The 144,179-nt window shown below is 27.0% G+C and overlaps 2 protein-coding genes across 2 annotated transcripts; one reads left to right on the plus strand and one right to left on the minus strand.

Annotated features, from left to right (window-relative positions):
• Positions 1–22,489: 22,489 nt before the first annotated feature.
• On the plus strand, positions 22,490–26,196 carry LOC134837663 (sodium channel protein Nach). Its single transcript, XM_063853047.1, has 10 exons — positions 22,490–22,650; positions 22,713–22,910; positions 23,019–23,303; positions 23,506–23,617; positions 24,578–24,702; positions 25,012–25,166; positions 25,238–25,303; positions 25,366–25,457; positions 25,510–25,615; positions 26,087–26,196. Exons 1-10 carry the CDS (start codon positions 22,490–22,492, stop codon positions 26,194–26,196), a joined length of 1,410 nt encoding a protein of 469 aa, XP_063709117.1.
• A 7,246-nt stretch (positions 26,197–33,442) lies between these two features.
• Positions 33,443–118,662, minus strand: LOC134838379 (neural cell adhesion molecule 2-like). The gene is made up of 11 exons (XM_063853896.1): positions 118,138–118,662; positions 91,589–92,398; positions 64,368–64,487; positions 59,998–60,204; positions 55,574–55,714; positions 54,632–54,763; positions 39,081–39,178; positions 38,429–38,845; positions 37,434–37,669; positions 36,794–36,852; positions 33,443–33,617 (listed from the first exon to the last, which is right to left on the minus strand). The coding sequence occupies exons 2-11, from the start codon at positions 91,710–91,712 to the stop codon at positions 33,445–33,447; spliced, it is 1,707 nt and encodes a 568-aa protein (XP_063709966.1). The 5' UTR covers positions 91,713–92,398; positions 118,138–118,662; the 3' UTR covers positions 33,443–33,444.
• Between the last annotated feature and the right edge of the window lie 25,517 nt (positions 118,663–144,179).

The following is a 144,179-nucleotide window of genomic DNA, read 5'->3' on the forward strand; positions in this document are numbered from 1 at the left end:
TTTTTTTGAGAAAAGTGACTTTTGCTTTAAAGTTGAGAAAAATTAAAAAAAAAGTTTTAATAAAAATTATTTTTTCTTTAAAAAATATAGCAAATATTTTTATTAAATTTCTTTTTAAAAATTTTAATAAAATATTTAAGTCATTTTTAATTAATTTTTTTTAATACAAATAAAAAAATGAAAAAAAGTAAAAAAAATAATTACTTATAAAAGCTTAATTTTGCACAAAATAGTAAAACTTCAAAAATTATCTTCAAACAAAAAAGATAAAAAATACTTTTTTTTAAATATAAAACAATATTACTCATTGAAAAAAAAATAAAGATAATTCAGAAAATTTTATTTTTTTTTATACCTAAATAAAAAAATTGATTAAAAAATATTTAAAAAAAAAACTTTTTAAAAATAATTTTTTTCTTTAATTTGAAATAAAACAATTTTTTTTTTATTAATAAAAACATTTTCATAAATTTACAGTGAAAATTAAAAAACTGAATGATTTTTAATTTTTTTTTTCAAAATAATATAAATTTTCCAACCATCCTTTTTTTCCATTTCTGTCACTTTCTGTCCATTTCCACAGACACACACTGACACTGATGGTAATGTAAAAGTTTTTTCTCGAAACATTTGTTGGACCGATGTTTACACGAATATTTTTCCTGTGTGTGCTCTTTCACGCATTGTTGTCCACTCATTGACATCATTTCATAATGTTGGAGTGTACACATTGTTACAATGGACCCGAACACAGCCAGAGAATTGAAAGATTTATGAGCTTTATTTGTGTCAGGCTCCATTCGCTCCGTTCATTTACGTGAGTGTTGGCATTTTTCGGGTGCAAAATATAATCGTTCGACAAACAAAACAGCAACAAAAAAAGATTATCTTTATAACCTTTTCAAGTGGTTGACAATAATATTTTGTGACCTTCGCTTTTTTTCTGCTGCTTGCTGCTGCTGCTGCTGGAAAATAAATTCCATTGTAAAATGTGTCGACATCCATAAGTTGCGACTGCTGCAATTTCGCTCATGTGTGTTGTGTTCATTCACATTGAATTAATTTCATTTTATGTGTTTTGTTGCTGAGATATAATAATGCAATAATAATAATGCAACAAACAAAAAAATAAATAAAAAATGAAAAAAAAAATATTTTTCGATAAAAGTGCATTTTTTTTTAATTTTTTGTAAAAATATTAAACTAAAGAAAAATTTAATTTATTTAAAAAAATTTTTTGAGGACAGACATGAACCTTTAAATCACAATCAAAAAACGCTCAACGCAATAAAATATTGCCATGGACCGACGACAACGACAAAACTAAGACTTTTATCAAGAAAATACAATTCTTATTATATTATTTTATTGTTTTGAACAAAACGGTCTCCCTTTCCACTGTAGCATCGTCCCAGCCTCTGCCATGAGCAGCCCAATGAATGTTATAATATCATAAGAAACAAATACGGCTTTTGTGTACTTATCTAGTCTAGCATGAAATTCATACAGAATTCATTTCATAAATCTTCAAGTTTTTTGGGTCATTGCGAATGTGTAAGTGTTCACAATGGATTTGAAAGCAATGCAACTGCAATCCGAAAACGAAGCAGAAAAAAAAAATCACAAGAAGAATGAGCGAGAGATAGTCTACGAAAAGATGGAAGAAGAGTGAAAATTAATTTTCTGTTTGTAATAAATTTCTTGTCTTTCCGAATTTTCTCTCTTCGTTTCGTTCCTTCCTAGAAAAAAAATAGATGAAATTGCACGAATCCAATTAATAACGTCTATTTCCATCAAAAATCTCATCACAAATTTGAGTGACAAAAAAATCTGTGTGACTAATAAACAAAAATATCCTCGAGTCACAAAAAAAACTTGTCCTGTGTACATGTCAATAACACACGTCAAAAAATATTTCCTGTGCAACGCGTATCAAATTACACACTCATTCGCTCGTTTTTTCGCATCCACGACACGACGGCAGGATCATGATACTTTCACTTTTAGTTTAGTTTATTTTTCTTCGGGGCCTTTGCATGCCAGATTTGAATTGTAACGGCGCACAGCACAGCGCACATGTGTGAAAACAAATATTTTGCTTGATACCTGCTCGTTCAAGTATCATCCAGCCAAGCTCATATATGTGACATTTTATTATATCCATCATCATCATCAACATCAGAATCAACACATAATCTGACGTACGTTGGCAATTTTACATGTACTTTGTTGATGGCAAGTCAGAAAAATCACGGGAAGAGTGTCAAAGGAGTTTTTTTCATTAAAGCGCATTTTTTTTTTGTACAAAAAAAATATTTAAAAATGAATAAAAATAATTTTTTTATACAGAATATTTTTTTTTTTAATAAAAAAATTTTTTAATATAAAATTATTTATTGCTTATTAATTGTTGCTCAAAAAATTTAAAAATTAGCCAAAAAAATAAATTAATTTTATCGTGGAAAAAAAAATTTTTTTTTTTTTTTTTCATTTTTTTAGTTTTTGTAAATATATTTTTAAAAATAACTTTTAAGTCAATTTTATTTTAAATGTTTTAATAAAAAAAAATATTTTATTAATAATTTCAAAAAATTTAATTTTTTAACAAATCATTTTTCGTAAAATAAAAAATAAAATTTTTTTAAATAAAAAAAAATTAATTTCGTCGTCAAATTTTTTTAATCTGAATTTTTATGAAAAAAAAAATTATTTAACAAATTTTTAAAAGAAAAATATTAAAAAAAATAATTAAATAATTAAAATGTCTTTAAAGTTATTTTAAGCCAACTTTCCTTGAAAAAAATTTCTTTAAAAATATTTTTTTCATCATAATTTTTTTCTCTCAAATACAAAAATCTCAATTTTTCGCGTGGAATGCGAAAAACTCAGTCAGTTGTGCAAAAAAACGTGTGTTGTACATCAGGGAAAGGAAATTTAATATAGAATCATATTTCGTGTCGGAATATAAAGTGGATCATTTGAATGTTTTTCACACACAAAAAAATCTCTGAATTAAATGAGAATTAGATTTGCTTCTCTACCTCTCGAATTTTCACACAGCCAGAAAAAAGAAAATAAAATGTTCGTGAACCAAGTTTCGTAATGACCCAGAAACATGTCAGTTACCCCGAAAAAAAAACTTATCTACTCAAAAATTTAACCGAGCAATTAATTATTATCCTCGCTTTCACACATAAAGTGCTTCGTTTCTCAAAGGAAACGCAGTTCAATGGAATGCCATGAAAATTCATTAAATATTCAAATGTTTGATATAAAAGGCAAATTACACTCTAACAAGTGTGTTTGTGCGAATGTGCTTTAAACGTTTATTTATCATTAAATGCACAGATTTTACTTTTCAATTAGCATATAAGAGTGCTACAGTGAGGGTATTTACTCACAAATTGCTCGCATTAACCAGTCATTAAACCTTTTGTTCGTGCTGTCTTGAGACGTTGTTGCGTCTTACTTTCTTTCACCTGCCCTCTTTTTATTTTTTTTATTTTATTTGCACAGATCATAAACGTAATAATCATTAAAAATAAAATGTTTTCTTCTTCTTTTTCTTCTTTCGTTTTGTTTTTCTTTGAATTCTTACCAGCAGAGAGTTTTCTTCAATCGTGCTACTTACGTGTTCCGCTTTTTTTATATTTTTTTCTCGTGTGTGAATGTAGAATAATCAAAGTAAACAAACAGGAGCAAACACCTTTAATTAAAACATTACACTTTCATTAATAATTATGATGATAATGAGAGAAAAAGAGAAATAATCTGGAAATTTTCCATTATTTTATGTTTTTATCATTTTATTATTATCTTTTATAACATATTAATATTTTTAAATCATTTAATTTTTATTTTATTTTAATTATTTAATTTTCAATTAAAAAATGTTGTTTTTTAAAAGAAATTCAGAAAATTTTAAATTTTTTTGATTTTATCTCTTTTTTTATTTCGGAAATTTGTTTTTTTTTTCAATTTTTGAAAAATACGAAAAAAATTTTTTTAAAAATTTTTATTAAATTAAAAAAAGAAATTATTTTAATATTTATTTCAAAAACTTTTAATTGAATTAAAAATAAAAAAAATTATTTTAATATTTTAAAATTTAAATTCAAAAATAAATTTAAAAAAAAATTGGAAAAAGGAAATAAAGGAAAATGTTTGAAAAAAATTAAAAATTATACAATCAGTAAAAAATTTAAATTTCATTAAAGTTATTCATACCTGATCAGTGTCAATATAGCAATTAAATGGTCATCCATTCATCAATTGACTATTAAATTTACACAAAACAATCTTAATCGTTCTAATCGCTCAAACATGGTCATTTGTGAGAAATTCCTGGAAATCCAAATCCTTCATTGGTTGCTTTGGTCAAGTACTTGGTTGCTTACATTTACCCCAAAATTTCACAGAATTCTAAAGTCTTTTGTTTGCTCCAACAAACAAAAAGCATCTGGTGTAAACAATTTTCCCACACATACGCATCCGAATAATGAATTTACATTGCACTAAATCAAATGCAAATTTACAGTTAGCCCGAGATAATTTTCTGCACTGGAATGGCATCGACTCTAAATTTGCGATCTAAACAGTCAATTACGGACAGCACATATTCTTCTCCGGTATAGCTGGCTAGGCTATTTATATCCCAATCATTATGCATTGAAGTGGATTACGGTCCGTATTTGGTGTGGTCCTTCTTTGGCACTAAATTCCGTTTAGTTTTAGAATTTTATTCAATTTATTATTATTAGGCACTACTCGATATTTGTTCAATATATTCGCTTGGATATGGGGGCGATCAAATGCATCTGTGTAAAATATTCAGATTATTAATGGACGATGTGTGAATTTAATTTTGACTGAAAACGAGAAAAGTGCATTAAACTTGCCTGAGTCATTTATTTTGCGAAATTGTGTCTCCCAGGGAGAGATGCTTCTACTCAAATAAACTTCAAGCAAAGTATTTTCGTTTCTTTGTCTTTTATTTTTGCACATTTTACTGAAGAAGAAAAGACACAAAAGGAGAAAAGATGTTGAAAAGTTATGAGAAATGCAAAATGTAGTTGATGTGGGAGATGCAAATGAAATAACAACACAAATGGAATGCGTTACTTTTCTGTTACAGCAAGTCTTGCAAAAAGACAGAAAATACAAAAAAAAGTTCTTGTATTACATTCTTCTGCTAGTTTATTGAAAAGTTTCTACCAACATATTTTTACTTATGTTTCATTTTTTTTCTTTGTGCTTTCTATTAAAGTTGTCTCAATTTTTTGTTCAAAAGTAATCAAATAAACGAAATTTTTATTCATTTTATTTATTTTTATTTGATACTTAATTTTATTTATTATTTTTATTTTATTTAAATAAAAAAATTGATTAAATAAATATTATAAAAAATATTGCATCTTATTTTATTTTTAATATTTTTTTATAATATTTTTCAATAATTTAAATAAAAAATTATTTAAAAAATTAAAAAAAAAATTATTTATTTATTTTATATTTTTTTTTTTTTTTTTATAAAAAAATCCTTAAATTTTTTTTAAAAACATTTTTAAATTTTAATTAATTTAATTAAATTTATTTTAATTTAATTTATTTCAATTAAATTTTAATTTTAATTTAATGAAAAGTTTAAAAATGATGAAAAAAAAATTAATACAAAAATTGTCTTAAATTCAAAACTTTAAAAAAAGTCCTCCTTAAAAGCATAATATACCTTCGCTAAATTCCGTTTTCAGTAAAAAAAAAACTTTTCCAACTACAACTGCAATATTCGTATAACAATCCGTTTTTTTCTCGACTTTTACTCCGCAACTGAAGAAAAAAGCGAACACAAGTCAAAGAAAGAACAGAAAAAGCAAAGTTACACATGTGAGAAGATACAGTAACTTTTGTATCTTTTTTGCAAATATAAATTTTCTTGTTACTATTTTACTCTGAATATTTTTTTCCTCTTCTTGCATAGTTTTTTTTTGTTGGAAAATTTATGAGCTTTAGTAAAATTTTTCATAACTATCTCTTTCTCCGTTTTTCTTGTGCAAATATCTCGAGCATTCAAGCGAGATAGGAAACGGCATATTTTAAACCTAATTTATGACAAAACTGCTTTGATTTTCGAATAAATTCAAATAACTTCGCGAACATTGGAAATTTGTACAATTTTTGAATTGCTTCAAATCCCGTCATTACTGAACACTTAGAGAAAAAAATCTCTTTTTTAATGCTTTTAAAGCCCTTTTAACACAAAAAAAAGTCCATTAAAACTCCCAGACATCGTTTATAAGCTGGACTAAGACACACTTATCTAATAATAATTGTGTTAAATGTAGCGTACGCTCTCATTACATTACATTTAATAAAAAGATACCGCACAATGCACTCGTTTTTGCAGCCGTAAATTATGACATTTTAAATGAAAAGGATGCACTTTACACAGAAATTCCGATCCACAAGGCCTTATCGTTAACGCAGAAAAATTTCCTTTCAATTTTCCGCATGATTTAAGACTTGAAACGATAAATTTTGCGCCATATACTTACATGCAAAGACAAAAAACAAATATTGTTTCCCAAAAAAACGAAACTTTTCAACAATAACAACTAAAACTGAATTTTGCTCTGTTTTGGCACATTTGCGGCGCGCACAACAACTTTTATTTATAATTACTGCAAATTTTAAGTTTTCCCACACGATACAAAGTACGAGACTCTATAACAAGTTTATTACGACGACAACACAACACCATAACGATAAACATTCGTCGTATTTATGTCTGAAGCAGTTTGAAGCAAGAAGGAGTAAAATCGGAAAAACAGGAAATTCGTACACACATCTCTCGTTTTCGTTGAATTTTTGTCGTATTTAGGCTTTTTCGTGTGTATGTGAGAGGAATATTTTAAATGTTTTTGCATAATTTTGTGTATTTGGAAGTGTTCGAGCGACAAGGTGTAGTGAAGAAGGATTCGAAACTATGCGAAACGAAGGTACCTCAAACGAAGCGAAGAGAAAAGGAGGCAAAACGTATTTTAATAATAAATATAAGTGGAAAAGTATTACCGTTTTGACAACACTTTGAGTGAATGTTGTTTTGTGAAAAATTGGAACAAAAAAATTATTATTTGTGGTTTTTTGTATTTTTTTTTTTAATAAAAATTAGAGAAATTTATTTAAAAAAAAATTTAATTACCTAGTTGCAAAAAAATTACAAAAATATTTTATTTAAATTTAAATTAAATATTTTTTAAAATTTAAATTAAAATTTAATTTAATTATTATTTTTTTAATATTTAATTTATTTTAAAAAATATTTTTTTTATTTAGAAAAAAAATTGAAAACAAATTATATTTTATTTTTTTAAACTCTGCTTTGATTTAAAAAAAATTAAAAATATGTATTTAAAAAATGATTTGAAAAATTAAATTAAATATAAATAAAATAAATTAATATTAAATTAATATTTTTTGTTGCAATTTTTAAACTTAATTTCAATTTAATAAAATTTAATATTTATTTTTTTTTAAATTAAATAATTTTAAATTAAAAAAAAAATAAATTTAATATTTATAAAAATATTAATAATTTTAATTTTAATAATTATTTATAATGTATTTAATAATTTTTAAAAATACCTATTAATTTAAAAAAAATTTTTAGAAAAAAAAAATAAAATTTCTTAAAAAAATTGTTTTAGTTTAAAAATTTCTAAATTTTGTTTAAAACGAAAAAAAATTCTTGTTTTCAAATGACTTTAGAAATTTATGTTGTCAGAAGCAAAAATCAAAATTAATTAATTTTTCACATATTTTACTTTCAGATTTGAAAATTGTTTGCTCATACATCACAAACTCACTGGAACAGAAAATAAAGACACAATTTGTAACACAAAGTAGATGAAAATCATCAAAATTTATGTAAATTCCGAAAGTCGTCTCACAAAATGATCGTAAATTCCTCTCTTATTGTACTTACAAACGGAATCAAGGATGAACAGAACCTAAAAATAGTTCCTTGAAAAGTTATATCCATCGAAATACTTTGTCTTTATTGTTATTTTAGGTCACAATTGTTTGCATCGGTCCCAATCTCTTTCTCATAACGGCTGCGAATTTGTTCGTAACAACAATTGGATTAAGCACAATATCATTTTTCGCTCAGAACTAGCTGCCGGAATGAACGAGGGATTATGTTTACGCACAAAAACACAAATGATATATCTTTAGTTAATACAGCAGACACCTGTGCTACGTTAATTCTTCCTCGTGTTTTTTGCATGTCTTTTGTACATAAATATTTATTTAAACACAACTTGAAAAGGTGTTCGAGCGTGTGTTTTGTTTGTTTTTCCCCCGGAAAAATTATTAAATTTTCAATGTGCTTTAGCAGGAGACGGAAGTGTTTGCGAGTATTTACATTAACTAATTATCTTGCTTGTAATAATAATCAAGATATGACGTCAACAACGTGAGATACGGAGGAAAAATTATTAAATTTGCGATAAGGCAGAGATTTGACACACTTTAACAAATAATAACAATGAAGAGTTTGCACACTTTTAACACAATTTTGATTCAATAAACAAAAAAAAATAAATTCAGAGAATTTTTATAAAAATTTTCATAAATGTTGTTTAAATATACATTCACCATAAATTTATTTTTATTTAGTTTTGTTGCTACTATGCTTGTTATTATTATGAGAAAAGAGAGAGAGAATTGCATTTTTAAATTCAATTTATTTATTTATGCACAAACACATTTTTTTTATTTTTCTTGCATAAATATATAAAAATTATCATTGTTGTTATTATTTTCTGCAATTTTTGTTATCATTACGCGTTTACGAGAAATTAAAAAAAAATAAATTTATTCGGAAAAAATTCATAAAAGCTGATTTTGATAATTTTCCTTGAAAATTTAATTACGTTAATTAAATTTAATAAATTCTAATTAAAATTAAATTAAAATTAAATTAAAATTAAATTAAAATTAAATTAAAATTAAATTAAAATTAAATTAAAATTAAATTAAAATTAAATTAAAATTAAATTAAAATTAAATTAAAATTAAATTAAAATTAAATTAAAATTAAATTAAAATTAAATTAAAATTAAATTAAAATTAAATTAAAATTAAATTAAAATTAAATTAAAATTAAATTAAAATTAAATTAAAAAAATATTAAATTAAAATTAAAAAAAATTAAATAATGTTTTATTAAATTAAAATTAAATTAAAATTAAATTAAAATTAAATTAAAATTTAAAATGAAATTAAAATTAAATTAAAATTAAATTAAAATTAAATTAAAATTAAATTAAAATTAAATTAAATTAAATTAAAATTAAATTAAATTAAATTAAAATTAAATTAAAATTAAATTAAAATTAAATTAAAATTAAATTAAAATTAAATTAAAATTAAATTAAAATTAAATTAAAATTAAATTAAAATTAAATTAAAATTAAATTAAAATTAAATTAAAATTAAATTAAAATTAAATTAAAATTAAATTAAAATTAAATTAAAATTAAATTAAAATTAAATTAAAATTAAATTAAAATTAAATTAAAATTAAATTAAAATTAAATTAAAATTAAATTAAAATTAAATTAAAATTAAATTAAAATTAAATTAAAATTAAATTAAAATTAAATTAAAATTAAATTAAAATTAAATTAAAATTAAATTAAAATTAAATTAAAATTAAATTAAAATTAAATTAAAATTAAATAAATTTAAGGAATAAAATTTTTTTGAACAGACAGACAGAATTTTTTTCAGAAAAAAAAAATACAGAGAATTTAATTTGTTCAAATAAAAATATCAACGAACCTAAAAATATAAACTATTCATGCCTCAATACCGCAATAAATATTCCAAATTGATTGTGACAAAAATGCAACAAAGCAATGCCAAAAAAAAATATAAAAAGTGAAAATAATTTGCTGGAAATATTTGGAACAATTTGCAAATAAAATTTGCGTGTGATTTCATTAAATTTTTATTGTCAAATTTTATCCACCTGTTGTGTTTTTCACGTCACTAAATATAATTGTCAAAGAAATTTTTTTCTCCATACGACACATTTTTACGTTATTTTCTTGCATTTATAGAGAAACTTTTTTAAAAACTATTTCCCTGATTTCATTATCTCTGTTGCAAGTGCTTCGAAGCATGTCGTACATGAATGGAACTAAAAAAAGAAGAATATTGTGTCAAATAAAATGCAAGTACCGATAATAATAACAAAAATATTCATTCGACGTGCCTTGTTGTTGTCATCCTCGACATGCTCAAAAACATCGAAAAAATTGTATTATTATTGCGTGCATGAACGAATGGATTGAAAATTGTTGATAACATGAAAAACAAAAAAAAAATAAATACAAGAAAAGTTTTGTCTGTACAGGGAGTTAATGACTGTAAAATCATAAATATGGTCTTAGACGACAAGGCGTCCTCGTGCAGTTTTTTATGCAAAAAAAAAACTAAAAAAAATAAAAACGAGAAGGATTTCGATTCAATTTTCCTTCCGATATTTCCTTGGGATTTGAAATATTTTTCTTAACAAATTTTTTCGTGTGTGTTAGTTCAAGAATTGAATGGAAATCGGATTTAAATCAATCCCATCTTTTGTCATTTTTGCAAAATTGTTTCGTAATTGAGTCGGCAAGATCCAATCTAAAATGTATATCCCTCCTCGTTTTCTCTTTGTTGCACGAATGCGAGGCTACGGATTCGAGAGACGGCAATAAAAACAACAAAAATATGCAGATTTCGCACATACCATACAAAGCCGTAAATGTGGCAGAAACGAATATATATCGGGAAAAAAGATAACATTTTATTTTCTGTTGAAATCTCCATAGACAAGCAAAAATAATGTATGGGAACTTTAAGCATATTTTTGTTGCAAAAAAAAATCGGTAAAATAGTTTAGTTTCCGTGCATTATTTTGCTCATGTCTCCGTTGTCGGTGAAACAATAACGCCACTTTTAATGGTCTCGCATACTTACAGGTTGCTTGGTATGGCTATGCGAACGAGAATTGATATTCAAATCCATGACAAGCCATAATAAAGTGGCGCATTCGTTGTGTGACATTTAAAATTCAAAAGAAAAACCTGATCAATAGTAAATAAATTTTAGATCCCGTTTGGGATTTGTCGTCGTTTCGATTTCCGTTTTTCTTTTACCGCATTTCGAAAAGAAAATGGGATGGAAAATTTTTAAAATGTAAACTGGGGCGAAAATTTTATATGTACTTTGGGTTAAATATGAACTGAACTAAAAAGTAGAATGTGTATTGGGACAAAAATTTAAGTAAATTTTTTATCAAATTTGTGAAGAAAAACAATGTAAATTGGCTTTAATTTTTTTCAAATGTGCATTGGGGCAAAAATTTGAAATGCGCTTTGGTACAAAATTAAAATGTAAACTGGGTTAAATATAGATTGTGCATTGGGACAAGAAATTTTGAACCAAATTTGTGAAGAAAATTAAAATGTGAATTGGGTTGAAATTTCAAAATGTGCATTGGGATCAAATTTGACAGTTTTCTTATTTTGAATTTTAGCTGAAAGTTCATTGTATTAAAAAGTAGAATGTGCATTGGGACTAAAGTAGTAACTTGAACTTTGACAAAATTCAAAATTTGAACTAGTTTGAAAATTTCGAATGTGCATTAGGATGTTAATGAATCTGTAGTATGTTAATTGTTAATGAAATCGTTTCTCTGAAAAAACTTTCTACATTTTTACCAAGTACTTATCAGCAAACCTTGTTCTACTTTTGAAAATTCTTTCATTCAATTTTTTAATTGACTTTTTTTCCTTCTTTTCGACATACGACAACCCTTTTTTCCCTTCAGACGTTCTTTATGGATACCAAAAAGACATTCGTCTCCCATAAATATTGGATGTCGTTGCATTGGTTTATTTTCAAAGCATTTCAAGCAAAAACGGAAACCTGCAATCGAACACCGAAAAATCACATAAAGGTCACTCAACTATAATTGAATTTTTATGACCTTTGTGCCGCTCTTGTTGCCTTGCTCCGATTTACGACAAGAACGAAACTACGTGACTCCTGATGTTCGATGCACGGTAAATGCATGACATTACAAATTGATAGGAAAAAAGGAGAGACGAAGACGGTAAATTTCTTGCTGGTTGGTACAGGAGTGACATGATGAAGAAAGTAGAGGAGACACATTAGATGCGAGATTTATCTGGAATTTATGTTACTCATGTGAGGTAAATTGTATTTTCATCGTAAATCATGTAGCATGGTTTTATGTTTAGTTTTATATATAATTTTTTTTTCTGTGTTTCGATCGAATGAAGAGAGAGAGAAGGATTGCGAGAAACGACAAGCTAAATTTTCAATTTGTCATTTGGATATGGGAAAATTGGTGCTTTGGAGCGATTGCAATTTAATAATGCGGCGGCCTTGACATGTTCAGCACTGAAATGAGATTCATTTAGTGGAAATGAAAATAATTTTTTATTGAGTTTTAATGCGGTTGGTGAGTGAAAAATTATGAAAATTTTCTTGAAATTATTTTTTTTATTTTAATTTAAAAAACATCTTAAAGAAGAAATTTTTAATTCAACAATTAGAAAAAAAATTTGTTTAATTTTTTTTTTCAAAATTTTAAATTCGAAAAAAATTACCAATTTTTGGTTATCTTTTTCAAGAAATTTTAATGAAAATTTTTCAGAGTAAAAAATCATATTTCGACATAAAATTTTCCTTCAAAAATAATTTTCAGGAAAATTATTGAATTTTTTTTTCAAAAAAAATTTTGACGGTTATTTTCATGAATTTTTTTTTCAATTTTAATTAAAATATTTTTAAATCAATTTTTAATACACAAATATCAATGTAAAAAACTCAAAACTACAATAATTTTTATTAACGATCGAAAAATTTTACATTTTGTATGAAAAAAAGTATTTCAAATTTTTTTATTTTTTTTTGCCCCCCCCCATTTTTATTTCAAAAATTTTGGACAAAACTATTGAGTTTTATTTGGAGCGGCCTTATTAAAACTCAAAATGAAAAAAAAAACAACTTATAATATTTCAAAATTTTATTACAAAAAATATTAGTTTTTGGCTTTTCAACCAAATTTTGGTAAAAATTTATTTTTTTTAATTTTAAATTTTTTTTGTATTTCAGCTTTTTTTCATTTGATTTGAAGGACTTCACTCAAGGACATTTTAAGGTCATTAATATTTTCAATCAACTTCGACTTAAAAGTTTTTGCAGCATCTTAAAGAAAAACCATAGTTTATGTTAAATCCCTTCTGTAGCGGATTAAAGAACTCTTTTAGTACTAAATATCATCATTTACTATCAACTTTTCTTGCAACTTTCTCATAAATTTCTTCCATACAACTTTCGAAACGAAAAACTTGTTCAAATTGCCTTTTCTCTGAGTACTTTTCGCCGTAAATAATCCCAAAGAAATCACAAAGTAAAGTGCTCTCATTCAAATTTCAAGAGATGCAAAAGAAAAAAGACGAAGGTAAGAAATATTTGAGCTTAATTCAGATCTATTACAAATAAATTGAGTTGCAAAATGTAGAATAAATTTAATGGTTTCCACTTGTAATATTTAAATAAACCCGAAAAATAAGCAAAAGTTTTCCTTCTTTCATACCTTTTTCCCATTCTATTTCAATTTAAATGATATTAATCAAGATGTTGTACGAAAGATGCAAACTTTTCGTCGTTGCCGGTAATGAACGACTTCAATGCTGCAACAGTGGTTGGTTGGTTTTGTCGAGCAAACTGCGCCATTAACAGTGCGAGCAAAAACGAAGGGAAAAGTGCAATAAAATTTTTCTTCTTCTTCTTAATGCGATGTAAAATGAGACGAGAAGCTATTTTGTGCAGGCGGCGCTCGTACGTTAACTTCCTCCTTGCGCTCCCGCTTTTCTTTCATGCATGCGTTCTACCACATTAGAGGCACAAATGGATAAGTTTATAAAAGGTGAACATTAGTCTGAATAAATTATGGCTCTCTTCTCTTTTGTACTTGTGTTAAGCACTTCTAAATGCCGAACGAAGTGAAAAAATTGCTAAAAGCTTGCAATTCATGAATAGAAATCCCCCTGATTCGAGTTTAATGCGCTTTCGACGATATATTAGATTAAAAAGCATGAAAAGTTGCCATGGCACGAGAGAAAATTAAATTAATTATCAAACATTTGGAAAGCCATTTATACAAAATCGGGAGATTAAATGATTGAATTCACTCGAAATTATTATTATTTTAGCGGACGGCTGCGATAAATGTTTTTGAACGCTTGATTTGCCAAAACAAATCTAGTTTAAAATATTATTGGCAGCCATTATTGGATGTCCATTAGCAGCTTTTGGGGACACGAAACTCGCAATTATTCACACACTCGTAAAACGGAGAAATTTTAATCGGCTCTAAAGACGAAACGGAGTGATAAAAAGTTGGCATTCGACCCCTTTTTGGCGTGTTTAATTTAAATCTACGTTAAAATAATGGGGTGCCCATTTAACAAATTGACCTTTTTTACTGTCTTTCTCTGTATTACGTACATAATCCCATATAACGAATAGGTTTGTGTTCCGGAAGTTTTTGCAAATATTAAAAATAGCCTATTATACAATTAGATTTTTCGTCCCAGTGCATATTTTAAATTCTTACAGTATTATACACTTAAAATTTGCCCTAGTTAGCATTTCAACATGATTGTCCCAATGCACATTTAAGGTTTTTCAACTGAAGCGCATTTAATAATTTGACCCAATGCACATTTTACAACTTTTGACTCTATTTTGACACAATCACCATTTTTGTCCCAAATAACATTTCAATATAATTGACCCAATGCACATTAAAAATTTTGACCCAATGCATAAATCAATATTTTTACCCAAAACACATTTAAAAATTTCGGCCCAGTTGACATTTTGAAATTTTTACCCCAATTCACATTAAATACTTTCGTCCCAATGCACATTTTTAGTTTCTAACCCTGTTCAAATCGTATAATTCTTTATAGAGCGACTATTTTTTCGCTTTATTTTTTCTTTGCTGGCTTTTAGCAATTTTGTTATATGGGATTTTGTACGTATTACGTAACATTGTTTGATGGTTGCCATTCGTTTCCGATGAATTTTCGGTGTACGTAATGATTAGAAATATTTTTCAACATCTGTTTTTAATTTGGATTCGATTTACTGCCATTCTATTCACAGAAAAAAGGCCAGAAGTTAATTGTTCGCCGCGTTTCACGACTTTTCTTTTTTAAATTGGAGGGTGTTTTAATTATTAACGCGGTCCAATTATTTAGCAGCGCCATTAATTTTAATGATAAACCTTTCAATCTTCGCTCAAGTTCAAACGAGAAAAAAATGCAATTTTATTATTTCCGTTCGTTTGAATAAATTTACGTTCAATAGGCAATCAAATATCAAATAAATTAACTTTCATTTTCTCTTTTATCCTCTTTTTCGGAATGGAACGAAAAAAAATAGACCTATTAAAAATAATCTCGAACAAAGTTAGATTCATGCAAAATTCACCGTCGTCAGTTTATTAATAATGCAAAATAGTGCCTTTATGTTTGTTTTAAAGAGCGCACTGCCAGCTTTTAACATGATGAAATTTTTAATTTACCCGTAGAAGATGAAAGTTGCGCGTAACATATGTAACGATGCACTGCCTCCTCTTTCGCTGCTCCTTCTTCTTTTTTCTTCTCTTCGTTCGTCGAAGGCACAACGACAATATTCCATCGAATTAATTGAAATTTAGATCACGTTCAAGTGATTGCCTTAATGAGCTTTTAATGTTGGGATAAATATACTTTTACTACTTTTTTTCATCACTTAGTGCCATGTCGTCTACGGGAAACTACATAGTAGAAAGGCATGCGGGGAGTACATCAGCAGAAGTTCGTGTAGAATAAAAACAATTTTTTTTTTTGTTTGAACTTGTTTTCTTTTCGGGCGTATGTCGACGAGAGTCGTGTCTGTTCGCAGTTATGGTTCAGTTAAGAGAGGCAAAGAAGAAAAAAAAAAGTATCATGTGTTGCCAGCACCTCACATCAACTAACCTTAATTTAGTAATGCCACTTTAAGCTGCTCTCTCGTTTTTGTGTTCTCTCGATAAACTATGGCGGGAGGTTCGTGTGCGAGGGAAATTTTGGGTTGAATGAAAAATTTTTAGAATAAAAAATCTAATTAATATTTAAAAAAAAAACAAATTAATTAATTAAAAAAATTAAATATTGTTAAAATAAATTAAAAAAATAAAAAGAATGAGAAATAATGATTTTTTAATGTTGATTAAAAACTCATAAATTTTTATAAAGTTTAAATTACATCTCTTTAAGCAAAACACATGCACGTTTATCTGGTGTCAAGAGGTTCTAGATCATACATTTGGTTAGAAGCTGTCATATTTATTCTGAACAAAAACGTTTGAATCCTGAGCCTCTTCTGCCCAGATTATCTTTATGAATTTAGCCCAAGTCCGCTAATCTCACACATTAACACTATGAATATAATGTCTAATACGACGCATTCATGAAATAAATAAATAAAATAAATAAATAAAATTAATTCATTAATAATTAAAAAATAAAAATTAATTTTTTTAAAAAATATATGATTATTAAAATTAATAAAAATATTATATTTTAATTTAAAGACTTTATCGTTAATTAATTTAATTTTATTAAAAAATTGATTTGAATTTTTGACTTTATAAAAATTATGAAAATTTTCTAATATTTAAAAATTCTTGAATTAAAATTATTCATTTTATTTATTCTTGAAATTATATTTTTTATAATTTTTTAAATTCAATTAAATTGTAAATAAACTTTAATTGAGAATTTATATAAAATTTATATTTTTATTTCGAAATTTTTCTCCAAAATAAAAACTAAAAATATCTTTTTTAAATAATTTTTAAAAATTATTAAGTTTTTTAAAAATATAATTTTTTATAGTAATATGAATTAAAAATTTAAATTTTAAATAATTTTTTTTTTGGTTGACATCCTTAGAAAAAAAATTTATAAATATTTAAAAATTATTCTTTTTTTTAAATCAATTTTTTTAAATTCTTACCTCTTCATTATCTTAAAAACGTTCCTAACCATCCTTTTCTTTGTCCTGATGTTATTATTTACACACTTGAGACTGTATTAGAACATCATCTTTCGCCATGATCTCCATGATTCCGACGACGACAACAACAAACTGAAACGTCGCCATTTCCATCCTACCTCAAAGTAAACTAAACAAAACTTTTCCTTTTTTATTCGTTCTCTCTTGAAAATGTTATTTTTATATCTTCTCTAGTCTTGAATCCGTTTGTTGGTGTTCGTTCATCCGGCTTGTCATAATATCATTGACGTGAGAATTGTTTAACGCACACAACACGAAAAAAGTTAAAAACAACCTGAACAAAATTTGCAATTTGTTTTCTCGAAAAGAATGGAAAAGTTTTGTGTATGTGCACAACAAACAATTTTAACAGAACTTGACAACAAAAAGAGGTCACTGTTGCCTACTTGTTAAAGATTTTGCAATTTTTACACTAAATATCCCGAAAATAACTACAAGCGAACGTAAAGAAAGTTTTTGCTGCATTTGCGAAACGAAAGAAAGACAAACAAGACGAAATTCGTGGAAGAAAGGAGCGGGAGACGGACCTTTGTTCGTTCGTCGTACGAGAAAACAAAGCGAAACATGTGTACAAAAAGTTGCTCCTTTACTTTTTCGGGAAACTTTTTTTTTCTTTTCTTTAAATACTTACTGCGACAAACTTTATAGACACGCGTTCGGCAGTTCTATTAAGCGATTTTTTGTTGCTTGGCGAACGAACTGGGTGAATAAATTAAACAACTCTGACAAAACAATATGTTGCTTATTCCCATTTATGCTTTGTGCTTTGACTCTGGAATCCAATAACGTGGCGCAATTACTTTGTTACATCGTTTTTTTTTTTAATTTTTTAAATAGACAAAGTTCATGAATGTTTTTCGTGTAAGCAGCTTGCAAGGTAATTTTGGGGTTTAAATGAATTTTAAAAGCATTTCTAATTGCCTCATTTGTGCCCTTCGTGTCGTTGCATGTACGATGAACTCGCTTCAGCACCTCCATCGCCATTGCTCGTAATATTTGTGTGTTTGTTGCACTTTCTAAATTAATTAACTTTTGTCTAAGTTGGTCTCTGCTCTGTACCTCGCCTGTTCGTTGTTTGTTTTCAGTAATAATAATTTGAATTTGTGAAATTTAAATTGAAATTTTGTGTGTGTGTGTGGGAGAGTGCAAAGAGGATTCTCGAGTGAATTTACGGCATAATCGTGTTGGTCTGGCGTGTGATGGTGAAAGAAGTCAATTGGAAGTTCATTTATTATGCTAATAAAGTAATGTTGGAATTTCAATTAGTTCAGTTGAATAGAAGTTAAAGACGAGATTATTTGCTCGAAATGGAAATTTTTGACTTGACTTGAACTTAAACGAATTTTCGTGTCAAAAACTCAAGCTTTTTAGTTTTTAACCGAAATTGAATATTTTCTTTTTTTTTTTTTTTGATATTTTGATGAAATTTTATTTTTATCACATTTTTATTTCATGAATTTTTTGTTGAATTAATTTTCTATTGAAGTAATAAAATTCAAAAAGTAAATTAAATTAAAATAATTAATTGAAAAATATAATAAATATGACCATTTAATTTTAATTAAATTAATAATAAACAAGTAAAAATAAAAATTTTTGAATTAAAATTTATTAAATAAATAAAATTAATTAATTTAATTTAATTAATTTAAATTAAATAAATAAAAATTAAAACTTCATTTAATATGCTTAAAATAAATGAAATTAATTATTAATTTTAAATAAAATTAAACTTTAAAAATTAATTAAAATTAATTTTTTTTTAAATTAAAATAAAATAAATTATTTTTTAAAGAAAAAATATGACAAAACTTTAAAGTAAAACAAAAAAAATACAAATTAAGTAAAATATCACTTTAATTTTTATAAAGTAATAAAAAATTTCAAATTGTCACAAAAATAATTTTATTTTTATTGCAACACTTAAAATTTCAGTCTCTCGAGTGGTTTTTTTTTTAAATGAAAAAACTTTTAATTTTTTTTTTAATAATTTTCATCAAGATAGAATTCTTTGACCAAAAATTTTGAAAAAAGAGCAGAAAACCTAAAAAAAAATTATTAAAATTTCAGGTTCCTGGCTTTTTGACACAAAATCTGACAACAAACAGACAAAAGTTGACCAGAAACCTCTTGACAACTGACAGACTTCCTCATTTCCTAAAGGATATTTAAAATATTTTACTTTCAACTCATTATTTCTTTCACAAAAACCAGACATCTTCTCCTCCACATTTTCATGTTTTCTCTCGCTTTTTCTTCTGCTTTTCCACTAAATTTATTTTTATTCCTTCCATTAAAGTGTTCGGACTTGTACTTAAAGCTTATTACATTTTTTTTTTTACATTTCATGCTTTTTCTCTTGTAACACAGCAGCTGCCTGTCACTCGAGCAGTAACGAAAAAAAAAACTTGTAAGTAAATTCCTTCAAATACAATCATAAAATAAATTTGAAATTTTTTAGCACTCAGTTATCCTGTCTCTTTATTTCTCTCTCACTTATTTTTTTTTTTTTTGGGCCAAATGGCTCGTCGTGTTCTACATTCCCTGACATTATTTCTTATTTTATTGCATGCCCATAAAAATTATAATGTTATAATCTTACGCATCTTGTAATGATGACGACGAAAAACGACGACGACGACGGATGCGAGACGATTCCTTTTTTTACGTTATTTAACGCAAGTCTTGTAAATATAAATAAATAAATTGAAAAAAAAACTTCTGGAACAAAATTTATGTCTTAAAATTTATGACATTTTTTTAGCATCTTCCGACACGACGAAAAAAATGTAATTTATCATCATCATCAACAGCAACGACGAAAATGGAGCGTCCCGTTAGAACAACAAGTATCAATAAATTGATTGAAAAGGGTCGTTTAATACTTTTTTTTGTGTCAAAATTAGAGAAAATTATTTTTTTTATTGTTGCGACAACTCAACATGACATAATAAAATAATCATTGATCATAATCTTCGTTTTGTCTTTGTTCGTGTTGAATAAAATTTGTAAATACAGAAACCTGTAATTAAATTATCTTTTTTTTTTGTTACACAAATTTCTTGACATTTCAAATTCAAAAAATAAATAATCAAAAAATGTCTATGGGCCTCAAGGCAGACAATTAAAAAGACAACACAAATAAATTAAATGAAAGGAAATTTGTTTGTTTTTTTCCGCGTTCGTTAGGATTGTCGCAATTAACACTCTAACTTTGGCAAAAATAATACACAGAAGCATCGACAATGGCCCACAGATAATATTTTGTGTTAAATAAATACTTCGAGGTACAAACGGGCGATAACACACACAAACACAACATTTTCTAGGTCATTCAAAATTTTCGGAAAATTTATTTGAATTTTAATTTGTTTCTCATTTACTTCGAACGTTCGTAGTAGAGTAGGTGAAATTTCCCTAAAAATTATTTTTTCTTCGTTTTTACTGTGAACAAATTTAACCCTGCCAAAATTTTTAACGAGTTTCACCAAAAGTTGAGGACGCATATTGGTTTTACTGCGCGAAATATAAGACAAAATTTTCAACCCTTTTCGTCGTACGAAAATTGTAGGCGAGAAATTTTTGTCACACAAACAATGTTAAAGATGAATATCGGGCCCCTGAAGTATCGTCATTTTCATCATGATTATGGGTCATTGTTAATATTATTATTACTTTATTCTTATCACAGGCAAATTATCAAAAAATATGCTAACAATGACTTCGTACCTAGTTACTTGCTGCCGTTGCTCGGTATGACGACGAACATATTTTGATTGTTTTATTGGAATTTATATTTTTTGTGTTGCTCATTTTGAGTTGTTTTCTCTCTCTTTCTCTCGTTTTTCCGTCGATTAGTTTGGAGGAATTTTCGGCAGTGTATGGCAGCGGTAAAAGTTAATAAAATGTAATGATTCGAATTAATGGCAGCGAAATGAATGTGATTGTTGAATGAATGAATATTGAATCAAATAAGGGGAAAATTTATTGCGATTATTTATTGCCTAGTTGAAGTAGTTAGTGAGCGCTTTTGATGTACCAGACGACTCCTTTTGATCATGAAAAGAAGGAAATTGAATGAAATTTATTAGAAAATGAGTGTTTTTTGATTGATTTTGTTGAAAAATAAGCTTTTTCTATGGATTTTTGTAAAAAGATGAAAAGAAAATCATAATTTTGTAAAAATCTTTACAAAAATGTTAAAGTAATTTAAAAAATTAAAAAAAAAATTCAAAAAACGTTTTTTTTCTAATTTTTCAAAATATTTTTTTTTTTGTATTTTTAGAGCCAAATTTTTAATTTTTACTAAACACTTTATGATTTTTAGCATACTTCTCTTTACGTCATATTTTTATTTGTTTACAGTAAAATTTTCTTTAAAAAATTATTAAAAATCATTTTTTAATTTTTTCAAATGGTTAAAAGGTAAAAAATAAATTTAAATTTATTTAAAACTTTTAAGTAAAAAAAAATATTTTTAGAACTTTTAATCGAATTAAAGTTTCAAAAGTTTTTAAATTTGTGATTTTTAATAACTTTTAAAGAAAATTCAAAATTTCACTGAAAAATAAAAAAAAATTTGACCCAAAGAAAAAACATGTTAAAAATCATAAAACATTTAGAAAAAATAAATTTGGTAAAAAATCAAAATTTGACTCTAAAAATACAAAAAAAAAAATTTTAAGTTTGAGTCATTTTAAGTCATTTAATTACATTTATTTAAGAATTTTTTATAATTTCTAACATAAAAGATTTAGGCTTTTTTATATATATTTTTTTTTTTTGAATTTTGTGAATCTTTTTATCAGTACTTGCTAAATATTTATAAAAATTATAAAAAAAGCCAAAAATGTTTGAAAAAAAAAGAATCAATGATTTTTCAAGCTCAATTACTTGTATTATCTATTTTTTAAAGCTTTTGTAATAATTGAAGTTTCTTTTGGAAATATTTTTGAAAAACATTTTTAGCTCTAATTTTTATAATCTTTGAATAATTTTAGGCATCTTTTAATAAAACGAATCTAATTTATTTTTTTTTATTTCCTCAAGGACCTTTAAAAAGCATAAAAAGTTCATGGGAAATTCATCATGCCTCCTTTGTTGTCCATGTTTGCAGTTACTTGTTCCAAAAATGTCAATAAATCACCAGATGCGGCGTTTCCCAGAATGATATCATCACTTTATTGTTGTGCCTTTGTCGCGATATCCCAAACGAGATAATTCCAAAACTGACTCGCTCACTATATAAAAGCGGCATGTCATTTTCAAATCCCGCAGAGTCTCGGTGTCGCTCAAAATGGCATCTCGTCTCGTTTCGCGGCAGCTCGATGAAAAGCAAGTGGCAAAACTGAAGCTGCGATGGAATCGGATGCATAAATTCATCGCCAACGTTTTCGATACCACATCCATTCACGGTCTCACGTATCTCACAAAAGGCGGCTCGCATGCAATTGAACGGTCTGTAAATTGACACGAAGCTTTCTTTGTTTGTCGGTTGAAAATTGCTTTTCTTTCAACAGATTTTTAATTGCTGTATTCATCGGCGTTGGCATCTACGGCGCAATTTCCATCTCCATGAACACCGTCGAGCGTTACAATGAGAATCCGACAGTCATCTCGATGGATCGCAACATGTTCTTCTGGAACACGAGTTTTCCCAGTTTGACGATTTGTCCGCACAAGAAACTCGACAACGTGAAGCTGGAGCACTACGTGCAGTGAGTATTTGATTTGTTTTGAAGATTTCTGTCCCGAATTCGATGAATAAACGAGTAATTGGACAAAATTTTCATTCACGCAAATATTTATTCATTTCTCGAACGCAGAAATAATCCATCAAAATTTTCGACGGATGAGCTGAAAGCAGAATTCAAGCGTTTCATCACGATTCTGTCGAATGCCACATACGAGAATTTGGAGGATATCCCGAAAAATAACACATTTGACATCGACAGTAACGATTGGCTGGATTTGCTGTATAATTTATCGGCGAAATTCAATCCGGAAATATCGAGTGGCACTTCGTCCAAGTTGTATATGGTCGATACAATAACCGAGCTGGGCTTTTGTCATTCCGTAAACACCAAAATTGCCGGATACAATTCGTATGCGTAAGCGTCTGATCAATTATTTTTATTAATATTTTCATTTCATTTCGCCGTTTTTTTTTCGCTCTCTGTGTCGTGATAACGATATTAATTATTATTCATTCCAATTTATATTCATGTTTTATTCATGACACACAATTTTTTTATTTCATCTCCTTCTTTGGCGCTCGCTCGTTTGCTGATGACTACAAATTGAGGCGAATAGATACCGAAAAAGTAACAGTTGGCACATACTGCCGTACAACAATACGGTCGTCGTTCATCCGCTAGATGGTGAAATTTATGCATTAATCATCAACTTTTCGTCCTCTTATGAGGTAAGTTTTCCATTTCTAAGCGAACTGCATACGCGACGATGACGATGATGATGATGATAGTAGTTGAATAGTTGGGTGTGAGAGTTCAAGGCACGATGCTAATAACGAAGTAACTTTATGTTTGTAAAGTAGTCTTCGATGTAAACGAGACACGTAACTGTTTTAGAACAAATTTTACAAGAAATCTTAGGATTAATCTAAAAGTTTTACAAGAAACGTACATTTTCTTACCTTTGGTACAAAAGTGTATCCTCGAGGTTCAATTCTGTTGAGAAATTTTTAGTTTACGAAAAAAAAAATATTTTTATATAAATTTAATTTTTTAAAATTTTATTAAGGTAATTAATTGTTTTTTATTTTTTTTAATTATAAAATTTAAATTTTAATTTTTAGGTAATTAATTGTTTAATTTTTTTTAATTTTAAAAATGAAAATTATTTTTTTTTTTATTAATTAATTTATTTTTTAATTATTTTTTTATTTTTTTTTAATTAAATTATTTTTATTTTATTCTAAAATAATTAATTTTAAAAGATAAAATAATTTAAACTAAATACTTAACTTAAGAAAAATTATTTTTGTTTGAAGTTTGAAATGAAAATTTTTTTTAAAAATTTAGATAATGGTAAAAAAAAATACCTAAATTATTTAAGAAAAATTACAAAATAATATTTTTTAATAATTTTTTTTTTATTTTATTTATATAATTCTTAAATGTTTATAAAAATATGATTTTTTATCATATGAAAATTTTATAAATTTTAATTTTAATTTGGGTAGTTTTTGTTTAAAAAAAATATATTTTTAAAAATTTAAATTTTATTTTGTACGATTTTTATTTTAATTTTAAAAAAATATATATATTCTTTAAGAAATTTATCCCTTTTTTATGTAAAATAATTAATTTTGAAATTTTAGTGAATTTATGGTACTTACATGATAATTTTTTGACATCCTCAGCTCTACTTTCACGGCGCGATGGAAGTACCGGACATTTCAAAGCAACGATACACCTTTTACGAATCGGATTATACAACCGTTGAACTCGTTGCACTGGAGATCATCACCAATGACGACGTAAAGGAGTGAGTCAATTCATTATACATGTAGATAGAAAAAGATTATTTACTTTTTTTAATTACCTCTTTTGCTGAGAAGCGAGCTACTGCACGTCATTGCCTATTATCTCTCCCTGATTACCATTTTTATTTCTCATTTCACTAAAAATTCTTTTTTTTTTCAACTTTCATTTGAGCGCATTTTTCTATGTTACTTCAACCAAGACTCCCGCTTCTGAGATTTTTTCCGTAAAATGCCCGTTAAAATAAATAAAAGAAACACAAATGATGATATTATTTTAATTACATTCATTCCCACATTTCCCACACCGCCAGCTTAAGAATCAGACAGCGTAAATGTCGTTTCATGAATGAGGCTGACGTTATGATCAGCAATCCGGTTTACAGTTTTAATCTCTGTCGCATGGAATGCAGAATGAAGATGGCAATGAAGTATTGTGGTTGCATCCCGCATTTTTATCGCAGAACAGGTAATGTCTATTTTCCTCTCCTTTTGCGCCTCTTAAACGAGAAAAATCATTTTAAATAAAATTCTTTGCAGATAGAAATGGTCGAACGTATCCCGTTTGTGGCTTTGAGGGACTCAATTGTATTTCTAGCATGAAACGTATGAGATTTTCTGATTTTTTTTTAATTACCTCGTTATCTCTCATTTTTCACGCATTTTAGAGGAAATTATTTCCCTGGACTCGAAAACAAAAAAGATTGACTGTCATTGTTACGCAAACTGCGATAATTCGCACTTTTTTGTTCAGGCTTATGTAAGTTTTCTAATGAATGTTATGCAATTTTTCACTTTTTTTTTGGATTTAGCGATCACGTGAATGGTTTTTGGGTGCAAACTTGCAATGGGGCATCAACGATTATCCAAAAATGCAGCTGAAACGAGAAATGATTTTCACTTTTTCGGATGTGCTTGGTAAAAAATTTCCTTAGAAAATAATTTACATTGTAAAATTTTCTAAAAAAATTTTTTTTTAATATTTTTTGTCTCAAAATACTTAAATTTAGAAAAAAATGTCACAATTAAGATTTTTTTTAATTTATCTTATTTATTTATTTTTTTTTTTTTTTGAAAATACCAAATAAAAAATTTGTTTGTACAATGAAATTATTTTAATTTTTAAAATTTTTATTTAATTATGTATTTTTAAAATTTTTATAAATTAAAAATTTTGAAAAGTTGAAAAATTCAACAATTTTATAAAATTTAATTATAGTTAAAAACAATTCTAAAATTTAATTCAGAAGATAAATTCGTTTAAATTTTTTTTTTTTCATTTTTTATCAAAATTACTTTTAAAAAATATTCAAAATTAAATTTTTAATGTAAAAATTACTTTATGAACTTACCTTATTTAATTTTATTTTATAAAAAACTTCTTTTTAGTGGGCATCGGCGGCTTAGCAGGCCTCTTCCTCGGTTTTAGCATCCTGAGTTTTGTGGAATTGGCATTTTTCTTCGTATGGCGCGTCATCAAAGAATTTTACTTATCATAAATGTACATTTTTGGTCCTTCTCAGAACTTCTCACAAATACACGGAATGAAAACAAAGGTTTTTTTTGTGTATGTTTGACTTATTATCCTTCGGCGAACACAACATTCGGATGTCCGTTTCCGTTTTTCACTTTTTTATCCGCTCTCAGAACGCATCCAATTAAAAGTGATAAATTTTGTCGTTCAATAAAAGGAAAGTTACTTCGTGTCAAGCGCCGCCAAAACAAAAGGACACTTTTTTTGTTGTTTCGCTCGTAACAAGAAGAGTAACGAGTGGCGACACAGGAACTCAGCATGACTGCTAGTTTTGCTTCTACCTGGGGAGTTTCGCAACATGAATGAACCCTTTTTGTGCCTTTTGTTTCGCTTTACGATGGAAACTATGCTCGTTGCTTCGGAAAAAAAACACAATTTGCTCATTTACACACTTTTTCACTTTGCACATTTATTTTCATTTTTACAGTTATGGCGTATTGAGCATCTCTAAGTAATTGTGTGCGATGACAATGGCAAAGGCAAGAAGGCACAAGCATCATCGTAAAAAGTGCTATACGGAGGAAATCACCCTTTACTACGACGCCCAATATCTCGAAAGAGTGAAATGTGTTCAATATTCAATATCGCCTCTTTTTTATTACAGCATCAAGAGGCACTTGTGTTTCGTTATTATTATTATTACATTGCTTTTTTGTACTTTGCCACTCGGCGTGTATGTGCTTTATTATTACGGATGCCGCTGTTTCGCCGCCCCCTTCACTACATTGTGCAGAAATGACTTTCGAGTACAAGTGCTTGAGAATTTAATAACTGAAGCAACGGGTTGCTTAACATTTATTTATTTAAAAAATGAAAAATAAGAAGCCTTCACTCAAGGACGAAACAAAAAAAAACTGTAAACATTCAGACACATTGAGATAAAGAGAGAAAGAGTCTTCGTTATCTGTTAACATTAATCTTCAAGTATTTTTGCACGTTCCAAAAGCAAAGAAAACGAAAAAATGGCAATCTAACACGTTTTCTGTTGTGCTGGTTGTTGATTCGAAAGACGAAAAAAAAGAAAATAGTAAATAAGAAACATATTTTTGAGCATTAAATCTTGAACAACTGACACGAATGTGTGTTCAATCAAAAGAGGAAGAGGAAAAAAAATATTCAGAAAAAATGTTTGATCAATTTGGGATCAAATTCGTGCCAATTTTATGGTTTTGAGATCTAATGACGATGAAAATTGAAAAAAAAATATTTAACATGTAAAAAATTTGAATTTTTGAAAAAATATTTCATTTAAAAATTAAAACAAATACTAAAAAAAATCAAATCTTAAAAAAAAAGTACCTTGAATTAGCAAAGCAAATTCGAATTGTAGTATATGTTTGTTACATAACCCGTTTGTGTACCGAGTCATTGTTTAGATAAAAAAATTTTTCATAGTTTTTGGAACTGTAAAAATCAATAGAAATTATTGCTCAATTTTTGCAATGCTTTCCGGACAAAAAGATGTTAGCATATTTTATCAAAAAAAACCGATATAAAATTTTTAAAAAAACAACTTTTGTTTTGGACTTTTTCTAAATTTTGCGTTTTCGATGTACAGGAGCAAAATGTTAAAAAAAATTTTAAAAAAAATTAAGTTCCTCTTATTAAACATACCGATTTTTCAAAATAATAGATCAATTCTCCGTTCAAAATGAAGAAACAACTTTTTGTTTTTTCTAAATTTTTTTCGATGTAATATTTAAAGATCTTTTTTTCAAAATTTATGAAATAAAAAAATTTTAAAATCATTCTCCGTTAAAAATTTAAAAATTAAAACTTCATAAAAAATAACTGTCAAAAAAATTTGAAAAAAAAATTCAGAAATGAAATTTTTAGCTAGATCACGGTTCTCCGAAAATTCAAAAAGTATGAAAAATTTTTCAAATTAAAATTTTGTGATTTTTTAAGTCAAAATTTTTCTGAAAATTAAGCTAGATCACGGTTCTTCTCAAAAAATTTTGATGAAAATATGAAAAAATTTTGCTATAAAATTTATCAAATTTAGGTTGAAATTAATTTTGGATGGTTCATAACGAAATTTAGCCTCATAACGCTTTTTAGAATTTATTCGAAAATGCGTTATGAAGGCATTTTATCACTTAAAAGGACTTTTTGGACGTTTTCTAAATTTTGCGTTTCCGATGTAGGTACAGGCGAAAAAAAAAAATTTAAATTTTTGATAAATTTTTTGAAAAAGTAATTAAACGCTTTTTCAATTATAAATAAAAATTTATGGTAAAATTTTTTATGAGGGCTCAAAAAAAAAAATTTTTTTTTGGAAAAATTTAAAAAAAAAATTAATTACTTAGAAAATTAGAACTAATTTTCAATTTTTCAAAAAATGCCTTTTGGAAAGTTTACTCTCGTTTAGCACCTTACCGCCTTTGATTCTGACAATTTTTCGACGTTTTCTCGATAGGGTATCACAAAATGGGCCTTTTTTATGCACCAAAAACAAAGTAGTATATGGAACATATACTACAATTAAAAAATATTTAAAAAAAAATATTAATTAATATTACAACTATTTACGTTTGGAACTGTAAAATTAAAATCAACAGAAATTCTTATTTTTTGCACTAAATAATAAAAATTAATAATTTATAACTTATTCAATACAAATAATTTTTTAAATTAAATATAAATAAAAAATTATGGTAAAATTTTTAAAAAATTAAAAATTCATATAAAAAATTAATTACTTAGAAAATTAGAACTAATTTTCAGCTTTTTCATTAAAAATATTTTTTTATAGAGGAAAAACTTTAAAATAAATTTATTTAATTAAATTATTAATTAAAGAATCTTTAGGGAATAAATTTTATTTTTATTTTTAATAAGAGATAACAAGTAAATGAAATAAAAACAGATAAAATATGATTTTTATTTTTTTTTTTATTCTAATTATTTTTTCATAAATATTTAAAAAAACACAGGTTAAAGTTTTAATCTTTTGCTTTTTAACTTTTCTCACAACTTTTTCATATAAATAAGTAATTTTTCGAAAAAAAATTTAATAAAAATGAAGTTTCTTACATTAAGTCTTCTTTATTTTAATCCAAATGCTTTTCAAAAGAAGCTTTTTAATTATTTTTCACCCTGCTGCAACAGATAGTTTTTCATTATATCTAGAAGCATTTACTCGAAAAAAATAATGCGCATTTTTTCCATCCTCCTGCTTAGACAAAAGGAGCATTCAATTGCTGTTAATTATCTCATCATGATTCATGATGGAAAAGAGCAATTAACTGTATATCTTTTCATGAAAAACTTGAGCATTCCACGGAATTGCCTCGAAGCTCTGCTACGAACAACGCACAAGTACGAAGGTAATTATTGTTAAATTAAATTAAGATTTATGTACGTCTGAGAAAAAACTTTTTTTTCGATGCCCGTCTCGAAAGTTAAACTCATCTCCCGTTTTTTAATTTATTTAATTTAATTTAATTTTCAAACAACAAGTATTTTTGAATCTTGCTAAAAGATTGTGCGTCGCGGTATTTTTAGAGACGAGCAAAACATGTGGGGGATCCCGTTGTCAAATATTTCCACGCAAATTTGATAAGTTTGAAAGTTATTAGAGAACAACAATGAAAAACACACGTGTGCCATGGCAGGAGTTTCTTTGATGATGGAACTCGTTTGCGATGATGATTAAATTTTGCCAGCAACAAAAACGACGCACGTACCGTGAAAGCAGCCAAAAAGGTGTTGTTGTATCATAAAGAGACGCGTGTGTGCACGTCACAAGGGAGCGGAGGCACAAACTGTCAGGCACGTCTCACGTGGTTTTTATCGCTTCATTTACCATACGCAACGCAAAATTTCGCATTTAATTCATATTTTTCACTCGTACGCCCCGAAATTTGCCTTTAAAAGCTGTCGAACGAAGACAATTTTTGCCCAAAGTGCCGCTGCAGATAAACATGCGATGACAAGCGGAACAGTGGCTTTTTGGTTGTCTATCGATCGATACATTTTCTAATTAAAATGCCACGCAATTCCCTTTTTCATGGGAAAGATGCATTCGCCATTTTTCCAATTAGACGCAAATTAAATATTAATGGAAATTAAAAAAGACTCGTTTAATTGTGTACTTTACGCTCATTATGACTTCTTATTTAATTATCTACCTTCATATTTAATTTTGTGCAGAAATGGCGAAGAAATTTCAAGAAATGCACATTTTCTCTCCGTTTTCCAGGCACTCGGGCAGACAGAGATAGTTGAAACAAAGGAGTAATAAACAGTTATGTTCTACCTCCGTAGTTCCATTATTATTATTATGAAAGTGCATAAATGAAAAATAAACTTTGCTCCATTGTTCAACGATGTTCATTGTGTTGTGTGTCGGATTCTGAGCTGAAGTTTATTCATGCCGAAGGAGAGATCGTGCAACAGGTGGATATTCATTCTAAAAATATATATTTTCCACAATATTCTGATATTTTATTTATTTTACATGAACGAAAGCTCCTTTTATTTTCAAAAAAAAAGAAAATTCTAAGGTAGTGAAGAAAAGTAAACAATTTAAAGCTGATTTTTTTATGAAAACATCTTAGCTGAAAATAAAAAAAAATGATTGTTGTTATTGTTGAACCTTCCAAGACTTTACAAGAAAATAAAAAAAAACAGAAGTTATTGTACTTCTCATAGAAGTATATATAAAAAGTGGGTAGAAAATTGTTTACGCTAAGTAGTAAACAAATATGAAAAAAAAAATATTATTTGCTTAGTTTGAGACATTTATTTACCTCTTTCTTCGAAAATCTTCTAAAACAGAAAATAAAACTCGATATTAACATTGATTTTTTTTTTGTAATTTTTATTAGCTATTCGTCTTCTTTTTTATAAGTTATTTTATTTTATTATTTTACAATACACTGTCTGAATATTTTAATTTATTTTTTTTATATGATCGATACAATCATTACAGCATTTTAAATTTTATTTTTTTTTTCGTTTTAAGTTATTTTAAAAAATAATAAATCTGTAAAAAATAATTAATGTTGTTTAAGACAATGTTATATATTTTTGTATTTTTTTTTATATAATTACATTTAATTTTATTTTTTTTATTAAATATATCTTTATATTATTTTTATATGTATTTATAATTATAATAATCTTATCTTCAAATATAAATTTTTATTTTTAATTAATTTATTATATTTCATTATTTTATGTATAATATACTATTAAATATATAATGTTATTAATTAACATTTTGCATCATAAAAATTTTTGTTTTTTTTTCAAAAATTAATAAATAATAGCAAAAATTAATAAGGTTGCTGTTAAAATATATAATAATAATTTTTTACGTATTCGCATTTTTTCACATTTTTGCAGCTATAATATGCTATGCTAAATATATTTGATTGCCAATTAATATTTACTTATAATATTATTCGCTCATCATAAATCAGTTCTCATTTTTTGCAAATAATTATCAAAATTAAACATAATTTATTCAAATAAGCTTTTTTTCTATTAATCTTCATTATTATTACACTAATTGCGTTCGACCCATTGTTCTTTTTTCTTGTAATTTACATTTTTTTAATATAATTTTTATTTTAATATTTAAATGTATGATGATTGTTTGAAATCTTTGAAAAAAAAATCATCATCATTTTTATTTTTTATCATTTAATATTTTTTTTTATAATTATATTTAAATATAATAAGCTTGTGAAGTTACTTTTTTGTGTGTTTTTTTATGTACGAGACTTGTACAAAAATTGTTTCAAGGATTTCTTATCATTTAATGCACTATTCTAACTATTTTAATCCCATAAAATACAAAAGAGAAATTTGTCTGTAAAAATCTTCTTAAAACAACATAAAATTGATTCTCTGAAATAATTCCAATATAATTGAAAGCTTCACAAATAATTTTCATGTGAAAATTTATTTGCTTTTGAATTTCAATCGCAACAGGTGTTTTTGAATTCTCGAAACATTCCCAAGAATAACCACAAAATTGTTTTCTTATAGTTTCTGTGCTATTGTTGGTTTCTTTGCTGCCTGTTTTAAACATAAATGAACAACTAAGAAAGTATCTTTTTTTCATGCATATTTCAAGTTAACAAACAATAATTTTCCTTAAAATTTTATCTTTTTACAGTATTTACACATCCAGGCTTGTGGTGATTTTTTTTGGTAAACGACAGTTTCTAACCTTTGGGCTTCGTTCCGTAGAAAAAATCCGCAAATTTCTTAATAAATAATAAAACACAAAAAATAAACGTAAGAAATTTTGATTAAAAAATATTATTCTAACTAAAAACATTTTTTTTCCCAAAAAAAATAAAGACTTTACCACGACGGGTTTTGCGGTCATTTAAACGAAAAAAAAAATTATTATTATAATTAATTGTTATTTCACAAAATACTCATTCTTTGTTCAGTAATAACGTTAACGAGACGTTTCAATTTTCTTTTTTTTCTATTTTCAGAGCATTTCCATGGAAAGTCAAGAGTGACTTGCCCCGTGGCGATACAATTTACTTTCCTTGGAACAACAACTTTAATTTCCTTTCCGTTATTTATTTACTTTTTATTATAAAATTGTTTTTTATTTATTTATTTAGCGAATTTTCTCGTCGGTCGGTGTTTTTCTCGAAAAAATAAAGTGAAAAAACGTAATAAATGGTTAGATTTCGTGCGCGTTAACTTTTCACCACTGCCATCACTTGTTTCCCATAATTGCGTGCGCGTCGTGTGTGTTGAAAGTGTGCTTTTTTTTACATATAAAAAGTTATTGTTACATACTACAAATGAGGTTTGTGTTTGTTTGATGTTGATTAATCGAATAAATTAGTTGTGTTTATTTTTTATTTATTATTATTTCTATGTATGTGTTTTGCTTAGCAGAGGCCCTTCTTCTTACGTAACACGAAATGTTTTAATGTAAAAGAATTTTTTTTCTATAGTGATGATGATAAAGATATCAAAAAGGTGTGTTTTCTCCATTTAATTTTTTTTTTATTTATTTTATGATCAAAGAGATTATTTTATTATTTTTTTAATGAGTTTTGATCGATTTTTCTTGCACTTTTCTTTTGTAATCTCAACATCTTTCAATATTTTTTTTTTCTTATAAACCTATGGAAACACAAAACTTACTTACGAATTCTAGATCTAGATATTTTTCTCATCTTTCTTATTTTTTTTCGACGTCTTCTTTCGATTTTCTTTCAGTTATTTTTTACACAATGATGCTGTCACTACTTCTAAATAATATCAAATTTATCAACGAGATTATGACAACAATGAAGTACTTCATGATTGTATTTGTGGCGCTGCTGTTGCTGCTGAAGATAATTGAATCAGATGATGAACTGCCGTAATGGGTGACACCTAAACCTAATATCTCCGTATCTGGAAAAGTGAAAAAAAAGAAGCGAAGAAGAAGAAGAAAAGAATATATTATTATAATGATAATCATAATAATGCCTTGTTGCTCAATATTTGACTCGTAGTGACGTTGCTGATAGCGATGAACGATATACAATAAAGTAAAAGGTGCAAAAAAGCGGAATTTTATGTCTTTCTTTAAGTATGCTGACACAAATTTATGTATTCAGTACGCTGAAACACACAGAAACTGAAAAAGTAGTCGTCTAAGGAACGACATACTAAAACGCATTTCGATACTTTAGACTTAACACTTTTTTTTATACATTTACGCCTTATTTCACAATTTCATACTCCTCATAGCCTGAAGAATTTTATCGAAAAAGTGAAAAAATTTCACAATTTCATACTCCTCATCGCTTAAAGATTTTTTCCAATAAAATCCAGAAATTTCACAATTTTTTACTCCTTAGCAACTGAAAACTTTTTCCAATGAAATGTACGAATTTCACAATTGTTTACTCCTCATTTCACAATACTCCTCATCGCTTGTAGACTTTTTCCATTGAAATGAACAAATTTTACAATTTTATACTCCTCATAGCCTGAAAAATTTTCCTAATGAGATGCAAAAATTTCACAACTCCTCATTGCTTAAAGACTTTTTTCAATAAAATTCAGAAATTTTACAATTTCGTACTCCTCATCGCCTGAAGACTTTTCCCAATGAAATGCTCAAATTTCACAATTTTGTACTCCTCATTGACTGAAGACTTTACCCAATGAAATTTACAAATTTCACAATTTCGTACTCCTCATCGCCTGAAGACTTTCTCAATGAAATTTACAAATTTCACAATTTCGTACTCCTCATCGCCTGTAAACCTTTTTCCCATTAAAATGCATTAATTTCACAATTTCATACTCCTCATTTTACATTTTACAGACGACAAGTCGAGTTTCTTACCGCATTTTTTCTTCGAAATGCGGTAAAAAGCGAAGAAAGGCATATAAAGACATTCACCGTAAAAATTGTTGACAATGTCGAGAATTTTCGGTATTTATTTGTGCACCAGATGAAAAATAAAATAATAATATATGGAGGTGAGTGTTCTTATCGTCTTTTTTTATATTTTTTTCATCGCCGTCGTCGTTGTCGTCGGTCGTGTTGTATGTCGGCGAAAAAACAATTTGAAAATGAAGACAGGGATTTATTCAAAAGAATAACTGTCGGCACAATAAATTTCCATTTGCTGCTTTAAAACGTGTGTGTGTGTGTGTCTTTATATGCAGTAACTTGTCTTTGGAGAGACATTCCAAGCAATTGTTTCGCATAAAGCACGTCTAGACTTACAGAAAGCCCCTTAATCGATAGGGATCATGTCACATTTTAATTGATTTTTCCGAGAAATGGAAGGAAATGTCTCAGGTTTAGTCAAAGTTCATCGTTTTTTTTTTATATGAAAAAAATCCGTGGAATTGTTTTGATTGGACACACGATTAATTTAAAGTTTTTCTTGAATTTTCTGGAAAAAAATCGATTGTTGCCCAAATAAATGACAATTGTTCCTCAGGAAATTCATTAAATTTGTCACAAACACGAAATTTTCAGCAGTAATTGAAAGCCTTTTGTGCTCAGTGTGTCATTAATGAAATAATTTCTATTGACAAGTTTGAAATTTTCGCAAACAGAGACAGGAGTATCTCTTCTTTAAATATTCACAAACATCCTCTTATCTGTCATTAAGTAATTGTTTGTGCTAACAAAGCATTTAAAATATTTCCTGAAGCGAAATTTGTGTCAAGGCAAAAACAAAAGATCGGTTCGCATGGCATCTCCTCTTTCTTCTGTTGTTGAACTCAGACTCAAAGTTAAATAAAGCTTTGATGTTGTTTGAAAGACAGAAACATTGAGTGACATTCTTCCTCGTGTATCGTTTGCTCCTTCTCTGTTTCTCTGAATGTCCCGTAAATGCAACTTGAAAATCAATTAAAATCAACAACAAAACAAATAACTTTTATGTCGAAAGTCAAAGAGCTTTTTATTATTTGTTCTTAATTTTGTGTTTCTGTGTGCCACAGTGACACCAATGATGCTTGAATAAGTAGTTGTTATGGTTTATGATTAAATAGTTTTTCAGGTTGATGCATGGAAAGGACACAAATTGTTTTTTGAAGGGTTTTTAAATGAGTTGGTAAATTAATTTTTACGTATTTTTGTAGAAATTCTCAATATTTTTATGCTCATTTTTTCACGTGGGAAGTATAAAATCATTAGAAATAATTAAAAACTTAATTAAAAGTTTTTATTATAATTTAGAATTTTTTAAAAATAAATATTTAATTATATTTTTAATTTTTAAAGATATAATTTAAATTTTAAAATTATATTTTTAATTGAAATTTAATTTTGTTGATTTAATTATTATTTTTTTTTTATTAAATTTAAAATTCAATTCAATTTTTTTCAATATTTTATTTATATTTATTTGAAAAATTTTAAGCCTTTTCTGTGAAAAAAAAAATTATTCAGGAAGTAAAATTTTAAAAATTTTTAATTCAAATTAAATTTTAATTATTCAATAAAATATTAATTAAAATTAAATAAATATTAAATTATTTTAAATAAAATTAAATTTTAATTGAATAAAAATTATTTAAATTTAATCTCAGTTTTTGTGCAAATTTCTTTTAATTTAATTGAGAAATTAAATACTTATAAGAAATTAAAAATTAAAAAAAAATAGAAAATAAATACTATGGTCACATTAAAACGAGTTTTTGAAAAGATTTTTTTTTAATTTTTTTGCAAAAGTTTTTTTCATTTTTAGTTCTTTAAATAGGTTTTTTTTTCTTCAATCACATAAACATCAACCATATTTTTTCATTCTTTGTTAAATTTTTTCTAAAAAAATATGTTCAAACTGTATCAAAAGTGCACTCAAAGCAAGTAGAAGAAAAAAAATCTCGACTTCCTCAAAAAAAACTCTACAAAAAAAAAGATAAATTTTGTGTTATTCGTAAATAAAGTTCATTCATAAATTCTCCTTTTTGCCAACACACAACTCTTCCCTTCAAGATACTTCATGATGTTTTTCAAAAGGCACACGTGCACGAACAAACAGATAAACTTTCTTCGTTTTCTTTATTTTTGGTTTGTGAGCATTTTTCGAGAAGCAAAATAAAAATAGACAACTTACCTGTGTGAGATGTTGAAAATACGAATCGTTCAGAGAAATCACTCCATCCATAACGATTTCTAAATAACAGGAAAGAATAAAATAAAAACGAAAATTATTGTACGTGCAAGACAGAAAAAAATAGACTTTTATAGTTATTTTTGTTGCTTTGGAGTTAGTTACACCGAGCGAGAGAGGAAAAGCAAGTCGTTTTGTTTGTCTAATAATAAAAAATGTACATAAAAAGACCATGTTAAGCACTTATTTTGCTTTACAAATAATAATACACGGTAATTTAATAACAATAATAAGAAAAGAGGCGAACATAAAACGAAGGAGAAAAGCCTGTAAAAATATTCGTTTTTATAAGGAACGAATTATGTTCTAGGCTTATGTCTCTTTTTTCGTCGTGCTCTGCCTTTTTCGGGTAATAATAATCCCATTCTAGCTTTGCCTATTTTCGTGCGACGACGTTCATGCCTTTTTGCGGTCATAAACTCCCGTGAATTGTATTTTAATGCAACAAACCGCAACTTTTATTTTTTTTCTCGTTGCTCCTTCTAAGAGCTAATAATTTTTTTTTGTTCCGTGCCTCGCTTATTTTTATTTTATTTTACGATTATTCGCTTTGATGTGCGAGAAACACGCGAAAAAAATTTACCTTGATTGAACTTTTGCCTCGTACTGTTGATCTGGCTCGAGTCCCCTAATAAAGTAGCTCATCCCCTGTGTATAATGATGTGAAAAAGGTATCGCTGGCAAGACGATGTCACGCCAATCTGTCCTTGACAATGAGCCGTATGTGTTGGAGCTGTAGCCCGAATATCCGCTGCTGCTGATTCCTCCCACAGAGCCATATGGATTGTTGTAGTCGTGCTTGTCATGAATATCTAATGCCTAATGGTGAGAAAAAGAAGAGACGTGAAAAAAAAAATCGGATGATGATAAAATTTAAGTACGGTTGGTTTTAAATTTGTTTTACATTCATCACAAAAGTCGTTCGTCGTACGAGAAAATTAATTTTTTTTGACTTTATCGCATTTTTGCTCATTTCATTTTTTTTAATTTCTAAAATTTTAAAAATGTTAAATTTTTATAAATTTCTCAAAAAAAAAAAAAATTAATTAAAAATTTTATTCAATGATAAAAAATTATTTTTTTTGGTATGTTTGTATCGAAAATGTTATTTAAAAAAATAAAATTAATTTTTTTTCTCATTTTTGTACTCCTCATTAACGAAATTTTCATTAAACGAAGGATTTATCAAATTTTTCTAAACTAATGTCGAATTTAAAATTATTTCAAATACTTACAGATAGAAAATTGTCGAAATTTTCAAAAAAAAAATTAAATAAAATAAAAATAATTGCACATTTTTGTACTCCTCATAACAAAAAATCTCATTATTAAAGGTTTGTTTATATTTTTTTCAAATTTATCTAAAATTTTTAATTATTTTTGAACATCATTTGAATATTTATTAAAAAATATTTTTAAATTGTTTAAAATTTCTTTTAAATTTAGCGAAATAACAAATTTTGCACTTTTTCGTACTCCTCAAGACATATTTTACTCGGATAGACATTCAAATCACCATATTGACTTTATTCTTTAAAAAAATTTTTAAAACGCATAAAAAACTCAAATAACACTTACATTAAAGTTGAATCCCGTCGATGATTGTTTGACACCCAAATAATTTGTCGCGCCGGTATTTTTGTCAAAGTAATGCGTATCGACGAGATGTTTGTTTGTCTCACCGCCGAGATCATCGACCATTTTGTAGAACAACCGATACTCCTCAATTGGCGCATACGAATCAACGGTCCACGAAATGTTGTATTTATCCTTCCATTGACTCAAGGGCGTCGATCGGAAAATTCCAGCACGTGGTTTTCCCGTAAGCGTGATCATTTTCCGTGTCTTGCCGAGCTGATTGTCCGCCACGCACGAATAATTTCCGAAATCCTGAGCATGCACACGTCGAATCAGCAACGTGTTACGAGCACCGCGACTCTCCAACGTATATCGCTCCGTCTGATCTATTTGCATAGTATCCTTGTACCAAGTGACCTGAACAAATAGCAAAAACGAAAGAAATTCATTGTTATTTCGCATACGATGAAAAAAAAAACGGAAATCAAGACGATAAAAAGATACAAATTAATTTCCTTTTATTTTGCTTTTATCCGTTTGTTCCTCCTTGATTTTTTTTTCTTTTTTGAATTGCTTACACAATCAGATCGCAAAGTAAACAAACAACCCGAAAAAGCAAAACAAAGGAAATTTATTACAAGCACAAACATACCTCGGGTTGTGATTCGCCGTGCACGATGCACACAAGAACCGCTTCTTGACCTTCGCCGGAGTAAACTACGGGACTCTCGACGTTGATTTCCGGCGGATCTGAAATTTAAATTGCAAATTAGTGAAATTAAGATTACGAGAAAAGATCAAAAGCCGAATGTTGACCGCAATTCGCAATTAAAACTCGAGGATTTTTTTTATCATTACTTGTCAAAATATAAACGGATGTTACCTACAGCTTCCAGCAATCTATCTTTGTGATATTATCTCATCATCATTTTCATCGTTAATGATAAAAAAGCAGACATTTTGTGGTATAATATAATGGGCGATGAAAAAAATTGTCAGTAATTAAAAACAGACGTAATTCAAGAAAAATTCATATTTTAAGAAAAAAATATTTCTGAGAGTTTTAAGCGCATTTTTCAGTTTTTTAATCCAAAATTTCTTGTTAGAATACTTGAATATTAATTAAAAATAAAAAAAATATTAAAAATTAATAAAAACTGAATTTAAACCTAAATTTAAAAATATATATGAATACCTAAGTAAAAAAAATTAAATTAATTTTCAAAGAAAAAAAATAATTAATTACTTTAAAAATTTTTTTAAATTATTTTAAAAATTGAAATTTTTTATTAATAAAAAATTAAAAAAATGTATTTTTCAAAAATTACAGAAACAATTATTAAATTAAAATTTTTATTATTAAATTATTTTCAAAAAATATTTAAAATTTTATTAAATTAATTTTTATTTCCTTAAAAATTAGTATTTGTCTTAATTTTTATCAAAATATTAAAAAAAAAATATTTAATTTTTTTTTATTGATTTTAAAATAAAAATTAACATAATTTATTAAAAAAAAATTTAAATAAATTTAATTACCTAATGTTTAATTTAATTTTAAAAAGTTTTTATTTATTTTTCTTGCAATTTTTATGAAATTTTTAAGGACATCTAAATTTTAAAAATAATTTTTTTAAATATTGGTCAAAAATATTAAAATCTCAAGACCTTCTAAAAACCCTTCAAACGTCAAAAACTTAATTTTTTTTAACGAAATGCCCTCTGAATGAAACAAGAAAGCGCATGTTTATGTAAAATAAATATTTTTTCATGTAATAGAACGAAAGCTAGTACATCCTTTCCTTTTCCATTTCTGTTCCTCCGTTTCCTCTGACATCACTCAGCAGCAGTAGCAACGTAATGTTCAACTCACGGAAATTCGCCTCCCCCTTCTTACAGCTAGCCATTTATTTCCATTTCTTTGTTTTAACATCATTTATCCAGCGAACGGTAGTCTTGCATGACCATCCCTATCTCTGTGCTTTCATCACGAGTTCTGGCGCGCACATTTTTCGAAAAACATTTACTTATTATTATCATTATTATTACGGGTGAGCAACGAAAAATTCATACACACGGCGGATAATGTAAAACAAACCACTTAACTTAAAAACCCACATTCTACCATCATTATCATCATCATCATCATTTCAATAGTTTTATTACGTTTTAAATTTTTTTTTACATTTTTTTTTTTATTTCGAATGTATTTGTGCTCGCGTGTCCTGTGCAGCAAAAAAAAAGGTTTTCATGTTTAATACCGTTTTTTAATTAAGAATGGAAAAAATATCGCGCGCATAAAAAATACCGAACAAAAAGTAAAGTTAACGCGATGCAAATGATTATTTTATTGTCAAGTGCCTTGCTTGCCAGAGAACTTTCTATGAGCTAATTAATTTTTTTTTTCTCTTTGAATTTTTTTTTCAAACGAACTCCACTTGTGCTCATCTTGTTTAACTTCCATTTAGCAAGGCAGCGAAAAAAAATAATAATTTCTTCATTTTGTGTGGCTTGGCGATGGTCAACAACCATCTCGAACAGACTCTCGACTTAATTTAACGAAAATATTTAAGTTGTCATGAGCAATTCTCTCTTGGCGTTCCGTTTATTTCAGCCACAAATGGTCTTGTTTGTATGAAAAACCGTAAAAAAAAGGAGGAAGCGGACAAACAAAAATAGTGATTTTTTGTTTATTTATGCGTTTTTGCGTTGAAATAAAAATATAAATCATATTAAAAGCTTAAACCAACTCATAACACTTGTCAGGAAATATTTTTACCTGAGCAAAAATGGGAAATTTTGCAGCATATTAAACGTAGACCTAACATTTTTCTGCGAAACGAAAGTTAGCGTAACGGAAAATTGGTTGAAATTGAGTGTATTCATGTAAATTTTTTGCATTTTCAATCTAAATAAGTAAGTTTTTTAACGTTTTTTGATTAAAATTACTCAAAAATAATTTTTTATTTATAGAGATGTATTTGATGTAAAACATCCTTTTTTATTTTAAATATTAATATATAAATATTATTTTAAATATTAAATTTTATTTTAATTAATTAAATAAATAATAAAAAATAAGGAAAAAGAATTATTTTTTTGCATAAAAAAATTACATTTTTTGATGAAAAATACCTTGATATTTTTTTTTAATAAATTTTAAAAAATTAAAAAAATATATAAAATACAAAAATTTTTATATTCGTCAAGTCAAAAAAAATAGCAAAAAAAGCGAACTAAAAAGGAATAAACAAGGGCCTTGTGGTAACAAAGTCGGAAAAATTGCCAAAATTAAAAATAAATATTTTTTGCTTTAATATTTATTTATTTAATTTCATTATTTTTTTTTTATTTTTTTTTTTTTTTTGAATTAATTAATTGCAAAATGCGTGCAAATTTTTAATGTTCTGTTAACTTAATATTGGAATTTCTGAAAAAAAAATTAATAATAAAATTCTTATTCTTCGTATTATTTTTAAAACTACTTTTAAACCCTTCTCGAATCCTTAAAAGCAAAATTTTAACATTAAAATCCGCTTTTCGTGCGAAAACGCTCAAATTTCAAAAACATTTGAATTTGAAACTTTTTCCGCAGCATCATAGATTGTTGTTCATCGCATAAATTTTGATTCTAAAAAGTTATTTTTGGTGGCTTATATGAAGCGTTTACCTTTCTATATTTCACCTGTTCACACAAAAAACTAGCAGTGAAGAGGAAATAAATAATTTAAAAAAATGAGTGGTAAACTGTTATTATGGACTTTTCATTCTCCACAATTTTTCACGCTTTTTTTTGCGTATTTTTTCTCACTTAAAAAAATATGTTCTATTGTTGTTTGTTTGTTATTATTTTGAGCGCACATTCTATGTTTTTGTTTGAGGGATTTTTATGATTTTAACAAAAAAAAAAGTTGAGCTTTGCAGTTTTTCAATCTGGTCTACGTTGATTTTTTTTTCAACTCAGCAAGAGGTCACAATTTGACTCTTTTTTAATGGCAATTCCAAAAAAGTTACATTCACAAGATTTTTTTCATTGTGACTCCTTTAATGTATTCCATCATTTGTTTTTTCCGTGCCTTTGTCTGCCGCTTTTTGCATTAACAATGAATTCACTCACATTATGTACGTTTAATAATAAAACATGCAAATCTCATGATTACTTGATGATAATAATACCACGGCGGCAGCAGCAAGCAACCATGAGAACAACGACGACGACGTCTGATAATGCGAAGTGCATTCATGATTAAAAACGACGACGTCGACAAGAAACAAGCCACACACACACACACGATAAATGGAGTAAGAATAGAAAAGCCTTTCTTCTCTTATCTTTTAAATATATTATTATTTGCGTTGTTCTTTGCGGTGCTGTAACGGTATATCTCGCACTTTAATCCTCCTCGGTGCTCGGTGCTGTGTTTCGCCTTTTTTATGTATTTGTGTTGCATGTTCAATTATTAATCACGCAATATTTTCATATTAAAGCGAAATAAAGAGAAAAACGGAGCGCGAAGGAAAAACCCCGTTACAGATATCTATGCAAATTTTTCCGTTCGTGGAAAACGGGAGATTTGCAAGTACTTATGGAGTGTTGTGACGGCGAAGTAGGAGGAAATTTATACAAATGCAAAGTATGTGAAGTGTAAATAAAGTCATGGAACGGAAATCCAATAAGGTGTATTTACAAAGTTCATTTTCTTGTTTCTTGTCGTCATATTTTTGCGTTTGTAACCTTCTGGTTTTAATCGTTTCCGTACGATTCGGAGAAGGATTGAAGAAAGTTGCAGAAGAAATTTATCTGGAAATTCGCGGAAAATTATTCGAATGATCAAAAAAGTTAATTGGAGTATTTAAAGAATTTTTAAAATTTTATTTTTTTATAATTTTTAAAAATTTAATTTTATTTTTTTTTAAGTTTTTTTTTTAAATTTCAAATCTTGAGACATAATTTTAATTAATAAAATATTTAAAAAATAATTTTAATTCAATTAATTTAATTAATTTTAATTATAAATACAACTTTTTAACAAAAAAAATAATAATAAAATAAAAAAAAAAATAAATTAAGAAAAAATAATTTTTGAAATTAGAAACAATTTTTTTTAATTAAAAAAAAATAATTAAATAATATGATATTTTAAGTTAAAAAAATATTTTTTTTAAATTAAATTTAAAAAAAATAAAAAATTTTTTCAATTTATTTATTTCTTCAATAAAAAATAAAAAATTTTAAAAAAAATTTTTTTAAATTAAAACTTATTTAAAATAAAAAAAAAAATTTTTAAAATTAAAAAAATAATAAAAATTTTTTTTCATTTAATTAAATAATTATTTTTTTAAATTAAACATATTTTTATTTAAATAATTTTTAATTTTTTTTTTTTATTTTATTATTCTTTTTGAAAAGTAGAAAATTAAAAATAAAATATTTCAACTCATTAAAGCTCACTAAATTTCTCTTCTCATTGTGTTCCTTTCCACACTTCCCTCATTATCGTTAAATTCCTCTATTTGCGACATAAAAGGTAACCATTATGATCGAAAGTCAGATAACGACGACGACAACAACAACAAACTGTGCGAGCGAAGGTTGTTTCCTCTGTACACAAACCCACACAACTTTTCGCCGAAGAACGTAACGAGAAACTCAGGAAAAATATCGTTGAAGGTAACAAAAACTCATCAACGCAAGTTACTCTTGATATGCAAAAAAGGAAAAAAAAACTAAAAGTAGTTACTCGCAAGTACATAAAAAAAATAATAATAAATATACAGAGTTAACGCGCCATATCCGGTTTTTTATTTGACGCGACACGCAAATCAACAGGCCTCGCGACTCTCCTAACTCGGCTTGCTAACACAAACACAAAAAGCCGCACGTTGCGTGTTTTCTGCATCGCAGAACGATGTCGAGGCAAAAAAAAATGAAAAAAAAAACAAACAACTCTTGTGAATTTTACATCAAATGCCATCCACAATTACATCAGAGTTCAACAATGTGAACTTTTTTCATTCGTTTCATTACTTTTCATTTCCACGATAAATGGACGTTGTGTTTTTTTTTATTTAAACTGCTATTTTATTATAGTTTTTTTTGTTTTGTTTTCGTGATATGTTGGTATGATTAAATTTTATTCCCTCGTTTTTTAATGTTTTTTTTTTGATTCGAATGACTTGATTACATTTCGGATTTATTTAAAAGAAATGGCAAAAAACGGAATTAATGACTTTAGATATGTAATTTACATAAGAGAGCACTTAAAATAAAAGTTAAGAGAGAGAGACTGAAAGACGGCAGTCAATTATTCTAATATGCATATCAAATATTTTAAATTGCTTTTTGTGTGTGTTCTTGTGGCGGCTTAATTTATGGTTGGAATAATTTCTGTTCTTGCTTTTTTTTGTACAAAGGAAAGGCGGCTCCATTTTTACGGTCATTTTGAGGAAATGTTAAGCCTCTTTTCGTAATTTATTTGATTTTTGTTTTTTCTGTTGTCATTTAAATTAATTTTATATCCAGCTAATTTTTATTGTTTTCTATTTTAATGAGAGAAAATTTGAATAAAATAATTAAAAAGAAAATATTTAAAATATATTTAAAAAAATCGAAAATATTAGAAAAATAAATTGTAAAAGAAATAATTACAATTAAAATTTTAAGATGCTCATGAAATTTTTCAAGTCAAGATCTAACAAACTTTTGATGGATTTCAAAGCTAAAATTGAATAAATATTCATTCTAAAGATGATTTCCATCAAAATCTCCTTGATTTTTGAAGAAATAAAAAAAAATTTTCGAATAAAAAAATAAAAACGGTCATGAAATTTTTCAAGAAGATCTAACAAACTTTTGATGAAATTTTTCAAGTCAAATTTAAACTTTTGATGGATTTCAAAGCTAAAATTAATAAATATTCATTCTAAAGATGATTTCCATCAAAATCTCCTTGATTTTTGAAGAAATAAAAAAAAAAAATTTCGGTCATGAAATTTTTCAAGTCAAGATCTAACAAACTTTTGATGGATTTCAAAGCTAAAATTGAATAAATATTCATTCTAAAGATTATTTCCATCAAAATCTCCTTGATTTTTGAAGAAATAAAAAAAAAATTGGGGCACAGCGTTACTGACACACACACACACACACAGAACAAGTCGAATTTAATACCGCATTTTTTCTTCGAAATGCGGTAAAAAAAATGAAAAAAAAATTATTTAAAAACCAACAATTTTAATTTTTCTTATCTTTTTGCATTTTTGCGCCATTTTTTAAGTAAATTTTAGTTAAAATTACTTTTTTATGTAATTTTATCAAGGAAAGCCAATTTTTGTTCAACGAAAAATTTTCTTTGTTAATACTTTAATAATTGACTCATAATCCTTGATGATTTTTTCAAATATACTTCCGACAAAAAAATCACTTTATACTCATTAAAATTCCGTAAACAGCCTTCCAAGTACTTGAAAGTTGGGTAAGTCCCTTCGCATACAATTTATAAATATTTTTTTGCAGTAAATTCCAAAACTTCCACAATATTATAAACTAGTTATCCATAACCACCGAATAAACTTCGCAAAGAGGAGCGCTTACGAGAGAGTTTGTTTGGCTCCAGCTTATGGCAACCCATATCCATTTTAATATTTTGTTGTTATATCATTTGATTCAAAAACTTTGTAAATTCCAAAAACAAACGTTGTTGTTTATGTGAACCATATCCTCTTCGTCGTCGTCTTCTGCACACACACACACACACGTCTCCTCCTTCTCGTCTCCTCTTCCTCAGCAATGATACTCCGCTCGCAGTGTAGCATCAACAAAGTATTATATTTACGTAATCTACCATAATCTTGTTTAGAAAACATTTTTCCCTGTGCTTTGTGTGCATATTTTGATTCAAAAACGCTTTCGAACACACACATCCACATGAAACTTCACGTCGCATCGCCGGAGAAAGAAAAACAACCAGAATTGATATTATTATTGCCTGCTTCTCCATTGCCGATGGTGCTGCGTTCTGGTCTGGAGGAGTGAGCACCATTGCAATCCAAACAACAAATATTTATGTAGTGAAGAGAAAAAACATTCGAGGAGAAACTAAAACCCTTTTTTTTGTTCATGTTGCTCCGAATGTGTAGCTCTATATTTTTAAATGCTGTCACTAAGCTCAAATTGTAAAACTTCTACCTGGAATCTGGTTTGTGACAACGAAACGAATGAGCAGAAAAAACTTATTGTATTTATTTTGTGTGTTTTGCTCCTGTTGGTGTGACATTTCCAACTAACACGTTTGTTATACTTTTTTTACACCTTTATCTCATCCTTGATTGCGTTTGTAAATATTCATGCAAAACCCATGATTCCTGCAAAAAAAGTAACTTTTCATATCGCAGAACAAAAAAAAAATGTAAAAGAGAGAGCGAATATAGAGAAAAGTTGTTACAATGTTCATTTTCTGCATTTTCAATGATTTTCTGAACTTTTCTGCATCATATTTGTTTGTGTGCGATTTTTTTGTTGTTGTTGTTCCCGTCGACGACGATGCCGCCAGCAGTATAGATGTGGTGACACGCCAGTAATTTTGTGTCACAGTTGGATTTTGACCAGATTTTATTTCTTTCTCGTTCTAGCTCTTTCTCTCTCGCATCGTCCTGAGGTTACATTTACTACAGCAACTACAAAATAAAAACTCGGGGTTGTAACGAATGAACGGAATAAGAATGTGACACTTTGGATTTAAAAAATGGAATAAAATTATCAAGGCATGAGCATTAATAATAATGATCACTACTGGCACTGTGTGTTGGAATGGAGAAAAAATATAGAAAAAGTAGGAGAGAAAACAGAAAAAGTCAATGAATAATGTAATGTTTGTGTGTTGCAATAGTGGTTTGTTAGGCAATTTCACAATTTTTTCTCGTATTTTCTGCTGAAAATCGATAAAAATTTAACGAAGTTCAAGAAAAGTTGCTCTCAAGTTATTGGAAATGGACATTAATAGACTTTGAAGGATATTTCAAAGATTTTTTTATGAAACTTATTCAAAAATTAATTTTCAGATTTTTTTTTTAGGAAATGTTTTTATGAAAATTTTAGGAAAAATTATTAATTTAATTATTTAATTATTAAATAACGTAAAAACTTATCATTTTGAGGTTAGAAAAAAAATCCAACCCTGATAATAAACATTAATTGGCAACCCTGATCTGATCAAAAATTCTTTCAGTGTTGCCAATAAATCACTTAAATTCCCCATTTTAACCAACAAAAAATCATTTTACTTACCAAAAATGTCTCCCAATCCAGTCTTTAAAAAAACGGATTAAAGTCCTTTTCAAAAAAAAATCTTTAATACGCATCATCTCGTCGTCCTAATGATCATCGATTCCATTGTCAGTGTGTCACACTAAATGCTCCCTTTCAATTTTTTTTGTCATAAAAAACTTTTTTCTTCCTCCGTTGCCATACCTTCGCTTGTTAAAAATTCCGATCAAGCATTAATTACATAAAAATTATTTGATGATTTTTGTAAAATTTATCTGAGTATGGTAGAGGGCGCTGCTGTAAATTGATCCCGCACGATGTTCCTCCGACATTTACCCTTTTTTTTGTGTGTGTGTTGCTGAAAGAAATCCCACATCCGCTCTATTTTATGTCATAATAATAAACAACTTTTTATATTTTACGACCATTACCACACCTAACATTCTTCCTTTCCTCTCGCTCTCGTTAGTTCTTCTCGCCAGTTATGGGCATTCATGTTTTTTCGACTACCTTTTTCCTCATGTATGAAGCGAAATTTCAACCCATACCTCGCTGTTTACCATATTTTTACTTTTCAACGGTGCTCGTGTGCACACAAAATGACGAGAGAAAATTTAAAATTACAAGAGATTATCATTGTGGTAAAATGTTATGAACCAAATAAATTGTTGTTTAAATTCCTCCGTGCGATGATATATTGCTATCAAATATTTCGCATACGTCGTACATTATTATCTAACAGCTAGCATATTTCGCTTGCGTCTACGGCTTTTCAAGAGCACATAAAGGGATGATAATGGGATTTTGATTATGTTTAAAGCACGGCAAAGTTGAGCTTTTGTCTCGTTCTTAGCATTCTTCTTCCCCTACCCAAACCCATTTTCAGGCAAGATGCTCTCTTTGTAGCTTCGAGTTATGCGAACAACAAGTCGAGGTAAAAAACAATCGATTTAATGTGTTTACTTCTCCCATGCTCTCTGAACATTTGCGCGTTGTGTGCATTTACATTTGCATTTATCGTAATAAGTCACGTCATCACCTCGATTACACAGGATAATAAGCCGCATGGGAGAGAAAAGAGTAAATGACGAAGAGGCAGAGGAGGACGACATACGAACGAGTGACTCCATTGTATTTAGCGAAACAATGTGTGCAAGGTGCGTTTATGGCGTCAGTTTATATGGGGGAAAAGTAATGTGATGATGTCAATGGCACAGTTTTATACAATATTCAAGTGGCAATTAAACATGTTGCCTTTTGTTCTTTTTAAAAAGAATTAGGTGTTTTAAATATGTTTAAAAACAATTTACAAATGAGGATTAAAGTCGAATTGGGAAGTTTTTGTGAAAAATCGCGGTCTAAAATCATTATCTTGAATTTTCTACTGTACAAATATTTTTCAGTTTTTTTTTACTTTTTTTCTTTAAAGAAATCTATTAAATCAGAAAATTCAATTTACAATTAAAAAAATTTATAATATTTTTTTTAATTATTTTATAAACTCTAATAACTTTTCATAATTTTAAAAAGAATTAGGTAATTTTTATTTTTTAAATAATTTTTTTTTTAAATATTTAAAAAAAAAATATTTACCTAATTTAAAATATTAAATTATTTTTAAAAGTCCCGCCAAAACTCAAACTAAAAATTTTGATTTTCTCAAAAAAAAATTCATATAAATTGTGATCCATGGAAACAACCATAATTCAAAGATCACCAAAGTAAAGTCACTTGGAAACTCCCACTGCGCCATTCAATTTGTTTGTTTTTTCTTTTCTTTTATTTACACATCACACAAATTTCCGTCTCAGCAAAAACAAATGAACTTACCTACCGTACATCATGCAAAACAAAAAAAAAGCAGAAAGATTAATGAGAAAATTAAACAAAATTATGTGTCACATTTTAGCCCATGGCTTAATAATATTCATAATAATAATCATCATCATTACACAAACGCGACACTGAGAAAAGACGTATAGAAAAAAATCATCATAATTCATGAAAACATGTCTAGACGCATTTTCGTGATAAATGATAGCGTTCCATTCTTGTGATATTTTATTCATTAATTGTATCAAGCTAAAGAAGTATCAATTTCCTTTGTTTTTTTCTCTCTTAGCTTGTTTGTCCTTTTAATTTACTCCTCTTTTATGTTCTTTTATTTTTTTTCTTGGCTCTTTGTTTGCTTCTCGGAAAATTTTAATAAATAAACAAAAGAACAACTCACATGTGGAAATATGAGAAAATATTGAGCAAGTCACCACTTGATAATAACGAAATAAAAGAGAAGAGCAGCACCCAAAAAATGTTCCGAATCATTGTGGAATTTAATGAGGAAGGTCACATTTTCCGAACAAACAACAGCAAAAAGTGGCGAGTCATGTAAAGAACGCATTGTACCGGAGTTTATGCGGACTTTTCACTCACAATCCAATAAATATCCGTGAAATTACTTTTTTGTAAGCGATAACGAACCGTTTTGAGCACTCTTTAAGACGCCTCTATAAAAGTCAAAGCTCCATCGAAATCGCTGTCAGTCCTGTTCGAGCTATCATCATGAAAGACGAGCAATTACTGCCGTTAGATCTTTCGTTGCGCAAAGAAAGACAAAACATTTCACCTGTAATTATCCGCAAGAAGTCACAAAAACAAAAGCCGATGTTATCCTGTGCCTTTTGTCCGAAATCCTTTGATCGTCCATCATTGTTGGTACGGCATACGCGAACTCATACCGGCGAACGACCTTTTTCGTGTCGCGTTTGTGCAAAAACTTTCAGCACATCGAGCTCGTTGAATACGCATCAGAGGATTCATAGCGGTGAGAAGCCTCACATTTGTCCCGTTTGCGCAAAAGCCTTCACAGCGAGCTCTAATTTGTATTATCATCGGATGACGCACATGAAAGTGAGCAAAAATTTTATTTGTTTTTTTTTTCCTGCGGATTGAAAAATGGATGAAAATAACCCCTTAAGAGACCTTTATTTTGAAAAAAAGGATTAATATGGTCTCTGAAGAGATTAAATAACCTCTTAAAGCGTTATTCTAATCCAGGGTTGCCAAAAATCACAAACATATCATTTTTTATTTGATTGATTTTTTTTATTGTTTTTGATGAAAAACGAAATTTTAAGGAAATAATCCTTATGAATTTCGTTTTACATCAAAATTATAATAAAAAAAAATGTAATTGAAAAAATTTTGAGATTTTTGGCAACCCTGGAATAGATCAATTTAACTTCCTTTGAAATTGATCATCTTCAGTCCAACCTTCAGGAAGTTAATTTAATCCATTGATAGGTTATTTTAATTCCTTTTAAGTGTTTTAAGACACAAAAGGGATTAAAGTAACCTCTCAAGATTTAATTAGCATCCTGAAGGAATTAATTTTTTCAATTGATCAATTTCAAAGTAAGTTAGATTGATCTCTTAAAGGATTAGATTAACAATGTTTTAAAAAAGGGATTAAAATAATTCCTTTAGCTTTAAAAAAAGGTTACTTTATCCCTTTTCAATCCGTTATATTCAATAAAATTGTATTTTTTTCATTTTTAGGAAAAGCCTCACAAGTGTCCTTCGTGCCAACGTAGCTTCGCAACACCGGGCGATCTTCGAGTACATTCTTTTGTTCACACCGGCAGGCATCCCTTCAAGTGTCATCACTGCGGAAAAGGATTTGCCAAACGGACCTCCTACATGACACACACAAAGGGACACCTGAGAACGAGGAGCAAACATAAGATGGACATGTTTACATAGGCTTCGCAACAATTACTGGTTCGCCACAACTTTCACTCGCACGAGCAATTGTTCAAATATATTTCTTCCCCACAGTCCACACACAGATTAGTGTCCTTCTTTGCATGTGGCTTAGCAATTTTGTATTTATTTAAAATAATTGTGAACAAATATTTTGTCAACATTTATGCACAAGCACACATGCAATCCGGCAACAACAACAACAACAAGCACGATGGAAAAAACCGAGTACAATTTTAAAATAAATTCATTTCTTGTCCTTTTTTCGTGCTCTCAGAGACGAGAAACAAACGTTTCTATGCCATTTATACGGTAGCTGAACCTTTTATTCATTGAAAAATTTTGTGCCTATCTGCTTGTTATTTGTTGAGGAGATACCACTTCCATTGGTTTACATTTCAGTTTTCACAAAAAGTACACAAAACGGCGTCTGTGCCTGTTGTCGTGTCTCTCGGATGTTTTTTTGCTCTGCAAGATAAACAACAAAAGTGTTCCGTACCTCTCTCTCGCTCTGCCTTCAGAGTGTCTAATAATAAGTGCATCGCTCTAAGCATATTAGATCCTCTTTGCTGCATGTTGTCTTCGTATGCATAAATTGGTTTTTGAGGACGATAAAATAGCATTTCTGTGTGTCGTCTTTTGTTTATGTTATATGCTAAAATTGCACTCGTTCCTCCTTTACAACGCACAAAAAGAGCAGATATCGCCACAGAAGCTAATATGCGAGAAAAAGAGAGAGAGAGTGAATGCACATTTTCCGAAGAAGCACAACAGAATCCACAAAAGCCACAATCAAATTATCTACTAACGTTTGTGTTCGTTAAAATAATACCGAGTTTCGAAATGTATCCTATACCTATATGACACAAAAACGAGTATCGGCAGAGAAAATGAATTTTTTGAACAGATATATTGGCTTCGAGTGATGCAAAAAACCAGAAAAACATTAAGTGGCATGACATTGGCTACGTCAAAGAGTAAAGTGTTCCGGGTTGGTCATATAAAAAAGTAAAATAATGAGACTTTGTTTGAAGAAAATGACCGGAATTGGAAGGAAAATTATTGAAAGTGGTCTTTTTGAAGTTTTATTCAATGGATACAAAGAGAACTAGCTAAAGAATAATGCTTTGGAAAAATGACCATTAATACTATACAATTGTCTTTTAGGCTTTTTGGATACTTTGAAGCATAAAATTTTGAAATTATATGCTTAAATTTCAAATATTCGATGTTTTTTTCTGCTTTTAAATTATTTTCATGAAACCATGAAACTAAAAGTTATCAAAATTTTGTTTTTATGATGACTTTATACTCGAGGCTAACATAGAAGTATTTAAAATGTATGTTATATATCCGAATATGCAATGAAAATGTAAAATTTTATACAAAATAAATTCGACATCGAGTTATGAAAATCAAAAATATGTCGAAAATGGCAATAACAAATACAAATTACCATTCAGCTTAATTCCTTCTACAGTCATAAGGTCTTTGTGGAAAAAATCCGTTACAAAAAATTTTCCCCAATAAGAGTTCGAAATAATTAACGGAAAATTCAATTTTAGAGTAATATTCTGAATTTATTGATTACAAATAATTAATGATTCTATGGAATCAATTAAATTCAAATTTTCAAAAATTTAAGGCATGAGCACAAAAAATCAAATAACGTAGTAATTTTTATTTTCTTTCTGGCAAATGAAAAAATCTAGTCTATGAAAAATAAATTTGGCACATAAAAAAATCATTTTTGGCAAATAAAAAATTTCATTTTGAAAAGTCAATTTTACCATTAAAATTACTTTTTGACGATTAAAAAATTACTTTTTAAACTTAAAAAATTTGTAAATCTTTAAAAATGTAAAAAAAATCGATTTTTAAACGTTATTAAACGAAGTTTCATGTACCTATTTTAATTTTTAATCTCAACTTTTATTAGATTTTGAATTATTTTTTTTTAGATCAATCCAATAAATATTTTTTGAGAACAAAAACTTGAATATAAAGGATTTATTTCAGAATAAAAATTAATTATTAAAAGAACATATTTATAATTATTTTTTCAAAAATTATATTGAGAACAAAAACTAAAAAATTGTGAAATTTTAAACTGTCAATTCAAAAAGTCTTACCGTTAAAATTATGAAACTAATTTTTTAAACAAAAATCGTTCATTAAAGGAAATTTCATACATTTTAGCCTTGAAAAATTGAACTAAAAAAACTTTAATTTTAAATCTATTCAAGTTTTGCTAATTCAAAATCTGACTTTTAACCCAAAAACACGAGACATGAGAACAATAAAAACTCATTTTGAAAGTCAAAACTTCCTTCTTATCCTGAAACGAAACTTTTCGAAAGTCACATCCCATGCGCCTTGTTTTGTGATTTATTTCGAAACACAGAACAAAACATGTTCTGATAAATTTTATTGCTCACTTGACCTTGAATTATTCCAACTTTGCCTCCGTTTGTCGTATACGAGCAGAGATAACAAGAAGCTTTTACTACAATTTTGCATTTTCTTCCTGCAGCAAGTCAAACATACAAAACGAAGGCGAAAAAGGTGCACAAGTTAAATTTCACATAAACTACAAATTAAACCATAAATGTTAAACTATAATAATAATAATATTATATTCTTGCCTCTTTGGTTTATTGTTGTTATTGCACTTGTACTTGGTCGCATTATCGTTCGTGCTCGTTGTATCTTGTCTCCTGCTGCGTTATACAGAACACCATGCGAATATTTATGCATGTTTTCTGCTAAGTAATTTAATATTCCAGCTTTAAATGAACTTGGAAAGTGCCGTCAGACAGACAGAAAATTTGTGTTGGAATTAAAATTCATGCAGATATGATCTGATTATGGATGAACTGAACAAGAAATTCCGCACTGGACACAAAATTTTAGAATAAACTCAATTTTGATAAGCTAAATTGGGTTTTTCTCTACCGCTGTACGTTCATAAAAGTGAGGTTTGTAGGTGAAGCGACCCTCGGGAATTGAAGAAACAAATTCTAAAAAGCAAATTGCTCGAATACGAAACGAACTAAAAGCAGTCGTTTCAATTACAGGAAATTTAAACATAAATTGCTGGTCGGTAACAAGCAAGTAATGATAATAATGTTTAATCCTCGGAGCGAAAACATACGTGAAAATATGTTCTATATACTTACATAAGACATGAAGATTAATTTGGCTGGAAGCTGTTTGTCCAACGCCATTGCTCGCTGTGCAAATGTAGATACCGCCCTTGTGACGATCCATATTTTCGATTGTGTAAACAGTGTTGACGTACTTTTCCTCACCTGAAAGAACAGATAAAATTTTGTTAGTTTCATGGCTCAATTGAGGCAACAACAAAAAAAGGTCTTCAAAAAAAAATTAACAGTAAATAATTTTTTTTTGCTCCGAAAGAGTGAGCTATAAATTTTTTTACGATTGTCATTAAAATATTTCCATGTTATTACCAGTCGGTTGTCCGTTTAGTGCGGCAACATTGTCAAGGGAAAACGAACATCTGGAGAAAACCACATGAAGGCAAATTGTTATTATTGTCGTTCTTATACTTTTTCCACGAAGACAGAGTAAAAGTATCTCTTTGTACAAAAAAAAAACAGTTAAAAGAATATAATTTTCTTCATCATTTTTATGCTCTTCTCAACATTTTTGTCCTTTTTACTGAGAAAAACAGTCCATTATTAAATTCATCCATTTCGAACCCTCGTAGGTTTTAGTTTACTTGGCAAATAAAAAAATTTCTGTCTTCGTTATCATTTCATTATTATTTTAATTTTGTACAAATTTTGATATTTCTCTCGAAATGTTTCAATTATGTGACGGAAGAAAAAGGAAAATATTTGTGTTATTTTAATAATAAAATACAGCATTATATCATGCAAACAGCATCCCGATGCTTTTAACGTAAGTAAGTGAGTGAAATGAAGAAAAAGAGATAAATTATGGGGCACATTAAGTGACAAAACAGGGAAAATTATCGTAAACGGTTGACACACAATATTTTTGATGTCTTTATTGTTATTGTTATGATTTCAAGAGATACGGTTCGTCGTGCAGAGTTCATGGCATGCAAGTAAGACTTTAATGCGTTTACTTACCGTTTGGCAGTAAATTATTTTTACGAGTCCATGTGATGTTGGGCATCGGGTTGCCTTTTGCCGAGCACTCGAGTCGCACGGGAGATCCTTTGCGTACTTGTAAATGACCGCCAGACGTAACGTGCTCGATTTTTGGAGGAACTGAAGAAGAAAAATTAAATAAATTAATAATAAATATTTTTTTGTGAAATTTTTGTGCTAAAATGCTCGTAAACTCTAAAATTTCAACCTTTTTTGTAAAAATAATTTTTGAAGTTCCTTGTCGGGGTTTAATATAAATTATAAAACCAAATTTTCGCTAAAAATATTTAAAGATATGGTATCGTCATAAAATTAAAATATTTTTTGGTTTATTATTTAATTTAAATGTTGTTAAAATTTAGAAATAAAAAATTTTTGAAGTATTTTTTCAAAAAAAAAAAATAAATTTTAAAAAATTTTAAATTTTATTTAATTTTTATTTTTATTTTAATATTTAAATTTATTTTTAATTTAGTTTTCAATTTATTTTAAATTTAATTTTATTTTAATTTTAATTTAAATTAATTTTTTTTTTTTTTATTTCATTTAATTTTAATTATTTTATTTTAATTTAACATTAATTTAATTTAATTTTTATTCATTTTAATCTTTATGTTTTATTTTTTTTTTTAATTTTTCGATTTTTCTGACTTTTTATTATATACCTACCTACGCGTTAAAAATATTGTTTTGATTTTTTTTTTTAATTTTTTTATCGTAAATTTTAGAAAATTGTTAATTTATTCATTTTAACTATCATTAAAATTCACTCAAATTATTTTCAATAAAAATCAATTTACAAAATGACTCCCTAATGTATTCAGAACTCCCTAAAAACGCATCAAAATAATCAAAATTAGTGCTTTTATCGACACAATCACCAATTTCCTGCCATAAATCATACACAAAATGCATCAAAAACACGCCACGCTAATTTTTACAATCTCTCCCAAAATAAAACGTATTCTAAGTAAATATTATTAATTGATGTCATAAACAACTCCCTTTTATGACGCATACAAAAAATTCTTATCATTCACGTAATTTTCGCTGCACGCACTTTAAACACATAAATTTCCCCTCAAAGACAAATTTAGCATAATTTCAGCTTCTACGTTTAATGGTCATCAGCATGCATGCCTTTTGTCCCGAAAACAAAACAAAAAAATAATAAAAACATTTTTATTTATCATTTATTCGTTTGCGTGTCATGCAACGATATGAGCAACGAGTAGTGGGCAGTCAACTGCAAGCACATTTTTAAATATGCCAAACGACATCACTCAGTCGCCCTCAGTTTTTTTTTTTAGTGAAAAACGAAAAATATTGCTCAACATAATGTTAATGGGACCGCAGAGACAAACTTTTTTTTTTGCCATTATTGTTTAACTGGATAAATGAAATTCGTCAGTGTCATGTCATGCCACGATGCATTTAACAATAAATTTCAAGGAATGTATGCAAGAAAGTCATAAAGTAAAAAATTCACGAATTTGTTGAAGGGAAATTATTCAAATTCGTAAGAAAAAGTGGTTAGTCATGGAATTTTTGAGCAATTTTTTAACAAAAAAAAATAAATAAGGGGAATAAAAGTTCATTGACTCACAAAAAAATGACCAAACGCAAATTTGTGCGATAAGACACGTGTTTACGCATGAAAACATTTAAATTTTTGTTAAATTTATCATCATTTCACTTCGTTTGCTGACACGCTGCTGAAAAACTGCATAAAAAACAATAAAAATTGAACAAAAATGTATGCAAGTTACTAATTACATTTTATTCAATTTTTATTATTTATTACTGCGCTGCATTTCCATGTCCAATTATACATGAATAAATCATTTAGCGACTCGTACTTTGCTACAAAATATTTTTAAAAAAAGGACGAACTCGTATATTTATTAATTTATTCTCCAAAAGAACCGGCAACAATTTTTAAATCACGTTTCGTGCGAGGGAATTTTTTTTTTGTGAACCTGACAATTTTTTAAAGCCAAACAAAAAAATATCTTCAGTTAATAAATTTGAATGCAGATTTTTTTTTGTTGTTGTTTATGAACGCAGGCACGAACGACAGCATCAGAGGCAAATATAATAAAAGTCCGGCGTGACAATAAATATGATAAACATGGAACGTATGTGAGAGATAACTGACAAAGTGAGGAGAAAAAGTGATGAGAATAGTGACAGTAAGTTTAAAATTTTTTTTTGAGAAAATTTTTTTTAGCTTAATATGAATCAAAATTAAGTTTTCATGAATTCTTAGTTATAAATTAAAAATTTTCGAATGCATATTTTTTTAATTTTTTTCCATTTCTCAATTTAAACTTAAATGACTCGATTTTAAAATTAAATTAATTTTTTTTTCAAAAAAAAAGAGTTTAAAAATTCGTTTTATTTCAATTGATTTTTTTTTTTCATTGTATTATAAGGAAAAATTCTATTGTTTTTTTTTCATTTAAAAAATTTAAATCAAAAGAAAAATAAATTGAATTAATAAATAAATTAATTAAAATTTTTAAAAAATTAAATAAAATATTCATATATTTGAAATAATTTAATAATTAAATAGTAATTATTAATAATAATTTATTTATTTTCTTAATTATTTAATTCATTATATCAATTAATTTTAAAAAAAAAATATTCAAATATTACCTTAAAATCTAACAATTTTTTAAAATTTACCTAAAATAATTTTTTAAAAGAATTATATTGAAATCGTCAAAAATTTGAGCATTTTCTTCTAATTTTTTATTTTTAAAAATTTTTAAAATATTTTTTGAGTGTTTAAATCTTCAAAGTATTTGTGTTTCTCTTAAAATTAGATTTTTTTTAAACGTTTGCTATTCAAAATAAAATAAAATTCAATTAAATAATTTTTAATATTTTTTTCCCTCTATTTTCAAAGCAACAAAACTCATCTCACAAAGCGCTCCAATTTCCGACAATTTTCCTCTCTACATGACTTTTATTTATTAGAAAAATGTTTTTCGCGCGAATAGAAATAAATTCTGTAACACACACACACAGAACATGACACGCACGCCAGTCTCACGTATTTGTCTAGAAAATTTCGCAAATATCACAATAATATTCATTGCACATACAAATTTTTAACAAGATTAACAACACAGCCACAAATGCATTCAAATTTCCGTGTCAACTCAGTAGAGCAGAGCATTCTCGTTTCATTTTCCCTCAGATGACTGTTGCAAATAACACAACGAAAAAAAAAATGTGCAACATGAGCATCTCGCAACAAACACATCAACTGTTCATAATAAAATTAAATATATATTTATATTTTGCGCTTCAAAAGCTTTTTTGTTCGCTCCTTCTCAGTCTGTCAGAGAGATAAAAGTTTCTTCCGTCTGGTCCAGGAGCGTGTGTTATGTCACCGCAGAGCGCTGTGTGTCATGTAATATATTGCCTGCAGTTCGTTATCAAGTGCTCGTGCTCGGAATGAATGACAAAACATGCTTTGCATGTATGCGCAATTTTCATTGTGTTCATGATTACTACATCTGTCATAAATAATAACAAGTTAAAAAGGGGTGCACTTGCAGTTCAATGACACTTTTTGACAATAATCTCTGAAAAATTCCGATGATCAGCCCTTTTTTAACTGCATTACGTTCTATTAGGGGAAGATGGGGCATTTTCTGAAAAAGCTTGTATAAAACACGTAGAAACTGGAAAAATCAAAAAAGGATTTATTTATGTAAAACTTCAATTTAACCTTAATTAAACACTTTTTTGGTCCATCAATTCACCAAAATGTATGAAAGTGCCCCATATTGATTTTGAATCAAAACTCTCCTAATTTTCTCAAAATTTGTCATATTTTGGTTTTTGACATTCATCCTGAACATGGAACATAGAAATAAAAAAAACATGTTCAAATGATGCCCCATGTTTGAAATTACCCCATCCTCCCCTATATGAATTTATTTTGCCGAAACTACCGAAAAACGCGTCGTCGTCGTCGTGCTGCGAAAACTAAACATATTACAAAATATTTTATTTTATTACACGACTCTATTCAAACAAACGTGACAATGATACTGCTTCTGGCTTAAAACACAAAGCACAAACACGTGAGTAGTGTCTGCATGATCTATTGTCGCACACACACAACTTTTATATTTATTTTATGATCAACTAACAGCCTCAATGTTGCGTAATATTTCGGGAGATACAAACACACGAGAGATGGAATATTCCACTTCACCGAAAACATATTCACGAGCACATTTAGCTCATGATTAAAATAATTCGTGCTGCAACGGACAAATATTAATCCACTCTTATGAATTTGATTGGAAATAAATTTGGGAAAACTACAAATTTTACGCGGCATAATTTCGTTCGACGCGTCATAATTATTAGATACTTACCCAAAATTTCCACGTGATGCGTTATCTCGCGAGGCTCGATTGTTGCCAACTGACAAATGTAGTCGCCTCCATCGGCGGGCGAGGCATTGTTAATTTGCAGCGTGTAGCGATTCGGTATCAGTCGAACTCGCGGATCTGGGGTTACCTTGACGTCGGATGCAGTTAAAATGGCAATTCCTCGTTTCCACGCACGAAGGAAGGTGCCGCCTGTAAAAAAAATTAAGAGAAAAAAAAATTAGTAAAAATTGAAAAATATTTGGCAGTAACGTCTAAAATAAAGTTGACTTCAATAAAAATTTATTTTATGATTCGATGTTTCTCGATGGAATTAAAATCAAATTTTAAGCATCAAACAAAGTTCATATGTGAATTTATGTATTTGCTCATGACAGGATTTGAAATGTAATTATTTATTTTCCATTTTTATTGAATTTAAATCAAAATTTGAATTGAAAAAGATTTTTTAGATTCACGTTTCAAAGAAAAAATTTAATTTTCTATAATTTTTTTTATGAAAATTCTTTTTTTTTATAAAATCAAAGTTTAATTTAAATTTTTATTCCTCAACGATGTAAAAAGGTAAAAAAAAATAAACCTTTTCATCTAATTTTACATCGCTAAGTCTTTTGAAGAGCATTTTTCATGCGCGAAACCATAAAAAAAGCCCACTATTGACATTTCCTTTAATGTTTTACATTTTTCAAGTCGTTTCAAAAACACAAACACTTTTGAAACCCATAAAAAACGTGTAACAGGATAACGATTCGCACAAGAAGACAAAACGCCACACAAACCACAAGTATCACTTTAGAAAATGTTGCCAAAGAGCCACTTCAGTTCCCTTTCCCTCTTCTGTGTTCGTGTCAAAAACGGCACAGTGGGCCAAAAAAATTTTTTTTTAAATTATTTTTTTTTAATTATTTCAAAGCCAAGCAGATAAATTTCCTCTAAAACGTTAAAATTATGATTTTTAAAGATTTTTATTTTAAAAAAATATTTTTGAAATTTTTCATGAACCAAAAAATCAATTTCGGCCCACTGTGCGTATTTTCTATTTACTTTTCCTGCCGTGTAAGACCACCATTTGATGGAAAAAACAGAAGAAACTGTGTTAACAATTTTTTTTCAAGTGTGCACTTTTTGAACGGAAAGAACCACACCAATGTAAACTAAGCCAAATATACAGAGAGGCAAAAAAAAATAAAATTTCTGGTCATTCTTTTGAGCTTTTGACGGTAGTTTGCTAAAAACACGAAGAAATGTGGGACGAGAAATTGTGACATATTGTTCAGGTACTTTATTGCTACTTATTCCCGTTCGCATGTGCTTCGACAAAACATTAACAACATTGAATTACTCTCGATTTTTCGGGACAGATGCTCGATCCATATCGAGTAAAAGCCGTTTTTTTAATGTTCACAAGTGGATATCATCATCAAAAAAAAAATACTTTTAAGCGTCGTAACATGCATTTAACTTGATGGCACTTCACTCATATTATGTGTCGTGTCGTTGCCACTGCTTCGAAACAAAAACGGCAAAGCAGTCAAGTATCCATGTCGCACAATTTCGCTCTTCAGCTTGCATGCTCGTTCTCCAGAGCATCAGCTATAACGTAAAATCCACTTATCATCGTTTACGCGTCTACATTTCTCGTTTTCCCACATATTCTACGCATCATCTGTTCAATATTCTCTCTCTCTTCCTGCAGCGGGAACACAACAAAAATTGTTCGCACTTATCGTTCTTTTTTTATTACAACCACTTCATTTTTTGATTTTTTTTCAGTTTTTTTTTACAATTTCACGGGAAATAGTCGACGCAGCGGAACATCATCGGATGTAAACATGTTCGAGTAGTTTTTTTTACAGGGAGTTTTATTGACGTAAACAAGTGATTGTCGTTGAGCTCATCAACATCACGTGTATATTGGCACAGCTGTCTCGGATGCTTTGTTTAATTAAAGAATTTGAAGTGCACGAGCAACAGGCTTAGTTCAACATTCTTTCTAGTCTACATTGTTGCTGAGTTCGCGTGGATTTCCTATGAAAACGTCCCTAATGAAAATGGAAAATATTGAATTTTTGCATAAAAAAGAAGGAGGAATGACAAACTTTTTTTTATTTAATGCGCACTAAAAAAATTGTTAAACAATTTTCAAATTTATTTTGACAGAATTTATTGTATTATTGCACATTATATGGCTTTAAAATTGTTTTATTTGACTGAATATTGATAAATTTGCATGAGCGCATTTTGATTTGTTTCTAAATTTTCAAACTCTCAACTTAAAATTCTCATTAAAAAAAATTGAAAAAGTTTAAAAAGTAGAAAATTAATTTTTTATGATTATAAATTTAAAAAAAATGGAAATGATAGTAAATTTGAAAACATAATTTTAATTAAAAATATTTTTTTTTTTAAACAATAATTTTAAATAAAAATTATAATATTTTAAATTAAAAAAAAAAATTTATTTAAAAAAATTTAAAATATAAAAAAAAAATAATTTATCAAATTATTTTAATTTTTAAACTTAATTATTTATTATAAAATTTTAACAATATTTAATTATTTTTATTTTTTTTTTCTAAATTTATAAATTCCAGTTTTTAAATTTATAAAAATATTTATTGAAAAAATCTCGGAAAATTATAAAAATTTCAAATTAAAGCAAGTGTTGATATTTTAGTTTCACATGTAAAAATAATTTTTAAAATGAAAAGAAAAGTTTCAAATTGAAATTGATTTTTTTTGAAAAATTAAAAAAAAAAATCTATTCGGATTCAACAGACAGACAATAAAAAATATTATACAATTTAAAAAAAAAATGCAAATAGAAAAAAAATCAAACTATAAATTTCACTCTAAATTCCACGATGGAGAAACTTTTTTAGCAGTAAAATTATATCACGACACGCCATGAAATGAAAATTAGTTTAAAATTTATTTTTTATTTCATTTTCTCTCCTCTTTTTATTCAAATTTCCATCGATCACTCATGGGTTTTATTACTGCGTTTTATTATTGCATTTCACAGAATTTTGCCTCGAACCATTCACTGCACTTTTGGCAGTTCGTTTCACTAATTGGATTCGGATTCCAAATAAATAATAAATGAAAAGTAAAACTGTTTGCGCGTCGCATTTTATTGACTGGATTTCATTGAATTTTTGTGAAAAAATAATAAAAAAAAAGTCGAATGTGTGGATAAACGCAGATAAAAATATTACAAAAGACGAGAAAAATATGAGATTTCTATTCTCTTGGAAAAAAAAAATTATTCACATGTAAATGAATGGAAACGAATGTGCCGAGAAATAGACGGAGGAGGGAATAACACGTGTCTTTTAACAATCATAATAGCTTCACAGACGATGAAATCGGAATCTTCGGAATAAAGAGGAATCACACTTTTGCACATTTTCCATTTTTTTCTATTTTTCATAGATGAGTTTTCTTCTTTTGCTCGCATCATTATAAATTGTCATTGTTTGTTTGTTATCAATTTGATGCAAGAATCTGAATGTTCAAGAATTATGTTCAGTTCGGTAGAAAATAGGATTTAACACTTGAATGTGTTGTTATGAGTTTTATTGTGTGAGAACTCTAAGAGGTTTTTGATCGAAAATTTCTTTCTTCTCGAAGGTTGAAAGTGATTGCGATGGAAATTCTTTCAAAAAGTTTCGGATTTATTATTTTTTCTACCAAAAATTTGATGAAAATTTCACTTTAGGCTTTCAATTTTTTTAAAATGTATTTTTTTCCCTTAAATCTCAACATTTTAATTTTTTATCAAAAAAATAATTGCAAGAAGGAACTTTTTTCTATTAATCAAATTAATTTTTTTCATGGTTAAATTTTAAAAAAATAATTTAATTAAATAAATTTTTAATTTAAAACATTAATTTAAACAAAATAAAATTAAATTTTTTTTTAATAAATTTAAATTTATTTATTTATTTAGGTATATAAAAATTTTAATTTTGAAATTTATGAAAATTTTTATTTATAAAAAAATTCTTACAAATCTTTGAAAATTTTATTTTTTTTTAATTTAAAAATCTATAATCTCAGTTTCAACCTGTCTTTTTTTGCTTTAAAAAATTTCTTTTCAACTCATTTTTTCTCCCATTTTATCTTGACATTTCAAGCTTTTTTTTTCCTCTCAACTCAATAAATAATTGCAATTTTCCTTCTTTTTCTCTATTTGTTCTCCTCTATTCAAATAAAAAGATAGAAAATTTCAGTCTCCGTTAGTTACAGACAACAAACAACAAATAAAACAGTCTCCTTCACTTGCACAAAAAAAGAAACGACGACAAAAAAAAATAAAGAGAGATCTAAACAAAATTTATGTGTTCACTCACCTGGCTGCGTTACCTCACACGGCAAGATAATTGTGTCTCCCACAGCAAATTTAAATGCTGCAGATTGCGATATAAATCTGGGCTCTTCTTTATGTTGCAACACTTGAGTCACTGCATGGCCTGTAAGGAAACGAAGAAAAAAAATTCTCATGAGAAAATAAATAAAGATCTACGGGACTCATTTCATTATGGAACTGTACAAACAACACAATGAAAGCTCGGTAAACACGACAAAGAGACAAAAATAAAATTAAATGTTAAATAATTAAATATGTTTACAAAAGACGAGGATTTCTTTTTTTTCGCAAGTACCGAGCGAGTTACAACAGAAACGACGCACGACGAGAAAAGGAAGATAAGAAAATTTATCATGATACTCATTTAAGTTTAAACAACAGCCCGGTAAGCTTACGTTCTGCGAAAATAAATTTCCATCATCTGTCTTTCGTTGCACTCTAAGCGCATGCTATGCACGGAAAAGGCACTTGAACGCTGATTTGCAACATTTTATCCGATTTTTTCTTGTTTATTCATTCAACAACTCCCTCCGTTTCAAGCCTTTCATCGCTACCGCTCGTACTTTCGACATTATTTTTGCTCATTTCCTGATGAAAATCTACGTACTTTTATTTTTTTTTTGCCGCATTTCAAATTTACTTCGGGAAAAAATCTAATTCTGTGTTCGTTTGTCCGTGTGTCGTTGGTTTTTGCCATTTTGCTAATTCAAATTTTTATTGAAGTATGAATGAACAAGTTGGCAAATTAATTAAAATTTTTCTAATTTCCTATTTTTAGAGCTTTTTTGGAAATTTTTAACGAATTTTTGTACAGAAAAATATCAATTTATATTTTTTAACGGTAAAATTTAAAAAAAATCGAATTAAAGCTGTCATATTTGACATTTAAAAATTTGACAGCTTTAATTCGAATTTTTTAAATTTTTCCGTTAAAAAATAAAAATTTATATTTTTCTGTACGAAAATTCGTTAAAAACTTCCAAAAAGCGCTAAAAATAGGAAATTAGAAAAATTTCAAAATCATTATTTATTTAGAGAATTCTTATAAGAAAAATGAAAATTCATTAAAAGTCAAAAAATAAAATATTTAAACGCGATTAAGCCATTCGTTATAATAACGAAAACTTTAAATTTTCATTTTCTTTTCATTTTTTAAACCAAAGCACATTGTTTTTTTTTTTACAGCTCGGCAAAAAAGTATCAAGTTAAGCAGCAAAGTCTCTGAATTAGCCGACGACGACAACCAACCGACGAAGATGAATGTGCCAGACCTAAATTTTCAGCGGCAATTTCTTATAGCAGCAACTCATCCTCATAAATTTTAAAATGCATATTAACACAACTTTTCCTCTTCTTTAACAACAAAATAAGAAACTCATTTAACTTAATAGTTTCTCTCTGCTACTTTTATGTTTGTGTGAAAATTCTTCTTTCCTGAAACAATGAATTTTTTTTTCTTGTGTATGCCGCTCCTTTTGTTCTCTAACTTTGCTCTATTTATTCTTTGGAGTAAAAAGTAGCATTAACAGCAACTTTTGGGTATAGCAGCGTGACATACATCATTCAAGAGATTATTCTTCGGAGGATGAGAATAAGGAAAAATAAACTTTTTTGTTGAATTTCGTTGACGAATGAGGCGTGCTTTATAAAAGGCAGCGTTTTGTGGTTCATTTTTAACGAAAGTAAAAAAAAAATTGAATTCCAGAAAATTGCTCGCGAAAAATAATCCGAAGCATTTCATTTGATTAAAAAGTAGGAAAAGTTTCTTTTTTTAAATATCGCGTCAGAGTTTAACCGCGTTAAATATGATAAAGTTTTTCTGTTTGCTTGCTTACCTTCGACTGTAACTTTTCATTCAGGCAGTAAGAAGAAGAGGAGCTGATGCGATAAATAAAAAAAAGTAGATCGAAAAAAGTAGAAGACGAAGAAAAGTGTTAGTTGGTGTGATGTTTGAAAAGCGTTTCTAAACTTTTTCCATTTCAATTTTTTTTTCTGTACTTTCAGTCAACTTTTTGAAGTGCTTCCTTTGTCTTTTAGTGCAAAATGACTCTAAAGCGATACACTTTACTATTTAATCAAAAGTTTTTCTTCAATTAACTCTTATTTACCTTCAATTTATGTTCAAAAAAAATTTCAAAAATTCAAAAAAAAAAAAAAATTTTTTTTGTTCATTCAATTTTTTCATGCAGAATTTCCTTTCTTTGTGTGATTTTCATATCACCCTCAAAAGTACCTCTTATCCTTAATTCACCGAAAAAAGGTAAAATTCCTTCATTAGTGCTCCCAAAAAAATGTATGTGAACCTTATTTAAACTGAAGAGACACTCAAAACCACAAAAAAAGGGTTTCTATTAATAGAATTACCTCGACAGCAAAATTAAATGGTTTCCTATTTCTTACTTTTTTTTGCTTCGTTTCCGGAAAAATGTGCAACTCACACCGAACGATGAATTTTTTCTCGTTCTCTCAATCTCCTTTAATTATCTCTTCCATTTATTAAATATCACCTCAATTAAAATGTCGTTACTCATCAATGCAGGAAAATTTTTATTTGCTCAGATCATGAAGCAAAAATTGAAAAGAAAAATATTGAAAGAGAGAAAATTTAATTAAATTTGCATTCAGACCGCAAATGCAGCAGGAAAAGGCATGAAGCTACCAATTATTACAATGAAATAAAAAAAAAATTTTTTTTTTCATATGAAAAAGGTAATCGGATAAATTAGTATGTAGTTATTATTTTTTTGTTGATTGATTAGGACTTATTAATTAAAGTCTTTTGAAATTAAATTTTTTTAAGCGAAATTATTTCCACGTGACAAATCAAAAAAAAAATCCAAAAATCCGCATAACAAAAATGACACGAGGATTTTTTTGTTTCTTTTAATTAAGACAAAAACGCAAAAAGGACAGAAATTATGCAAATTTGTCGCTTTCTTTATTTTTTCGTTACCTTTACTTACCGCTTGACTTTTTATCAAAAATGTCCCAAAATTGCCTTATTCACACCTCTTAAAAAACGGTTTCTTTGTGGTAATTCTCTCTCTTTTTTACCTTTTTTTTTCAAATATCATACCACTCATCAAAACACAAGAATTAAAAACGTTAATTTGCATTTTTTGTCCCCTCAAGAAAAAATATTTGATTTTACCAAGACAAAATTTTTGCGGATGTTTTAATTTCCCTCCGCATTAATTTGTGTCCTTCTTTTTCTCGTGCTCCGACAACGACGCATGGAACATTTAAAAAATAATAATAAATTAATGATGGTCGTAAAAAAATTGTAACTTGCTTTAATTAAAAAATGTCCATGAAATCAGGTAAATGAACGAGAAAAAAAAATGGCATGAAATGAATAAATAATGCAGGAAACCATAATTTTCACACAATTTAGTGTGTATGTCCGAAAAAAAAGGTTTTTATCCAGGAGAAATATTCAATTGGCCATATAATTCTATTACGAAATTTTTTTCGGTGAAAATTTGCATAAAATAAACGCAAAAATGTAATTATGGTAAACGGGAGATCTCGAGAAAATATTTAAAATTTTCAACGAGAAGTACTTGAGGAGGATTTTCGCAAAAAATCAAGGATTTAATACGATTTTGACAGGAAATGAGAGATTTGAAGGTCGTTTGTCAAGTGTTAGATGGGCGACAGACATTTAATGAAATTTAATATATTTCAAGGATTTTACGAAAACTCAGACAAAATTATTCTTAAAAATGTCTATGAAAAAAATTTTATGATTTTTGAGACAAAAAAAACACTTTGAGACTTTATTAAAGCCTTAAAACTGCGGACAAAATTATTTTTTTCTATATTATATGTATATTATATGCATATAATTTGTATATTATATGTATATAATTCGTATATTATTTGTATATTATATGCATATAATATGCATATAATTTGCATATAATTTATATATAAAAATTTTTATATACTAAATATCAAAAATTATACCATAAATCGATGAAAAAATAACTCAATATGAGTGTTTTTGTTTAATTTATATAAATTGAACTTCAATTTATGCTCAAATTTTTGAAATTTAGTATATAAAAATTTTATATATAAATTATATGCAAATTATATGCATATTATATGCATATAATATACAAATAATATACAAATTATATACGAATTATATGCATATAATATACAAATTATATACATATTATATACATATAATATACATATAATATAGAAAAAATTAATTGTGTCCGCCACATTAAAGCCTTATGAGAAAAAATTGATAAAAAAATCATAAATTTAAGATTACTTCTTGTGAAAAAATTTTGTAAAAATTTAATTATTTATATAAATTCCATTTATTTAATTTAAAATAAATTTAGTTTTTACCGCATTTCGAAAAAAATGCGGTATTAAACTCGACTTGTCGTGTGTGTGTGTTCCGGTGTCCCCCTAAAATTTTAACTGTTAATGAAATGAAATGAAAAGCGAAAGTTACTATTAGTTATTAGAGTATCCTAAGGGTCTTGGGCATAAAAAAATTAAATTGAAAAAAAAAATTCTTTGACATAGTTTTGTTTTGAAAACCAAATCAAGAGCAAAACTAAATCAAAAACTGTGTCAAAGCCCATTTTTGACAAATCTTGCTCCAAATGGATAAAAATGTGTCAGAAGGCTCTAATTTATCATTTTTAATCATTTTATAACTCAAAACTGCAAAAAAATTGAAACTGAAAAAAAAAATTTTTCTTTGACATAGTTTTGTTTTGAAAACCAAATCAAGAGCAAAACTAAATCAAAAACTGTGTCAAAAACTGTGTCAAAGCCATTTTTGTCAAATCTTGCTCCAAATGGATAAAAATGTGTCAGAGGGCTCTAATTTATCATTTTTAATCATTTTATAACTCAAAACTGCCAAAAAAATTGAAACTGAAAAAATTTTTTTCTTTGACATAGTTTTGTTTTGAAAACCAAATCAAGAGCAAAACTAAATCAAAAACTGTGTCAAAAACTGTGTCAAAGCCATTTTTGTCAAATCTTGCTCCAAATGGATAAAAATTTGTCAGAGGGCTCTAATTTATCATATTTGATCATTTTATAACTTAAAACTGAAAAAAAATTCCTTTTTATGATCTCAAAATTTCTTTTAAAAAATAATCTCAAATTTATGATTTTTTCTTCATAAAGTTTTAAAAAAATCTAAATTTGTTTTTTTTTTCTCAAAAATCATTTTTTTAACAATAAAAAAATTTTATTTGTCTTTCATAACAAGTCTCACTACCATAAAACACTCTCAAAAGACTTTTTTAATTATTACGAGAGACAGAAATAATTTCACAGTTCGTTAAACAAACACAACAAGGGATGCTTTAACTTTTATTTTCTTCTGCTAAAAAAATATTTTCCCTTTTTAACAACTTTTTCTTAATTTTTAACTAGATTTCTAGGTCAATTCGTTCATTTCTCGTGTTTCGTGTATCAGGATAATTTCCCCTGATAATAACTAAAAAGTTGTCCTTTTTATCTTCGTTGTTGTTTTTATTTCTTTTTATCGTCATTTCTTGTCGGTTACAAGGAACATTCCGCACATGAAGAGGCAAAACTATTTTCAATTAAACGCATTCCTGTGAATTTCACCGTTCTTCGCAAAAGAAAAAAAGTTAAATTGCAATACAGGGACGTCAAAGAAAAAGTAATAAAAAATAGAGGAACAAAAACTTAATTTTAATTTAAAAAACACCTGTTACCAATTAACTTTCTTCCATTTCTGCTCTCAACTCGACTCGACTTGCGTAAATCAATAAATTTTGCTCTTTTTTACTAAAAATACGCAAAAGAAAGTTTCCAATATGTTCAACTTCACCAAACCCATTTTCTTATCACGGTTACCCCTTTTCAGCAAATGATTTGTAAAATTGTTTTCTATTAATTTAATCCAATTTCGTTTCATTTCAAGTGTTTTCAATAAATTTCTTCTCTCACAATCGAGACAATAAATTAGCAGAAAGTTTTCCTTCGATGTCTTAATATCTCTTTGCAACTTAATGAACCACCTGACAGGAAAACTTGAGCAAACCAAACTTTTAATCGTTCAACTAAAATTGAAAATCCATCGTTCGCTTCGATTTATGCAGAAAATCAATTTTTGTAAAATAAAAACTTTCGTTATCGCACATTCAACAGGCCCATTTCTCTATTTTTTTCATTTACGTTCGTCATGATTTTCCCATAAAAAAAAATATAATAAATAAAAATGAATAAATTTCATCGATACACTGCACAAAATTTTCATTTGTTATTATTTTTTAATGTTAAAAAAATAACGAGATTGTATTTCATTTATCCAATTAAATTCATACGGTATCGCACTTTTTGCATTGTTGTTGTTGTTGCATTATGTGCAGTGTCTCGTTATTATATTTATTTTGCAGCAACACTGTGACGTTATAAATATGTTAAAAATAATGGCGTGAAAAAAACTGGTCTAATTGAATTAATTTAAAGTGCGCGATGAACGAGTGAGTGAACATCTAGTGATACAACACGTGTGTGGAAAATTGGATACTTGTGATTGTTGTTAAGTGTGTGGATCCTTAATTAGTATAATTTTGCTTGGTAGTTGAAGAGAAGAGTATTTGAGGTTAATTTTGTGTTCATTTTGAATTTTTTTAAAAGTAAATATTGTTAATAAATTTTTTATGTTGCCATTTTTTGAGAATTTATAAACTTTAAATCTGATTTAATAAATTTAATAATTTTTAGATCTTAGTTTGAGATTTTTTTAATTTTTTTTATAACTTTGGTGAGCATATTTTGCCCAAAAAATTAATTTTTCTGTTATTAATTTTAAATTTAATTAATTTTTTAATTATTCAATAATTTTTTTTATTAAATTTATTAATTATTTAATTAAATTTAAATTAAGTATTTTTATTAAATTTTTTTCATAAAATATTTTTTCAAAAATTTTAATTTAATTAAAATTATATGATGATATTTTTTTCGACCTAAAAATTTTATTTTAAATAATTTTTCTTTATAAAAAAAACAAATTAAAAATTTCTCAAAAAATTAAATACAAAATATTTTCTTAAAAAAATAATAAAATAAAATAAAATAAATTTTCGAAATTTTTTATCAAATTTATTTATATTTTTTTATTAAATTATTAATTTTTTAATAAAAAAAAAAAAATAATTCAAATTCCATTGAAAAATTAAACAAAAAGCTATTTTCTCAAAAAAAAATTAAATGAAATAAAATAAATTGTCGACCTTTACCATTTTTTTTAAATTTATTTTTTATAAATTCTCTCGAAAAACTTTTATTTGTTTTTTTTTTACTTCTGTTATTAAGTTTGATGTAAGTCTATCATTACTGAAATTTCCCAAAAATGGTTCGACAGCATCAAAAAATGCACCACAAACCATTTATTTTATCAATCAATAAAATAAATTACAAACATTTTCCAGCATCCGCACGTTGACTCGTTACGCTAATTAAGTGAAAAGCAATTTAATTCGAATTCAGTTTAATTTTCGCCAATATTTCATCGAACGTTTTGCCAAGCAACAAAATTCGCGCATCAACAATGGAAAATCACTTATTCGGTTATCCGATATTTATTTTATAGCGAATTTCAATACTAAACATCGCAATTGCTTTAAAATTTTATTTATATAAATAATTAATTACTTCTACAGCGCTTTCTTAATTGATTTTTCGCTCTTAATTTTCTCATCCTCGTCGCCGTGTGACGCACTTTATATTGCCATTTCGCATTTTCATCTTGATCTGATTTTCCTCGCAGTGGATATTGATTGGAGAATTTAGCACAGTTGCGGTGTCTGTCTTGTTGACTTCCTTTGCGTAAATTTCAGTGCAAGCAGCAATGCAAAAAATCACAAAAAACAACAAAATTTTCAGTTGCATGATGAGCTCTTGTCTCATTCGCGTCAAAAACAAAACTGAAAATCGATTGGAATTCACAAAGTTAATTAAAATTCATCAACGAGTCCATTCGGTTTGTGTGTAAGCGCGATAGAAATTTCGATTGATGAGTTAAATTGATTGCAATTTATTTGTGGCCAGTCAATAAATTAATCGAAATGTTGTTGACTCGTATCTCTTTGACGATAATTGTCAAGCAGAATTTAATAAAATTTACAAGTGAAAGAGAAATAAAGTCACAAAAACGCTAAATTCTATCAAAATTGCTCATACAAAGTTGTTTATGACAAGTTTTGTGCGTCATGACTTGAAAATACTTCACTTCACGACAAAAAAAAACAAATTAATTTAACATTTTATGTGTGCAGAAAAATATTTACATCGTTCTCTTTTGTTTTTCTGTCTGATAAAATATTCAACATTCGTTCATTAATTTGTCTGTTTTTGAGTCAAATCGTAATTTAAATTTTCTCCTTCAGGATTTTCAGCATAAATCACTTCATAATCGTTCAATTTTCAGCAAACGAACGACAAAAAAAAACGGCTTGATCCAATTTTTATCTGTACTTGACACTGGCAAACATGCGAAGTGAAAGAATAAGGAGAAAAAACTGCTTAGCACCAGGTGCAATCGTGCCTTATTTGTAACACGCACCAACTTAGACGTATGGCTTAGAATTTGTGCACGAAAAACAGAGGAAAAAAGCGACACACGATCCGGATGACAATTTATTATTTTGCAGTAAAACTCTTTATTTTTTATTTTTTTGCTTCTTCTTCGGTATTATTATTTCTAAATGACTTTATTTTTATTTTATATTTTTATGTGTTGCCTGCATTGGACAACGACGAGGCGAAAAAAAAAATATTTCCAATGAGAAAAGAGAGAGAAAAAAAAATTAGAGAATAGATGCCATGCCATGCCATCTGAAAATGATTTACGATTAAATTTAGTTTTTTTACGTGAAGTGTGAGGATTTTACGTTTTGCGATATGGAAAATTTAAAAAAAAATAATTTTAAATAAATTTAAATTAAATTTTAATAAATTATTTTTTTTTATAAATAAATTAAAATAATTTATTTAATTAATTATTTATTTAATAATTTATTAAATTATTATTTCTTTAATTAAAAATAATATTTAAATTTTTTAAAACCCTAAAGTTAAGCTTAAAATTCAAATTTTGCTTAAAAAAATATTAAAAAATTTTATAAAAATAAAAAAATTAGCAAATTTTTGTTAAAAAAATGATTCAAAAGTGATAAAAAAAAATATTTCATATAAATTTTTGAAAGCTATTGACAATTTTAGCTCGATAAATTTAATAAAAACCAATTTGTTCGAGAAATTTTCACTTTTCACAGTTTTTAATGCGAAATCCATCGAACAAACGTGCGTTATTAGCGTCACAGCACGTCGCCAGAACAAAACAAAGCAAAAAAAAAAGTACAAAAAAAGCAGAAACAAAAGTTAACTGACATATCGCTTTGATGATTTTTTTTATATTTAAAATAATTTGAAAAAGTTTGCTACTAAATACGATGAAATTCATCGTTAACGTCAAAATACCTTCCATTCTTCGCGTTTTCTTTTCATTCTTTGTAGCTAAATATGTTCGCGAAAACAAAAACAAAGTTTCGCGTTAAATAAACTTTTATTTTTCTGTGGAAACAAATATTTGAATAAAGCAGCAAAGCAACTAAAATCTGACGAGATGAGGCAAGAAAAATATTCATTAAAAAAGGAACGAATTTTTTGAATACTTTCATTAATGTATTTTTTGTGCTGCTTCTTCAAAAACAAAAAAAAACACGACGACCGAAAAAAACGAGAGAAACTAATTACTATACATATTTTTTTTTTTATTTTTGGGAAAGGAACGCAAAAAATTTCTTTGAAAAGATTCATTTGTGATGAAAATAAAAACAAAATATGTACTTGACCTGGTTTAATGTTTAATCTCGAGGAGTGTACGATAATAATGAGGTACTCATCCCTCACAAAAATAAAAAAAACACATTCACACTACGAAAGAAGAGCCAACAAAAAGTGTTCTAAGAGAAAACTTTTCATTCTGTTTTCTTTTCATTTTTACTTTTTTTTGTCTGCCTGCCGCAATGTGTGCGTTTGCCAAATATTCACTTGAATTTATGCATGGACACAGAAACCACTATAGTGTTGCTATTGGCGTTGCAACTGAGAAGCAGCAAACCAAATTGGGTTGTTTTTCAGTCTATACGTCATTCGCTGACGTGCGCTTGCTATTTTTCGCTTGAATTGGGTAATTACATTTTTTTCGTTTTTTTTTATTTTTTTTTTAAAGAAAAATTATTTTTAAAGAAATTAGATTTGAGTTCAATGAACTTCAAATTTTTATTGATTTTTCATCTATTTTTTCACTACTTTAGACATCAATTAGCCTGAACGTCGAATCGCCATGCATTTTGTTGTTCCATCTCGCAATCTCTGCAATACTTGACCCTCAGGACAGCTTTTTGGTGAATGTATGACCCTCTTATTATATTGTCCAGCAACCGTTAAACCGAACAAAATCGCAAAAATGAATAAAATTTGTAAGAGACGCATCTTGAATAAACGAAAGCTGATGACTTACTGAAATCTTGAATTCAATTAAAACGTAAGGAAGTCATAAAAGTAATAAATTTATATTAATTGCTTTCGTTTCTATGGAATTTTCTGGAATATTTTCGACGAAACAGTGCTGATGATGTCATTTAAGGTTTTTTTAAATTAACCTTGACGATGCAGTTGAACACATTTGGTTGATCCATCATGTACTCGTTGAGCTACTTGACCTTGTGGGCAATTCTTGCGGGCTCTGAATAAGACTCCATTCAGTCTTCGTTGCTCTTGAGGCAGTCCTTGAATTAAAGTTGCCAAAAATATGACAAAAATTACAAAAATGTGAAGAAAACGCATTTTTAAATTTTGTTTAAATGATGTTTCTTGAAGAATTGTTGGAATTAAACTGAATTTATCGAGAATTTATAAAGTCAACAAAGAAAGATGGTTGTTGAAGAAATTTATTTTTATAAAAAAGACAAATAATTGGTTGATTCAAATGCCAGTTAAAATAAATTGAGCAAATATAAATTTAATTGAAGATGTAAAAAATATTTATTTTATTAGAACAACATTTTTTAATTAATGAAAATATTTTTTTTTTTCAAAAAATTATTTAAAAATAATTTAATAAAAAAAATTAATATTTTTAAATTTATTTAAATATAATTTTTTATTTAATTTTAATTAAATTTTAATTAAAATTATTTAATTATTATTAGTTTTATTTTTATTTATTTTTTTTTTTTTTTTTTGCAAAAATCTATTAATTTTAAAACAAAATATCAAACAATTTTTTTTCAACTTCATTCAAAAATCGATTAATTGACTATCAAAAAATTCTACAAATGCGTCTTCTTTGTTTCGAAATAATCCAATAAATTTGTTCAATTTGTCGAAAATTCAGAGAAAAAAAAATTCATCATCATCATCAACAAAAAAAGAAGAAAAAAAATCAAATCATAAACTTTTCCCTCAAATTTTTCTTCGTTTTATTCAATTTAAAAACACAAAGTCGAAGGGAAAACATTTTTGTTTTGGAAAATTCCCCAAAGAAATGATTTTCATAAACATAAAAGCTGATGAAAAGTTTTGTTTTACGTTTTTTTCCCTCAACGTATGATGTCGATCAGTAGTAGACGAGGTAACTTATTTATGGCAAGCCACACAACAATCACATGCAATTTTTCATCGCACGTGAAATTGAAGTAGGTAATAAAATAACTCATTGCATTACCACAAAATCCGCAAAATAAATTGCTGTCATTCACGTTGATGAGGTGAGTCAAAATTTGGCAAATTTTAAGTGAATTTGTCCAAATTAAGTCATTTTTTTTTGCGAAAATTTAATTTTTACTTCTACAAAAAAAATATTGACAAGTCATCTAAAATTTTTTTTTATTTTTTTCAGGAACTTCGACACACTCATAAATCATTTTCATACAAACGACAATGATGATGATAAAAAAAGCGACCTGGAAAAAAATATCACTGCAGAACAATTGAATATATGAAGTGAGAAAAATCCGTTTACTGCCAATTTTTGACATCCCAAGTACCGTGCCAGCTTTCTCGTCGTATGTGTCAATAATAATAACAATAATAAGTTTATGTGTTCAGGTATTTTACGACTTTTCCCATTTTTTTTGTGTGTGTGTTTATCATCCCTCCTCCCGGAGAAAAGTATTTTATGATTATTATTTGCACGGAAGATACCTCGAAAAACCAAACCCGTAATAATAATGATATTTTGAATTGAATTTTGCTCTGTACATATTTACTTTTGTCATCATGCCAGTGCAATGCCACAATATTTATTTACAAATTTTAGTGAACAAACACGAACGAGAGTCAAGGTATATATGGAGTCTCTGATGATGACAACGATCATAGTGCAGTGACATTGCACCACAAAAAAAAATTATTAAACAACACAAAAAAGCTATAATATTGGTTTATATTTAGTTTCGGAAATTTTATTGCTGCGGTTTTAGTGTTGACAAATAGCAAGCGATCGCTAAAATGTACAAACAACAGGACAAAAAAAATTGAATTGGAAAATGTTTAAAATGCAACCAAGTGTAAAACTCAACAAAAATTATTGTACAAGCGGAATTTTTTGTCGCTCGTAGTTGTTTCTGTTGACCGAACTCGACGTGGTTTTTGATATAAAACAGAAATTTTATTGTCATGTGTCACCGGAAAATGCTCTCATATGTAATAATAATAATGTTTATGTTAGGAAATTGAGAACAAAAACAAATTCAAAACAATAAATTTGTTTTGTTTTTCACTTTTTTTTATTGTATTTTTCAGTAGTTTCGCCAAACAATTGGAGTCGATTGCCGATAGTGGTGTGATTTGTCAAAATTTATTTGGAGGGTGGTTGCAGTTATAAAGCAAATGATTTATTGAATCAACAGTGGAATGGTAGGTATGGCTTGCGGTCAATTAATGTTGTTTAGGATGAGTGTTTTTGTGTTTCATAGAGAACGAAATATGCAATTTTAGTTTTTTTGAATGAAAATTAAATTTTTTTTCAGGCAAAAAATAAAAAAAAATATTTTTTTTTATATTTTATTATTTTGAAGATAAAAAATTACTTTTAAATAATTTTAAAATAATTAAAATAATTTTTTTAATTTAATTTTTTTTTTTGAAATATGCAATTTCAGTTTTTTTTGAATGAAAATTAAAAATTTTTTCAGGCAAAAAATATTTTTTTTTCTATTTTATTATTTTGAAGATAAAAAATTACTTTTAAATAATTTTAAAGAGTTTTTAAAATAATAAAAATAAATTTTTTATTCAATTTATTTTTTTTAATTAATTTAATTACTTTTTTATTTATTTTTACATATTTATCTATTTATTTATTTATTTATTTTTTTTTATTTAATTTTTAAAAATTAATTAATTAATTGAATTAAAAATCGCTCTAAAAATTTCTTTCAACAAAAAATGAAAAAATAAATTTTCAAAATAATTTTTTTAATTTGAAGTATTTTTTTTAAATAATTAATCGAAAGTTAGTTTTCTGAACAAAAAAAAAATGAGTGAAAAATCCTCTTATCAAAAACTTTCTTTTTTTCAACTTCTGATCTGCTTTCATTTTTTATTAAATTTTTTCGGAAATATTATTCACAGAACAAAAATTTAATCATCGATTTTTGATTTATTTCACTCCCAAATGAAAAAAAAACTGAAAAATTGCAATAAAAAGTGCCATCACACTGTGTCATTGTATTTTTTTTTTTGTTACATTTTTTTACTATTTTTCTCATTTCACGATTACGATTGTTGCTGCAATTTTTTGTTTGTTTGCCTTTACTCAGAAGGACGAATCCGAGAACGAGGACAGTAGCTATGAATAATGCATTTCTGTGTGGATTTTTATTAAAAACGTGACATTAATGTTGATCATCCTGTCCTGGGATTCTCATAATATTTCACATGAACACTCATAACTTTCCAGCAGCAAGTAACTATGGAGACGAATTTTCGATAAAAATTGAAAAAATAATTGTTGAAATTTTTCCCGACAATTAAAACAACGCAAACCACAAACAACAATTGATATAATTTTAGAAACCACATTTCCATTACCCTAAAGTGTTGGTGAGACTGATGTTCGTCGTGCAATGAAATAAAAACCAAACCACATACAAGGTATCCATACATTTTTCATAAAAATCTTCTTTTCCCACCTTTTTTATCTGGGCCGCAACAGAAAGACAAAGAAAAAGATATTTTGCGACACATATTAACATTCATATCCAAATGGAAGCTCATTTTTATATAAATCTGAATTTATTTTTCTCATGTGAATCATCTGCTTCCTCGTTCCGTAAGTCATTTTTGCAGCAGTCGTCGTTGAACAGATACGAGAAAAAAAAATAAAAGAGGAATGAATACGTTTGACCGAAATAATGGAAAAACATATTTCTCTATATTTTTATGTTGTGTGAGAATATTTCTCGGTATCTTTCGCATCTCGGGTACCGAACCCGATGGTGTATGATGATGACTTATGAATGAAACAATGAAGCCATAAATATGTGGTTATTTCATTCTTCTTCCATGTGAGAAATGGCAAAAAAATTTCCATCATTTTTTGTCCCGTAGAATTATTTTGTAACTCCATCAGCAAAAATACACGAGCCATGCAGAGACAAATGTTGTAGAGGAAAATTATGACTTTTTTCTATTACTTGTCTTTGATCTTATCTCCGTTGCTTCGTTGCTCGTGTGTGTGTGTGTCTGTTTGTTTGGGGATTTGATTAATATTGTGGTTTATGGAGAAATTATTATGGAATTAATTTTCGGATTATTTTCTCCGTACAAATGAGGCAGAAGAGATGATAGAAAATATGGGTAAAATAGGAAAATGAGGCGAAGGTTAACCGATGATGTGTGACTTAATCAATCTATTGAATGGAAAAAGGAAGCCAATTTGATAGTTTTGTACATGTGCGTTGGCAAAACGACCTTCAGTTATGAATATTTAAGAGGATTGAAGACTTTTGGGACGATTTTGATTTGATTTTATGCCTTAAAGCGATGGAATGGAATTAATTTTCAATATATTTTTTATTCATATATTGGTAAATACTTGATGAATGTTATTTTTAGACTAATTAAAGCAAATATTTTAATATTTCAAAAATTTAGTAAAAATCATCAATTTCTGCCTAATTTAGAAAAATTTTAGTAATTTTAATAAAACTGAAAAAAAATTATTATAATTTATTTTTTTTAATTATTAAAATCCATTATTATTAATATTAATTAAATTACTAAATTTAAATTAATTATAATTATAAATTAATTTTCAATTAATTATTAACATTTGTAGTATTTGAAATTTTTAATTTTTTTTAAATAAAATTGAAAAATAAATGATTTAAAAAAAATTTTATTAAATAAAATTAAAATTAAATTTTTTTATAAAAATTAAATATAAATTTAATAAATTAATTTAATTTAATATAATAAAAAATATAAAATATAATTAATTTAATAAAAAATAAATTAAATAAAAAATATTTAATAAAAATTAAAAGATTTTAAATTATTAAAAAAAATCACTTTAACATTTGCAAAAAAATTTGAAAGGTTTTTTTTTAAATTTATTTTTTTATTCATCTTTTTCAAATAAATAAATCATTTTAATTAAATTTCTGAGAAATAATTAAATTTATGAATTTCATGTAATTTTGTTTATTGAAGATAATTTATTTAAATTTAAAAAAAATAAATATTAAACAGATTTTAATAAATTCACAAATTTTTTAAATATTTAATTAATGCTCAACTGCATTAATTAAAAAACAAATAAATTTTTACCTGAAAAATCCGAAATAAATTTCTTAAAATATGTTTTTTAAATAATTGTTTATTTCTGAATTTTCACAATAATTTCTCAAAAAATTTATTTCCCAAATTTGTTTCCCATTGGTCTAATTTTCATCATAATCCCGTTATGTCTGACCCAACATAATTCCTAATATGTATTATTGTTTATGTAACTCTCATTTCTTTTATTTATGAACTTGCTTCCCTCCTATCTCTTAAAAGGAAGAAAAGTTTTCTGACCAATTTTCTAACACTCTTCTGTTTGCGTTATAATAAGTAAATTTATCATGTTTGTTGTTATTTATTTCTATAAACTGTTAAAAAATGAGACCATAATCCAAACATTAAAACTAATAAATGTGGCCAATCAAGGGTCAACTAGAAGAATATTAAAAGCAAATTCTACTATTTATTGTCCCATTATTCTCAATAATGTATGGCGGAGACTCGAGAGAGGAACGAACGAACCAACTCGGAATTTATTGTCTTGTGTTATTGCAAAAGTTTTTTCTTGTTGTTGGTTTTCGGAGGAAGAGCTGGGTGTCGAAAGTCGATGGAAAAAACTTGAAACTTTTGGTCTCGAAAAAGGCCAAAGTAGTACATTAAACTCGGAAAAGTTCATCAATTGTCTCAAGTTGAGCGTTATTAGCATTTATCTCGTCCTTTAATAGCTTTTCTATCGAAAACGACACAATGCAAGATAAATAAAAGACTCTTACATAACATTTGCACATCCTTTGTGTCGTCGGCAAGGATCGGGTCGAGAACCTATTTATGTCGTTTCGTTATTACACATTACGGCAATTTGTATTGCGTCGCACATGGAGTGTGAATATATCCATCTACAGCTTTTTATTGCCCGAAGACGAGAAGACATTCATTCATATCTGCTTGCCATGCCCTGTTACAATGCATTCATTGACATCATCGTCGTGCATTCGTGTCGGTATATTAATATTATTATCCCTTTTCAAATGCAATGTTGGATAATAATAACGATTTCCATTATAATGTGCTTCAGAGAGAGAACCAGAGAAACGAGTAAATAAGATAATGTCATTTTCTATTGCAACCAATGTCATTCACATAATAGGCAATGAACTAGATATCACCTGCCATTGTATTGGATATGTAATTTTTTTTCAGCTCATCGGTCATGTGTTGTGTGTCTGAGTTGACGAGCCATTATAGCGAAGCAAAAATAAGCAATTTCGTTTTATTTCATAACAAAAACTTCAAAATGTCTATGACACATTGACGTGCTTCCATCATATAACAATAGATGATAATGGCAAAATAAACAAAACGCATGTACACAAAGTACCCAGACAGACAATGGGAATGTGTGAAATGTAATTAACCACGTCAGGTTTTGAGCTTTGAGTGAAACCACTTGACGGGATGATTGTTTTCAGGTGAATATGAGGTGAGAAGTTAAAGTTCAATTCTTGAGAATTTGTGTGAAAACGTGGTTTTAAAGAGTTATGAACGAATAAAATTAAATTAATTGAAGAAATACTGATAAAATTTACAAACATTAATTTTTTTTAAATTAATTTATTTTTTTTAATTATTTTTTTTATTAATTAATTTTTTTTAATTAATTTTAAATTAAATTTTAATTAAAATTAAATTAATTAAAATTTTAAAAAATTAAATTTTAATTTTAAAAAATTATTTTTTTTAATTATTAAAAATTATTTATTTTGTACCTCAAGGTTTTTTACTTATTTATTTTTTTTTCTTTTAAATTTTATATTTAATAAAAATATATTTAAAAATTATTCAAAAATTTATTATTTAATAAATCAATCAATTAATAAATTTAATATTATTTTTAATTTTATTGTGATATTTATTAAATTCATTTGATTTTTTTAATTAACTTTTTTTAATTTTTTTAAAGTTTAATTAATTATTGAAGTTAATTTAATTTATTATATTAATTAATAATTAATTATTTTATTATTTATTTTTTAATAATTTTTTTTTCAAATAATGAATTATTAAAATTAAATTAATTAATTAGAATTTATAAAAAAGCTTTTTGTTAAACAAAAATTAAAAATTAACGTTTTTTTATTATTAGACGCACTATTCTTGAGAAAAACCTTAAAAATAAATCAAATATATTTCAAATAATTTATTTTTCAGAAAAATTTGAAAACTTTACTGTTACTTGACAACATCTAATTATTTTAATTGACATTTTATCGAAACCAATCAATATGTCTAAAACTAAAATTCTCAGTAAATGTTACTAAATAATTTAAATTTTCGATAGAATTTAATCAGAAATAATTTTCAAATGTCAGACTGACATTCAATAAGTAATTATTTCAACTTTAAAATCATTTAAAGGAACGTTTTGGATAAATTTTCTTTAATTTTGAAGTTCAACAACTCAACAGCTTGAAGAAACACGTTAACAGTCTGAAAATGGAGACGCCTTGTGCTTTTGATGACTTTTTGTTTCTTTTTGTCGTAAAGTGTTAATAAAAAAAAGGAACAAAAAACATAAAAGATTGAACATCTGCTGAACTGAGAAGCCAGACATCATCAATCACGATATCACACGACTGTTACCTTTTTCATTACTTCTCGAAAAATCAATCAGAGCTAAGTACGCAAAGTAAAAGAGGGAGGAAGGAGCGAAAGATCAGTGAGCTATTATCTCTTTTATTTAAAATTAATATTGTTCTCATCCCTTTTTTCCTTTCTTTTGTCTTTTTCTTATTTATTTTTTTTTTCAACGCAAAGTTACTTCTCACTCCTTTCTCGTTAAGAGGAAAAAAAGGTGAACATCGATTTCTTTCCTTTTTCGCATACTTTCACGTCCTACGATATTCAAAGACCCTCAACTTATAGCAGATAAAAAAAAAGTTAACCTTCAAACTCACCAAGCACAAGATAAAACACGACCGATGCCAATTTCGTACAAGATCGATGAGCATGTGCTCAACAGTGGGAAGACTGGGTAACATTTAAAGTATTTTCAGCCACATTCTTCGTCAAGTCAAGTTCACTTCAAGTTTTTATCAAAATTGAATATTTAAACAAAACTTTCTCTTTGAACTATTTTTTCCTTTTTTTTTTTTTGAGGGGGGAGGCGAGGGGATACATTACGATGCCATTATCTTCTGTCTCAAACACGCAAATATCCAACATATTGTTATTAAAGCTTTTTTCTGACAATTTCTTGTAAATTTCCCAAGAAAAAAAAAGTAGATAAGAAAAAGAAGGACAAGATATGCTTAGTTTGGTTCAGTTTTCAATATCAACTTTTTTTTCTTTTCTTTTCTACCTAAATTTGTCCTATTTTTTCGCATGGACCGCATGATGTAACACACATGTGAAGCATATTTTTATGTCTCTCTCTTTTTTCTCTGACTTTTTCGCTCTTTTTTTTTGATAAATGTGTTCATTCCAGTGAACACGAGTGATTTATTTTTATACTTTTCAGACAAAAATCACTTAAAAACAATTTTTTCATGGGGAATTCTTGCGGAAATGCGAAGCATCAAGGCACAAAAAAAAAATCGTAGAGAGACTAAATAAATTGATATCTATATAAATGTACGAAAAAACAGGAGAAATGTACCAGAGAAGGGTAAAAAAAATAAAACAAAAAAAATATTTTCTGCAACGATGGAAGTCAAGGTTGAGGAAGCATTGTGTGTGTGTTGTGTCTCTGTCTCGCTGGGTAAATGTGGTTAAAAGTGAAAGTTAAGTATGGTTTTATGTTAAAGTAGTCATGTGGAACATTGAATAATGAAATTAAGCAGATTTTTTGAGGTATTTTTAGGATGGAGGAAACAGGTGAAAATAAGGTTAAATGACCAGATTTAAGAAGGTTTTGAATGAAAAAAGGATGATTTTGAACATTTTAATGCAAAAATATTTAATTTTTGACTGTAAATAATTTTTTTTAAATATAAAATAATATTTTAAAATAAAATATTTAAAAAAATAAATATTAAATAAATTATTTTTTTTTAAAGTTAGTTAATACATTTTTTTTCAATAAAAATAATAATTCAAAAAAAATTATTTATCAAATAATTTTTAAAAATAAATAAAATTAAAAATACCAAAAATTATTTTTTTATTGAAATAATTTAAATAAAATTATTCTTACTTAAATAAAATAAAAAATAAAATAAAAAAATAATACAAAAAAATATTTTTACCTTGAAAATCCGTTTAAATTAATTTTTGGTATAAAATAAATCATTTTTTGTTAATAATTTATTTTTTTAAATTTTTACGAAATTTTAATGAATATTTAGATATTTTTTTTTCTAAAGACTTTCAATCAAAAAATTTTTTTCCTTCATATTTATTTAATAAAGAAAACCTTTTTATTTTAAAATAAATGAGAAAAAATAAAACTTTAAACCATTTATGAATAAAGTTAAAGACTCAATTCATCACAAAACCAACTTTTCATCATAAAAACTTCACAAAACAGACAAAACCTTTCATAAACACAAGTCAACACGACGTCTTTTCATCGCACACAATGCCGTTTAATGACCAGCCAATTCTAAAGCCTCTTTCTCTAAACTTTAATTACTTATCTCAGATCGCATAATAAGTCATCTCTTTTAACCTCCGTTTTTAATTATTCATAATTAATCTAGTCTTCGTATCGTTTTTTACATTCGAAACAAAGACTTGACTCTTGATGCACTTCTGTTTCCTTTGAAAAGCATTAATTTCTACTTTTCTAAAGATAATTAATGTTTGATGATAAGAGAGCGAGAGGTGTTAATGACATGGCAACTCAATGTGTAACGTCAATGTGCTGCCTGCCAACTTTTGCGCTAAACTAACACCTTCCATGCGAAAAAAATTGTTATTAATGCAACTTTTTTGCGCGCAACTTATCAATGGACTTCAATGTTGTTTGTAAAAAAAACTCGACACACATAAAAAAAAATCTTTTTTTTTTTCAACTTTGAATAACTCAAACTTTTTGTGCGGCTTAGAGGAAAAAAAACAAGAGTTACAAGCTGCACGAAGAAAAAAAGGATGATAAAATAAATCATATAATAAAAGTTTTAATTAATCTAACTCTTTATGGTTGGAAAGTCCATCGACCGTAAAACAGGTTTTTTTTCTCTCGCAATATTTTTATATCGTTTTATGATCCATTTATTCATACACGTCTGCCTGCCTTTTCTCCCACTACGCGTTGTTGCCTGGATATTTTCGCTACTTCAGTTTTTTTTTCTTCTTTTATTAATCCAGCGCTTTGCGATCCTTGCATGAAAAGCGATGGCAAATGGCACGAATTTTATGGCATAATTTTTTATTATACGAAAGTTTTATGGGTGTTTTATGAATATCCAGCGTTAAAAAAATCAATTTATTAGTCCAATTGAAATTTTATATCAAATTAATTGTGCTTTGTGTCCCCCTTTGTCACCCATTTTCGTTGGAAATGTGATCGTCACTTGTTTTGCGAGAGAAAATTTTCGAAGAAATTATGTCATTGCCCCATATTTTCTCCTCATTTATTATTGATACAGAGTGTTCTGATTAAATTTTTAATGAAAATTTGATGAAGTATTGGTGAAAATTTGATAAAATTAGAAATTTACAATAATTTGTTAAGGAAAAATTTTCAAAAAATCTTAAATTGAAAAAAAAATTGGAATAATTTAATTTTTATTTTTTTTTATTTTTATAAATTAAAAAAATTAAATTTATTTTTTTTGTATCAAAAATTATTTTTTTTTTTAATTTAGGTATTTATTACACAAAAATAATCTTTATATTGAATTTCTTAATTTTTCACGAAGAAATTTTTTTTTTATTTTTTTTTACTACGTTTTTGAATATTTTTATTTTTTTGTAATTTCTCGTCTTGCACATGAAATACATACTTTTTTATTTGTTTATTCAATTTTTTTTATAATTTTTCATTAATTATATTTAATTTTATTTTTATTTTATTTATTAATTTTTTTTTTATTTTTTATTTTTTTAATTATTTTTATTTATTTATTTTATTATTTTGAACAGAAAATTCACAATTTTGACAAAAGATAGCAAAAATGACGTCAAAATAATATTTTCTACCACAACTTTATCTGATAGAGATGAAAAATGACACGAAAAGCGGATCACTCTGTAGGAAGGGATTTAAATCGGTCAGCAGAGGCAAAGAAAAATATGAACCGGATTGTGTCTAACTCAATATATTTGTGACAACAATGCCTTCTCTCCTTAATAATAATGCTTATCACACGTTTCCTGACAACGACGACGAGACACAAATATGATGAATTCGAATGTGATGTGCCAAGATGTGTCTTCTTCACCCACAAACCGAGAGACAGACAGAGCGAGAAACGAAAAATGGATTGAGGTAAGTTCTATATTATTCGATAATATTTGAAAATTTTCCCTGCACAGACACAAAAGATATTATTAGATTTATAGACATTTTATGTGAAACTAAATTTAAGATATGTGATCTGAATTGTTAACCGTATCACATGCAAAGGCACACAAAATACGAGACCAGATCACGTATTATCGTTTTATCATTTCTGCCACTTTGTGTCAAGTGAATCGATGCCGAGAGTTGAGACTGTGCCAAGTGTGCCGGTAATGAAGGCAATTAACAGTGAAAAGTGAGAATGGAGAACGAAGGTGTGAAATATTGTCGCTTTGCTGCCTCCAAAATAGACAAATTGCATGGCATTAGAGTGCTTATCCTTTCACAAAAACGAAAAAAAATGTCTATTGACAATCATCGATGACTGACTCAACGAGCCACATGGGAAAATGTGTGCGTGTTTTTGTCATCTGACCCACTTTTTTTCTGTTCAATCATTTTGCACCGATTTTTTTTTTTTGTCACACACTTCACATAATTTTTATAAACTGTGATGAAAATGTGAATTTTTTTTCGGTTCGTAAGCACTTTTAATAATTTTCGAGATTTTTTTTTTGTCGCAGAGATTTCATGTGTGCGCCTCCAGCTAAAGAAGACAAAGCCACAAAGCATAATAATTGCAGCAATATGTTCCATTCTCGGGTGTCTCCTTGAAAATCAGGAATCAATATTCTCCAATACGATAAAAAAAAGCGATGCGATACGATGAGAATATTTGCCATAACAATAAAAAACGATAAATGGGATATGGAGAAAGATGTTGCCACACAAACACAAGTGTTTTGCATGATTGAATTCGTGCGTAAAGTGTGCCAAAGATCCACGGTGCGTAACATCTCTTCTAATAATGAAACTGTAGAAACAATAACTTTTGCATTTTTATATGAAACGGAGCCAAATTTAAGATGTTTACGTTTTTATGGGTGCAAATACAGAAGAGGAGCAGGAGATTTTTTGTTGCGATGATGATGAGTACTTGGAAGAAAGTGCGTCATAAACATAAAAACAAAGGAGCTTTTATTTGAATGGATTTTTTTTCTCTTCTCGCTTTGTTTTACGGAAAATTGATCGAGCGACGATTATGAGGAAATTGTTCTGTGGAAGTGAATTTGAAATACGATTTTATGAACGATTTCATGTAAAATATTCTTGAAATGTTATTTTTCTCTATTTTTTTTTAAATTTTTGCTAGATAAAAAAAAATATTTAAGATTTAAGCTTAATTTTTTTTTATAAAATAATAATTATTTTATCTTTTAAGCCAAATATTACGAAAAAATATTTTAACTGAATTTTTTTTTTAAAATATTGAAAATTTAGTGTTTTATTATTTAAATTAAAAATTTAAAAAATTATCAGAAACTTTTGAAATTTAAAATTTTTTGTGTTTAAATTTTAATTCAGTCAAACATTTAAAAAAAATCTTAGATCAAATTTTAAAATTAAAAAAAAAAATATTTTAGAATTGTGAATTAAAATTAATTTTTATTTGATGAGTTTCTTTAAATTTTTTTTTTAATTAAAAGGTTAAAAAATTTCTTTTTTATTTAGTAACAATTTAAAATATTTTTATAAAATATTAATTTATTATTTAAATATTTTTATTTATTTATTTTTTTTTTTTTTTTTTTATTTTATTTTTATTTTTTTTTTTTTTTTTTTTTTTTTTTTGATAAAAAGAATTATTTTTTAATTTATTATTAAATTATTTAAAATTTTTTAATATCTTCACTTACAGGTTTCCTATATTTAAATGTTTATTTATTACAATCTGACGTCATTCAATTACACTCAAAACGAGAATCCAACCGGTTTTTGCAGTATTTCTCAGAAACGCCGGTACTTTACCCGAGAAATCCACTTGTCAATCAAAAACCACAACATAAACACGCCCATATTGACGAAGAATGAGAGCAAAATAAACATCTCACAAAATATTTGCTCCTCAGTATCGACCAAACCTTGAACCGACAAACATGAAATCAATAATTTCTCTCGTCATATTTGTCATTTGCATCTTTGTCCAACATCCTCGTGGCGTCCATTCACGCCCAAATCTGTGGTTATATCGCCAACAAAAACCCGATTCGTATGTGATTTATTTCCCCGACGACTTTGAAAGAATGAAAAATCAAGAAATTCAGAATTTTGGACAGAATAACAGAAACCAAGTTGCCTATTTGGAGCCAGAAAAGACAAATGAGATCGTTGTTGGTGACAGAACGAGTCTTACAGCACAAAATTTCTGTCCTCTGGGACAAGTTTACGCCTATGGAAAATGTAGAAAGTTACATAATCGAGCAAGAGCGAGAAATTATTGAAAAATTTAAACAAAAAAATTAAAATTTGAATTAAATGAGGTCATAAGAGCTCAAAATTTATTAAAATAACGTTAACTGATAAGATTTGAATGCAAAAAATAACATGACGTTGTTGGAATTTCATTATTATTGACTCGTCATAACTCAAATAAATTATAAATATTGCAATTTATGTAAATAACACAAGAAACTTGTAAATAAATAGTAAAATATGTGCTTTAGAGCAAATTAGCATACCACACGAAGAGCAATTAGTTGATGTATGTATATTCATTTGAGTTTTAATTGACTCTTCTAGTCTCGCAGAAACTTCGGAATGAGCAACTTTACGAGCGCAGCAGACGGAACTCGTAATCTAATTATTAAAACCGTAATCAACTCTCTCGCTTCCCGAAAATAATCGTAATTAAAGAGAGTTTTTGTTTGTATTTCTATCCGTTGAAAAATTTGCGCTGTTAATCAACTAACACGAACGAACGAGGAACGACAAAATTTGTAATCAAAACAAAACAAAAACAAAAAAGATCAACAAACGGTACTAACAAGTTCGAAGTTTTAACTCAGCTGTGTGTGTGAACACGCGAGAACGAGTCGAGAATGACGTACAAATCGATTGTCGACCGGTTCGACAAGAAATTAATCACTCAACATTGCAGTAACACGGGTCAGTTAGTTGTTCGTTGACTGTCGAGAAGTAAACAAAGGAAGTTTTCTGCTTTTTTAATGGGAATTCACGCAAAAGTCGAGAAAAAATGATTAAAAAAGTGACTTTTATGTGCACTTTTCTCGTGTTTATACAAGCCAAAGCACTTTCCATTAACGATGGCATCAACAAAAGTCATAAAATGGGAAGAACAAGTGACGTGCAGAGTACAATAAACAACAGAACAGCGTCACGGACGAATGTGATAAGAGATCAAAGACCAGTCAACGATAATATAGTCTTTCCATCAGATGACGGCGAAAATTTTACCCGTCTCACGATCTCAACAGAACGATCTACGACGGAAATTGGATCAACAACTGTCGATAATCGCTTTATTTTTGACACTCCTCAGCTTTGCAGGCCAGGCGAGATAAAAGACAACAGAGGAAGATGTCGTAAACCGATTTCCTCAAGATTCGGTGAATCTCAATCGAACTCTCGACCATTAACAGAGTCAACTATACAGCGAAGTTTCTCTAAAAGTAGGAATCGCCAATGGTGAACTTTCTTATGTACAATTTTTTTTTATTATTAGATTTAAGCAAATAAAACTTTCTTTTATACAAAATAAACTTGAATTCAAACAAAAAAAAAACTCAGACGTAGCAAAACAAACAGAAAATTGCAGAAAAACGTTGCCCAAATGATGTCGCCGCCACCCGGCAAACAACCAAAAATTCATATTTATGCAAATATTATGGAGTGTTTGGCATGACATAAAATAAACAGTCTAACAAATTACACACAAACACATTCGTTCCCGGTTCTGGTCTTTTATTCTTTCCGTTTGACGTTTTTTCTACTCTGCGTTGCTTTTTGTGAGGCGTTTTTTTTATGTTTGGCGCGCTTTATTGTTGCAGAATGGAAATTTTAAAGCTATACTCGAGAGGGAAATGACAAAAGAAGAAAAGCTGTGAAAAAAAAGATTTTTTTTTTGTGGAAGTAAGAGCACAATAGGACAAAAAAATGTGGCTTTGGATAAAAGAAAAAAAAAGTTCAAGGAACTCGAAAATTTTCACATGTTTTTAATGCATTGAAAAAGAATTCGATTTAAAAAAATTAATTTTTTTTTTTTTTTTGAAATATTATTTGAAAGCTTTTACTCACAAAAAAATTAAACTTTTTGAACAATCTTAAAGCTCATAAAATATTTAAAATAAAAATAAAATAATTTTTTTTATCAAAAATTACCATAAAAATTCTTCATTTGAATTAATAATAATAAATTAATAAAAAAATTAATAATTACCTATATTTTAATAAAACTATAATCATTTAATTTAAATTCATTTTTTTAATAATTAAAAAAATATTTTTAAATGCTTGTAAAAATTATTAAATTTATAATTTTTAATTAATTTAAACTTTTTATTTTTTCACAATATTTTAAAAAAGCATTTATTAATTTCCTAATGATAAAAATTATTTTGATTGAACTTTAAAAATTTATTTTTAATTTAAATAATTTTTTTTTAATTAAAAAATATTTTTTATCAAAATAAAATATTTTTAAATTTTTGAAAAAAAAAATTTAAATTTAATTTAGCAATCATATTAATATATTTTTTAATTAATTTTATTTTTTTATTCATTTTTATTTAATAATTTGAATTTTTTAACAATTTTAAATAATTTTCTCGGAATAGTTTACTAAAGCTTCTCTGTTAAGCTACTCGTCTAAAAAAATATTTTGCTATGTCAACTGTAACAATTGCCCAAACAGACAATCGGATCGCATTTCACGTAAAGCTGTTCCACTATTTTTCATCATTTACACTAAAAACTTTCGCAAAACGCACAATAAAAGAAATCCCCGTAACAATCATGTGTCTATTCACATGTCATCAACACTTTTACTAATAAAAACGTAAAAAAAGAGTTAAGTTGAAAGTACTTACCGAGACCAACATTGTTGCTCAGCAGAAATATCCAGGCGAACAAGTGTAGCGTCATCAACAGGTGCGACGTCGTCGACGACACAAGTCTCGTCATCATACTTGTTGTATTATTTAATATATTCATTTTATATTTTATACACCTTTTTTCACACTTTTCTCTCTTTTTTTCTCTATTTGCTTGAAACTATGCAATGCACATGAACACGCGCCTGCTTCGAGTAATCGTATTATGCAAATAGAATTATGTTAGAGATCCTTCCGAAAAAACTTGTTTCCTACCCGAACCGAGAGAGAGTGAGAGAGAAAAAAAAAAGGAATTTACGATAGTTGTACAGAATTTTATTTTTTCAACACTTTGTATTTAATTTCATTTATTTCGCCGGAAAAAAGAATATTTTTTCTCTCTATTTCGAATTGAATTTTTTTTTTATTAGAATTTAGTTCACTGACAATGTGCGACGGGCATCCTCAGGTTTATTATTATATTAAGCAAAAATAATAATTTTCCACGTTTCGTTTAATGGCGCACGATAAAAGTGTCTGTGTATGACCAAAAACAAGAATGAATGGACTCCAAATTATGGGTTTTCTGGTCCTTATTTCCGTCGGTTGATGGCTGCTGTTGTTATTTGCTATTGTGTAATATTTTGCGCAAAAATAGAGGAAAATGTTGTAAAATTTTATATCATTGTCATGTCGTCATTTATAATTAAAACTCGGAAAAAAAAGAGTACACCGATGTGGATGCGATTTTATGATGTTATTTCAGCTGTTGCACCTCGTAAAAGAGAAACCGGAAATTTGATATACCTGAAAATGGATGGGAAAAAAATGTAGTTACAGGGAAATTGTATTAAAATTTTGCGATTTTTTTTTTCGTATGACACGCGACAGAATTTTGTTATAAATTTATTATTTGATCGGGGATGGACAGTTATTTCGTGTTTAATGTGTGTTGTGTGCATGCAAGAGAAATTTTTTTGTCAATTAAATTTGATTAAATTTTTTATGAGACAAATTGATTTTTTTTTTTGTTTTAAATGACCGAGTGGGAAAAGTTGATGATTGGTTGTAACTGTTGTACTGAAAAATCAATTAAAAAATTTAAAGAAAAAAATTATTTGACTTCACACTTTTAATTTTTTTATCAAATTTCTCAATAATTCACCTAAAAAATATTTTTTATGTATTAAATATTTTAATTTTAGTTTGACATGAAATTTGAGACTTTAAATAATTTAAATTAATTTTTCGGATTTTTTTAAAAATTATTTCAAATAAAATTATCCTTTTCCATTCCATAGCTTAGATTTGGAAGACCAAAATTTAAAAAAAAATAATTAATATAAAAATTAATTATTTTAAAACAAAAAAAAATAGATCAAATTTTGGATATTGTAAAAACATCTTTAGTTTTTAATAATTTTAAATTTTATTTTTAATTTTTAAAATTTTTTTAATAATTTTAAATTTTTTTTTAATTAATAAATTTTAATTTTAAATTAATAAATGTAAGCAATTTTTTATTAATTTTAGAGATATCAAAAAGGTATGTCTTTTATTTTATAAACTCAAATATAATTTTTTTTACTATTTTTTGATCAAATTCCAAAAATTTTTTAATTTTTATTGTAAAATGTGCATTGGGCTAAAATATTTTTACAAATTTCACATTTTTGTACTCCTCAAAGAAATTTTACAGACAAAACGACATATAACTTTTAAATTTTTCCTCAAAATTGTATAAAACTTTGTACAAAATTTAACCAAAATCAAAATTGTTGCTGCTCATAATGACGCTCATTTCATAAAAGCAGACGTCGAACATTTAACGACCTTAATTAAAAATCACAACAACACTTTTCCTCACACAATATCTGACAAATGCACACATTTTGCTTCTGGCTGATAATTGATTGAGGCTTTTAACGTCTATCCATACCATACATCGCCCCAAACTCCATACATTGATTTGAATATCTTAATTAATTCAGCTTGGTCAACCCAAAGCCCTTATCACATATTTTGCTGCTCACACATCATACGTTTTTCTTGTCTCCCTTTCCCCAACGGATAAATTTGTTGTTGGCTGTGAAAATCACAAAAACCAAAATTCATTCACCATATTTTACAAGAAGAGTTAGATTCTCCATCCATTTGGTTCCTGTCAATTATATACCATTTTATGCCTTTTTCATCATCGTCATCGTCGTCGTCGTTCGTTGTCGTAAATGGCCCCAAATGATAAGAGACACAATATATTTAATGAAAAGCAGGACACACATAACATTCAAAACCACACAAAGAAAAGTTCTTGTATGTGATTTTACAAGGCCCCCTTTTTATCCTTGTTCGCAAAGTTTCTCTTTGGAAATCAGATAAACTGAACACACATTTAAAATGTTTTAATCCAACATTTGTTTATGTGCTTTAATGATTAAATCGTCATATAATTTGAGGGAATTTCGACCTAATTTTCACTTTTAATTCAGAATTTTCAAGAATATTGAATTTCAACCAATTTTCATCATTTTATATCTGATGCCGCCAACTTCACTCCCGATGTCAACAAAGTGTCGACTACACTGGATTACGTTCTTTAATGTGAAAAATGTCAAATAATAGAAAAAAAATGTGGAAAAAAATTGTAAAATAATTCTTCTTCTTTTTCTGCTTCGTTCGTCTGTGGCTTGTCGACGCTTTTTTTCTTTTTCTTTGTCGTCGTCTATCTTGTTGATCCTCTCGCACTGCCATTAATCTTGGATCTAAGATCCTTCAATTTAGAATAATGGTCGCTTTAATGTTTGCATAAAATTATCATAAAGCCCATTTCGGCTTAGCATAACGCTCGCTAGTTGTCGCGATGCCTTGCGACGTGAAAGGAGTTTTAAAGTGCGGGGAGTTTATGAAGGATTACGCTTAATTCAATATTTATTTTTTTTTCGTCGTTGTCGTCGTCTTTTCGCACGAGATCGAATGACACAGAAAAAATGAAAGAAAAACAAGGAAGAAAATTCAAACAAAACAATTGAGTTTTAAATACGGATGGCGCGCGGCACAAAAAGTCAAAGGAACACACACAAAAATTCGGAATAAATTTGAATAAATAATCCGAATGATGTCCTGTTCCTTTTCATTTTTGAATACCGACTACTATTTGTATATTCCTCAGATGCCAGTTTCTTTATTATTATTCCATTTTGATTGCTATTCACATTTTTCTGATGATAGCCTCCTCGGTCTTCTTCGCTTTATTTTATTATTAGGCATGAGTTTCGTATTCTAAATTTTTTTTCTTTTGTTTTACTTTTATATTATTTAATTCCTTTTTGTCTCACTCTACACACCCACAACATAACCACGAAGCTTGATGATGACGACGAGGACGAACAAAGAATGCAGATGAAGAGACGTTTGAAGTATTTTACTTTTTTTTTGCTGTTGAACAACGCATCATGAAGACATTATTAGAATAAGTTAGCATCATTTGCCGAGTGGAGTAATTTAAAATTTTGTGTGAGTCTTTTTTTCAATTTTATTTGTTTTTTAGTTTAAACGTTTGAAAGAGAAGCATAAATGGAGCACGTTCTGGATGTGAAGTGAAGACTTGATTGTTTGTGATACTTGATATCCTCGTGACTTGTGGGATGAAAAGTGAATTTTAATTATTTTTATGCTAAAATTTAAAAATTTTAATTTTAAAAATTTGAGAAAAAAAAATATTTCGAAAAAAAAAATTAACGGTCAAAATTTTGAATTGACAGATGCTCAAATTTCAATAAAAATAATAAAATTTTTAAATTTGTCGACACTTAAGTTTTTTGAATTTTCATTAATGAAATCTTTTAAAATGTCACAAACATTTAAGAAATTTATTTTTCACATAATTTCTTCAAAAATAATTTTTTAAATTTTATATTTTAGACATAAAATCTTGATTTGATCACTTTTTTGACATAAATTGGTCAAAATCTGCCCTTGTCCCAATTTAACGGTCATTATTTTCAAACTGACAGTTCACAAAATGTCTCATATAACCTATTTTGCACGTATTTTGCATTGATTTTCCTCGAAATAATTATCTCCCTTTCGTCTCTTGACCATCCTTCAACGTGTCAAGTGCGAGTATCCTTCAAAAAGTAAACATTTTGTCATCAACTGTCACCGAAATGATGACAAAATCGATACACAAAAAAATGATAGACACCGCACCAAATAAAATAAACACACGTTGAACGACCCGAAATTTCATTACTTATTTATTTTTTTGTTGTCTTTTATTTTATTTTCTTATCCCTCCTTGATCTAATCTAATCTAATGTCTTCTTATCGTCATCGCACATCAAGAGATCCTCTCATTGATTGTTTATTTTGTTGTGTTTTTTTTCAGTAATGTGTCAATATTAATAAAATGTCCAGTTTGTTTTGTGTGTGTTATTTGTGTTGACCTGTCATCAATCAAGTGCCCATGGGCTTCATTCACGAGACTCGAGTTTTTTTTTAATCAAATTAACGTCGCACACGCTTTTCCGCCCGAACAAAAAAGGACGAGCAAGATCAAGGTTGCAAAAACACTTTTTTTTTTGTTTTTCTCCTGAATGAGTTCGTTTATTTTCAATTAGCTGATGTGCGCGTCGTAATTGCCCGAGGTAGCATTTTAATTGCCAGAACGAGTGAAATTTCATACGTTATGCAAAAAAATAGGTGTCAGAATAATAATAATGAAAGTAATAAAAAATGCGAGCACCTGGAGTTAAAAAAAAAGAAGTGGCTGCTTACTGCAGAAAATCCACACAAAAAGTACTCATGAAAATTATTTTTTTCCGTTTTTTACTTTGTATGCACGTTTCGCGAGCCACGGACTGAAACTCATATATCATCATTTTTTCGCGCTTATTTTGTATAGATACAGATACGTACACTACACACGTACGATACTCTACGGATTGAAAAGGGGTTGATTTTTACCTTTTCTTCCTCTTTGGATTTATTTTTGTTTTTCACGCTCACTGTGACAGAATTAAGATCAAATTTGATTTTGTTACCTCTTTCCACAATTGTTTTTCGTTTTATTATTTAGAACTTTTATAAATTTAAATTGTATGTTTTTATTTTTTAATTTAATGATTCGCTTTATCTCTTGTTCTGTATAATTTTCACTTGAATTTTTAGCATGAAACGTAATCTTACACATTTTGTATATGTCTCTTCTCGCGTAAACATTTGGCAGACCAAGTTCATTAAAAATGAGGGACGTCGTCCATTTAACAGTGAACTCATTTTCACATAATATGACTGTGCGGGGTAGTTCGATATCATTTTCAAAGAAAACGTTGCTGATACTTATTTTTTCTATTGTTTCGTCGTCTTCTTTTAATTGTTTTTTAGATATGAACTTCACTATTTTTTCATGTTTATTTTTGTCCAAGATTTCATTTATACCGTTTCTTTTTACTGGTTCAACAACCATCCCTGCGGGTTTTTCAAAAATTGTTAAATCCTCGGTCATTTATAATTTTTAATTAAACTCTTTTCTAAAATGAGAATTCTAAATTTTCTCCTTAAGGTGTTAATATCACTCCTTTTCAATCCGTAAGCTAAAAAAATCGTAAGAATAGAACAGACCAAATTTTATCTTCTTTTTAACACGCCGTTACTCACATTTTTTTGTCTTCCTTTACCTTCGTTTCACAATTAAAATCTGAAAAAAATTCTTCAATTTACGAACAAGTTAAATTAAACAAAAAAATGCCTTTAAGGACATTAGCCTTATAGCAAAAAAGAAAAAAATAAAACAAAAAAAAACTTTCCGGAAATAAGTTGTAAAATGCGACGAATGTGAGTTATCTCTTCTTGTCTTATATGGCTTCACTTGTCTTGTCTTGCTGCTGATGATGATGATAAAAAATTGCGATTCTACGTTTGAGTTGAGACTTTGAGTAAATAATGTGAGACGGAAATATGTTACTCAAACTCGAGTTAAGTTCCTTCTTCATTCCTTGTTCGTTTGTATGATGTAATGAAATTTGGAGTTTGTGTGTCGAATGTAAATAACAAAAAAAAATACACAACTCATAGGAGGAAGAAGAAGAAAACGAACAAAAAAGCAATAAAGAATTTCCTCAAGTAAATTTCCATCCTCCCAGCGACGCAAGATTTGAGTGAATGTGAATTTTTTTTTCTCAGTAAATTCTCGGGAACGCAAAATACGCAAAAGAAGAGAATTGGAGCAGAACGTTGCCAAAGGAATACTTTTCTAGTTGTATTTTGCTCCACACAGACACAAATTGCAATTGAAAGATGATTTTTTTTTTCGGAACAAATTCCTTCGTTTCTCATCTTGTCTATCGTCGCACGACAAAATGATGAAGAAATCGTTATTTTCTCATCACATCTACGGCACTACGGTGCAAATAAACAGCCAATAACCCAAATTGTATCATTTATCATGACACTTTTCAACATTTTCTCATCAATACACAATTTGCCAATTTGGCAACAAGACGGAAATTAGTTGATATGCTGTGTGCTGCTGACTTTTTGTTTGCTCACTCTGTGGGTTTTCACTCAAAATATAAAATTCGCACAAACGTATAAGATAAGGAAGACGAGAAAAAAAAGTACGAAACATGACTGACTGAAAATTCATTTTGTTGCGGTGACAAATTGAAACTAATCGTTTTTTTCTGCTCTTTTGTCCCGTATTTGAAATTTATTTCAATTTCCAGTTCGGTTCTATTGTGTGATGATCCTTAACCAAAAAAAAAAAAGAAAATATAGAGAAAAAAAATTTGTACGGTAATTTACCGGCAAAGCACAAAAAACGACATATTTAACATGTTTTTCGAATTTTGCAGCAACAAAACAATTTTTTGTCGTCGTCATCGTCGTTTTCATTCAATTTCGATACAATTTCCTCCGCACGTTTTCAATATAATAAGCTCTGAAACTCGTTTTTTTTTTTTTTTTTTTTTTTTGGGAAAATATGTCTCTGAGCGCGATATGAACATTAAAGGACCAAATACAAAAGACGATAAAGTCCATGTTTACCATCAATTTACGCAGAAAAAAAAATAACATGCGACAGAAAACTCAATGTTCTCGGACGACATACACGACACATGTTTATTTGTGTGTCAAAGAGCCACTTCTATAACTCTCAAGGAAGAGCAGAAAAAAAACTTAAATTGAATTTCAACATTTTTAGAATCGGAAATTCAATTTTTGCTTGTCTGAAGAGTGTGTGTGTGGGAATGTTGAAAGTTGGTAATAGAGAGAGGCAACAAAATGTATGTATGACATGTGTTTGTTGCAGAATTTATAAGACAAACGCCTTCGTCGTCGTTTGTGTAGATAATGTTGTCAGAAGTGAAGGACAAAATAAAAATTGAGTAGAAAAAAATGCAACTAGAAGAGAAAAAGTGAAGGATAACGGTCAGTTTTAAAGAGTTTTCTGTCTTTAGTGAAAAGTTTTTTTTAAAGAAATTATGAAGATTTAGATCAGTTTTCAATTTGAAGATAATTTTTGATAAACTTTGTGCAAAATTCCAAATTTTTCTTACACATTTATATTTAAAAATTAATTTTTTTATCCAAATTTGTAAAAAAAAGTGAAAAAAAAATATTCAAATTTTCTGAAAAATATTTAATTCTCTTTAAAATATTTTTAAAAAAATTAATATTAATTTGTATTAAAATATTAATATTAAAAATATTTATTAATTTAAAATTTTTTATCCGTATTGAATGAATTTTTTAATCAAACTTCATTGACTAAAATTGACTAAATAAAAAGATTAATTAATTATAATTCTTTTGAAAATGTTTAAAAACTAACACTTTTTCGCTTTTTATACAAATTTTTAAAAAATCTGAAAATTATTATTATTTTTTTAATATTAAAAAAATATATATTTTTTTTTTAAATTCAAGAAAAAATATTGTAACCCGAATTTTTTATTCATAAAATTTTCAATTTTTATCAAATTTAATGATAAATTTAGATTTTCTGATAAAAAAAAATCTTTACGCAAATATTTCTAATTCAATAAATCATCTCCCAGACAATACAAAATTCAATCCGTTTCTTTCATCAATGACCATTTTTCTTAGTATAAAAGACCAAGAGATATAAAAATATCCTTTGAGCTCGTTATTTTTCGTTTGCATAACAGATTTCAAACAAATCAAAGCTCTTCACAAAAAGCTAAAAATATGCATCAAAGCCAATCATCAAACCTTCAAATCACATAAAAGACAAGAACAACAAAATAATCCCAAAAAATATTTATAAATCTCTCTTTCTCTCGTTCGAATCGTTTCAAAAATCTCTCAAATAAAGGCAGATGGCAATCGTTTACGCAAAGAAAAAAATGAAAAAAAAAACGAAACAGAGATACACTCTCAAAGTATTTACATTTGTTATTCAGGTAAATCCGGAAAAATCATTTTCCCATCATCAAATTATACATTTAGAGAGCAACTTTCTCTTTCATATGCTAATTTTTGTTGAATCTTTTTTATTTTGCTTTTCTTTTTTTCTCATCATGTACAAAAAATTTCCATGTGACGACGACAGACGGAATAAATTTCAGTGTTACATGCTCAGGTTGCGCTGCTGCCGCTGTGTTATTATTATTATTCTGAAAAAGTAATCGGTGAAAATATTGCCCTTGTGAACTCTTTCTCCCGTGTTTCGCTTGCTTATCGTTCGCTATGTGAAAGTCTCGAATGTGTGCTCAATTATTTTGAATGTAACGTAGGTAGAAATGCGTGGCTGCGAGATTTCACAATTAATAAACGGGAAAAAGTGTTCGTACCTAATAAAAAGACAATTTTAGCGTGAGATGTTCATGTTCACTGATGGATGGAAAATGAAGCTTATCGTCTCGTAATACGAGAATAAGCAAGATTTAAACATGCGAGAGAAAAAATGAAGATAAGAGACGGAACAATAATAATAATAAGCTTATGAGATTTTGCTCGGCAGACAACGCCAACGTCTTTTGTTCGACATTTTTTTTTGTATGTCGTCATTAAAGCACAGATGAGTCCATTTGTCGACGACTGCCTGAAGGCAAAATTATGAAATATAAACTTTTATTGGTGAAAAATGCAATAAAGTGAAGATGAAGAGCAAGAACGAGGGAGGAAAGGAGACAAAATGTGTCAATTTTACTCGTAAACTGATGCAGCATCATCAATATTTTATCAATCATTATTATTATATTTTTTTTAGAAAAACTTTTTCTTGGTAGAATGTTAACCTTCGAACCTGTTTTCATCGTATTTCGAAGAAAAAAATTAGACTTGGGTCTGTCTGATGGATGAATGTACTTAAAATTCCTAAAAAATAAACAAAAATTTTGAAAATATGCATAGGGGTGAAAATTTAAAATGTGGATTGGGGCGAAACTTAAAATTGTGCATTGGGTTGAATATTGAAAATGCAAATTTTAACATATTCAGCGGGTCAAAAATTTTCAATTTTAATGAAAGTCAAATGGAACGGATTTTAAAAATGTTAATTGGGCTAAAAATTCAAAAATGTGCACTGGGTCTAAATTTTTTTTTATCAAATTTTAATTAAATTTAATTAAAAATGTGAATTGGGCTGGAAATTAAAATAAAATTCATAGCGTGAAATTTCAAAATATACACTGGGTCAACCTTTAAAATTTGTATTGGGTTGTAATATAAAAATGTGTATTGGGTTGAAAATTTAATAAACATGAAATTTCATTGGGGCAAATTTCAAAATATGAAGCAATGCCAAAATTTGCATTAGGCCCAAAATTTAAATCAATAAATTTTCTTCGGGAAAAATTTCAAAAATTTGTACTGGGCAAAATAACGTAATTTTAAATTATAACACGAAAAAATATTTTCTCTGACAACAAATTTCTATATTCCTCTCTCTCCCAACATTATTTATTGCTCAATAACTTTTTCTCAACTAACTAGACAGCGAAAGTCATTTAACGTTCACCTTGACATGCTTTTGACAATCTTTTCGCAGCATAAAATAAATTTCGAGATAATTATCGTTCGTCGTCATTATCGCGCGATCGGAAAATTTTATGAAACTCAATCATCATTAAAATTCCTTTGAATATTTTAACGGGCACGATTGTCATCTTTCTTACTTTTACCCTCATTTTCCGCCTCCTCCATTCTATTTATCGTCTTTCAATCGAATTCATCCATAAAATTATTGAATGACCCAGCAAATTATCGCGCGCGAACTAAACGAGACAAACAAAAAATTTTTCCTTTTTTCCCCCTTGCCACTCAACTTTGTCGCACTAAATGACACACACACCGGAATGAATAAAAAATGAAAAATGTCTTTTTGCGACGCGCGCAAAGCAACAGAAAAGCAATTATTGTAAATTGGTAAAACGATATACTTTTTTATAATGACAAAAATATTTTTTTTTTGAACTGAAATGAGCAGAAAAACGAGGTGCACAGCAACAGCGTCTGTCTCCTCTTTATTATTATCATGTTACAACGAGCAAAAACACACAAAAAAGAAATTACATCAATCATTTTCTACTTTTTTGCTCTCTCGCGCGCGTCGTATATCGCACGCCAATCTCACGTATTATTTGTGAGGTACTCGAGTGTAGCAGAGATTTAGCATTTAACGAATGTAGTATACCTGTCTGCCCTGCAGAATGTCACGTGGCACAGCGCGTTGTCTGTATAAAAGCCTCATTAAAGTTATCAATCTCTTTAAGCCCTTTTTTAGTCACCCATTTATTTTTTGTCTGTTTTTTTCGCTGTGTTTATGTCGAGATTTGTTCGTGATAGCATCAACGGGGCGAAAGAAAAGAGGACAAAAACAGGCGAAAAAGGAACAAAAGAAAAACGACGTGTCAAACACTTGTTTTTTTTTCGTTGTATATCTTTTTTCGGTGGGTCCCCTTTTTAGCGCGAAGCACGGCTTTCTTTTGATTTATTTTGTGCTTTGATTAGAGGACGTTAATTGTGTCGTTGTGAGTGAAAGGGATTTAAAAAAAGGAAGTTGGTTAGTCAAAAAGCGGTCGATTAAAGGAAATGATTAAGAATTTAACGAGCGGCGAGACAAAAATTCTATAAAAAGTCAAAATTTTAAAGTCTTTTAACAGTAAAATATTTTTCAAAGAATTTTTCATGATTTTTCGAAATTTTAATAAAGTAAAAAAATAGAGAACTCCTCATTTCACATTTTCGAACTCCTCATTTCACATTTTCGAACTCCTCATTTCACATTTTCGAACTCCTCATTTCACATTTTCGAGCTCCTCATTTCACATTTTCGAACTCCTCATGACCCTTTCACAATTCCATACACCTCACAACCCAACGTCAAAAAAATAACAAATTTTAAACCACGTGACTTAGCCCAGGTTAAATTTCACATTATTATCCCAATGGGCATTCCAAATTTTTGTCCCAATGCACATTTTGAATCTTCTATCCTTTAAAATTATTTCAAATCAAGCGCATTATTTTTAAAATTTATCCCAGCTCACATTTTGGAAATTTTAACCACGTGACTTAACTAAAAATTTTAAATCAATTATTTATGATCATTTTTAAATTGCAAAAAATTCTTTTAAAACAAAAAAAATTAATTTAAAAAAAATATCGACAAATAAAATAATAAATCCTTAAATCATTAACAAAAACATGACTTTAATTACAAAAACACATTTTCTCTTTAAAACCCATGTTTACTTCATCAAAATCATCTTAACGCCCGTAATCCTCTCTTTCATAAATTCAATTCCGAAAGTGATTGACATCAATAATAAACTTTTAATTTTATTTTATCACAACCTCGCACAACAAAAAACACACACACACACATGCGAAGTTAATTTTCTATTCATGTGTCATGTCAGTCAGTAAGTCAGTCATCATAACATCAAAAAATCATATCTTAAAATCAATTTTTTCATACATGGCATTTCTCGTCATATTTTCTTTCAATTTACAATCTAAATAAACTCGGCAACTTCACTCCTTCTTCGTTCGAGACGTTCACAACATTTTACATGAATTGCTTTTTGCTCCGGTTTTTTTTCTTTTTCTGAAAATTATTATTACTTACGATCTTTACTCCTTCTCTGCTTTTCCTTTGCTTTCGTTTCTTATCATACATTGAACACGAGAACAACTCCCACAAAAATATCACACACACTCACATATATTATTCAGAAAATTGTAGAAATATGAAACAAGAACACGCTGTTTACCCAAAACGAGATCGTTGTAAAGAGCGAACTGAACATGAAATGAAAATAAGATAACATTGAATGGGTGATTGGTGATGAAAGAAAATGATGTGTAAATATAAAATTTATATGAAGATCTTTGTCTGTGTGTGTGTGTGTTGTTGATGTGAAAAATTGTAAGTTATGCTAAATATATTGATTGCAAAGAAGAAAATTGATTCGAGTTCCGTTCGTGATGACTTATGACTTTTTTTTCAATTCCTCTGTGATTTTTCTTATCGCACTCTTTTATTGCATCTTGCGGTTGCAGGTGAAGTTTTAGGGAGGTTAACGACACGTGTGCGACATTTGGGTTTGCTGATAAGAAAAATTGTAATCCGCCAAGGAGACGAAAACGATCGATTTTCCTGCTTGAAAATGTCATAACGATAAAAATAAATTCTATTTTGAGAAACGAGACGACTAATAAAACGTGCAATCAATAAGTCACACTCAATATGCGAGTTAATTTTATCGGAGTGGTCGTCAAACAAGCGACACCTCTCATTTAATCGAATTTGTTTACACTTCAGTCAACAACATCTCGAAAGCTGTTTCGAATGGAAAATAGTCGGGCATTGCTTTTGATGTTGAGTGCAATAGTAATGTTTTTTGAAATGACAAGGCTGGAAAAGTGATTGCAATTCAATTGATTTTCCGAGAAGTGTTTTATTTTAAAGATAAATTGTTTTTCTCGCAAATTGTTTTTGAGCGCATTTTACTTCACATTTTAGTACTCCTTATAGTTTGGAGATGATTTTCGTTGCAATTAAAAATGTTCTCATTTTTTACTCCTCATGCTCTTTATATTTTTAACAATTTTATACTCCTCACTTTTTATTTTTTTTTACTTATAAATTTTTATTTAATGTTTAGATTTAAAATTTTTATAAATTTTTTAAAAGTACTTTAATATTCACAATTTCATACTCCTCTTAGATATTTAGAGTATTTGCATTAAAATACAAATTTTGTACATTTTTGTACTCCTCATTATGATTTTATTTTTTCATTTTTATACTCCTTCAATTTATTACTCCTCATATTTTGGAGACAATTTTAATAAAAATAAAAAAAAATGCTAATTTTTATACTCCTCATATTTTACTCCTCATACTTTATATTTTTAATCAATTTTATACTCCTCTCTTTTGGATTCAAAATCTTAATAGAAAATTTCAATTTTTTTTTAATCAACAAAAATTTTGAGCTTTTCAATTTTTTACTCCTCATAATTTGAATATAATCCCCATATCAATAATAAATATTTTCTTTTTTATCCTCATCGCAGCTTCATAATTTCTTTTTTTCTTCTGAATTAGGAGCAAATTTTGTATGAAATCTCAAAAAGTTTACTTAAAAATAAAACTCTTCAGATTCGAAAATTCTTTGATCCAGAAAAAAATTCGTACCTTTTTGTACTCCTCAGTTATGTATTGCAGTATAATTTTTACATTTCAATACTCCTCATTCTAAAACTCTCGTTACTTTACAATTTATTACTCCTCAATTTACAATTTCATACTCCTCATGTCATTTTCCCATTTTTTCTTCAAAACGCGCAAAAAAAATAAACTTTAATTGTCAATTTTTGCGTCTGTTCGTAGCAATGTTCCTTAAAATTGAATAAAATCCAATAAAGTTGAGACAAATCGTTTAGAGTAATTAAAAAACTTTGCCGTATCTTTTTTTCCCGTGTAATAGAACAAAATGACAAGGATAACGACGACGACGACTATAACGAAAGCAATACTTCCTTAACTGATTCCAATTAACTCTAACGACATATTATTTGTGATTTTCCATTAGAAACGAAAGCAATTTATCGAAAAAGAAAAAAAAACTTTCTCAAGTTTTGATTTCTTTTTGTCATCGTCAAAAATTCTCCCTGCAAATAACTCGCAAATGACAATCCATTAGACAAAATCCATCAAATCAACCGATAAGCTGTTCTCTCTCTCAGATCAGTTCATTATAATCCGCTTTTTTCCCTTCCATTAATTATCATTTTCAGGTAAATTAATGGCATTAACCGCAACGAACGAGCAAACAACAACATGAAAAACAAATAAAGCAGCTTCAAATTTCCCAAAGCGGTCAATGGCTAAACAACAAAAACACGAAAAAATTACCGAATAAAATAATGAAAAGGGATCAATTTACCACTGACAAGCTAAAAATGTGGGAGAGAGCGAGGCACATGGCGAAAAAAAAGGACGGAAAAAAGTTAGCGTCGTACACATTGTTGACAAAGGATTAACCCATCACATTACATGTGAATAATAATAAAAATAAAGTGATGTTCATTATATTGCTTGTTTCCTCTTCAATCTCTCGTTCACTCTTGAATTCCGTCGAACGGTTTTAACATTATTATTTATCGATTACTTATTTTTTTTTTTTCGTTGATAGATTTTCCGATTAAATTGCTGACAATCAATGCGGCGAGTAACGGGCAAAAGGAAGCAGCAAAAAAACAATTAAGTTGTTGTCGGAGAGAGAAGCAGAGAAAAGAGAAAAAGAGACAGAAAGCTATTGATTGTTGTTGGAAATGTTTATATTTTCGGTAATTACAGCCAATTCATTAGCTTTTGGTTACAAAACCATCGAATACATGCGGGTGGTTTTTGAATAAAATGAACTGTCACAATTTATGTTTCATGTTTATTTACTTATTTTATTGCAATTTTCGTTTTTTTTTATTTTGTTATAACCATGAACAGTGGTTGAAAAATAAGTTGGGTATGAAAGTTGGTTTTTTGCAGTTTTTAATCAATTTTTGTTCTCAGAAAAGGATGGCAAAAGTGGTTTTTTTATTTTTTATTATTAAATATTTATTTTTATAATTTTTTTTTAAATCATGAAAAACATTTTTTATTTGAGGATTTTTTTCCTTAAAAATATTTTAAAATTAATTTTGTTGAATTTTTGGTTTTAAAATGTTATTAAAAAAAATTCTACTAAATTAATTTTAAAAGATTTTTAAGAAAAAAAATCTTTGAAATAATGTGTTTTCATTTTATTTTTTAATTTTAAAATTTTAAAAAATAAAATAAATATTTATTAAGACAGCTTTAGTAAAATTTTGTTTCTTTTGAGGTTTGTTAAATTAACTTTCATTTACTATTTTTTTTTTTTAAAGCTTCTTTAAATCAAATTTTATTATTTTTTTATTATATTTTTAATTAAATATTTATTTTAATTAATTATTTTTTATTTAAATAATTTTAAAAATTAATAAATATTTTTATTAGTTCATTTTATATTTATTTTATTTAAATTTATATTATTTATATTTTTAATTTTTTTTATTTAATATTTTATTTTATTTTGAAGCTTTTCAAGTTACCTCAATTATTCAATTATTTTTTCATATTTATTTTTTAGAAGCTCTTGAATAACGAATTTTAATTTAAGGCTTCAGGTAGGTTTTATGTGTCTTTTTGATTATTTTGAATAATAAAAAATCCATTTCATCAATAATTTTTTTGCACATCCTTTTTTATTATTTTTTATTTCATGGTATTTGATTTTTTTACCTTATTTTTTTATTCACCTATTTAAAATGTATGTCATTGAAAAATTCATGTTACACAAAAAAATCTTTTTTTTTTCATTTAATTTGAATTTACTGTTGATTGATAAAAAACAGTGCAAAAAAAAATGTAAATGCCCCATGTTTATTTATACAAATTGCTTCTCATTTGACTCTGCAATTTAATTAATTTTTGGTTACGTTTATAAATATTTTATTTTTAATGTGGTCGAAAATTGAAATAAAGCGAGACTCAAATGTCATGCAATAAACAATAAAGAGCAAACGAGTGGTTTAATTTAAAACACATAACCCGCTGTTGATTTTTCGAAATAAATACAAACACACGAATGGGCAGACTCTCCTCGAATAGTTAATCAAGCGTAAGTATTAATTTGACACGAAAGGTGCGATGGCATGTTAAATGTTGAGCAACCACGATTAATTGATTGCCGTTTACCTTTTTCGTGCGCGCGATGTAATGATCTGGGTCCACTTAATCAAAGAGTTCCCGTGAGAATAATTCCGCTCTGATTAAAATTTAATAAACGAAGATCGAGCAATTTATCGCTCGCTAATAGGTCAAGACTACGACACGCCAAAAAAAAAAGGTGCAATCATGGCAACGAATAACGAAGGAATTATCAGGGGAAATCATCAATGTATTCAAGAAGTATTTTTTTATTATTTTTGTTATGAAACGACACGCTAAACAACTTTCCCAACAAATATTCCATTGAAAAGGTTCAGCACACGAATAAATCAAATCAACTTTATTCTTCGTTTTTCTTCTGAAAATTTTCTTTGCAAGAAAAAAAAATACAAGAAAAATCGAGAAAAGAAGAAAAAATCAAAACAGAAGATAAAAGAAAACAAGAAAAAATTGAAGTCAAGATGAATTGAGTTTGATTTGTATTTTATTTGATCAATTTAAACAATACAAATAAATATGTAACTGAATTTGCAGTCGCTCCCACTTATTGCCAGAAAGAAAAAAAATCTCAATTTTGTCAATATTCCGATACAAAAAAAATTTCACTCTGGGGCATAACGGAACAAATCATCGAACAAGTAAATAACGAGGATGCCAACAAAAGTTATGAAATTTTAACGATCCTTTTTCCTCGGAAAGCAACGACAACAACACAATACCAAGAAAAAAAAAAAAAAAATCTAGCATAATGACGACTAAAAAGAATTTATATCGGTCAAAAAGTTTATTTTATTTTATTTTGCTCGACGATCAAAATTTTTCTCTCGTCTGTCGAGCTTGACAAAAAAAATGAGAAAAAAAATAGAAAGCTGACAAGGTCATGATTCATCATTATTATTATCATATTTTTTTGTGTCACTCCTTTCTTTCAAAATATAAAAAAAAATTTGAAGAAAAATATGACTTTCAGACAATAATGTTGCGACGTAAAAAAATTTAATAAGTAATTTTAATGATGTTTTGATGTTAAATTTATATTTTTAGACGAAATTAGTCTGGAATCTGTTGAAAACAAGATTTTTTATGTAACTATGGAATAAAATGTAAATATTTTCCAATTTTAAACATCATCTATATACTTCAGGCGACACCTACAGACCTAAATATTTTGTAACCCAAAGCAACTAAAAAATTTTTTCATTCGAATTATTTAAAATTTTGGCGATTTAGGGTGAAAATTGAAAAAAAAATTAAAATTTGTTCTCATTTTCAGCTATTTAATTATTCGAAAATTATTGTTATTGTTTTTGTGCAAAAAATGTCAGACATTTATATTATTATTAAGGCTTTACATGTGGGCGTTCTTTTGTATCATCATCGTAAATAATGATAATAAATAAAATATTATACCTGCTGATTGTTAATTAACGTTAAAAATATAACAAATTTTTAATGAGACATTAATTTATTCGAAAATATTTTAATATTATTTCGCGGAATTTTCCTTTGATCAATAAATAAAATTTTATTTTTACAGGAATTTTATTGCGCGTGAAAGTGACAAATTGTGGTTATATTCGAACAAAAAATTTACCACAAAATTGATTTCTTTTTTTTAAATATTTTTTAATTTATTAAAATAATAAAAAAAATATTTAAATTTAATTTATTTAAATTTAATTTTAATTAATTATTTAATTTTTTATTTATTAATTTTAAAATTATTTGAAAAATTTATTTATTTATTTAAAATATTTTGAAAAAAAAAATTTATTAATAATTATTTTTTTTTATATATTTTTTTTTAAATTGATTTTTTATCCAAAAATTGATTGAAAATCAAAAAACTCTCAAGAGTTTTAAATTAAAGGCTGTCATTAACGCCATCTAAAAGCATCAAAACCCTCATTTAACACAATTTTCAATTCTCTCGTGACTCAAAAGCCATTTTCACATCCAAAATTGCGACAAAAATTCATTCATAACTCGTCGTGAAGCGCCATTCAACGCAACTCTGCGTGCTTTCTCGATGCTGATGATGATAAATAATCGTACAAACAAGCGGAAATCCCTTTAATAAACTTTTTACCTTCTGTTTTGTGTGCCAGCTGTGCTCTGAACTGCGCGCACAAATGAAAAGGATATTACTTTATTAATAACACGACAACTGAACGAACGAAGTAGCAGCATTTGTGATAAATGATTAATGTTTTATTTCGCTGTGTGGCAGTCGAGCTATCTCTTAAAAATACACAAAGCTTTCAACTTTCTGTTTTTTTTTCGAAAATTATTTTTTTTTATTATTTTATTATTACTACGAACAATATTGATTTTCGTGCAACGAACAAAAAAACGTCTAAAGTGAACAAATTGAGTGTCTGTCAGAAATGTTTAGAGATCATTATTTACTCTTGATGGGAGAAAATGTCTGCATAAAAAAAAACAAAAAAAAAATAAAGTTTTAGTTCATAATTCGACTTTTCCTTCACTCACTTGAAAATCAATTACTGTCAAATGTACTAAAGAGGTGATTTTTTACCCGCACCCAAAATAGGACACAAAAATGAAAATTCATTTGACTGCAAAGATTCTGCATATTTTGGCCAATGTCCAAGAAAAACAGCCAAACAAACAAGTAATCGCATGAAAATAAAGTCAAAAAAAAAGAAGAAAATTTTCTTCGTTCTTCTCGCGTGGAATGGAACGGAATGGACTAACAAGACAAATAATGACTCGAATTGTGTGACATTTGCTGCGCCTTCTCCCTCCGCACACCGAAAATGTTATTATTGGAGAGAAAAAGATGAAGAAAGTGCGGGAAGAAAGACAAATTTTGTACCACAAACAACGGAAGTCTAGCAAATAATGCTTGTGTTTGTGTTTTCCTACTCAATATATCTTTGTCGCACGTACGTACACACACACGAGTGTTAGGTGATAAAATGCATACTGCAGCAAAGTTTTATGAACTCCATGACCCTCGCTCGTACACTTTCTTATTATTTTATTTTATTTTTGTTTGTTTTTGCACACAACGAGAGAGACGTAACTTTTCTGCATCCCCTTTTCAAAAAAAAAAAAAAATTGCGTCCCCCTCGTGCATTTCTTGAGCTAAGCACGTGTATTGTTCAAATAAAGCCATTTATTGCAAATATTATGCTTTTGAATTTTTCATTTATTTTTATGGTTATTTGTATTATTTTTTTCTCCAGTTATCTCGAACACACGTCGATTTTTATTATTTAAAACCTAAGCTCAAACAACAAATTTCTATATTCATTTCAATGTGTCAATATTTACCGATGTGCTTCAAATGGATTAATTTAACAGCTCGAGTCACCTTTTCTTATATGCGACCCTCTTGCATTCATTTGGCATGCATTGCATATATTATTAAAATGTTGCGATGAAAGGAAGTGGTTTTTCTGTGCATTTATGGGTTGCATTACGGATTGCATGCCAAAACAAAAAATGTCTGATGTGGTTGATATATGCCTGCCTGCCTGCCTGCCTTTTGATCTGGCAAACGCAATGCATGCAATCAATGGTATCGATATTCCAATCAACCACCGAAGAGGAAATGAAATGAAATTGAAAAAATGTGTGTGTTTGTGTGTGTCAAAAGAATTTTCTATACTCTTTCTCCTGCTGTACCTTTTTTGCATGAAATGTTTTTTTCCGAATGATGTATTTATTAGCGATGCCGTATAAAATATAGCTGTCCGTTAATTGTGAAAAATGTGAAATTTGCAATTTTTTAAAAGATTTAATGCGATATTTTACAGAATTTTCATGAAATTTTAATAGTTTTATTTAAATTTTTAAAAAAATTACTTGTTCGAAATTAATTTTTACAAGTTAATTTTTTTTAAATTTTTTGATGATAAAAATAATTTTAAAATTATAATAAAACAAAAATAAAAAAAAAATTAAAATTATTTTCGATATTTTATACATTTTTTTATTTTATTTTTTTTTATATATATATTTTTAATATTTTTTTTAGTTTATTTAAAAAAAATAAGTTCTTGAAATGACATAAAAATTTTAAAAGATTTCTTAAAATTTTTGAAAATTAAATAAAAGTTAAAAATAATTTTCGATAATTTATATAATTTTTATTTATTTTTTTTTATATTTTTTTATTTTTTATTAATTTTTTTATTTTTTATTTTTATTTTTTTTTTTGATAAAATTAAAATTAATTGAATCAAAAATAATTTTAATTTAAAATAATAAAAAAATAAAAATAAAAAAATTTTAAATTTAAAAAAAAATTTAAAAAAAAATAAATTAAAAATTAATAAAAAAAAAAAAATTTTTAAAACTTTTTTTTTATTATTTTTAAAAAATAATTAATTTTTTGCTTAAATTGCTCTTGAACTATAATTTTAAATTTTACATTGGTTGCAAAACTTAAATTTTTCACATTTTAATGCATATTTGTTGCTATTCATTCAAAAACGGACAGGAACTGAATCAATCAGTGGATGAAAGCAATAAATTTTATTTAAAGCTGTTTTTTTTCATATGGCACAGGACATTTTCATATACGCATAAATTAAACGAACATCAACAAAAACGTGAAATATGAGACTTTTTTACAGTAAATAAAAGAAATCAATTGGTCAAAGGTCAAAGCTGTTGCTGCGGGTAAATTGACATAAAAAGCGATAAATTTTTCTGATTTAAATGAAATTTCACTGCAAAATTGATGTTCGTGGAAATTTTCCTTTGATCTGGTTGATTGATTGATAAATTAATTTTCTGAGAATCTGTGTGCTTTCAAGCAATTTTTTGTCGTTAATAGCTATAAAATGGGCCAATTTATGACCCAAATTGATTTTTTTTAGAGAAAACCGCTTTAAAATTACCTTTTTGTGAGATTTTCTGTGGAAAATGTTCCATAAGTGACCTATCCAAGCCATTTTTGGGTCGTTAAAACTTTAATTTATCAATTTTCCTTGAAAAGTGCTTCGTCATTTTCTGCTTGACTGCCTTTCTTAACACGTAACACGCAACAAAAGCGTCCTTCTTCGTAATAAAAAGGCACAACAATATTTACTTTATCCATAAAACAATCACTTCACGTGCCTTCCTCTATCGATGGGCGTTTCGGCGGTGTCGAAAAAAATCACTTGAACTACTTCTCAACACAAATCACGCATTTTTTACGACTAGGCTCAACATCACCGCACGACAGCGGGTCAACAAAAAAAAAGTATAAAACTTGCATGTTCACTTTTTTTGATGTTTTGTTGCAATAAAAAGAGGGCTGGAAGATGACGATCGTTCATCATCAGCAACAAAATGACGATAATATTAATGAAATGAAATCAAAGCGAACTCGCAATAAAAAAAAACTTTCCCGAACATTTTGTGGCACGACACTTTCGTCACAATCATCATCATCATCATCAGATGGCGGACGAGTGACGAAATCCAATAAAAAAGGAGACAAACAAACAAACGGTGGCTAATAAAATAAAATAAAAAAAAGTACTCTGACATAAAAAAATAAAACAAAAAAAAAAGATACACGACCAGCGACGACAAAACACAAAAGGCACGAGAGAAATGAAATGAATGGTTGTCAAAGCACACACATAACATAAAATATTTAGAATCTAACAGTTTGCAGATGTCTCCTCTCTTTGCCGCGCTGCTGGAAAAAATTCCCCGGCAGCGATGTGACAAGCGAGCGCGCATCCAAGGAAGATAATGTTGTCATCATCAAGAATCACATTTTATATTCGTTGGTAGGTACACAGTGTAAAATATCCCCTATGGTTTAAACAATAACTGTAAAATGGAATCCATGTCGCTCCGATGCTGATGACACAATGAGCCAACAAAGAACGCCAACGTGACATAGACAACACAAAAAAAAAGAGTTAAAATTAGGAGACGCACATGAAAAAGGAGGATTTTTTATCGTCATCTTGCGTTTTGTGTTAATTTAGGACGACGCCGTTTCATGGGTTTTATGTTAATGAACTACAGATTTTTTTTTAAAATTACTTTTAACAAAAAAAAATTTTTTGATTAAAATTAAATTTAATTTAAAAATTTTAAATCTAACTAGAAAAAAAAATATTTCAAAAATATTAATACAAATTTAATAAAAATTATTAATTTTATTTAAAAAAGAATATTTTTTAACATAAAATTATTTATTTATCAAATTCAAAAAATTATTTTTCTGTAAAAATTATTTTTATCATATTAAATAATTTTTTAGTAATTTTTTTTTTTTTTCAATTAATAAATTAAATTTTAAACATTTTTTGTATTTTTTATTGAAGATGTTATGAAAAAAAATTTAAATAAATTTCTGAAATTTATTAAAAATAAAATGTTTTTTTTATAATTAAAATTATGAAAAATTTTGATGCAATATCAGATTTTGTCTAACATAAAATTATTGACTTTAAAAATTTATTTATTTTATTAAATTTATTAATCATATTCAAAAAAACATTTTTTTGTGAAAATAATTTTTAATTAGGTAATCAATTTTTTATTTAATCCATAAATTAAATTTAAATAAAAATTAAAAAAAATAATTAATTTAATTTTATTTTATTAAAAAAAAAATATTTTAAATTTTTTAATATTGATACATTTTTACCTATTTTATTTTATTTATTTTTATTTTTTTAATTGAATTTTATAATATAAAATTACAGTTTTCAATAGAAAAAATACAGTTGTTATTCAATAGAAAAAATTCTTTCAACTTCAATTAATATTAAATTACGAAAAAATCTAATTTTAAATGAAAAATTTGCCAAATACCATCAATCACGATAAAATTAATCAGAAAATTTAATATAAATCTGAATTTTTTGCATAATTACATTATATGTCGTCGAAAATGCATCCCGAATTCCCATCGGAACAAAAAACGCAATATTCCAAATAACTCGTATTTATTACATTTTCCGAACCAAAACCAATATCATTTACACCGAACGTACGACAACAACGTTCAATACGAAACTAATTTAAAAATGATGAAAATTCCATTTAAAATTTTCCCATGCACGTGAAATGTAATATTTACGTTTAAAATTTATGGTTGTCAATATCGAAAGATATATTTTTACAAGTAAATTTAAACGTTTTTTCGTGTGTGTATGCGAGGGGTGAAATGCAACAAACGCAACAAATATACGTAACAAGGGGTGATCCTGCAACCTGTTATTATCGAATTACTTTAATTTTAATTTCAAATTTGTTGATTTTGATGGAAAAATTGCCCTTCTTTGTTCGGAAATCGATTAAATTTAACAACAACGAGGCACGCACGCCACACATCATGATTAATATTGATGACGGAATCGTCGTCTCGATTATTTCTAACTTTATTGAATAGTTGTCTAACGTAAATGACTCCGTGGGGAGACCGCGCCAATGACAACGACGAACGCATAGATGATTATGAAGGATGGAAAGAAGAATTGGATAATGAATAATTTAATTATTTAACGTTCATTTAATCATTTTTCTTTATTTTTTGTGGTTTTTTCCATGAACGACGGAGCAAAATTGAACACTCATGACACGACGACACGACACGACGATACAAAAAGTCGATTGATAAATTGAGTTTGGATTTGGTAAAGTTAATTAAAGCATTCGCAGAATCGACAAACTTTGAACTTGCATGAGGGGAGAAAATTTTATTTGTTTACGAAAATTGCAATTTTTTGGTCAATATTGTTCCTGACATGATGATAAAGTGGATTAAGTGCGAAAGTAAATTAAATTCTCGGTGCTTTAATTTACTTCATTTATTTTTTTTGCAGAAATTTATTCAAAAAACACCTTTTTATGCCGCCGCCGTCACTAAAATTGTATGCAGAACAAAAGAGTACTTTTTTATGACCGGCATTACTTGGTGCTGTTACTGCGAGTCGCTGCCACATTCTTTCTCATACCATAAATTAAGTAAATAAATCATGAAAGCAATTAAAAAATTAAAACAAATGAGCGGAGGATACTTTTTAGCGAAAATTATTTTATTTTTTACTGTCTGCTTGTCTTTCTTATTTTTTCTCATACTCTCGCGCCCGAAAGTAATGAACGAAGAATGAAAGGGTATTTGACCTATTTAATAAATTTATGTACGAAAAATAAATATTGAACTGCTTCACTATGCACAATTTGATTTTATTTTCATAAAATATTAAAATATTTCTCATGCACAAGTGGCTCGAGAGAAAATTTTTAATAGTAGAGGTCAAGTACCTGTGAATAAATTTGCGTGGCAGCATCAGAAGCAAAAAGGACCAAAAAAATTAAATTTTGTCTAGAATATTTTAATAATCGTTTCAACGTAATTTTGTTGAAAAAAGGAGAAAATTTTTAATGGTTCAAGTGTTTATTTGAGGTATACCTTCTTTTGTCTGCTTTCGTCGTCCTTTATACAAGAGAATCTTTTTAAATGTATCTTTTAATAATAAAATTAACGTGAATTTTTAAGTTTTCCTTTTTAGGTTGTTTAAAATATTTGTTGAAATATTAATTTAAAATATATTTCTTTAGGTCCAAGAAAGGATTTTAATATTAAAGATTTAAATCAAATTTTTTTTATCCAATAATGCTTTAAATAATTTTTAAATTAATAATTTATTGAGTTAAGAAAAATTTATAATTTTTGAAATAAATATTTTTTAATGAATATTTTTATTAAAAAATAAAAAAAAATAAATTAAATAATATAAATAGGAATAAACACTTAAAAATATTTATTTTCAAATAATTTTTTTTTTAATTTAAAAAAAATATAATTAAATTCAATATTTCATAGTTTTCAATTTAAAATAAAAATGATATAATTAAAAATAATAAATTAATTAATTTGAAATCTTGGAAGAAATTAGTTTTATTTAATTTAAAAAAATAATTAAATTCAATATTTCATAGTTTTTAATTTAAAATTAAAAAAAATAAGTTTTTGTCAATTAAAATTATATCAAAATTATTTTTTAATTTATATAAAAATTATTTATTTTATTTAATATTTTTAATTATATTTTTTTATTTTAAAAAACTTTTAATTGTATAAATTAATTTTTCAATAAAAATATTTACTAAAAAATAATGATTTAAAAAAATATTAATTTTAACTAAATTAATATTTTTTTAAATTTAAAAAAAAACATCTCAAATCACCTAAATTTTTAAACCTCTTTCCAAATAAAAGACAAAAACTCGAATCAAAACTTGTCAGTCAAAAGGGTTTGTCAAAGCATGAACATTATAAATTTATAAATGAACTTTGATCAAAGAAAAAGATCCTTTTTCCATGGAAATTTGCCCAAATATTTGCATCTTTCAATAAATGTTATTATTTTCTTTGAAAATCCTTTCATTCAAAAATCTTTAAATTAAATAAAGATATTGTCCAGAGAGCATGGATGAATTAATCCCGAATATTTGCCTGAATATTTGCAATAAATTAAATATCAACAACGAAATTCCATAATATTTTAATCTTTAGAGATAACATCAAAAAAGCAAGTAAATATTAAATTAATTATATTAAATGACCGAATTACTAAAACTTTTAATTAATGGCAACAAATAAACATAGCAACAACCTAATTACCTTCCAATGTTGTATTAAAAAGTATCAAATAATTTTTTTTTTTTTCAAAAAACTTTAATTAAGCAAAAAAACTTTATAGTAAATTTTGAGTGGTTTCTCAAAAAAGTTTTATATTATGCTCTTAACTTTATATGTTGCCTTTTTATCTCTCATTTAATATTTTCTACAGGTAGAGAGGTACTTAAAATATTAAGAGATTTCTATTCATTTCCATTTGAAAATAAATTTCAGTCAAGTGCTTCAATTTCTATGCAAAAAAAAAAATATTTAATTTCACATTTTTTGCTACAATTTCACAGAGAACAAGTTTTTTATCAGTGCAGTTAATTAAAACATATTCCCAGAAATTTTCGATCGAGAAAAATAAATAAATTTTCATGTCATTCTAATACAGTTTCCACGCCGCAACGACAAATTCATTATAATAATAATCATTATTAACATCATTAAAAAATAAAATGTATTCATAATTTTCTAGATATTTCTCATTTTCCGCGCGCGCCAAACACACACATTAAAGACGATGCTGATGATGTTGTTAATTAGTTAAAAAATTATATAAAGTGGGGAATCTCTCATACTCTGCGCTAGTTGAATAATAATAATAATTGTATGAATAAGTGAATGTTGTTGAATGAACAGAGAAAGAGAGCGAGAGTAATAATTTATAAATAAATCTTCATTAAAATTCACATTGCATACTTTTTCTTCGTTTCAGTCACAATCCTTGTTGTTGCTGCTGCTGCTGCTCGCTTTTATATCCTTGTTAGTAGTTTTTTTGTAGTTTTTTTTTTATATCCAGTTGCCTGCACAGTTTTATAAATATTTATAATAATTTTCTCACACCATCAACTTGAATGAAATGAAAAATATCGTCGCTACTTTATTATTTTTTTATTTTAGTTTCACTTTGTTCGCATTTATTTATTTTTCTCCAGATTTTCTATTTTTTTTCTCTCTTATTTATTTGTTTTAATTCAAATCACGAGCTTAGATAATGATAATAATAATTTTTCTCTTTCGCCAAAAACTTTGTTATTGATACGAAACTTTTGTTCGTTAATTGTGTCGACACGCTTCCTCGCTGTTTGTGTATAATCTATTAGTTTTGCATAAATAGACAATTAGGGAAAATTACACAAAATTAATTGATTGAACGTGTAGAGTAGTAGCACTATTGTATTTGTAGCGGTGTCACCGATATCGACGACGACACTACTAATTTTATTTTTGTTTACACTTTTCTCTAATTTTGTTAATTTAATTTTTGTTTGAACGAGTTTCGGGTCAGAAAATTTTAATTTTTAATTAATTAAATTTTCTTTGATGAATTTTCTTCAATTTTTAATTTAATTTCGTGCGATTTAATTTTCACGTAATAATTAACCGCGAAAATATTTTTGTTTAAAAAATCATCCAACCGAACAAGTACAGGATAAATGTTCAACTGATTCTTGGATTGCATTGCATGGAACATCAACCCCATAGAGGATTTTCGAAAATGAGGCGAATTCAGGGGATTTTTCGAAGTACGTCGATTTCGCCGCGCATGCGCAGAATGCGTTAATAGGATAAAAGACACAAATATCAACAATAATAATAAACCGAAAGGAGACGGGATAAAGTTGTGACGGTGTGTGCATCTTTTTTTCTATAGATGTGCAAGGCACGATGACATTGTTCGGAGAATGGCGATGCTATTGATAAGTTATCAATGCATTTCGATATCTTGCGTTTTTTTTAATGAAAAAAAAAATTTATAAAATTAGGTCGAATTGAGGATTTGAAATATATATGACGAATTGTTATAACAATAATATGAACCCAAAAAAAAGCGGGAGCACGAACACAAACAGACACACGGTATTATTAAAGGATTACCCCAAATATTACCACTGTTTTATTTTTTTCTGTATGTTGAATTTATCTCCGCATGCACATGACACACACTCCCATGCTATTATTATTATTTTTTTTTTCGGTAATGTCGGTAGATCCCTGATGTTATGATATGAATTTTATTACTGATTTTCTGCCAGTTTATATTTTCGTTAACTTTGTTTTCATTATTTTCATTTTGCATGTGTCAGTAAGAGATAGCAACAGTCAGTTTGTAAATTTATTTGCTACAGTTCTAAGAATACATGTAAAAATTTTATTTGGATCAACAATTTGATCTGAGATTTAATTTTGTGTGTGTTTTTTTTATATGGAAGGATTGAATAAATTTAACTCTGAGGCAATTTCAAGCGATTTTGGAAAAAAGCTGGGATAATTAAAAAGCAGTCAAAGTTGGGTTCAGGGGAAAATTATTTTTTTGGTGAAATGACATCAACAAAGAGAAAAAAAATCACGTAAGTATTTTAAAAAAATATTAATTGAAATTTTTTCGGAGAAAAACAAATGAATGTGACATATTTTAATGACAATTTTCAGTAATTCAGAGAATTCAAATTATTTTATGGCCTCCTTCAATTATTTTTTTTTTCAAAATAAAAAATATACAATGAATACACCAGAATTTATTTTCGAAAGAAAAAAAAAACAAAAATATTTTTTATAAAATTTAACAAAAAAAATTTTTAAATTTTAATATTTAAAAATTAAGTTCAAACTATCGAAAATATTTTTTAAAAAATTATTTTGAATAAAATATTCTTTGAAATTATAATATTTTTTTCTAATTTTAATATTAATTTTTCTATTTATTTTTAATGTGTTTAATATTTTTTTTAAATTTTATTATAAAATTTTTATAAAAAAATATTAAATAATTTTAATTTTTTTATAATTAACTTTTAATTCAAAGCTATAATTTGAAAATTTTTTAATTAAACATTTTAACTCGAAATTCATATTTTTGTTTAAAAAAAAGTTAATTTTTTTCATTATTTATTAAAAGTAAAATTTAAAGATTTTTAAGTATGTATTATTTTTAATCTAAATAAATAATTTTATTTTGAAAAAAACTTTATTTTTAAAATTTTCAAAATAAAATTAAAAATGTAATTAAATAAATTAAAAACTCTTTCAATGACCTTCAAAATAAGCTGAATATTGAAACACATTTCATGAATTTTCATCAAAAACGACACTTGTGTCATAATTTATCAACAAAAGCCGAATCATCATGACCTTGGTTTCCCATCAAGAAGCAGATGAAAAGCCTATTGATTCATTATAAATAAAAAAAGCGGAGTAAATTCCAATTCAATGTCATGAAAATAAAAATACGAACAAAAAATTACAGAATAAAGTACTCAACTCACAATAATAATAATAAATTTCTCGTCGGATTATTATTATTATTTTACATATTCAAATATTTATTCCACTACTATCTTCTTGAGATATCGTCATTTCGTACGCCACGCTTCTTCTTTTTTATTTGTAATTTCTATACAATTTCATCTTCATCTTCGTTGTCGTCATCATGAACAACAAATTTTCTGCCCAGTTTTATTGCTTCATGGCTTTCGGTTTTGAAAAAGGCATTATTTCAATGGTATATTTTGTTGAAAAATATTTTTCCTCTTTCTGTCACCATAAATAAAATATAAAATAATTATTATTATTGTTAGCAATAAATGTTGTGTCGTCGTTGTTGTTGTTTGCTGTGCGATAGAGAGATGAAAAGAAGCTCGACACAAATTATTATTATTTTGCGTTTGTCAGATTTTAAAATTTTTGCTGATTTTGTGAGTTTTTAGAGTCAGAGAAAAGCTCACTTCGAGTTAAATATGTTCGAAAAATGTTGCTGCTTTGCAATAATATTCATTCAGTTCATTTGTTATTCTGCACGTTTTGCAGTGTCTGTTGATTTTCTGGATATTTGTCATCATTTGAGCTTCGAGTCACAATTTTCTGTGGCAAAAGCATTTCCTTTGTTGTGTCTCGGCGCACAAAAAAAAATATATAAATTTCATTCAACTTGTTGATAAAACAATACAATAATTAAATTAAATTATGCAGTCGCTCGGTGTCATTGCACATTGGTTCGGTGCAGCAAGTTGATGATATTCTCATTTTAATTCAATTATTTATTTGTGGAGTTTATTTTGTAACAGAATTCAATGTATTTTTTCGTTATGTCAATATTTCGTTCAATAATTAAATTTGATTTTGCCGTTACATGTGTTTGCGATGCAAATTTTTTTTTTTTTGTTTTGCTGTTTATTTGTGTTGGTTTGCAATGATATTGATAATTAAAGTTAATTATGGGGAAAATATTACCAAAAATGGGGATTGAATAATGATGACAACAGATATATTGCGGAAAAATGATGTTCATTTTGATTGAGTGACGATGTAAGCAGGGCAGTTAGTGGTAAATTTTATTAAAATTCATGTCTGAGGTTGCAATTCGTCATTAAAAATTACCTAAATGAATAAAAAATAATTTAAAAAATCATTAAAATTATTTTAATGAAAAATTTTTAAAAATGAAATAAGCTAACTTTTTTAATAAAATTAACTTTTTTGATTGATTTATAATAAAAATACATTTTATTAATAAATATAAAAAATATTTTTTTTTTTTTTCAATTTAATTTTAGCAATTGAATTTTATTTTTTATAATTTTTTAATTTTTAAAATTATTTTTTTTTATAATCATATTTTTTTTTTTTTATTTAAAATAATTTTTTTTTATTAATTTTTTTTTAACTTTTATTTATTTTTTTTTTAATAATTTTCTAAGAATTTAAAATTATATTGGTAAAGTATTTTCTTAAATTTAATTTTATTAATTTATTTTATTTTTTTCATTATTTTTTAGAATTTAAAATTCAATATTTTTAAAAATTGATTGTAAATGCTAATTAACTTTTAAAAAATTATTTTTATAAAGGAAAAAAAATTTAAATTAGGTAACTAAAATCATGATCCTTAAAAAAATTCAAAATTTTTTAGAGAATTTTTTCAAAACTGACATTTTTGAACAAAAAAAAATCAAATTTTCTTAATTGAGTAAAATCATAAAAAATCCTGTCTAACAAGCCGTAAATTGCCAATATTAGGTCATCAAATCAAATGTAACTTTAAGTGGTTGTCTCATAAAACTTCATTATTGCATCTCGTCCCCCCTTCATTTTTTCTCCATATCCTGCCATTATGCTCGCAGCAGTGCCGGCGATGCCTATCAACATTAATCGCATTACACAAAAAAAATTCATGATTATTCCATTATTTATGATGATGGCAAATGAATGACAGGTGAATGGCCTAATTAGAGTCGCAGACGAGTTTTTGCCTTTTTTTTCGTCAAACAAGAACCACTTCGTACCATATTTGCCGGTCAATTTATTCCTGCGGTGAATAATAATAATTTTCTATCCGTTTATGTTTTTTTTTATTCAACCCCTCTCGTTATTTGACGCCGTCGCCGGTTCGTGTGCATAATGATATTTCTGAAAAACCAACAAGAGAGAGACACGATAAACGTCGTGTGTGTCGTAATAATTAACGCAAAACCCCAAAAATGTGTTTTAGGAAAGTCATCACTCAATTATAAATGCGACGCACATGCCGAAAAAATGAAATAAAAGGGGTGTGATGTGAACGACAACGACTTTGCTTGCGTCGAGGCGATATTGAAGGCAATCACGAAAGACACATCACACATAATTTTTGCTGATCATACACTGTTGCATGTTCCGTATTCATTTTGATTTACTGTATTAACGTGCGACGAAACAACATTATCACGCTCGCCCATTTGCCGACGGAGAAAAGACGTGCGGAAGACGTTTATTCAGCAATTCGCAAAAAAAAAAACGAAGACTGTTGTTGTTATTATAATCAGCATTGTGATTATTATGATGTGAGAGATGTTGCGAAGATGATAAGCTTTATTTTATTTTATTTGCCGTACGGAATGCTCCTTTCACGATGTGTTATGTCATGATGATGATGATGATTCGTTGTGATGTGGTTGCTGATGATGATGGCTAATGCATCCAAACAGAATATGCCTCGGTGCGTGTGTGTGTGGGTGAAAATCCTTTTGAATTACAACATAAAATGTTATGGAAAAAGGATGGAAGAGAGATAGTGGTACGACAGAAACTGCAAAAAATAAAGAAAGATAAAATTTATTAATTGAAACAAGAGGATTTGAACACAGAAGAAGGGTTGAAGTGTTTTTTAATTATTTAAACTTTTAAAGGAAAAGGTTTTAAGTTTCAACTTAAATTGAATTTACCTTCAAAGGACCTTAAGAGGATTTCTTAAACATATACATTTAAAAAAAAATTTTTTTTTTTCGATGAAAGACATAATAAAGATCAAAAATTCTAAAATTGAATTAAAAATTCGTTTGTTAGTTTGTTAATGTTAAATGCATATTTTTTTTTTAATGACAATCTTAATTTTTTTTAATAAATTAATCTATTTATTATTTTATGAATTTAATTTATTATTATCTCCTTTTTTTAATTTAAAAAATATTAATTTATTTAATTGAAAATTAATTAATTTAATTGAAAAAGTGAGTTCAATTATTTAAACAATTTAAAAAAAAATAATTTATTTTTAATTTTTTAATTAGGCGAATAAGTTTAATATATCCATTTTTTGTCCCCCCCCCTCGGATTTTGTCGAAAAAATTCAGGGGGAAAAATAAAAATTAAATATAAAATACAAATATTTTTGACATTTTTGAAATTTTTATATTAAAAAATATGAAAATTACTGTTTAATTTATATGAAATTTGCTTAAAATCATTTTCTATTGAAAAAAAACCAAAGCCAAATTCGCAAAAAAATAAGACATTTTCTATTGAAATGTTGAAAAAAATTCGCATTTTTTTGAAAGTCACGTAGACCAAAATTTACTTTTTTTTCTAAAAATTTTTATTTTGTAGAGATTTTGTTTGATTTTTCTTTAAAACTTTTAAGTTCAAATTTTAAAATTTTTCAATTATTTTTAAATATAATGTTAAGAATCATCGTTTAACGTTTTTATTTTATTTAATTTTTTTATTTCTGAAAAAACGTTTGATTTTCGTTCAAAATTTTAAAAAGTGAGTTCAATTATTTAAACAATTTAAAAAAAAATAATTTATTTTTAATTTTTTAATTAATTAATATTTTTATTTTTTATATTTTTTTATATTCATATTTTTTATTCTTTGAAACGTAAAAATTTTTAATTTCTTAAAATAAATGTTAAATATTTTTTTTTTACTTATTTTTAAATAAACATTCGGTCATTAGCAATAATTAGCAATAAAAATTAGCAATAATAAAAATAATGCGCAAATTATTTCTCAGAAAAAAAAATTAACTCAAAAAATTATATTTTGTAAAAAAATATTTACATCCGCTTCTCGGAATTTTTTTGAAGTCTGTTAAATAAAAAAATATTTACATAAATTCTTACCAATTCCCTAAAAATCGCTCATTTTCTCTTCTTTTTAGGTCACAAAATTACACAAAGAAATCAACAATCACCGATAAGTATAATTGATTTTTTATTGCGGCCCATTTCCATTCGTTCTACACACTTCTTGCATCCTCACAGCCTCGCATGACGACATTTATTACAGCTGATGCCAGATTTATATTAACTCTCATATGTTCTCGCGCCGCCCGAGCTCGAAACACAAACACATAAAAATGCTGATTTATGACACAACATTTAACGTTTAAGTACCTTTCCATTGGCTTTATATTGAAATGATTGTGTCCAAGAGTGGTTTTTGTATCCCTCCGAATATTGATGTCATTATTTTTTGTTAATGTTTATTTTTGGCTCTTGTGTGGTTTTTCTGTACGGAAAAATGGATCCTAATAATTTGCCCGTCTAACTAATTCGTGTGTAAATTATAGACTCATATCTGTTACAATTTTTCGATATTTTTTTGTTCGTGCGTAATTTTAATGAGAAACGGCAGCAGCTACTTTGTGTTATTGGCAATAAATAAAATTTTGATGAATTGACTAGATGTTGGTTCATTAATCAAATATAAAAGCATTTCTAATTTATGTATTTTCATCATTTACTCTGGGCTGGAGGGGTAAGTGCCTGCTTTGTTTTGTTTGTGTCTCTCGTTCGCTCGTGTCTCGTGTGTCTGCGTGTAAGAGAGATGAAGATGTAGGAAACGACACATCATGTTGACGGCAATAAATCTAATTTCGTGTCGTCCGCACACTGAACTCTCTCTCTTTCGTACAAGAAATGTTGTTTTCTTGCCGTGCGGTGACACATTTTTGTATTAGTTTATTTATTATTTTGTTGTTTTCTCGGCATTCCTCGCAGCAACTCGACGAGCAGGAAGCCGAGCAATCACTTTTGCAAAAGTGAAGATACAACTAATTGTTTTTCTTTTGCAGTTTTGCGTTGATTTTCTCGAAAATTTGTCAATAAATAAAATTTAAATTTAAATTTTGAGGTAATTTACCTGTCAGTGGTTATTTGTTGGTTTACTTCAATTACAAATTTCGCCGTAAAAACCCTTTTTCAATACATTTTCTCATTATTTCCACAGTTTTATTGTCAGTATTTTTCAATTTCGATGCAAACAAAGAGATAAAAGAATGCCTTGACATGCAACATGCAAGTGAGTTTATGACAAGAAAACGTTGTCGCGAACAATGAAAAACACTTGAAATGGTTTTATTTAGAGGACAATGCGAGAAATACAGAAAAAATGTTAATAAAAACAGCATTTTATGAATTTTCATAAAGAAAAAAAAAATAAAAATTGAAATAAGAAATTGTGGAGACAAACACTCAGACATGCAATATGAAAGAATTCAAGCAGTCGTAATAGCAATGCAATGGAAGGCATTGGTAAACGAGATGGAAGAGTTATCGTCGGCGTCTCAAGAAGGAATTAATGGCAGTTGCGGTGCAGTCAAGTGTGAAAAATGGTAAAAGTATCCGATGGATAGATAATTTTCGGACAAGTGAAGCGTTTATGAGCTTATAAAATATGGCTGTTTTACGATTTAAAGTTTTTAAAAATTGAATTTTAGTAAAAAAAAAATTTTAAGGTCAATAAAAAATTTATTTATTTTAAAATTATGAAAAAAAACTGAGATTCACAATTAAAACAATTTTTTAAAAATTAAATTTAGTTTAAATTTTTTTTTTTCAATTCTGTAAAAAAAAATTATAAAAGAAAATTAATTTTCTTTTTATTTATTCATTAACCAAAATTTTTTTTTTTAATATTAAATTTTTTTTAAATTCTAAATTATAAAAAAAATCTAAAATTGTTATCTAAGTAGAAGAATTTTTAAATCTTGAATTTAGTCATAAATAAAAAATATTTAATTAAAAAAAATTTTAAAACTTAAAAAAAAATTGTGAACTAATTTTATTATCTTTCCTTTAAAATTTTTACTTTTTTTAAATTATTCAATTTTTTACTAAATTTTTTTTCTTTATTTTTTTACAGTTTTGAAGTAAAACTTTTAACATTTTTTAAATGTTTTCAAGCTTATTAATGTATAAAAATTAATTAAATAAAAATTATTAAAATTAATTAATTAAAATTCTTTAAAACTATTAAATTAACATTTTTTAAAATATTTTGGATATTTTTAAAATTGTACAAATTCTAACTTTTTGGAAAATTTCATGTTATTTTAAAACCTAATTAGTTTAATAAAAAAATCAAGATCAAAGCAAAAAAAAATTAAAAATCATCTACCGTAATGGAGACGCTTGGTTTTTGATGCCTCAACCAAAAAAAGAGCAAAATTCATCCTTTTTGTCCTTTTTTACTCCAACTAAATATTTTCTCTCTGCTGTAATCCAATTTCTAATGCTTTATTCAAATTTAAAACACAAACACTTTGCACAATAAAATTAACACTTTAGACAAATTTATTCTGTGCTAATTTAATTTAATTATCCATATCTTACATCGCTGTACAAAAACGAGAGGAGAGCCGAGAATATTCAAGAACGACCTTCATCTAATTCTATGGAAATTTTCTATTTATTATCATAATAATAATAATTATACAATACATGTGTCCCTTTCCTTTGGTAAACATTTCGTCCCTTTTACAATTAGTTCTGATGTCTTGTGTGTGTGAATGTGTGAGCGAGTAGTGTTATTTTAGGACATGATAAAGTTTGGATTATATAATCGCATGAGCAAATACGACACAATTCATGATACAATTAACTAATTATTTGAGTCAACACCGAAGATTTTCTTGCACCTAAGAAGAAATTTATCGAGAAATTGTGTGAAAATTCTACACGAGACTCATAATATTACAATTTCATTATTTATGACAACGAATATGACTGACTGACATAAAGCCTTGCATAGCTCACATTTTGCATTATCTTTCATTGTCATGTCGCTCCTCCTGCGTTGCTCCTCTGCCTTATTTGCAAATCATATATACATAAAATTTATATATATTAAATTATCACATCATCCTCAAGGCATTTATAAACAGATAAATATAAAACTTTTTATGTGTGTGTGTGGCACAGAGCGTTTGACGTGTCTCGGTACCGACATTTCTAACATTCTGCAATTTTTAATGGGAAACTGCTGACAAAGCTCTCTGTGCTTCATGTGTATTTTTGTATCTATAACATCCTGTCATCCCACACACATGATCCCTGTGAAGTAAAAAAAGATTAATTTTATCATGAAAATATTTTTTATTAAAAATTTTATTTTAATTTTAATTTAAAAAATTTTAAAAAATAATAAATTAAAAAATAAATTAATAAAAAAAATAAAAATAATTTATTTATTTAAGTAATTTTAGTTTACTTTTTAGGTTACCTTATTCAAATTAAAAAAAATCAAATCATAATAATTTTTTTTCTTACTTTTTAAAATTTTAAAAATTAATTTATTAGTATTTTATTTGGATTTTTTCATGGGATTTAAAAAAATTTTGTTTGAAAATTAAATATTCAAATTTTTAAACTTAAAACAAAATTAAATCAAAATTTAGATCCCATAAAAAATCGAAATAAACTATAAAAAAAATATTTTTTACATTATATTATTAATTAAAATATTTTTAGTACATTTTATGATTTATAAAATATTTAAATAATTTAATAAATAAAATAATATTTAAATAATTTAAATAAATAATTATATAAAAACTTTCAATTTATTATTTAAAAAACAAAATTAAATAAAAATTATTAGTAATTTTCATTATTTTTATTTAATATTTTATTATTTTTAAAAAAATCCTAAAAGTTCTAATTTTCCCTTTTTTTCAACCCACAGTGCACACATACCGAGGATTATTAATTTTATTGTTATGTTAGCTCTCTCACTCCGACACAAACATACACACGCACACATGATTTTAAATATCCTGAGAAACGTATAAACAAAAGGCCTCATCATCATCATCCATTAAGCAAAAATGAAAATGGTACAAGTAGCTGTCAAATAAAAGTATATTAATAATAATATTATTTATTTTAATATATTCTCGAAAGCCTACGCAGCAAAGCAGACCCATTTCCGTTATATGCGGGATTTTAGGTATAATTTTTGGCGGAAAACCACAACATCCTCGTTGACGTCGTCGTCACTTTAGCGTCGCACAACAAATCCATAAAATATTATGACTGATGCGAAATAATAATTGTCAAGACAATTCACTTCTTCTTCTTCTTCATCGTTGTTCTGTCTGCGTTGCGCTTGAATTCAAATAAACCGAGCCAAGGTTAAAGAGTTAAAATAAAATCCATCAAAAAGTTTTGTGACAGTTATTGCAATAATAAATGCCGTCGCCTTTTCCCGTCATTCAAGTTTTACTTCACGGGATGTGAAAAGATTTTTTTTTTGCTCGTGTTGATCCGTTTGGATGAATTAAAATTTGTGTTGCTTCAACAAATGTCGCATGCCTTTAGTTTTGATAAATGTAATTGAAATGGACCGAAACATAATTCATTTGACAGCGCAAAAAAAACATACCTTTGTTGAAAGCTCTTTTTTTTGTTATAAAAAATGGATGGAAATGGGATTGAGGAAAAAATGATACAAAAATTTATTTTTGATCACACATAAGAAAGAAAGATGGAATTTATGGCTTTTCAATATTTTTTCTCGCACCTTTGTGAAAGAATGAGGTGACATCAACGTAATAAACGGTAATATAGGTCATAGTTTAGCCATTCATGGGACAAAAATGACACAGAAAATGGTAAAATTTGTGGTAACGGAGGGATAAAAAAAATTAAGGTAAGCGTATTTTTAAGAATTTTAAATAAAAAATATTTTTTTTATGATTTTTAATAAATTTTTGAACTCTTATTTAATCAAATCATAAATATTTTTTTTTACATAAAATTATATTAATTAATGATTATTATTGATTATTTCAAAAGCCGAAAATCCAATGGGGCAAAATAATAAAAAACGTTAAAAATTTCATCAAAATTGACCATTTTAAAATTAAAAAAAATTAATTTTCAAAAAAAATTAAAAAGTTTTTTCAATAATTTTTTTTGTGCTGAAAAGTATTTTAAAATAATTTTTTATTTCTTGAAATTTTTTATGAAAAAAAATCAATAAAACTTTAAATTAATTAATTCAGAAAATAAACTTTGAGCTAATTTCGAGCAAAATATAGCCAACAAAAATTTTAAATAAAATAAATAAATTTTTAAAAAAAAAAAATAAAAAAATTAAGAGACAATAAAAATAAATTTTTCAAAGACAAATAATTTTTTATTTCTTGAAATATTTTTATGAAAAAAAATCAATAAAAATTTAAATTAATTAATTCAGAAAATAAACTTAGCACTCTTAAAATATAAATTTTTTAAATAAAAAATTAAGAGACAATAAAAATAAAATTTTCAATTTTATAAATTTTTTATCGAAAAAAATTAGCACTCCAAAAATATTTTTTTCTGAGGTAAATAAATAATTTTTCTTTAAATAAAAATTTTCTAAAAATAAAAAAAAAATATGAAAAATTTACTTTTTACCTTAAAAAAAATCTCAATCTGCACTCAAAATCTCAGACAGACACCTTCCAATCATTAATCATCCCCGAAAAACCTCCTCCTTTTCAAGTACCTTGTGTCCATAATCTCTCCCTTTAAAATTACGAAATTTATTATATAACAAAAGATTTTTATCGTGTTCACATCCATAACTCTTTTTCTCTTGCGAAGTCCTCTTCGTCGTCGTAAGACAAGAGAAAAGGTCCTACACAACATTTTACATTCGGGTTATTTTATGCGCTCATTGCTCACACAAAAAGTCATAATAATTCATTTTCTGACATTATCCTAAGAAAAAATTAAGAGTTAAAGGTTCACATAAACGCTTTATTTTTTTTTTTCTTGTTGCCTCTTCTCCAATTCACGAAACTGGACGACTTCACACTTGCTTGCTCGAAAATATCTTGGGGCGCAAAAAATCTTTTTTTTTTCTCTATTTCTACAAGACGCCGAAGACATTCATAATTAACAAGATTAGAATTTTAATAAAGGTTATAATGTTTGTTTGAATGGTTTATGGCGAAAGGAAATGTTTTGCCGTCTTATAATAACAATAATAAGCAAGGCACGAGGCACACAAAAACACATGATGATGAAATAACAAATAAATTATAATAATTCCTATTTTAGCAGTATTTGCAGGCAAAAAGCTAGACAAACTTTCTCTCTTCCAATGTTTTCACTTAAAAACTGAATTTCTTAAGAGGATGACCGTTTTTTGACTATTTTTTGTGGGAAAATGAATTTTTAGGCAAAAAAAATTGGCATCCTCTTGTTTAGTCGTCGTTCGTTGATATTTCTTGCACACACAAATATTGCTTTGCGTGCTTTGGGTATGAAATTGCATCTTTACGCCACGATTCGCAAGAAACGACAAGAAATAAACCCAAAAGAGACTTCTAACATTGACTCCGTAAATGCACATGATGTTTTTGCGTTGTTCTTGGTCTCCCGGTTAAATTTAATAAAATAATAAGAAAAGACCATGAGTATAAGAAAATATTATTGTACAAAGTTTCTCCTGATTTTTTTCCTTATTTTTCTTCTTATTTGCTTTTGTTTCTTCTCGCAAGAAAGCTTTTGTGTGGAAAATGCAACTCCGACTCTACATACAACACTTTTATTATGTGTTTACCAGCGCAAAATGTAATAATGGTGGTGTATTTGATTATGTTTACATGCCATATGAGTGTATGCTCGCCGCAAATAAAGAGTGTACAAAACCAAATCGCAAGGGAGACCATAAATAAAATTAGATATTTAACTTAATAAGACTCGAGCTATCGAGAAAATTTTGCATGTATGGAAATCTCGAGGGATTGTGATGCACTCAAGTTTACTTGGAAGACCTTTAAAGGTTAAAATTGCAATTTTCGAGACGTAAACTTGGGATTTTATGTTGTTTGTTCGTGAAATGTGACAAAAAATCGATGAAAATGTATTAGAGAAGAATTTTAAATATGGCTAAAAATTGTAAATAAATTTTTTTATCCTAAAGAAAATTATTTAAAAAAAAAATTAACCTCTTAATTAATTAAAATTAATTAATTTAAAAAAAAATTATTAAAAAAGTTTATTAAAAAAATCTAAAAAAAATAATTAATTTATTAAATAATAAAAATACTTATAAATTTGAATTGCCTTTTATTTTTTAATTAAAATATTAAATAAAAAAAAATTAAATATTTTTATAATTTGAAGAAAATAAATTTTGAACTAATTTCGAGTTAAATTTTTGACTAATTAAAATTTGAGTTCGATTTAAAAATTTATTTTAAATTAAATAAATTTAATTTTAAATAAAATAAATTGAAAAATTGAACCAATTTATTTTTTATTTACAGCTAAGCATACAAAAATTAAATAAATTTATTTTTGAGTAACAAATTTCAAACAAAATTCCTTTAAAAATATAATTTTTTTAATATTTTTGGCTAAAATTGATCAAAAATGAAAAATTTAAAATTTTTGCCAATTAAAATGTTTTTTCAATTCATTTTCGTTTAATAAAAAAAAAATGGTCACCCAAATTTTTTTTTTTTTTTTTTTTTTTTTTGTTAAAAATCTCCTTGTAATCTACTCGTCAAATCAACGGAAGTTACATTTTTATGAGTTTTTGCGCACAAAAGTTACGACATCCTCCCAATAATGATTTATTTCCTCTCCAACCATTCTTAACTATTCTCAAAACTTTCATCGGATGTTTCTCATTTTTCTCTTAACATTTTTTTTTTTGATGATTATCATTTCTTATTATGATAAAAATTTTCCATGCACATATCCACACAATCGCCCTTCATGAAAAAAAATCATCTTTTGAACATTTAAAATTCGCATATTATTTTATGACTTCCGTTTCTTTCATTTTTCTCTCAAATTTTTATTTACATTACGGCCTTAATGCACGAAAAAACTTCTTTTTTTTTTGATGATGAATCAAATCGGAGGTAATGCATCATCAAATAGGACTTTCGCACAAGCGGTTCGATATCAAACAAAAAGTCAAGAGAAAAAAGAGGCGTTTTACTGTTTAACAATATTCCTAACCGAAAGTTAAAGAGAAAAAAAATAAAAGGGGAGAAAATATAAAGTAAACAAGATCAAGGAGAATAGTTGAACGTTGACAAAGAACTTTGACCCGAGTTTCACTTTTCTTGTCTTTTGTTTTGCAGATATTACCAATTCTGGCAACGTACAAGTTGATAACAGATGAATTAATGAAAAAATATGTTAAAAGTACACCTTGAAAGAAGAACTGGTAATGTTGCATGTTCATTTCGCCAAATTACATTGCATTACAACCAACGCTACATTTTTAATTTTCTCCCTTTTTGCATTCAGAAAGAAAAGTTTTCTTGCAATTTCGGTTGATTTGAAAGAAAAAGTTAAAAAAAAAATTAGTCGAAGGGAATTTTAATGGTAAAATCGCGTTTTGTCAAAAGTAATTTAATCTAATGAATTTTTGAGAAAATATTTGATTTTTTATTTTTTTTTTAATTCAAAAAATTAATTAAATTTAATAAAAAAATAATAAAAAATAAATAAAAATAAATGAATAGATTTTATTAAATTTAATTATTAATTATTTAATTTAAATTTAATTAATTTTTTTTAATCATAAAAGATTAATAAAATTTGAATTTTTGGAAGAAATTTTGAATTTTTAATAATTTTTTTATAACAATAGGCTGAAAATTCTATTTTAAAATTAAAAAAGACTTTTCTCAAAAAAGGTTTCTTAAATTAAAATTTTATTCGAATTCTTTACTCGAAGAAATTTTTTAAATTACAAATTTTAAATAATTTTTTAATAAATTTTATCTTTTGAAAATCGCTTTTTTTATTAAAAAAAATTTAAAGCCTTTGATTTCAATGTCACAACTTGACCTTCAAACTCTCATAAAAATCTTGTTTGTTCAAAAAAATCTTCAAAATCCACTCGATAGCAAAATTTTCTCAACTAATCTTAACAAATTTGCACACAAGATCATTACAATATCCTTGATTTTTTTCTGTTTCATTTCATTTCGAACACCGTTCACCCACATTTTTTTGCTCAGCAAAGTGCAGTGCAACATCATCATTGAATGAATGGCACATAACATGCAATTCTGGCATCATTATCATCAGCTGCAGGTAACGCTATTTACTTTTTTCTGCATTTTCCTCTCCAAATTTTTTTCGCTCGCTGTGTTTGGGCTACAAAGCAGAAGAAATGTGTTTAAGGCCAAGTAAATAACGATTGCATATATTTTTTTCGGTTTTTGCAAGTAAATGATTACAATCTTACCGGAGGAATCCTTGACTGTTTTTTGCGCTTGGCTCACATAAAAAATGCATAGTAGAGCAGGTGCAGTCGTTTACATCCAAAAGTAGCGCACACGAAAAAAGTAGATGAAATATTTCTATGTCGTCAGTTTTTTTTCCTCTTGGATTTGTAACGAAGGTAGCTCAAGGTGAAATTTTTATATGTAAGTATGTAATTTTACTTGGAATCAAGTTACTTCAATTTACCTCTGGGAATTTGATCAAAATTTCATGAAGAAAAATTTCAAAATGGAAAATCCCCACGGAAGCACAATTGACCTAAAAAATAAAAAAAAAATAAAACTCATAAAATTACAAAGAATCAAAATATTTACATTCTTTTTAAACAGATTAAAAGCATTTCAATTTAGCGTTAACCGCAGCTTCCTCTTCTTTCTTCCATGTCTCGTATTTCAATTTCACGGAAGAAGATGACAAAAAAAAATAAATAAAATGTTGCCTTTCAAGATTTTAGCGAATCATCAGATTTTTTTTTTCCTAGAATTCAAATAATTTTCTTTTTTTCGTCTTCGCTTTATATTTATTATGCACTTTAAAATGTCGTCGTCTTCTGTTTCAGTCTCTACAAACATGAATTATTCATTTCCCTTTATTTGTGTGTGACTCGTGTGTGGCTGCATTTTGTCTTGTCTCGTGTACGCGTTGTGAAAAATTGGTGTTTGGTGATTTACATTTTTCGTGAAATGTGAGATTAAATTTGAGGAATAAAAATTCTTTGAAGTGTTTCTGTTTAAAAAAAAATATCAAGATTTTTAGAATATTAATTTAAAGAATTTTAAAATAAATAAATAAAAAAATAAATTTTATTAATAATAAATAAAATAAAAGAATAAAAACTAATTAATTTAATTTAATTATAATTTTTTATTTAAAAAAAAATGAATTATAAAAATAAAAATTAAATAAAATTTAGATTAACAATTAATTGAATTTAAATGTAAATATTTGAGTTTTATTTTTTAATATTTTTTTTTTCATTATTTTAATTTTATTTATAGTTTTTTTTAAATTGTAAATTTTTTAATAAAAAAAATATATATAAAATTGCATATATTTATTTTAAAAAAATAATTCGTAATTTAATTTAAATTTTTTATTTATTTTTATTTTTTTTATTTATTTTTAATTTTTTTTTTTTGTAATATTTAATGCTTTTAAACTTTTTTAATAAAATATTTTAAATTGAATTTTTAAATAATAATTTATTTTATTTTATTTATAATTTTTATAAATCGATAAAAAATCAAAAACTTCTAAATTTTTAAAAATAATTTTTTTGAGACACAACAGTTTTTTACTGAAAATTGTGTATGTGTATGTATGCAATATGAGTCGATTTGTTTAAAAGATGAAGAAATGTAAATAAGAAAAATTTTTTGCTCGTATTTTTCTTTAAGCTTTTCTTATCTCATCTCCAAGAAACAGAATAAACTGAGCTAGCTGGAAGTAGATGGAATGGTCGCTTATGTCACTTATACTATGCAAATGCTTTTAAAATATTGAAATTGGATAGTTTATTCTCTCATGCTATCGTCGTTTCATTCAGCTTGAGAATAAAACTGAAACTTGCAAAAAAAAAATCTGATTGAATATTTTACATTTTTTACAACAATAAATAAAATACAATGAAGATAAAAATGTAAACTGGACATGAAACACCCACCTGCTGCTCTTTTTCTGTTCGTACAAGGGGTGATTCTCCCATCTGATAAGATATTCATCTTTTTAACATCTCTTATCGTCATCATGTCTTTGAGGATGACACAAAAGAGATTTATTCGAGACAATTCATAACGATTAACAAAGAACGAGGACTCATCTTACAAAAGTCGTCATTATAATTTTTTTTTCAGTTCAACAATGGGTTCTTTTTATAAATTATTATAAATGTAATAATATATTTTTTTTCTGCAGAGTTATTTCGTCATTTTCTTATTATTATTAAAAAATGGAAAAAAATAATATTTTTCTTTGTTATCATTTTCTCGTGAAATGCGAGACATTGTTCTCGCATCGCTAGCTGATGGTGCAACGACTTTCATTATTATTATTTATTAGAGTCATAACAATATTGAGACTGATTGTGCTATTGACACATCGCATCGGCGTCAATGATGAATTGAATTTGAAAAAAAATTGTTGTCGAAACAATGAGATACAAAAAAAAAGTTACAAGGACTCTGTATTGAAAATAATAACGATGATGATGATCATCCTTGTAGAAAAGCCTGCAGTATGGCAGATGTTTTTATGGGTGCCGCTGTCAAAGACAGACTATTGCCAAAATTTACAGTCGTGTGCAAGTCTAGTTGAGTTAGGGGTGATGGGAAATTTTATTGCTTCATTTTGATTTTTTTTTTTCAATGATTTTTAAATAAAGATTTTTTTGTCAAAGTTAAATTATTAATTTTAATAAAAAAAATGAAAAGTTAAAAATAATCAAAAAATTCAAAATCTTTCTATGAAATTTCTCGAGCATTTTATGAATAATGCACATTTTAAAAATTTACCCCAATGCAAAATTTAAAACTTTGCCCCAATGAACATTTTGAACTTAACCTAATACGATTAAGAATTACAGCGCCATCTGATTTTTTTGTCTCTTGCCTCGCTTTATTTTCCCCATATACAGCGCCATCTGAATTTTCAGTAGGTAACTAAAAGCGTGACACAATTACAGACAGAAAGCATTTGAATTTCAATAAAAAATAGGGAAAGAACGACATAAAATACCGCATTTCGATGTTATATATCTACGCTTTTTTGTACTCTTCATTTCACAATTTTGTACTCTTCAAGTCACATTTTCGTACTCCTAATGACCCTTTCGCAATTTCATACACATTCAAAACAAATTCATGTCATGGTTTTTTTTTCAGTTTCAATTTTTTGGCAGTTTTGAGTTATAAAATGATTAAAAATGATAAATTAGAGCCTTCTGACAAATTTTTATCCATTTGAAGCAAGATTTGACAAAAATGGCTTTGACACAGTTTTTGACACAGTTTTTGATTTGGTTTTGCTCTTGATTTGGTTTTTAAAACAAAACTATGTCAAAGAAAAAAATTTTTTTCAGTTTCAATTTTTTGGCAGTTTTGAGTTATAAAATGATTAAAAATGATAAATTAGAGCCCTCTGACAAATTTTTATCCATTTGAAGCAAGATTTGACAAAAATTGCTTTGACACAGTTTTTGACATTTTGAGTTTTTTTGATCCTCTGACAAATTTTTATCCATTTGAAGCAAGATTTGACAAAAATTGCATTGACACAGTTTTTGATTTAGTTTTCAAAGAAAATTTTTTTTTTCAGTTTCAATTTTTTGGCCGTTTCAAGTTATAAAATCATTAAAAATGATAAATTAGAGCCCTCTGACATATTTTTATCCATTTGGAGCAAGATTTGGCAAAAATGGCTTTGACACAGTTTTTGACACAGTTTTTGATTTAGTTTTGCTCTTGATTTGGTTTTCAAAACAAAACTATGTCAAAGAAAAAAATTTTTTCAGTTTCAATTTTTTGGCAGTTTTGAGTTATAAAATGATTAAAAATGATAAATTAGAGCCTCTAACAAATTTTTATCCATTTGGAGCAAGATTGATCAAAAATGGCTTTGACACAGTTTTTAACACAGTTTTTGATTTAGTTTTGCTCTTGAGTTAGTTTTCAAATCAAAACTATGTCAAAGGAATTTTTTCAAATTTCATTTTTTTATGCCCAGAGACCCTTAGGGTACTCAAATAACTAAGAATTACTTACAAAGTCGAGTTTAATACCGCATTTTTTCTTTGAAATACGGTAAAAAAAACATAAAATTAATTTTCAAAGTTCATTTCCATTGACATCTTGACCAAATATGGACTCATAGAATTTTCGTGCTTTTTTTTATCTAAAAAAAAATCTTTCACCCTTAATCCTCGCATTCTCTTTGCTCAAAGACGTTGTTGTTTTCAAAATGGATATATTATTGGCATCATTATTATTTTGTTATTTATTGTTCAAAATACACATGCACTACCAACGAGAGAAAGAGCGCAATGCCTTCAAGTGTTATTTTGTGTTGAAAATACTCAAGTGATGCCCCATCAAAATCAGCAACATGTCTTCGAGGACCATCAATTACGAGAATCGATTGACCATTCCGCCAATTTCAAAGCGACGAAATTCTCTTTGATGCTCATAAATATCACTTGCGGGTCTAAAAGAGTCAATGAATCATCCGCACGCTGCCGCTTCGTTAATATGCGAAACACACACAAAGCGATGTTCGGAACACTTGTTCGGAAAACGCCGAACGATATAAATATCAAACGTGAAGAAAAATGACAGTGACAGGTAACCCTTTATTTATTATCTCAAGTCACTTTCATGAGAAAATGATTCCTCTCACGAACTGCATAAAAGTAGCAAAAGACGCAATAAGAAGATGGTTGCAGATGATGTTAAACGATGTAAACGTCCTCCGCTCTTTTTTCGTCATCAAACACGAGAAAAAAGATGATATATTGAATTCCAATTGCATCGCGCACTCACAACAAAACAACAAAAGAAACGTTGGCTTTCGTGCTCGTGTTCCATCTTTTTTTTTTTCGCAACGACACTCCACCATATGAAATAATGTTTTATGCGAAAATGTGTCTTGAATGGAAAATGAGATAGATTTATAACAAGAAGGCGCATATTTTTCGATTTTCCCGTAAAAGATAAGTTTCTACGTGAAACTTTCAAACAAAAAAAAAATAAAAACGAAAAATCCAACGGAACGAAAAACTTGTAAAGATGTTTGAACTATGCAGGTTTCTTGTCTCTTTTATCACCGTTTTTGCAAACATTCAATATATTTTATCGAAAATGAATAGAAAAGCGAGTATATCTTGTGTGTGTGTGAAATAAATTTTCACCGTTGTTCGTGTCATAATAAAATATTTTTTGTTTTGCAACTCGGATATGAAGAATGAAGTGTGATGTCAAAAGGAATTTAATTAAACCGAGAGGAAAGAATGCCCATTCATCGTATTTTTTGCTTTTTCTGGTCGTTCGTCAACGCGAATTGTTGGTAAGAATATATCAAGGGTGACCACAAAAGGTATAAAATTGGTTTTTGGAACGGAAGTAAAAATATTTGTGGTGAATTTTTTGTCTATCTTTTTTTGTGCAATTGAAGAAAAATTGAAGATGATCCAGAATTTATGTTTTTATGTCATCGATTTATAAAAAATGTCAAATGAAATTTTTCAAGTCAAGTTTTAACAAACTTTTGATGGATTTCAAAGCTAAAATTAAATAAATATTCATTCTAAAGATGATTTCCATCAAAATCTCCTTGATTTTTGAAGAAATAAAAAATTTTTTTTTTCCTTGACCGTTTTTAGCAAAAAAAATTTAAACGGTCATGAAATTTTTCAAGTCAAGATCTAACAAACCTTTGATGGATTTCAAAGCTAAAATTAAATAAATATTCATTCTAAAGATGATTTCCATCAAAATCTCCTTGATTTTTGAAGAAATAAAAAAAATTTTTTTTCGGTCATGAAATTTTTCAAGTCAAGATCTAACAAACTTTTGATGGATTTCAAAGCTAAAATTAAATAAATATTCATTCTAAAGATGATTTCCATCAAAATCTCCTTGATTTTTGAAGAAATAAAAAAAATTTTTTTCCTTGACCGTTTTTAGAAAAAAAAATAAAAACGGTCATGAAATTTTTCAAGTCAAGATCTAACAAACCTTTGATGGATTTCAAAGCTAAAATTGAATAAATATTCATTCTAAAGATGATTTCCATCAAAATCTCCTTGATTTTTGAAGAAATAAAATTTTTTTTTTCCCTTGACCGTTTTTAGAAAAAAAAATAAAAACGGTCATGAAATTTTTCAAGTCAAGATCTAACAAACCTTTGATGGATTTCAAAGCTAAAATTGAATAAATATTCATTCTAAAGATGATTTCCATCAAAAACTCCTTGATATTTGCAGAAATAAAAAAAAATTTCATGTTTTTTATTTTTTTATTTATTTTTTTTCTTATTTTTTTCTTAATATATTTTTTTTTTATTTTAATTTTAATAATTTTTATTTATTTTAAATAAATTTTAATTTTAATAAATTTTTACAACAATATTTTTAAATTTCGCTTAATATTCATAAATATCTTCTTATTGCTCAAAAAATAAATTTTAAATAATTATTCCTTATAGACCTTAAAATTTTTCCAGAACATACATAAAACCATTCAAAAGGAAATTCTGATTTAAATAAAAATTCAAATCAATCGTATTCTCTCACAATTTCGTTAAAAACTTCCGTCTCCAAGCACATTGAAAATCATAAATTTTATTCCCATTCAAAAAAAAAAAAGTTTTCTTGAGTTTTACAACAATCCAGACAATAAACAAGAGCACTTCGTCGTAATCACATTTCTCAACACAAAAAAAGAACAATTAAACATCACGTATGATAAAATTCTAATTAAAAAAGTGTTGGAAGTCGTATATGACAGTGCCAAGCAACGACGACGCACCAACGCACAAAGTACAATAAAATTATGTTCCAACATTATTTTTATGTGATAATAATGATGATATTGCTGAACATTTTATGATTCATGCGATGAGCAAAAAAAAAAGTATGAAAAAAGGGGTAAAAACGAGCGAACGAACATATGAAGAGATATTATTAAATCAAGAGAAGAAGCCTTAAGGGTGATATAATAAAATGTTCGTGTGAGTGTGTTTGTGACGATGACGAAGATGATAATTATGAATTTAATATTAATTATTTTATTTTGTGTGCTTGGCTTGGCTTTGTCGAGTACTTTTGTGGCTGATGTGCCGGCAGAATGGGAGCAATATTAAAAATTTCAAAATAATTATTTTAATAACTTTTATGGCTGTCTTTGTATGCATTGCGGTGGATGATATGAAGTTCTAGCCTACCAGAAATGCCAGGTATTTAAATAATTTTTTCATGTGAATTACTGAGAGAGAGTTGAGTTGAGCTGCATTTGATTGCTTCTCATTATTTTCCATTTCAAAACTATTCTGTGTGTGTACCAGCATCGTTCTAAGAAGAGTTTTAATTGCCATTTTATGAGGAAGTGTTTTCTGCGAAATGAAAATTCTTGGTTAAATTTAACATTTTCATTAGCAAAAGAGACTTTTCTTGAAAATTACTTTAAAAATTAATACATTTCTGACTCAAAAACTGGAAGAAAATATTTTATTATAACTTTCATATTTTTTACTTCAATTTTATAAATTAATTTTTAAACTTTTTGTTCAATTTTTTATTCATTTATTTTTTTATTTAATTAAATTTATAAAAATTAAATTAAATTAAATTTATTTATTTAATAAAATTAATTATAAATTAATTAATTATTTAATTTAATTTAATCATTTATTTTTTTATTTAAAAATTAAATTAAATTAATTTTAATTAAATTAAATAATAATAATTACATATATTCCTATTATTTTTTTTTTAAATTTTCATTTAAATTTAATTTTTATTAAATAAAAAATCATAAATCAAAAAAAAAAATGTCATAAATATTTTTTTAAAATTTATTTTTTCTATATAAATCAATTAATTTTTGCAATGAATTTTTTAAAAATTTTGCAAATAATTCGCCTTTTCAGAAAAACTTCTCAGACTTTAAATAAACTTTTAGATTCCACGAAATTTGCTCATTTTTCTCACAAAATCATCTCGTAGAACTTTTAATATATGCACAAACGATGATAACGATCATCATTATCAGCCATTAATGAATTCCCTCTGTGATTGTGTGCGCAAGCGAGCAATTCTGTGGATAATAATAATAGTGGCGGGCAAATGTTTAAATGAGTTTTTAATGAAAATTATCGTGATTAGGGATGAAAATAGTTTTGCGTCGATTCCATTTTTGATTGTAATTGAAACTTGTTGAGCTTTTCAAGTGTTTTTCTTTATTTTTAATTATTTTAAAAAATAAAATCATTTTTCAATTTCTTTCTTTGTTCTGTCAAAATGTCATGTCAATTCATGTTCTGCGTAATTTTTTTGACCAAGCACATTTTTTCATTAAATAAAATCAAATAAAGTTCCCTCGTCCCAACATTTCATTCACTTAACTAATGGTCATATCATGTTTTTTTACGTTCATTTCGAGTATAAAACGATCCATAAATCATAAAGTACCTCGCTCACTCACTCACTCAATTAACCTTTAGTTTCAACTTTAACGTAAATGATGGTAAATGGTCTCTATCTTTACTTTTTTTTTATAAAGAAATACAATTTTTTTCTATTCGTGTTTTGCGACACTATCATTTATCTTGGGCACAACTCTCCCCGTCAGTCAATGTACGCCGCGCGCATTGGTCGTCTCCCATCATTTTACGTGTCAAATGGCAATTTTTTAGTGTCATAAAATAGTTACATCATTAATAATTTCGTACCTACTCGAGACCTTTTTGTTCGTATTTTGCTCCGAAATTGGTTCAATTTGACGTAATAATATAAAACACTCGACAAAAAAATTGGAGTCAAGAAAATTTAAGGAATTGAACCTTAATCGTGTAATTTTTTGTGAGTTTTTTTTTTGTGTTAGTAAATGTAACGCCTCAGGGAAGTTTTTTCTTTGGTCCCTGTGAAAGAGAAATTTATCAAAAAAAATGTAAGGTTTTTGTACTGAAACGTCATTCGAAGTGACATAAAAGTCATCGACACCTAATGACTTGTGTGTATTACGAACTCAAATATACCGAAACAGAAGTAATTTTAATGTAATAACAAAACTTTGTCTGACTTGTGTTGCTTTTGTGTTTACAAAGCTTGATATTTGTGTGTGAAGGGTAAAAAGTCAAAGAAGTGAAAGGAGCAATGTTCCAATTTTCCTTCAGTTTTCAATGCATTTTGGAAGATTTTATGCAAAAATTAGCTTTTTACATCTGTATGTCTTCATTTTTTTCTTATTAAAAATTTTCTTAAAATATGTAATGAATTTTAATTACGAACCTTTGATTTTTAATCCTTTTTTTAACAATTTCTGAATACAAAAATTGGAATACTTAATTAATTAAATTAATTTTAAATTATTATTTTATTTTAATTTAAAATTGAAAAAAAATTAATTAATATAATTTTTTATTTGTTTTTCAAGTTCTAATTTATTTATTTTTTTTTTTCAAACATGATTTTAAATTAATAATTTTTTAAATATTCTAAATTTCAAATTTTAGTTACAATCATATTCCAAAAAAAGTTTAAATTAAGACTTGGAAAAAAATAATTACATTTATTTTTCAAATTTTTAAGAAATTTTATTTTTAAAATTTATATGAAGTAAAATTTAAAGGAATTAAAAATTAAAATAATTTTTTTTTATTAAAAATTTTTCATTAAAAATGACCGTTTTTAGGTGTATTTTTAATAATTTTGCAAGATTTTTTTAGAATTTTTTTTTAAAAAGTTTTAAATTTTAATAATTTTTGTTTAAAAAATCGTAATTAAACATTTAAAATTAATCTTATTTAATTTTTTTTATAAATTTACTCGAAAATTACTGAATTTATTTTTTAAATTATTTTGGCAGTTTTTTTTTATGAATTTTTTTTCTTTAATTTTAAATACGCTCTAATTATTTTTCTGATATTTTAAAACATTTTCATCATGCCTGTTATTGAAATTACTCATATTTGAGTTAAAATTATGAGCTGCCTGTTTTTGACTTAAACCGGAATGAAAAAACTTTTATTAGAAGAGCAAAATATGAAAAAGAAAATTTTTCAATCATCCTGTGGGCATAAAAACACAAAATATCCAAAGCCAGAGGCTGATATGATGATCAATTCCATTCACTTCTCACACATTTACAATTCATAAAAAAAAACTTTTGTACGAGCGCGTGTGTGCACTTAGTTTAAATTTGATTTGATAATAAGAAAATGCATTTGGAAACTTTTCTCTCGTGT

Source organism: Culicoides brevitarsis, chromosome 1 (assembly GCF_036172545.1).
Source record: "Culicoides brevitarsis isolate CSIRO-B50_1 chromosome 1, AGI_CSIRO_Cbre_v1, whole genome shotgun sequence".
NCBI lineage: Eukaryota > Metazoa > Arthropoda > Insecta > Diptera > Ceratopogonidae > Culicoides > Culicoides brevitarsis.

Bases quoted from the DNA above. Each gene is read 5' to 3' on its own strand.
- LOC134837663 (XM_063853047.1), top strand. From the start codon at position 22,490: ATGGCATCTCGTCTCGTTTCGCGGCAGCTCGATGAAAAGCAAGTGGCA. The intron at 22,651-22,712 runs GTCTGTAAATTG...TTCTTTCAACAG, and splicing joins GGCTCGCATGCAATTGAACG to ATTTTTAATTGCTGTATTCA. The intron at 25,458-25,509 runs GTAAGTTTTCTA...TTTTGGATTTAG, and splicing joins ACTTTTTTGTTCAGGCTTAT to CGATCACGTGAATGGTTTTT.
- LOC134838379 (XM_063853896.1), bottom strand. From the start codon at position 91,712: ATGAATATATTAAATAATACAACAAGTATGATGACGAGACTTGTGTCG. The intron at 60,205-64,367 runs GTGAGTGAACAC...TTTTTTTTACAG, and splicing joins GTGTGAGGTAACGCAGCCAG to GCGGCACCTTCCTTCGTGCG. The intron at 38,846-39,080 runs GTATGTTTGTGC...CTATTTGTTCAG, and splicing joins ACGGCGAATCACAACCCGAG to GTCACTTGGTACAAGGATAC.